The sequence below is a fragment of the Bemisia tabaci genome, chromosome 4 (genome assembly GCF_918797505.1).
Source record: "Bemisia tabaci chromosome 4, PGI_BMITA_v3".
Lineage (NCBI taxonomy): Eukaryota > Metazoa > Arthropoda > Insecta > Hemiptera > Aleyrodidae > Bemisia > Bemisia tabaci.
This window is the reverse complement of record NC_092796.1, coordinates 37,048,880-37,173,213: the sequence shown is the minus strand read 5'-3', so window position 1 is coordinate 37,173,213 and position 124,334 is coordinate 37,048,880. Positions and strand designations below refer to the sequence as shown.

The following is a 124,334-nucleotide window of genomic DNA, read 5'->3' as shown; positions in this document are numbered from 1 at the left end:
TCTCAGCGTTGCTCAATGTACAGAAAATAGTCCGATGGTTTCGTGAGACGGTGCCAGGAAAAACGTACTTCGGATGAAAGTTGACTTATTCCGGTAGGTGCAGAGAAAAACATCAGCCCGATCAATTCAAAAACTGGAAATGTTTTATTCCTTTACGTTAGTCGTTTTGATGAGCATTCCAGAACGCTACATGAGTTAAAATTTTAATTTATAGTATTTATTTTTTAAAGAAAATAACAAGTATTTAAAGAGAGTTAGAACTGTGAAGATCTGAAGTCGGCCTTCTTGACTGTGCGGTTATAACTCGCGTGAATTTACGAAAAGGCAAGGATGCGAATAATTATGATAATATTAAGAGTACCTATATTAAATTTAATAACGAGGTGACCTAACGGTGTTCGCTTCAAACTTCTCAGAGGGAAAATTATGATTAATTTAATTTAATGAACTTTTTGAGAAACAATTTGCATTAACGTGTATGGATGGAGATAACGCGCATCGCTATTTCGCCTTCAATTTTCGAAGCAGGCAAAAAAGTATACTCCGTTCAGCAAGAGTAGCCTACCTATTTGAAGATTTAGGTCTTGAATTGCCTACTATCTTGGATCGCAATAAGTAAGGTTCGACTACAACCATGCTATGCGATTACCATACAAGATCTAAATTCCCTCTGGAGTCACTGTAGTAAAATAACAATGTAAAAATAATAATTTACTCTTTAATGTTTTGTGTAGAAACAGTTCTTTCCCAGCGTACTGCGCAGAAAGCCACTACCAATGAAATGAAGATGCCTATTTAATGATACTGTCCCATCCCATCCCATCCCATCCCATCCCATCCATCCCATCCCATCCCATCCCATCTCACCTATAATGTTACCCGACCTATGTCAGCAATTCTTTCGTTCACGATAACTATCGTTAGATTTACGTTAGCTTCTTCAAATTTTGCAATTTTGTCCATTTTGGTCTTATGAAGAACTGTATAAATTTTCGGTTAAATCGCATTTACCGTTTACTTATAAACGGTAATTAACGTAAGTGCCCTACTTACGCTGTTTTTCACTAAACTGTTTTTATGAAAGTTCCATTCCTTGGTTTCCTTGGTAACCTTTGTTTGCTATCAGCTGATGTTTTATTTCAACTTATTTTTTTCTTTTTTTCATTTTTTTTCTTTCTTTTTTTAATAAATCATTGCTAGGTGAGTTCTAATTTTTTTGCCAGCATTTATTCTACCTCCCCCCCCACCCGCAGCTCATTTTTCTAGCTCCAACACCCTCTCCCCACAACTCATTTTTCTATCGATTTTATCATTTTTTTTGTATGGCATGTCTTGCTCCCCTACGACCATTTTTTCGGGGTTATAGATATTTTAGCGGCCTCTAGACCCGTGACTCCAGTCACGGGCATTTCGCTATATCTGAAATAAGTGCCGCCAGACTGTAAAATTTTAGTACCTATCACTACTCATTACACCCGCGACTTTCTCAAATTCACGATCTCTCGTTATCAAACTCTTAAAAAAAAAAAAAAAAAAAAAAAAAAAAAAAAAAAACCCACAGTTTCAATTTGTAGAAACTTGGGCATTCTATACTGTTACAAAATGATGCAGGGTTACCCTACGCCGTGCCCAAGTCGCTCAGGCTGGAATAAAATGCAGTCCCATGGTAAAATAATCGCGACTGTATCGAGTGTTGTGTATGTTGCCTATCTTCTGTTTGAAGGAGACCCTCTTGTTGAAATGAATCCCAATAAAATTGAGAGTAGTTGTAAATGATTATCATTTTAACGATAGTTTAAGATCGGCATCTATGAACCAAGTCATGTAAAAAATTACAATCTCATGGTGAAGAAATTGCAACTCCACCTCAATATTTTTGTTGCATAAGGCTACTTGTGTGGTGAAGGTAATAATTCAATTTTTATGAGTTTTCACCTCAAGATTTGTCTCTCCACCCGTCATCATCGTAGACCAATAATGAATGCTTACATTAAAACCGCTTTGAAAGCGTTGTCTGGCGCTCTGCGACACCCAGCCGTCAAAGTCCCCTACCCCTGGCACTCTCCCATTTCTTGTAAAACTTCCTGTCGCCATTCTTTCACTGGGCGTCCCCTTCGTCTCCTCTCAGGAGGAACCGAATCGAGCATCTTTTTTCGCAGCCTTTCTTCCGCCATCCTGTTATCATGACCCTACCGAACAAGATGTTCGGTATCATTACGTCGAATTCAATGTCATTTTCGATTTCCATACTTCGAAAAAAGTGAAGCTGATTTAAAATTCTGGATGTAAAAAAAGTTGCAAAAACTTATAAAATGCTGAATTACCCGCCACAGAAGTTAGTTTTACATCTTGGCATTGCTAAAGAGACTGCTACAGCGGGAAATTCAGTATTTTATAAGTTCTTGCACACTTTTTTTACATCCAGGTTGTTGAATCAACTTCACTTTTTTCTGGAAATTCCTGCTGACCTTGTCCAGAAATCAGTCTCCACTATTAGATACTATGTTTAAAAGGTCAAAAAACGTCAATCTCGATTTTCAATATTGTGGACTTCTTGTTGCATTCGGACAGAGTTTAACAGAAAGGAACCAACCCACATTAAGTTGAAACTGAAAAATGGAGAGGTTTGAAGTTTTATTCCTGCATAAGGCTCAGTGTAAAAATTAAACTTTAACACCTCTTTTCACAAACTAATTTCTTTTTTTCGACTTTCAGATTTTGACAGGAGAAAATATACGGCTAGTGGAATTCCAGAACATTCTTTACTCAATTTTTGCGAAGATGTGGGTTGGTTCCTTGGTGATGAACTCGGTCCATTTTGAACGAGAACTAATATGGACACTGTTCCACGGAATTTTTACTTCACTTACGCTTTTTCAGATTTTCACTATTGTACGATGAAGTCAGCATATTTTCCAAGAATAGCGGCAGCGCTGACATGGCGACGCATCCAGCATCGTCGCGGTGGGACGTGACGTGCGACATCGACGTTGGAACGACCTCAACCTTACGTGAACCCGGCTAATCTCGCATCATTGTCCGTTCCTCGTAACTGTCCATCGTCCACTCCCTCACTCTCCGTCTCCTTAACATCGCATCTCGTCCGTTAATGACACGAGTCATTCTCGATTCCTCCAGCTTTACGCAGCGCGCAACTCTGGACTTCCAACCATAATATGTCATGGAGCGCAAAATGCGCCTATGACATTAAATTATTCAGAAATCCGAAAACAAAAAATATCGAATTAAACTAGTCAGTACCAAACGCTTTCTATGAGGAGCCGTCAAGTATTACGTAACGCACTTTTTCCGCTTTTGTCACCCCCTCCCCCTTGTAACGTACCCGTAACGCAGCCCTTCACCCCTCCTTTTGAATTACGTAACGTTGGCCTGATTTCCCTCCCATTTTCAAAAAAACTTCAGATATTTTCAATTTTTGCACGTTTTTACAAAGTTTTTTTTTTCCTGCCAGCTCAGATTTGTTACGTAACGCTGGGTTTGACCACCTCCCCCCAAAGTGCGTTACGTAATACTTGAACGGCTTCTAAGTAAATAGTAGTGCGTAGGGTAAATTTCCCAGGCCATCAAATGTACTTAAAGTAATGTCATAAGCGCTTGACCTGAATCATGTTAAAGCTGAATGCTGTTAACAACGCCAGCATTCCAGCAAAATTTAAATTTGGGGTCATCAAAGTCGCTGTTTGTCGTCTTCCAGCTTAAAAATGCGCTTTGAGTGTCAATATTTATGTTTCCTTTCAACCCTATGCGGCCGTGGTATAGGTGTACGTCATTGATTCCCATTGTCGTCAGGGTTGTTTTTTGACGCAAGCTGAGTAAATCAACGTAATCTGTTGCAATGATTTATTTCCGAAGTATCTACCTAACACTGCTAAATTTTATGCCACGTTTGCTAAAATTTTCTTTTGTGTGATGCTATTTTAAGAATCTTCTTGAACCTCCCTTGGTCAAAATGTAACCCATATAGATGGCAAAAGGGCGAAACCATGTGCCTAGGTACGTTTGCAACATCGCAGACTTCCTGTCATACTTTAGGTATTTTTTCTTTGAAAAACCAGTCAACGCAGTGTCTTGAAAACTCTCTTGATTTTCCTCTCTGTCAGCAGAAAATTCTGTACTTTCAATACATATAGTCAGGGCCGGATTAGGGGGGGGGGGGGGGTCGTCGCCATGGGCCAAATTTAGGGGGCGGCAAATTTTACAATTTTTTTAAATGTAGGTATAAAAAAATCGGATTCAGAAAAAAAAAATTATCAACGAGACAAGGGGACGAAATCTCTCTTTCCTGAGAGTATAGTAATTTCTAATTTTGTCGTTTTTCGGTGATACAAGAAATAGCATCTTTAATCAGTAGAGTGAAAAGAGGAACTAAACACGCCATTTTGCCCGGAGCTAAACGCAGAGAGGAATGATGACGAGGACTTGAGATGGAAAAGACAAGCCCCAGGCACGGCGATCGGCATGTAACACATATTAGCGCCTACAAGACTGCATGAATACTTCACCCATTGCGCCAAACACAATGAAGTCAGGAGCGGTTGGCATGAAACGTATAGCGCCTACAAGACTGCAGGAATACTTCACGCATTGCGCCAATCACAGTGCGATCAGCGCGGCGCGGCGCAGCGCAGCGGCGGAAGTTAAAATTATTAAACCACATTTATGTTTGTTCTTTCATAATTTTTTGGTTCATTTCTTATAAATGGAAGGCCTTGTCCACATAGAAATAGGTTTACGAAACTTAACTTTCGCGCAAAGTTGCGTGAAATTTTGCTAGTAGTGTTGACAGGGCTTTTGCAAAAAATGTATCCAACATGAGTAGGTAAACGCGTCTTATGCACCCCTCCCCCTCCGGCACGTTCACTTGATGGTTTTTATTGATGTTCCAAAACGAATGAGAAGGGGGCGGCAAAATAGGTACAGGCGGCCCATGGGCGGCAAGTAGGTAAATCCGGCCCAGCATAAAGTTGCCTTATTTCTCTTCGGAAAAATAAAATGAGAGCGGTAATTCTGAAACATCGCAATTTTGATACGTGGTTGAGCATCGATATGCATAAGAGACCTCCTAAGGATGGGAGCTGCTTAAAATGATTCGTCAAGCTCTCTGACATGGTCGATTTGCCAAGATTTCGGACCTAATCGATTCGATATATCGCATGCCAGTTCGACCACGTCAGAGGTACTTTACCAAAGTAAAAAAAAGTAAGAAAACATCTCACGAAATTTTGCATCTCTGTGCACCACCGCCCCATTCATTCGTGTCTCGTGACCCAGGACTGTGCACAATACTGCGCTGCAGTTGGAGTCGCCGACCTTGACCTCCGTCTAGAGGGTGCCGCGGCGCGGTGGGCGGTGTGGCGCAGGGGCAGCGTCCTGGAAATTGCCAATCCATATTTCACATTTCACCCGAAACCCCACGTGGGAATCCGAGTAACGGATCCGAGAACGTCGCCACGGCATGGATCCAACCAGACGACAACGATTCAGTCGTGTGACGTCAGACTCCATGCCGAGTAAGGAATGAGTTTGCATGCCACTACGTCGCGCAAATTCGCGACCGAGTCCCCGTCACGATTCTCACTTCGTTTCAATGTCGAGTGGCGAGCCCTGCCGTGCTGAGGAAAAACTTCGTTTGGGCCATCGAGCGCTGCCAAATTTCCCATAAAAAGCAATTTTTCATCGTGAAATTGCAGTATTTTTACATAATTCAGTCCGCAGCGGCGCAGACACCGATTTTAAATTATCCATAAAATTTCAAATTTTTGATCGATTTTTAAGAACAGTAAAAGCTGTTTCTTAAGATGTAACACAACGGTGTGTTTCGGTGTTCAAAAACACACCATCCGTTCCGAGTGTGGGAGCCGGAGCCACAGCTGCGGCTACTGATACCGGAGCAGTCATAGCTACGGCTCCTACACCCAGAACTTTCGGTTTCTGAGCCCGAAACGGACAGTGTGTTTTTACACCCCGTAATTACGGCTTCCAGGGCCGGAACTTTTTTTAGTGTCATTTCAATTTCTTGGCAATTAAATTAAATTGGAGGGACCTTTTCAATCAGTAAGTAGGCAACATGCACAACACTCCGATTCAAAAGCATTTGATAGGTACTTGGCCTGTGGAAAATAATGAGCATATTTACTCTATAATTTGACATGATCTGGTTATAATTTCGAATCAAACTCTCTGAAAAATCGAATGAAAAAAAGAGTATAATTCGTCCGAAGTTTTCGTATTTTGATAGGTACAAGAATTTTGGCAACGCTGGGATGTTCATAAGGCGTTTTCCCTCAATAAGTACGGTAGAGCTGTGGTTACGTTGTAAAAAATCCACGTGGCGCGATAATCGTCGCGTGGTTTCCCCAGCGAATCCCCAAATCAAAGCCACTGCTATTATCAGCATTTTATCGAGCGTGATAAGCAGTGAATGATAATTTAATCCCTCCTCTTATTACTCTGGAAAGAATATCACAAGTGTGTGTCTCAATTTTTGTCGCTGTGCGCTAAGAGAGAAAAGCTTGATACTCGAGTTACCTACATCCCAAGCAGTATTTTGATTACAACAAGTGGCACAGGATGCCACCCACGGTTGTGAAAAGTCAAGAAGAGAGAGACGGGCCACAGAAAATCGGAAGGATTCGACGAGGAAGACGAGTCAGGGAAAATTGGGGAGTCGGAAAAAGAGCAAAACGAAGGGAAGTGATCGATGAACGAATGACCCCTCCTGGTTTTGCGTTCAGCCGAATTAATTGGATTCGAAATTTATTATTAATAGCGGATGATCGGCCAAAGCGCCTTCAAATGGCAGGGTAGGCAAAAATTAAGTCAATGTACCAGTAAGTGCTGGGACGTTTCCCCCCCCCCCCCCCTCTCATTTCGCCCCTCCATCAGTCCATCCTCTACGAGAGAACAAATAGTTTTTAATCAAATCTTTAAGTAAACGTGCGACTGCCTGAAGCAACTTTTACGAGACCTCTTGGGCCCCAACTCGATTATTTTGCATCAAGTTATGAACAACCTCAGGTTGAGAACATGCTCAAGTTACCACTTCAATTTTCAGCGGAGAAGTTCTTAACTAAGACCAGAGACAAAAATGAGACTCTACGTTACAAACCAGCAGTTTCCCTTTTGTTTATTTTCATTCTTTCATCTTTTAGTCCTTCTGAAATCTTTCAGTATCATCAATTTTTTGTATTCAAAGGTTGCACAGGGCGAAAAGCTTGATAAGATTTTAGCAATTGCTGAGAAATTTACCTACCCAATTTAATTAGAATCATTGCTTTGTAAATCTCTTGCACGGTTATGGCTGTTCGGGATATTCCTTAATTCAGATTCTAGCCGAATCCTTGGCTCATTTCAATCAGGACCGATTTCAAGAGAAACGAAAAAAAGCACATTAACGTAAGTTGCACCAAGTTTCATTTTGGAAAAAAAACGAGTTGACAGCAATTTTGAATTCTCTTGGTCGATGATTTTCTTCTGTCCAAAATTCTGAGTTCAAAAAAAATATTTTAAAGGTGATAATAGTCTTTAAACGGTTCTTAATGTTGAGTTTTATGGAGAAATAAAACTTCCAACCTTTTTTTCTCAGTTCAAACTTCATGCCACTTAGTAAGTTTCTGTTAAACTAGGTCCATTTGATATCGTAGGTTGTATTTGAAATCAGCATGTGACAAAACGAGCATTCATTTTTTGAAAACAATCATTGACAAAAATGAGCAAAATAGATAGCTTCAACTTTTAATAAAAATGGGAAGAAAAGGTTAAAATATTAGTATTTAGTCAGAATTTGTTCCCTTTTTTTGGTGATAAAAGAAGTCAATGGATTCAAGAGCTCTCTTGTCTTGTTACAGATTGTTTCACAAGCATTCAAAAGTAATAATTCATTAATCATGACTTGATGAATTGCCTCTATAGAAAATCAAACTTTTTAACTCATCAGTGCCTTTGTGGGAATAATATTATTTAAAGACAAATATATTCCTTGACTTGTAAAGTACTTTTTTTTTTTTTTTTTTTTTTTTTTTTTTTTTTTTTTACAAAAATGAGCCAAATTGAGATCACAGATGATGATATAACTTTGCCTACCCTCACACATTCTGCAATGAAATAAAATGATCCTGTTTTCAATTTGGCTTATTTTTCGGTATGATATTCGTCTTGAACTGGTTGCGCCGGAGACAAGAAAATAGTTATAGAGATTGAGAAGTCAATTTTGTTTGATTGATAAAAAAAGAGAAGTTTAATGTAGAGACTCAAATTCCAGATATTACAGAGCTACTATTTTTAAACTTTGACACAATTTGGAGATAAATACAGGGAGAAGTCAATGTGAAGTTACAGGTAGAAAACATAGTTGAATTTTGGTGCTAAGATATGATGATGATGATGATGATGGAAATGATGATGGTATTATATTAAATACGTGATTACTTATCGACGGAAAATACATGCCAGATCTTATTGTCTTTGTATTGCTAGATTCTATCATTTAATCAACTTGAAGAATGGTCGATATAATGTAGCTTTATTTCATCGGGGAACCCACAGATCTACGGATTTCGATTTACGTCTAGTTTTTTAATAAGACTTACAAGGATTATCAGACTACCGCCACAAATATGAAAGAGAAACAAAACAATACAAACAAAGAGACAAGAGGGAGTATTGACAGTAATGTAACAAAAACATTTGTCTAATATCCTAATGAATATTATGCTAAAGTCTTAGGTATATGAGCGAATGGGTAAAAGAGCTTATATTAACTATAATTATTCAGGTAAATTACACTAACTAAGGGGTTCTGGAGCAAAACTCAGTTCTTGAAGCAATCAGCATTTACTGCACTTAGAGAGCAGGTATGGGGAGAAAAAAAAAACAAAAAAATCTGACAAAAAAAAGGATAAATAAAGAAATAACAACACAAAGAGAGAATAAAAAGTCTAAAACAAACGAAATAATCGTTGAGAATAAAAAGGTTTCTCTGCAGAACAAGTACTACTGCACAAGAAATTCCACTCTACCAACTGCAAAGCAACACTTAATGTTTCGGCACCTTTGGGACAGATTTCATGGATACCGTCCTTCATTTTAGTATTCCATGGTTTTATTCCAAGTTTAATCCATTTTACACATTAAAGCCAAAACTTTAGTACATTCAAAATGGATCACGTCAGTATTTTGGTTGGACATCAATTAATCTGACCATCTTAGGAGAAAATAGGAATAGGTTTGATCCACCTAACTGTCGAATGTATTTCAGGAAAATCTGTGTGTGAAGATCACTCAAAAAATTAGAAATCATTTGTACTCAAATATTTAATGGCTTGCAATTACAATGCCTAAGGCAAGATTGACAAACCCTGGAAACACCTGAGACACTTGCCTACTTGACAAACAAACGACTTAACGTGTAAAAAAAACTGGTGATATATGAGCCCTGCCAAGTTAGCGAACAAATTATCCAGGCCGATTCACATTTGAAAACGGGAAATTGGTTTCTTTTTCTTGATTGTGGCTGTATTCTAATTTAAATACATGGTACAGTACTGTAATTTGGATGTAACTAGGGAAGAAATAAGAAAAAATGGGATAGTCAAAGGAGCATTTCCTTGAACTAAAGTTACTGAGACGATTGTATGAAGAACTAAAGGCTCCGCCCGGCTACTACTATGGTGAACTATTCAGGGAACCCTGTATTAAAATTAACGATACAAAATTGTGAGCTCAAAGAGAAAATTTGGATGATCCAACAAGGCAGCATTGGCTAATACAAAGTTAATTTTTCGAACACTATACATTTTCTCTAAGTCAGTTACTTAAACTTAAGCAACTCATGCTGCAGAATCAGGAGATGCATTGTGTTATAATTGACAGTAAGCACCGTAACTTGGTAAAAAATGTAGCGAGAAGGATTTTAGAGTGCTGTAGGTTACTTGTCTCCAAGATATTCATATTTAGGGGGGGCAAAAGCTTAGAAGGTACTTACATTGCATTTGCCCGCACTAGAAACCTAATTTCCCGATATTTTTAATCCCCATCATGAGGAGCTTGACACTTATAGTAACAATAAAAAAAACCTTAAGACTATTATCACTATTTTTTCACTATTTTTCCTACAGTGAAAACCGGACATAACGAACTAAGAAAAACAACCCCGCTCATGACTATTTTCAATCCATCCCCGCGGTAAGTAGTCCCTGATAAAACGAAATTATCTCGAGAAGATCCGAAAACTGGGCCCGGTGATCGTTACATCCAGCAGTGGCGAGGCGTGAGACCGAGTATCGATATTTCCCCATTTGAAGCTATGGTAAAGAATCGATTAAGGTGAAACCCTGTTTATCGATCCTTTTCCATAGTTTCAAATGGCAGATCAATCGATATATCGTCGCTCCTCTGATGTAAGGGCGTATCTTCAATTTCCACGTGAGCCCTGTTTTACATGTAAATCCATGCTTTCAGGAGCCCATGTGGAAATCGAGATACACCCTTACGCCAGAAGATCGACGATATCAGCAAAGCACGCCACGCCACCGACATCCAGTCACTAGGACTGAAACGAAGGCTACCTATCGATACAATCGTTGTGGTGGAGGGGTCGTCTTTGAGGAATCATCATCAAATCTTGTTGCTGTACCAGAAGACACCTTTGGTGTGGTCCTTCTCGTCCCGCTCGACGAAGACGCACTCCCTGGTCTCCCTGTACATGGCTTTGTAGATGGGTGTTCCGTCGAACTGATAGTACTCTCCCAGGAGGGGTTTGATGGCCTGCGTTGCTTCCATGGCGTGGTAGTGCGGCATCGTGGAGAAGAGGTGGTGGGCTACGTGCGTGTCCGTGATATGGTGGAACACGTGGTTGAGGATCCCGTAGTCCCTGTCGACGGTGGCGAGGGCACCTCGGAACCAGTCCCACTCGGACGAGTCGTAGTGGGGCAGCGAGGGGTGCGTGTGCTGCAGGAACGTGATGGAGACGAGGAACCCGTTGACGATCAGGAGTGGGATCCCGTAGATGCACATCACGTGGGCCAGTCCGTAGGCCATGACCGCCCGGTAGATGATGTAGGAAACGGCCACGATACCCAAGTCTGACATGATGATTTGGTTCCGCTTGCGCTCGGAGTAGATCGGGCTTTGCGGATCGAAGTGGTTGGCGAATCGGTCGTAAGGCCTGAAACGAACAAAAGATCGGCATCATTAGTGAGAGTTCCATACACAACACACAGGGTGGCAAAATTTCATGAAAAATAAAATCTTGAAATTTCACGTGAAATCTTTCATGAAAATCCAGAAAATGAAAGATATTGAAAAATGCCGGTTCCTTTCCATATCTTTCATGAAAATCCAGAAATTTATGAAAGATATTGAAAAATGCCGGTTCCTTTCCATGTTTAGTAAAAAGTAGAAATTGTAAATTTCTTCAATATTTGTGTGTTTGAGTGCGGGTTGCATACTCTAGCCCCTGAAAAATATGAAATATTTCACAGCCTCGTGAAATTTCATGAAATATTTCACTGAGATTTCCAATCTTTCATTTCTTTCTTACGTTTCATGCCACCCTGACAACACGTATTGTCGTCTACCGGACGAAGAGACCTAACTAAATTCCGAAGTAGTCAATTAGTTAGAAAAATTAATTTATTTTACAAAAATGTAACTCTGCAATTTTTATACAAAATTTGTCTGATTTTTGCATGTAATCTTAAGAAAAATCAGTGAAGTTATCAGTTAGAAATACTCAATATTCTCCTGGATACTACAGCTTGCGAGAGGAATCTAGGCAACATTGAAATAGACTTTCATTCAAACGAGATACGTACAAGGTTGCCATAATTTCTTCAGATTCCCTGACTATTTTTGCTTTTCAGACTCTAAAATTTTTTAATTCTCTGCACTGAAAAAACGAAGTTACGGGCTATATACACAAACCGTTTCGGGCTTAGAGGCCGAAATTTCCCGGTGCTGGAGCCGTAGCTTTAAGTGCTCCGGCTACTGGGCCCGGAACTTTCAGCCTCTAAGCTCGGAACGGTATGTCTATATAGCTCGTGAAGACGGTTTTCACGGCCAGAATTATTTTCGGTGTGACTTTTTATTACCTTCCAACAAAATTCCCACTTTTTTCACAACGTAGACTTTTGCTAAATTTTAGACACAATTTCCTTGTTTAGAGATCAAATTATGGAAAAAGGCATTCCGTTGCTCGTTCAAGGATATCCACAGACGGTTGGAACAGTTGGAAGATATGTGATATGCTGCCGTGCTATGGAAGAACGCCGTATGAACATTCGAGAGTTGCCAAATTTCCCCGGATAATACATGTATTGTTGACGAAATTTAAGTATATTTTTCCTTAAAATTGTCAGATATTTTAGATTGAATTGTGTACAAGATTGTCTGATATTTTCGGAAAAACATATTCACAATTTTCTCAGTAATTTCGGTTTTTATCGGAGGAAACTTGGCAACGCCTTAAAGCTCATACGGCGTTTTTACTTAGCACGGCAGTAAGTTTCGGTGATTAGCATAGATGTATCAGCGATTTCCAGACTTCCCACGAATTCCCTGATTTTCCCAATTTTCTAGACCGCCGGCAATCCTGTGGCTCGGCAGTTCCGCCGTCGAGTAATGTTCTTCCGCCTGGTACCCGACAACGAGGTGACAAATCCCCGAACAACGACTTACCTTCCGGAAACATTGAAGGCGAGGTAGAGCGGCCATCCGAGCGTGAGTGCGACGACGAGGCAGATGATCCTGCCGGGGGGGTTGTTGAGGTACTTGGCGTACCAGCTGATGCCGTCCTTCTTCTTGGGCACGAAGACCTCGTCGCGCTCCAGGGAGGCCGTGTTGGAGTGGTGCCGGGCGTGCGAGTACTTCCACGAGAAGTACGGCACGAGGAGCGCCGAGTGGAGGACGAAGCCGACGGTGTCGTCGAGCCACTGGTAGTCGCTGAAGGCGTGGTGCCCGCACTCGTGGGCCAGGACCCAGACGCCGGTCATGACGCAGCCCTGGACGATCCAGTAGGCCGGCCAGGCGACGTAGCGGAGCGGGGCCGGGAGGGTGGGGATGATCGTTGAGGCCACGAAGTAGAGCCCGAAGATGATGGCCAGGTCGTAGAGGACGTAGGAGAAGGAGCGGACTATCGAGCGGTTGAAGCAGTGCGGCGGGATGGCCTTCTTGATCTCGCTCAGGGAGAACGGGGGCTTCGTGTGCGGGACCCTTTTCAGAGGGTCCGGGCCCACCTTCTGTGGGGTTGCGTTCGTCCGACCACCAGTACCCATATTTTCAGTCTCCTGCAACAGAGAAAATCAAGGGGAAGGTTAGTGATGAGCTCTAAAAATGAGGAAACAGTCAATTTATAGAGAGGTTTCGAATGTGGTATCGTGGATAACAGAAAATCGCGAAAAAATCAGGAGAACAATCGATTTGTAGAGAGGTGTCGATTATCCGCGATAAAAGGTATCGCGGATAACAGAGGATCGCAAATCGCGAAAACGAAAACGATCAATTCAAAGAGGTTTCGATTATACGCGATGATTGGTATCGCGGATAACAGAGAATGGAAAATAGTGAAAAAATCAGGGGAACAATCAATTTATAGAGAGGTGTCAATTATCCGCGATAATAGGTATCGCGGATGACAGAGGATCGCGAATCGCGAAACCAATCAATTTAAAGAGAGCTGTCGATTATACGAGCTAACTCGTATCGCGGATAACAGAGAAGATAAAATGAAAATCACGATGAGCTCATCGGGAAATTCTAAAATACATTCTATTCCTAATTTCACATAATCTGCGTAAGAACTATGCATTTTTTAAAGTGTACCGACCGCTTCAAAAACAATACTACGGTCTACGGTACAGGTGAACATTACGCAGGAAGATCGTTCCATTCAACCCTTGCGCACTAGGATGCTACACAATGTTCAACAAGGCAAACGCTTTCACTCGCAAATCGCAAGGAAGCAAGTCTAAAATACAATCCTAACTTCACATTCACATAATCTGCGTAAGAACTATGCGTTTCTTAAAGTTTACCGACCGCTTCAAAAACAATACTACAATCTACGGTACAAGTGAACATTTCGCAAGAGGATCGTTCCATTCAACACTTGTGCACTAGGATGCTGCACAATATTCATCGAGGCAAACGCTTTCACTCGCAAATCGCAAGGAAGCACCAACCACGATCCTTATCAGCGCAAGGAAAATGTAAATAAACAAAAAATTAACAATAAAATTCTCTTACGAAATGTTCACCGATGCCGTAGCATCATTTTTGAAGCGGAAAGCTTTAAAAAAACGCTTTCACACAGAAAAATATCAACACAAAAGTTTGGTCAATACGGGAAGTAATAACCCCAGCCTTCGGTGGCAATCTGCAAGAGAAATTGTCAGCTAATTGTCTTGGAGAAATTTAATAAAAAACGAGTGGTAAATATCAACGTCGCGATCGGAGGAATGCGTTTCCCTAGTCTCTCCATTGTTTTCTGCGCTAAATTCACCGCAAACTGAACCAAAATCAATACATTTGTGTTAGTTTGTGTTTCACCTTCCTATATAAACCAAAAGTAACACAAGAACACAATATTTTTATCAGTGTATTTCTTACACAGATTTTGAAGTTAGAAGTATATTTCAGACTTTTCCCGACGCGCTGATCGTGAATTTTGAGCCATTTAAATACAGGATTGCCAGAAATTGAATTTCCCTGATTTCTCTGACACATTTTGGTAAAATCCTCGACAGTTGAAGATCTACCAGCTGTTTAAGAAGACTTATTTCAGGCAAAAATGTGTTGTTCGAAACGATAAACCACTTCTAGAGAGCAAATAAGGGTGGCTTAACTGTTCTTCCCTGACACTTATGTCACATTCCCTGACATTTCCAAGTTACCGCTGACTTTTTGAAATTCCCTGTCATTTCCCGGTTTTCCCATCAGGATACCCTGACTGTGGCAACCCTGTTTCAATACGAAACAACTCCTCTTTTCTGCTGTTGCTGAAGTTTAAAACAAGTTACTTCCGGCGGAACAGAACACTCACCTCCGAGTACTAAAAAAACCCCGGAAAAACCAACCGCGCGAGAGGAACCCCGAAACGCCAATAACCACCAGGAAAATCGAATCGTCGATCAGACAACAACTCTCATGCGCTCAGGAACTATTATTACTCGCGTAATAACACACCAGATGAAATAATAACCGATCCGGATGAAATAATAAGCGATCCGGATGAAATAACACTAATCCTAGACGCGGGTCGGTGCTTAAGGGAGCGCGGCTGATAGGTAATAAAAGCTAAACGCCGTTCGATACGCCTCCGCCGACTCTGCTTATTCGGGTGAAATCAACCCGCCCGCGCTGTCCGTGACACTGTCACGGCGACGGAGAAAACTCCTCGGTAAATAACCAAGATTTTCCTAATTAGCGATTATCTTGATTATTACATCGACTGACAATGAGAACTACATTTGCAAGTGTAAGTAGCGTCGTGTTTCCTTCGGGATGGCGGGGGCGGAGGTGGCGATGGCGGGGAAAAGCTCCGAGTCGCACGAACGATATGCGGAAGGAAGGAGGCCTACGAAAATAGAAAAGGAAAAGGGAGAGAGTTCGTGATTTTTCGCTGTTTCGCTCGTGCTCGCGAATTATCCGCGGGAAGAGTCACGTGCCGCGAGCCTGGCTCATATTTGCAAGTTCAGGGCATGGTGATTAGAATCCTCGGTTTTTCACGTTCCAACTAACATATAAGAATGCGTTTTACGTTCCAACTGACATATAAAGAATGGCAGGATAAGTTTCGTTTTTTGTGCGTTTATTTTGGTGTTCTGAACTCAATATTTAACTTTTCTCACCCTTTTGTATTTTTTCATGTTAACTCACAGTGTAATGGCCTTAGTCTAGTCGTTTTAATACTTATTTACTACTACTACTAGTTTCTTTTTTTTAAATTTTTCTTTGTTTCGTTTCTTTTTGTTTTGTTTTCTTATTTTTGTTATTTGTTTTTTGGGTTGTTTTTTTTTTCTTTTTAAAAAGGTCAAGGTGACGCAATTCCTTGGGCTACGTAAACCCCAGAACTTTTCCCGACTTGCCAGGGATTTTGAACATAGAATTCCGCGACTTTTCAATGTTCTTCAGGAGCATAACTTCCCGTAAAAATTCTTTTAGCAAAACACAAATGCAACATTTTTGCTGGGAGAGAAAATTCCAAGGTCCCGCAACAACATGTTCTGATGTTCCAGAGTTGAGCAAAATACTCTGATTTTTTTGGATCTCCCCGGATTTTCAAAAGTTGGTCATCTTCCACGTAAAAAATACAATTTGCAATGGAAATTTCGTAACGTTTTTCCGTTCCCGTATAAAGTCCGTAACGTTTTTCCGTCACCGGATAAATTCTGTAACGTTTTTCCGTTCCTGGATAAATTCCGGTGTATCCTGGTTTTCCCACGTCATAAATACCATGGTTTGGGTCTCAATATCCCTATACATTATCAAGAAAAATCATCAACGACTTATGCCAAAATTCCCTGACGTTTACCGTGCTTTCTTCCATAAGAAAGGCACTGTAAGCGGTGAAGACAATTTCCCGCCGAGTCGCTTGGCGTCATCTGCAAAATGGTCTCATTTTCGCACATCAAAATGACTGACCTTAGTAGTTAGCTCATGGTCGTTTCCCGCCAAAAATTATAAGCTCCACGACATTTGGGCGCATTAATCAGGGCTCAACTACCTTCACCCAGAGCGTCGATGAGCATCCTACCTTCTACATTGTAGCGCTTTACTACCGCGCTAAGAAAAAACCCCCTATAAACATTCCGATGTTGCCGAATTCCTCGCCATAAAGCAGTTACTTATTTACCCAGTAAACACACTGAAATTTCACAAGTTTTTTAAAAAATTCGTACTTATTACGAAAGATTTGGCAAAATCCAAGTGCCCATAGCGCGTTTTTCTTCAGCACGTGTGTTTAGCGCTGTTACGCGCTTGTTTGAGATTCTTAGTAAACAGAAACAATCGATAATTAGTGCGTGCTCTATTCTGCCCCACGTAGACTTTTCCGCTTATTTCCATAGGAAGACGAGCTGTACGCGATTAACAAGCGATGCGGTTGCGTCACGGCGTGGTTGTTTAGGAGAAGTATGAGCTCGATTTGTGGAAAGTAAACAGAATTTAACTCGAGCGAAGCAATCGAATATTATGCGATGTTTACTCCGAATCTTGCGTAGTTCCGAACGATTCGCCGTTTCTAAGACGAAAAACATAACTGCAATTCAACGTTGTAAAATTGCCACTCGAAAATTTCGTTAAAACCGGAAACCGTCAGCGGTTTTTGACTAAAATCGAGTAAGGTTTGGACTGATAACTTCCACAGATATTGCTCTTGTAAAGGATTGAGTCGTTCGCGTTAAGGAGTAGTATCGACGAAGGCCCGTTAATGAGCGCACTATTAATTACTTTTAAGTACGTTTTTAAAACTTTTCCTGATTAAAGATAAAAATGAAGAACCTGTTCTTCGGAAAAGATGAGGTACTTTTTGAGTGTTTCTCCAGCACAATTCACGGGATATATTGAAAAATGAAGTATACGCGTGTGCTGATTCTGGCTATAGATTTCATGCAGTGGGACATCGCACCTTAACGATGTTTGAGCAACTGTTTAATCTGCAGCAACGGCGCGGCACATTCAGTTGACTAAAATTTGGACCGCGTTAAGCAGAAAGGAACCAAGCCAAATCTGCAGTTATTGCCAAATTCAATTAGGCAATTTCATTTCTTTACATGAAAGCAGAAGTGCGGATTTCTGTGCAAATCACAGAGAATTTTCTGCAAAGTACGAAGTAAGTTCTTTTTTTTTAAAAAAAAAAAAAAAAAAAAAAAATCCGCAAAAATGTTCTCTTGTAAAATATTAAATCGCCAGCAGATTAAATTTGGCAAAAGCTGATGGGGCCTGGTCCCTTTCTGCTAAACGCGGTCCATTTATAGTGATGAGCTCAGAGCCAATAAGGACTTAGGACTTATCAGAACCTATCCAACGTTGAAAAAAGCATCATGGGGATATACCTTCAATTATTGAGCTCCTTCGATACAACTTTCCTTTTAATAGAAGAAAAAAATCCGGATCTTTAGTATTCATTTCCGCAATTTTTGCACCTGTCAAAACCCTGCCACCTCCTCCCCATCGATACATTACGCAATGCCAGAGCGCTATCTACTCGCAAAAATAGACACTGCCTTCCTCTATTCATAGCCCATGTGACATAACCTCCCGGCCAAAGGTGGCAACGCTCGAAAATTCTTCGCTGCCCTGACGATAAAAGACGTAACTTCTCGTTCATGTTATATGCGAAAACCGTGGGGTTATATGGATGACGGGGCTCAACTCAAAATGTATATACGCTCATTTGCAAGTAAGACGATGAATTGGCAGTATGTGACGGAGGCATTGCAGCGGGTGTTCGGTTTACATGCAGTTGTGCACGGCGAACCAAGCGCGGCGCAACCTTGATCCGACACACAGTGAAACAGTGGCGATGCTTTCTCGTTGGCAATATTGACTTTACTCCATTTAAAGCCATCGAAAATATCGATTTCAGGTAAGGTAATCTGTCTCACATGAATCGATTCCTTTACATGCATTTAAACGGATAAGAAGCAATGTTGCCAACTTTCAAAAATCGCCACTGCAATGGAACGAGACTTACGGAATGGATTAAGGCCATCAACGTGGAATTTTTTACTTAAACTGCGTAGTATTATACTCATTCCATCAATTTTTAAATTATGAAGAGAGATCCTGGGAGGAGATCAACGAAGGAACCCATGGGACCACTTGGATTACATTTTGCAATAAGGAACCACTATTTCTGGCCCATTTTAGAAACAACATTGCCAAGTGCAACATTGGCCACAAGTGCCATTGGTTTCCCTATGCAGATATGTGCTTTTATAGGAGAGCCAGAGACAGTGGTTCTTTACTGCAAAATGTAATCAACTTGTGAACCTTCAAATCTACTGATGATGAGACAAATGAAAACTTTTAAATTTTCAACATCATGTTTGTGTTTCCAACTTCTCCTATAGACTTGCTCCACTGTGCGGCATTCCGGTAGTGTCAAAGTACCCGTCCCCTCCCCTCTCGCTCCAATGCAATTCGTTTTGCGCAACAACGTAACACAGTCGAGCTGATAAGGAAGAACGCCGTATGAACGATTGAAAATTGACAAATGACCACTGAAAACGGGAATTTTCGGTAGAACTCGTGAATATTTTTCTCTAATTTTCCAGACGTAGTTTATTCGGGCACACCTCAAAATTTCAAGGAAAATTACTTACGAAGTTTCCTCGAATTAAATCGGAAAAAAAGGCGACGCCAAATGCTCATACGCGTTTTTCCGTAGTACGGCAGGACAGTACTGAAAGCTATGATGCCATGCTAAGGAAAAAGGCCGTATGAGCCTTCGACGTTGCCAAATTTCCTTTGACAAATCATGCATTTACGGGAGAGTATGTGAGTATGTTTCTTCGAATTTTTCAGAGAAATTCGTTCGTAATTTGATCCGACGTGTCTGAAAATTTCAAGGAATAATATACTTAACTTTCCTCCAAAAAACATGTTTTATCCGTGGAAATTTGGCAACATTCGCATGTTCATACGGCGTTTTTCCTTAGCACGGTAGTCGCCCACGGAAAATTCTATTACCGACACAGCGTCCCCGATGAGGAAATAGAATCATACTGGACAGTGGCGTGGCGTGCTTTGCAATATATCGATTGATCTGCCTTTTAAACCTATGGAAATGGATCGATAGACAGGATGTTCGCTACGAACACCTTAATAATCGATTCTTCACCAAGGCTTTAAATGGAGAAATATCGATAGTCAATAATACACGCCTCGCCACTGATAACGAACGATCGCTACACATTACTGTCAATACATTTCTCACGTGTCGCGAACAATAATAGGGTTGATTACGTAAATGATACGTTTTGCCGGGAATGACGACCAAGTTAAATCGATTTTTTGCCAACGGTCTTGCGTCTATTGGAATTTCTCGAGATCGACTACTGAAGGGCAAGAAACGCCTCAGTAATAACACCGGAACTTCGGTTCGAACGATACACCAAAGTTTTTGGTTTGCAACACCCAATTTTTTGATCATAGAAACTGAACCGCGATGGAATTCTGCAGAAAATACTAGTCTCAGTTGCTGAATTTCGGTTGTTCTGCCTTAAAAAATCTGCTTACCAAGACAAGAAATTTGGTGCGTCATGTTAACCGTAGTGTTTTTCTTCTGTGTGCACATCAAACGAATATTAACGAGCTTTTGTCGAACATGAATTTCTGATTGAGAACAAATTAATCTGAGTTTTTTCTACTTTACGGAGGTTATGCATGAAAGTTTCTCCGATTTTTCAAGGTTTAAAATGCTTTCCACGAGGCAGGATTGGACTTAATTTTGAAAATGGAACGACTATTTCCAACTCAAGCATAAATGAAAATACATATGTTTGTAAAAATAATGGAATTCCGCGAGTTTCCATCCGTGAAATCACTGTTCTTTAACAATTTATGTTTTCGTGACATGCATCCCTCTCCAAGAAATCTATTTCAAATCCAAAATAATCTTGGTGAACAGGTTCAGGGGGAAGGGAGAGGCGAATGACGTTAAACACGAAGCACTAGAGGCAATTGAGAATCAGTTTGTGGAAGCTCGGGACACGAGAAACCTGGTTTTGTATCAAAGCGCCTGGATACAACTATTCGTACACAAGGGATGACCGTATTGCATACACGAAAAATTGAAGGCACTTGTGAATCAGTGTGTGGACGCTCGGGACATACACACTTGGTTTTGAATAATAGCGCCTGGATACAACTATTCGTACTCAAGGGATAACCGTGTTGCATACACGGAAAATTGAAGACATTTGAGTGTACGAGACAACTTTCACTTGAAAAATATTTAAAGTCATGGCAGAGGAAAAGGTAGTCGTACCCAAGATTTAAACTCCTCGCAGAGCTGTTTTCTATCAAAAGAACAAACGGCACAATCGCTGAAGCAAATGACATGACGCAAAAAGAAACAAACAAAAGATCTCAGAAACACCGTATCTGATATTGATTTCCGTATGCAGATAGGTGCTTTTCAAAAGGTCATAAAAAATAAGTTCCCTTTCACGAAATACCGTCCAAATGATCTTGGAAAGCGTGGGTGCCACTATCTTCCGGCCATAACTTATCTTTTACGCAGTGGATCAAATAAACAAAAAGTGCCGACTGCCAGCCATCAACATCATCGATTTTCGTGGGTGGCAACATAAAATCTGTCAGTTTAAACGTGCACAAAACAATCGATATTAATCGAAAATCGATTATTTAAAGTGGGTTCAAATTGAGGAACATCAGACGACCCTCTACGTTGCTTAATACGAGTCCATCTAATAATACTTCTGTCAAAAACAGTTCGGTCCTAATTTTTTTACGAGGAAAGGAACAAGGAAAAAGTAAGAAGTGGAAGAGCGCTGAGAGATAATTTCCTTTCGACCGTCCAAGGGATAATATCCTGTGTAAGCTATTCGTCAAATTAAAATGGGTACTTTAATATTCTGCCCCTTTATTGGTTTTTCCCGGTGGAAAAAAACTTGAGTAGGACACGGAGATGAATATCAGGCCAACTTGGAAAATGAGCCCAACTTTAAGATCGTGCCCGGGTCTTCTCAAGTGCCTGTCTACTTGATCTCTAAGAGAAACTGAGGGAAACTTCTCGATTCGGAGTTCAAATAACAAATGAAGTTTCGGAGACCCCTATTTATACTTCACGAAGAGAAGTTAGATTATAATATAATAAAAACCTTATTCTCGGGTTTTTATTTCTTCCATATAGAAACGATAACGACGGATGTAACTTGGTCTCACGATTCCTCCTCGCCAAAAGAACTTCATTATCACATTGCGCGCATCATGTCCATGACGGTGAAGTTACTAAAACGCCTTCAATTTTTCGTGTATGCAACCCTGACATCCATTGAGGACGAATAGTTGCATCCAGGCGCTGCCATACAAAACCAGGTGTCTTTTGTCCCGAACGTCCACACATTGAATTATGCCTTCAATTTTTCGTGTCTGCAACACGGACATCCCCTTAACACGAATAGGTAGTTAATAGCATCGAGGAGTTATCATACTGAACCAAGAGTCACTTGTCCGGGACCACAAAGAGGGTCACAAACCGAATCTCACGGTTTTCGCGTTTCTATACATACAACTGCGATTTAGAGTCACGAGATAAATAATGAAATAATAATGAAGAGAGGGTTAAAATGAACGGCGTCAACCTAACTTCTTTACACGTTGCGAAATTTTCAATCACGTTTCGTTCTTTTACAATGAAACTGAACGATATCTTATCGGCACCGAGCCAAAATTTAGGTGACGCTTCTTGACCTACCTCTCTAAACGTGAGCCCTAAATCTGTTTTTCCGTGTGTAATACTTGTTTTGCTTCGATCAAGTATATTCAAGTGTATGAAAAATTGGACCGCGTTAAGCGGCAAGGAACCAAGCCACATCAGCTATTGTCAAATTTACTCGGGCAATTTTATTTTTTACATGAAAACGGTTGTGCGGATTTTTGTGCTTTTAGTGAATTTTATGCATAGCAAGAAGCAAATTCCTTAAACATGTTAAAGAAATCCGCGCAAAAGTTCTCTTGTTAAAAATTAAATTGCCCGCTTAAATTTGGCGATATCTGGCGAAGCTTGGTTCCTTTCTGCTAAACACGGTCTGACTCAAAGGGGGGGGGGGGGGGGGGAAGCAGGGGTGCAGTATCATCATGCACTGGAAAAAAAAAGTCTCTTGGATCCAGAGTCCAGACCCAAGAGAAATTCGACAAGAAGAAATGATTTTCATTAAATTGGATATTTGCTTGAACTTGTAAAAATAAATCAGCTTAAATTAACAGGCTGGGCTCTCGATTCAAGGGTAGATCCACTGGAAAAAAAAGTCGCATGGATCTAGAATCCAAACTCTTAATAACATTGACAAGAAAAAATACTCTTGATTCAATTCGACTTTTTGTTTTGAATTGAAGAGCCAAGTCTCTTGATTTGGGCGGATTTCATTTTGATTCAAACAAAAAGTCTGATTGAATCAAGAGTATTTTTTCTTGTCAACGTTTTTAAGAGTCTGGACTCTAGATCCAAGCTACTTTTTTTCCGGTGTCCGATTGAATCACGCATATTTTTTCTTGTCGAATTTTTTAAAAGTCTGGATTTTGAATCCAAGAGACTTTTTTTCCAGTAAGAAATACAGTTCTTTATCTAGGCCGACCGACGAATGGAAAAATCTCCCCACACATAAAATGATGGAAACTATTCTCAGCTGGCACTTGAACTTCGACTCATCATCTGATGGCGAGCCGAATGATCGCCAGGGCGGGAGGTCGCGAGCTAACTATATAAAGTGGTAACGAATGAATTAGCCAAGACCGAAATGATTGCCCTTGGCTAGCGACAGTCGAGAGGCACCTACCGATGGTTTCCTTGCACTAGGTTAGTAGTGCCTCACCATGTCAGGACTGTGAGGTGTGCGAGCATGAAAATGATTCGAGGTGTTTGCCAACTGCTGGCTTACTCATTTGCATGTTGCCATGTTGACGGGGTTTTCTAATCCGATTACTTTGGAATACGTATCCCACCCCATAGAGAGAAAAAAAGGGAGGTGTTTTCTTCTTGAGGTTTGTTTACCCTGTGACGTAGCTCGGTACAACCTGGCCAGCGAAATCCGGAATTCGAAGTATGAAAAACGGACCATAATGTCTCATTTTTTTGCTTAAATTAACTCATGATATAATTTCAAGCACTTTATAGAGAAAGACTTTTTTTTTATAAACTATACCATTCTCGAGAAAATCGATGATAAAAGTCGCTGTGCCGACCTACGTCATCAAAAAAATTCCAAGATGCCCGAAATGCAAACACTTATTTTTTCTCTATGATCCCACCCAGATTCGAAACAGAAGAAAGAAGAATAATAATACCGAAGTTCAAGTGCAGCGTGCAGGTCGTGAAGAGCAGCAATGCACTTTGCCTAATTTTATTCGAGTGAGCAGTTTTGTAAAGCTGCGCACAGAATGTGTTCCCTGTTTCATAGGTGTCCTGTTTTTTCCGGTTAAGGTTGCTGGGTGGTTCCAAATTTCATTGCGTCTTCCTTGACCTTTTCCTAATCCTCAACAATGCTTCAGCGACCTGACATTTCCCCGTTTTCTGCGGCTTTAAGGTCGCTGGCAACCCTACATGTACTGGGTACTCGCCTGACGCGAGCTTGATCAAATACTAGGGGGCCCTGCCCCTTGACCGCTACGCGGCCCAACCCCCGGGCCGGGAGGGCGCCTCGCGCCCCCAAGCCTGCTTCGCGGGCCCTATACGCATACGTATAGGCAAAGATGTTCTTCTATTTTTATACACCATTTTGTGTTCGAGCTGCATCGATTTCAAAATTTTTGACGTAACACTCAGATTTGTAAATGATGAGGAATAGCTGGATGCACATAATTTCACAGTCCACTTACTGAAGAAATTTCCATTTATTATGTTATTTTTAAATACTTAATTTAAAAAAAAAGAAAATCGGATTTCGACCGTTAAGAGTTAATAATATTTGGTCCGTCCCGACGCGACGCAGCGCCTGCCTTCTCACTTTGTATCTGCTGTAAATATTAATAGAAATTCAGCAATCAAGTAAATTGACCAATGCCACAAATCGAAGCCGGAAGAATGCAGGAAAAATTGAGTTAAACCTTATACCTTGGACCTTGAACCTTGAACCCTGAGTGATGCACCGTTCCTAAACTCTTCGAATGAGGAGCCCTTCACGAGCTTTTCCACTGTTTTATTGTTTATTCGAGTCACTCAGGTAGAATCCCACACCTCGACGTTTCTAGCGGAAGCGACATATCTCTCACGCTATTAACATTGGACTTAAGTGACATGAGCTTTAAAAGCCCTACAACATTAAAAGTTCGGGGTTTCATAATTTTTTGCACATCTACATCTACTACAGATGACATATATGTAAATATCATCCTTATCGGTCCGGCAGTTCGTCAGAAATAGTGCTTCCAAGATTTTGCTTGTAGCTGTATAATATAGAAGAAAAAAAGAAGAAATTATGAAGCTGTTTGGTCCTACAGTGGTAAAATATGAATGGTTTCAAACCTTGGAGTTGGGCACTTCTCCTGGCAAGAGAAATTCGTGTTTATCTTTTTAATGTAAAATGAGAAAATAGAAAAAAGAAGAAAAAATAAACAAAATAAAAAAATAAATAGACAAAAGACATGTATGACCCCTTAAATTATCATTTCTGCAATAGAGCTAAATGTTCATTTTTTTCTCTATTTTTCTTCTTTTTTTCAGTTCAGCAGATTTCGAGGCAAGACAATCATTGTACGTTCCAACAGGGGGCCAAATCATCATTTAGGGACAACATTTCGATCGGGTTATCATCATTATGACAGGGGTATTCTATGAAAATGTTTCACAGAAATTTCGAGCTACAACACTCCTTTAAGGGAGAAAATATGAGCGGAAGCACCGCAATCGAGAACCGCAATTCGATATTTTTGCCATCAATCTACACGGGGTGATCGGAAAGTCGAAAGTTCGTGTAGCGCCACCCTTATAACCCCTACGTTCTCGCTTCTTTTAAGGGTGGTCCCTTAAAAATTCAGGGGGTCCTGAACAGTAGATTTTTGAGGACTGGCAGGAGCACTCACAAAATTCAAGTCTCTAATTTAGGGGGTTCCGAACAGTAGAATTTTAGAACTGGCAGGAGCACTCACAAAATTTCAAATCTCTTCCTCATTTTGTTCAGAGGGTACAGGGGGGGGGGGGGGGGTTTGGTATGGGATTTATGAATCACCCTGTAATATCTACAATGAGATGCAAAATTCAGCGAACCTGGTCGCGGATTCTGAAGGGCGTTGGAGATGAATTTGAGCGGCTCTCGGTCGGTTGCGGTTCGTTCAACCGAGGCTGGAGACGACAGACGACGGGTGAGTAGGAGTGGAAGCGACTCGGGGTCGGGGACTGTAAAACAAGGATGGGAAAATTCGTGCTCCGGCGATCGGCCGCAATGGCGAATCCCGAATTCCGCGCGCCACGCCGCGCCACGTTGCCACGTCCACGCCGCGTCGTCACCGGCCGGCCTCTCCGCCCACACTCCGTGACCACGTCGACGGAACGTTCCGTGAAAAACGAGTGCGATTCCTCTCGAAAAACCATGGAAAGGATGCATGAAAGGGTATATCACAGCTTTCGATTTGAGTAGCTGTACAGCGAGTCTGGAGGGAACGTTCAATGCAGGGCTTAAGGCCCAAGAGAGCAGCCAACCTTCGGACACAAAAAATGTCACTGCTAAGCTTCAGATTCCAATGTCGAACCAAGATGGCCAAAAATTTTCATGAAGGCATAGTAAGGGATGTAAAAATCTAGCTAAAAGCTAAATAATTCAGTGTATTCGACTACATGGTGTAAATTACACAAAAAGTAATAAATAGCAAGCAATCGATGAAAATACAAATTCACAAAAAAAAAAATTGTTTTTTTTTTTTTTAAAAAAAATTTGTGACACATGTTTATTTTTATTTTATTTGGCTTTCAGCTCGATTTTTATATCATTTACTATGTCTTTAAAAGCTTCGCCAGCCAGATTTGGCATTAAAAGGTAATGTTCATGAATGTGCTTTCCTCAGCAAAAATGAGTAAACTTACGCAAAAAGTAACAATAAGTCAAATACGTGCTTTACAAAAAAAAAAAAAAAAAAAAAAAAAAAAAAAAAAAAAAACCGTGAAATGCGACTTTTTCTGAGATTTCCTGATATTGTAGACGAGATTTCTAATTTTTCGAGCGAATAAAGTGACACTCCCTTGATTAAAAAAAAAATCAACATATTAAATCAAATGAATCAAAAAGTTTGATAAATGCTTAAAGCACTCAGAATTTACTATCCATCATTAATTTTCTGATATTTTCCTGATTTTTCCTGGTAATATTGAATTTCATGATATGTTTTAGTTTCTCCGGTTTTAATCAATCGTACACACCCTTCTGACTTTACTGATTTGACTTGGCCATGAGCTGATCCAGCCACCGAAATGACAAAAGAATTATAGTGGGTATCAAGGACATACTTCTTTTTTAAAGCAAATCTCAAAAAATTTAGGTCAAGAGCCTATTTTCTCACGGATATTCACAGCCCCTAACAGCTGATCTGAAAATTAACGCGATAGCCATGCGGTACGGTGCGTGGTTGCCGCGTGCCGGCGCGATGCTAGGCCGCGCGCGTCAAGTGACATCGTTAGAGGCGTTAATAAGCGGACTCATGTTATTGCGGTCATTTCTCATTTTTCCGCTTCGAGTCCAACACCAACAATTATGCCTCAACGCGTCACGATGCGATGCCTCACCCGAATTTTACCCAGTTTTTTGGCCTTTCTCTGCGCTCTCGAACCACGTTGCCAGGTTTAAAACGAGCGTCTTCTACAGTGACTGTGGGTCATTGACGACTTCGAATCCACGCGCGAATGTTTACTCAAACGAATATTTTCTATCGACATGGCCGGATTTACCTACTTGCCGCCCATGACCGCCTGCATTTTGCCGCCCTCTTCTCATTCATTTTGAAACATCAATAAAAACCATCAAGTGAACGTGCCGGAGGGAGAAGGGTGCATAAGACGCGTTCACTCGTGTTGGACACATTTTTTGCGACAGCCCTGTCAACACTACTAGCAAAAGTTCACGAAACTTTACGCGAAAGTTAAATTCCATAAGTTTCATTTGTAAGATATGAACTAAAAAATTAAACTTCCGCCACCGTGCAGCGCTGACCACACTGTATTTGGCGGAATGCGTGAAGTATTCATGTAGTCTTGTAGGCACTGTGCGTTCCACGCCGCGCCGACCGCTGTTGACCGTACTGTGTTTGACGCAATGCGTGAAGTATTCATGCAGTCTCGTAGGCGCTAATATTTGTTACATGCCGACCGCCGCGTCGAGGGCTTTTCCTTTCAAGGTAAAATCCCCTCGCTTTACTGGGCTGGGTGAAGCAGCCTCATTCTTTCCGGAATTCGCTTGATTTTTTAAGAACTCGTCACCTTACTTTACGGGCGAATTTCGCTGGAATAACTGCAGAAGTGCGTACGTATCTGAGTATGTGCTCTTTTCTACGAGAAGTGACAACGATGTTCACTTGAAGACCCATCTTCACGCGACGTTGCCGGCTGGTGCGAAGATCCCACGGCTCGGGTTTTTCGTGTCACCGTTAACGACGGTGGAGTTTGACCATGAGCCGTTGGCGACCGTGGCTATGATAACGCGAGTCTCGTGCGCGGTGCGTGGCCAGTTTCCCCGTTTTTTCGTCCTTCCCGGGGGCTCCTGGCTCCTTGGTCCTCGCTATTCGGGATTGTTCGGGATCCGGGCCACGAGTCCACCGCGCCGATGATCCTTGCCGGTATAACGCCGCGTCCGACGGTCCGACTTCGTTTGGCGACGCGTTAAGGCGCGCAACGCCACGTTGTAGAGTTTGATTCAAAGAAAAACTTGTCTTTAGAATGGATTATTTTGGTTTAGTTTTCTTCCTTCTTCTTTATTTCTTTTATTTTTGGTAATACATTTGATTTTCAAACGAGTTAAAACGTCGAGGGAGTCATACGACTCGGCAAAGAACTTTCCAATCTCGCTTCATGCGGCAAACTAAACTTCAGCGCTATTCCGATTGCTAAACGAATTGCAGCTCTGTTACTAAAACCCCTTTGAAATCACCGTTGAAACAGCGAGAAAAGTGAAGATTTCAGTTTGTTTCTAACGTTTGGCATTACATCAGTTTTTGTTCTGAAAGAGAGAAGAACCGTTGCTTGAAGCCCGCTTAAACCTGCCGGATATTAATTATATTAAAGGAAGATGTGGTAAAAATGAAATTGATTTGACACGCTAAGATCTTAACATTTAAGAGAGGGGAGCGAGAAAGTAAAAGTTGAGAAAGAGAAATAACAGAGAAAGGACCTTCTGCTTAGGACGCGACGGGACGCGAGAGGCAGCGTTCACTTCTCAGGCGCGGGGATGCGACTATTCGACCTTGGCGGAGGAGCGTTTTGCATAACGAAGGATTTGAAGGCGCTTTGGCTTTCGCGGCGCTCACAACCTTGGCTTGGTATCTCTTCCACATTTCTTCGTTCCTTTTCAACGCGTAATTCCTCGAATGGCTCCCGAATTCCCAACTTTTAGTCATCTTTGGCTTACTGCCGGACTAACTGAGACCTTCTTCGACACCTGATTCAACAATAACATACTTTGAATACCTACTTGAAGATCTAGGAGAACTAGGCAAAAATCTGCCTTAACCACGGCTTCCAGATTAGCTCTTTTTTCAGAGGATGATTTGGCACGGTGACCATCTTCCTTAAACACTGATTCTTGACTATTCAAGGTTTCAGACCCAAAAATGTCGTGACAATTCTAGGTAACTTTGTTGGGAAATAAGATCAATTTCAAAATGCATACTTAAGGCGAAAGTGGAGCTCTCCTTACTGAGTGCATAAATTATTAACCCGGAGCCATTTAAACCTTGAATCGACACATGAAAATACAAGGTTTGATAGCAGTATTTCCCGCCTACTTCTTGATTTTTCAAAAATTTTTACCCGATTTAAAATATAAAAAAATTGCATTTTTCGCCTTACCGTTTAAAAACGTTACTAATCAAAGAGATGAATTAAGAAGCTTAATTGGCCTTCTACCGAGGGTTTGAACCTTGTGTATATTTTTCGTGGTTCACCACTAAATCCTTAACATTTTTTTCTCAATGACTGTCAAGAAATGTGTAATGTTGAGAGATTCGTTTTCAAAACAAGATATCCTTGCAAACTACCCATCCTTGAAAACGCAAACTGCTCGCGACTTTGCTGAACATCAAAAAATACGATAAACTAGACTTACTGTTGTTTCGCACTCGAACAATTTGAAAAACGCTCGAGAGTAGGAGTCCAATAACTCACGGTGTAAAAGAAAAGAGTCTTTTATCTCATTAGCTATGCTCGGAACTCGATTAATTTAAAGAATTTAATGTTAGAAACGGTAAGTGGGAAAAGGAAACAATGTCATTGCAAGCTCCGAAAGTCATTCACTAGTTACATAATGCCAATTTGCCATCTATCTAAATTATGCACGGTGTAATTTTTAGTGTATTTTCCGAAGGAAATACACTATTGCATTCTCCCATGATGTCGGACCCAGACCTGAGACATTGTGAAGAGCACCGATCACGGGTCGTAGATCACGAAAATATATGCCATTCAAATTCATGTGTATATATATATGTATGTATATATGTATGTATGTATGTATGTATGTATGTATTTCCGCCTTTTGAAGATTTTTCGATTTTTGAGTGGTTATATCTTTCTTACGTTGAAAGATATTTTGACCAATTTTTTTGCATTTTGTAGAGACTCATTAGGACTACTATTCTGCGAAAAAAAATTGAAATTTGAGGCAATAGATTTTGAGGGGTGGGGCTCGAAAGTGGGGGGAGGTGAAATCTTGTCCACTCGATAACTCGAGCGAAAATGAATATTTTGAGCTGAAATTTTTATAGGTGGTAGTTCTCCCCTAGGACTGGTTTGGTATTGAATTTGAGCTAAATCGGCCGAGCCGTTTAAGAATGGCGAGCTTTGAAAGTTTTAGGCGAGGGGTGCGCGGCATGAGGGGAGCCGACCGGAGCAGGGCCGCACAGTGGGTCGGGGGAGAAAGTTTTTGGACAAGCTGATCGTCGCACAGTGGGTCAGGGGGAAGAAGTTTTTGGACAAACTTTTCGTCGCACAGTGGGTCAAGGGAAGGAAGATTCTGGATAAATTGTTCGTCGCACAGTGGGTCAGGTTAAATGATCTGTTCTTGAACAAAATCTCACCATTTAACCGTCATAACTTTTCGCAGCGCGTTCGCTGGCAACGTACGCAACTACTATTTTGTGCTATTGCTTTCCGGGTGACTGTCGGTGGGTATGTTGCTGCCGGACCGCCTCCACGTAGGCAATTTCTCGTACATTGTCCGTCCACAACCTGGTCAATCAGCACAGTAATGGGAATCCCGCTCGCCGCACACTCTCGCGACAACGTGCGCAACTTCTTGCTCACGACTCCACTTCTGTTTCAATTCTTCCCTATCTTTGAGGTTATATTTTGTTGTTAGTGAAATTTTGAAATTCAATCAATTATTCAATTATTATTTATTAGTTATTATAGTTTGTTAGTCAACGGTTGATCGCGTCTCTCAACAGAGATTTTTCTCCTGCGCTTATATAAGAACATCTTTTCTCCCTAGAGGACAAGTCGTGTTTAAAGGAAAGTTATGAAGTGAAATAATGCTGTTCTCAATTGATGTGTTTCAATAAATCTAAAGTCTGAATAATATTACAGCTGTGCTTTTGTGCTCCTATGTATTAGGAATCATTTAATACCAAATTTAAGCTTAAACTTTGGGTGTTAACTTCAAATTGATTACTGTCCCCAGTTCCTCAAAGTTCAGTGTCTCTCCGTTTCAAATACTTGTAAGTACACAAGCACCTACTTTCAGAATTGCTCAGGTATATGCTGTTTGTCTCTTTCTTTCTCTATTGTGGTCTTCCGTAAAAGTTAAAACTTCTGAGGCTGCAGATGAATGCAAGAACATAGCCTTTTCTTTGATCTGATTTTCTCTAAATGATTCTTCTAACTAAAAGAAGAATTTATTTATGGAAACCAGTTCATAGTATTTACTTCATGGAAACAACATTACCTCTCTAATATGCATCATTTTCTCTCATTTGAACCGCACCAACCGGAAAGATTTCTATTACGTTCCGGAAACTAGCGCATTTCAATCGTGAATTTGCGCTTTTGTTTCTATTGTTTATCCAAAAGGAAAAGTGAAAATCATCTTTGCTTCCACCTAAGTAATGGGAAATAGCATAAAGAATGGCTATCAATTGCAAAAAAACTTACAGAATCATATCAAATGTATTCTACCACCTGCAGGAAGAAACATCTAGAAATTTCCATTGATTGTAAGTAACAAGGAATAATAATGGTTTTAGGAATTGGAATAAACTAGGAAAATCTTCAACTATAATGCCTGCAACTTCAGTGATAGTGTTTTTTTCAGTGAATGTCCTCTTAAAAATATGAACAAATTACATATAGTTAATTTATCCTTAAATTCAAGTTCATACTTTTCCGGAAACTTCCACGAAGTTCCTCGTAGAAGTTATGGAAAATTCTATAGAATTCTAGAAGACTCACCGAGGAATTTTCCAGAATTTTTAATGGTATAAATAGAAATCTCCCACGTCCCTGGGGTCAGTTCAGTTTTGGAAATCAGTATTGCGTGTTGTGCTGTAGTGCTGGGCCCACTCGGGCAAACCCCACCATAACCTCTGCGCTCCAAGTGCCTGTTTGAGATTCAGTGTTACCACCATTGTATTGCAAAAGTGTAGTGTCATAGTAATTGAAGTGCTGTGATAAAGTGTAGTGCCCGCCTTGGGAAACCCCCATCGCAACCCACCGACTGAAATCCCCCCTAGGAGTACCTACGAACAACTCCTCCTGGAACAACAGCATTTCTGTAGCATCACTCTCAATGGTAAGTAAGTCCTCTGAACTACAGAAAACTCTGTCTGTTGCCTCAGCAGAGTCGAGTCTACAACGATTATGGAAAGTTAGTGCTTCTTGGTTGGACACGACAAGACAAAAGTAAAATGGGATTATTTGATCTGTTGGCTTTGTCAGTCATTTTTTTCTGTCTAGCGCAAGTTGAAGTGTTGAAAAACGGGTGCGGCATAGAAGGTGTATGCTGTGTCCTGCTGATTGTTGATCTTACTTATCGAAGGCATAATGAAGAGACACACTTTCAAAGCTGACCTATCTTTTAACCCCACTTCACCGCTGTCTTGTTTTGATTATCGGCAACTCAAATGGTTTCTCTGTAATGAATCGGCAAAAGTCAGTGTTGTACCTCAAAATTAAGAAGGACTGTCCTATTAACCAAGCTCTGTGAAGAAGTGTTACCTTAACTAAGACACCATTTTTGTGTCCAGCCTACAATTGAAATTTTTTATTAGAGATGTGGACAAAATAAGGAGGAAGTAGAGTGGAATTATGTGATGAATTAACTCTATTGGCAATCCTCCTTATTGAGTCTGTATCAGGTGAAACTTACGACATGTAACTACTGAACCATGTATCTTGTTTGCGGTGTTTAAGAATTGCCGCTCCCATTTTATTTTTTTGGAGGAAAGCAAATCAATATAGTTCCTTCAACTTTTTGCAGAGTTTTCCTTGCACAGAGAAGAATAATCACGGAAGTTTTCAAGATTTGGTGTTTAGTAGTTTTTCAATTCCAAAACATAGTATGATAGGAAACCTGCAATGTCGCAAACCGAGATACATGGTCTGGTAGTTTCATGGTAGCAATTTGTAAGTTTATCAGCATAATTCAGATCACCTCAAAGCCTTGATTTATTTTATTTTAATGAATGCGCCGCCCTGTTGAGTAAAAGAACAATAACTCCGTGCAACCAGTATAGTACCAAAACAGTACCTAAATCCTAATATTACATGGAGCCTTATGGTGAAAGAAAGTTCAAAATCAGTTTTTAATACTAGGAAATTGGGTTTTAGAGGTGAAATCCTCTGAGAATCAATTTTAAACTTACTTTCTATCAACTAAGCATTCAATCTTCCAAGCCAACGCTATCATGTCACTTTTCTTTTAAAGCCTGCTTTTAATAGGCTGCTTTTCCTCAGTAGGGCAGTGCAGGTATATTTGAATGAGGAGCATATCATGCATCTATGGTGGAAATCTAAATCTTAGTTCAGGGAGTAACAAAATTTTCGTTGTATGTATGATTAATTCCTTGGCTTCGTTTCTTCGGAATGTTTCATGGGATTTGTTCGAGCGAAAAATCTCACTTGAGAAGTTTGATAAAATATTGAGTTTGCCAATACTAAGAAATTGCAAATCCTGTTGCTTGGTTCAACGTGAAAGAAGCCCAGAGTTTCATTCCTGCGATTCGAACTGGGGCAAATCCCATGATACGTCCCAAGGAGACAAGGCGTTATAATTAACCAGGTGTTCTCGAAATTTTTGAAGTTCAGAATCCCTGAGTTTAATGGCCGGATTTACGTGATTGCATGCGGTCCCCATGCCGTTAATTTATTGCCGCCCGCCACGAATTGCCGCAGGAGGAGGGGGGAAGTTGTCCATGCTCCAGAGTAAGTATGTGGTGTGGTATCACACGAAAATGAAGGAAAATCTTGGCTTTTCATTTGTTTCAAATTACTGACGTTGATGAATGTAGGCCTTAATATCTCATCGTTGAATGCGAGAACCAAGCGCGCAACTATTCCAATTCGAACTAAGTAAGTGATGTGGTATCACGCGAAAATGCGGGAAAATCCTAGCTATTCAGTCGTCTTAAATTACTGATAAATATGAATGTAGACTGTTCCAATTCGAACTAAGTATGTGATGTGGTATCACGCGTAAATGTAGGAAAATCCTAGCTATTCAGCCGTCTTAAATTACTAATAAATATGAATGTAGACTGTTCCAATTCGAACCAAGTATGTGATGTGGTATCACGCGTAAATGTAGGAAAATCCTAGCTATTCAGCCGTCTTAAATTACTAATAAATATGAATGTAGAATATTTGCTCGCGTCATTGAAGGCGGAAATCAAGCTCGAGAGTATTCAAAATTCGGAGTAGGTATGCGATGTGGTATCTTGCGACATTGAAGGATAATCCCAAATGTCCACGCGTCTCAAATTACCGAATTCGGAAATCTAGCGCGCAATTTTATTCGAACTTCGAACTAGGTATGTCATGTGGTATCACGCGGAATTGAAGGAAATTTTAGATTTCCATTCGTCTCAAGTTACTGACGTTCATGCATGTAGGTATCATATTTGCAGCGTTGAATGCGGAAATCAAGCGCGCAACTATTCGCTCTCCGAATTATGTATGTGATGTGGTATTGCGGCAAAATGAAGGAAAATCTCGGTTTCCACCTGTCTCGTACTGACGGTTGTGCTACGCTCTTATCGCGTTAAATGCGAGAACCAATCGCACAACTATTCGAATTTCGCGGTAGGTATGTGATGTGATATCACGCGAAAATGAAGAAGAATATTAGATTTTCACCCGTCTCAAATTACTGGATATTTGTGAATGTAGGTATTATATCCACTTCGTTGAATGCGAAATTCACGCGCGCATCTATTCGAACTCCAGAGGTTAGCCGGACTTACATACTTCCTGTCTATAGTTGGTCAAAATTTTGCCGTCTCGGCGGCCTGTGTACCTATGAATTCGACCATACTATGTTTTGCAAAGCCATGCTTCCTGATCAGCCTTCGGCCATTTATTCGTTGCTATTCTTTTTGTTTTTGTCTAATTTCACTCCGCAAAAGGAGGGCAAGCAATTTTAAATAATTTTAAAAATGATGCATCTTTTATTTCCATTTGTACCTACTTTGGTCGTAATTACTTCTCCTTTATGGTGCTTTTCCTTTTCTTTTTGGCTCAAGCTTTCTTCTAGTTTTGCCTCCCTGCACTAAGAATCTTATGTGAATACAAATTTCGGAAGATTGGTATATTGAGTTCAGCCACAAACTTGCATGCTATTTTTAACGATGAAATGGAATTATTTTTTTCTCTTCTTTTAAACTCTTACCAGAGATGTAGGCTATATGCTCCGAAAATGCAATCAAGCATAAGTTTACTTTCTCGGTAATGGAATCATTTCACCAAAACCTTGTGACCTTTCAAATAACCTTTTTTTCCTCCTCAAATGACACCACTGTGTCTCGCACAATATGTATGTGCACAGTGCATGCAGATGCTGAAAGCAATGCAATGCTTCCGACCCAAGTAGCACAGATGGCAATTACTGCTACCGCATCGGAGTGCTGTGTATGTTGCCTATCTACTGATTGAAGGCACACGACCCATTACAATTCATTGTCTTGTGATTGAAAAATAAAGTGCAGTTTTAGTGTATTTTCCGAAGGAAATACACTATTGCATTCTCCCATGATGTCGGACCCAGACCTGAGACATTGTGAAGAGCACCGATCACGGGTCGTAGATCACGAAAATATATGCTATTCAAATTCATGTGTATATATATATGTATGTATATATGTATGTATATATATATATGTATGTATGTATGTATGTATTTCCGCCTTTTGAAGATTTTTCGATTTTTGAGTGGTTATATCTTTCTTACGTTGAAAGATATTTTGACCAATTTTTTTGCATTTTGTAGAGACTCATTAGGACTACTATTCTGCGAAAAAAAATTGAAATTTGAGGCAATAGATTTTGAGGGGTGGGGCTCGAAAGTGGGGGGAGGTGAAATCTTGTCCACTCGATAACTCGAGCGAAAATGAATATTTTGAGCTGAAATTTTTATAGGTGGTAGTTCTCCCCTAGGACTGGTTTGGTATTGAATTTGAGCTAAATCGGCCGAGCCGTTTAAGAATGGCGAGCTTTGAAAGTTTTAGGCGAGGGGTGCGCGGCATGAGGGGAGCCGACCGGAGCAGGGCCGCACAGTGGGTCGGGGGAGAAAGTTTTTGGACAAGCTGATCGTCGCACAGTGGGTCAGGGGGAAGAAGTTTTTGGACAAACTTTTCGTCGCACAGTGGGTCAAGGGAAGGAAGATTCTGGACAAATTGTTCGTCGCACAGTGGGTCAGGTTAAATGATCTGTTCTTGAACAAAATCTCACCATTTAACCGTCACAACCTTTCGCAGCGCGTTCGCTGGCAACGTACGCAACTACTATTTTGTGCTATTGCTTTCTGGTGACTGCCGGTGGGTATGTTGCTGCCGGACCGCCTCCACGTAGGCAATTTCTCGTACATCGTCCGTCCGCAACTCTCGCCTCTGGTCAATCAGCGCAGTAGTGGGATTCCCGCTCGCCGCGCACTCTCGCGACAAGGTACGCAACTTCTTGCTCACAACGTGCTCACCTGCTCACAACTCAACTTCTGTTTCAATTCTTAATTCATTCCCTTACAGATTGATCCCCCCTCCCCCCCCCCCCCCTTCGGAAAATACACTCTTCCCGCGGTGGACGCGCGGGTCGCTTAAGAAGACAGAACAACTGGAATGGACACTCAAACTAAAAAGCGCGCGCGAAGCGCGCGTCCTGGGGGGGTTGGGGGGGCGAAGCCCCCCCAAAAAACCGGCGCGGAGCGAAGCGGAGCGCCGGTTTTTTTTGTTTCGTTCCTCGGCACGACTGACGAAGTGACGAGTGGAGTGATTTGAAGGTCGACTTTTCCCGAGAAAGACGCCTTTCTATGTCCAAATTAGTGAGAGCGGTCTGCGCAACTGTGGCCTTATCAGTAAAAAAACAATAATCAATACATTTTAAATGGAGCATCTGTCGTTTACATGAACTTGACTTCAATTCGACCCGCTACTGCGGAAAATATCAACGCCCATATTTTCCAGTTATGAGTTTTATGGTTAACTATGAAAAGATGACTAAGGACTAAGAATGAATGTCACAACCAAACTTCTGAAACTCTTTGCCTCTCTTAATTTAAAAATCTAAATTTTTGTATATACATACCCATTTTCCAAATTCTTTGTAAAGACGTTAATAGCCTGTGACGCTGAATGTCGTTAAATGTATTAACTAACTGACTAACTAACGTCTCTAAGATGGCGATCTTGAATCGTCTGCTCATACTTTTCCTTTCAACTGAAGTTCAACTGACAGACTGTTTCTACAGTAACTTCGTGTAAATTTTCTGGACTCGTCTCAAAAAAATCGCAGAAAATTGCAAGAAAAACATAGATACGTTTTCTTTCAGGACAACAAAACATGGTCGAAGATGTTTAAACGCGCTCCAAATTGAGGTGCACGCTTTACGCATTGAGCCATTCTTATACTACCCCAGGTAGGATGCAGTTATGAAAGTAGTAAGACGAGTTATACTTTTAAAATGAGGTAACCTCAAAACGAGTTTTGAAACCACTCGTGTTTTTATTTAACCTTCAAAATTATTGTAAACCAAAAATCTCAAAACTGGACAAAACAGGGCGATAAGTTTTCTTGGATTCCAGAATTCCCGACTTTTCGGGGATTTTGAACATCCAAGTACCTGATTTTTTCTTCACTAAAGTATGATTCCTCATACAAATTCGTCTCGCGAAAAAGTTAAAGCGCTTTTCTGAAAATTCAAAAACGCGATGTTCCGACTAGAAGAAAAATATTGAAGATTCCGGAGCAGTATTTACTGATAAGGGTCAGTACTAAATTGCAGTTTTTTAGGTGGGAAATCAATAATAAAAAAAAATAAAAAAAAAAAAAAAAAAAAAAAAAATAATAAAAAAAAAAAAAAAAAAAATCTAATTCCTCGGAGTTAAACGAAATTGTCTAAATGTTCTGGGTTTTCCGTTTCCCTTAACTTTTCAAGAACGTGTAATCCTTCAGAATGAGCTACATCGGTTTCCACAAACGCCAATTCAATTTCTCATACAGTTTTTCGACAAGAAGTTCTCTGCAATTTCCATGGAAAACACAAATGCATACTGCATACAGATTTTTCAGACTATTTTAAATAAAGAAGCAGTTAATCTTGCGACGAGCTTTAGACAGGAGCCAAATTCTACGGTTGTGCCTGCCTGTTCAAGTTCCAACGGGGTGCACGAAACGGCCTTGACCGAAATGAGCTTGGCGAAAAGGCGGAAGAACTGCAGTGGAAAAAGCTTCATGATAGGTGAGGTGACTATTTGCATGGATAAAGGGCTTCCAAGGATACAGGAAAGGCATTCGAAAACAAACAACGGGTGGGACAGTGGCAGGGACAGCGACAGGAACACAGACAGGAACACATTTATTGAGCTAACCTCATGAATATCAGGCGACATCTATTTTTAAGAAAGGAAAGGGTGATACAATCAGTGCCTTGTCTACCAGATGAATTGACGAGACTTAACTTTAGGCTTATACCCTAAACTCGATTTTAACAATTCTGGGATTTCAGCCATTTCCGGAAGTTTCTCCGATAATTTTGGCTTTATTGCAAGATTAACCCTCCGTGGCAAGAATTTATTTCGGATCTTGGATCACAAATCTATTTTGTAGTTTGCATAAAACACAAAAAGCACCACTTTTTTTCTTCAGGGGTCGATAATATTCCAAGTTTTCCAGGAATTGCCAGATCAGGACTGAGGACCTTCCAAGAAAAGTGATGACTTTTTTTGTTTTCTTTTTCCTTTGTTATTTTGTGGAGTGTGAGTGAAAATAAGAACGCTAATATGTCAGATCGATCCATAAACCCAATCTGATCGTTTTTCAGACGAAATTCTATTCGATTTTGCGTAATAGGCAAACAGATCTAACCAATCTAAGCAACTGACAACCACCACCAACCAATCGAACCAATCTAGACAGATCAGTCATTGCGCATCCTTTCGCGATCCACCCTTCACCCAGCCAAAGTCTGATGACGTAGAACTGGCAGTCCCATTCTCCGCCCTGCCATGCCCGGCCTTCACTCGACCACAGTCAGTGTGACGTCACATTAGCCGCTCTCATAGGAAACACATTGCATTTAAATTTCCCGCCGCAAAAACTGCCAAATCTACATCACTGCGCAGTAGAGTTCCAAAACTTAAGAAACTCCAGAAAAATCATAATATCGCAGAAATATTATGATTTATATTTACGGCTTTCCAATATTTTGCAGACTTTCCAAGTTTCGCGCGATCTTGAAGATTATCGACCTCTGCACATTTTTGTCTATCAATTTCAATTAGTAGCCACTCCATGAGATATCTACAATTTCATGAAATTTGGCATCTCCGCGCTGACGCGGCGGACGGTGGCGTAGGATTCACTTTGAATCGACCTTTCTCACACGTGCATAGCATCACGCTAGCGCCCCTACCCCCCTCCTCCTCCGCCGCCCCCCACCCCGAGCCGCCCGGCCGAAAACTTGGCGCTGGGCTCCATTCATAGGCGGAGACGAAGAAGCAGCGGCGGTGGCAGGCGATCGTCGCCGAGTGTACCGAGTGACGTCACCAGGTGCAACATTGCACCTGTGCACACATACGGACGAGTTTCGGGCACCGCGACGAATAACTCCCAAAGCGGCGTGGCGCTGGCGTGGGAGTGTCGTCGACTCAACGTCAGGTGCCAGTGGCCCCATTAGGATGACGGCCAGAGTCTCCGACAGTAAAGAATGAACGGGACATTCGAAAGGGTGTCTACGAACTTTAGGAGGGGGGAGGGGGGTCCGGGGGTCCCCGACTTTTCTACGTTCCGCAGACATAAAGACACAGATACACCTGCGAGTTACAAGCGCTTGTTGAAAGTGAAACACCAATCGAAAAAGAGGATTCCGAAAGCTCGACGTCGAGGATCGAAAACCTGGTTTCCTATTAGTGTTGCACTTTTAAAAAGCGCTTGTAGCTCGCAGGTGTATCTACCGCTTAAATGATTCGCTAATATTGCTTGAAACATCTAATGGCGCTTATCAGGTATTGAATAATTGTAATTAAATAAAATTTAAAGTTTAAGAGTGGTAAAAACTCACGGCGACGGACTAATAGTCCTTTCAGAGGTTGAGCGAGAAATTACACTTACCTGAAACAAACAGAAAAAAAATACATGAAATATGTATAATACAAAAGATATAAAAACGAAGGTAGACTGTATGTACAAAATCTTGAAAAAGAATCGGAGTATTAAACTCCAGAGCTCGGAGAGAATCCTCTCTCTTGAAGGAGTGAATCCTCTCTCTTGAAGGAGTGAACCTTCTCTCTTGACGGAGTGACTTAAGCTCTTAGGAAGCGGACTCTAATCTTTTTACGGAGTAACATGCGCTGTTGTGGACATTCACGCATCGAGGAAGCTGGCAGTATCATGTTCTCATTATTTAAATCTATGTAAATGTATCGATTTTGCGATGGAACAGGTGCCCGACAATAATCGATTATTTGACACAGGTTCAGACGGAGGAAAGCCAGGGCGTTCTCACCATTTAAACCTATGAAAACGTGTCGATTTTGAGTTGGAGGAGGTGCCCGACAATAATCGAAAGTCAGGATTCTCAACCTGCTAGACCTGCCTCTACACTGGGAAAAAATTCTCTTGGATCGAGAGTCCAGACTCTTAAAAAATTAGATAAAAGAATGCTCTTGATTCAATCGGATTTTCGCTTGATTCGAAAGCCGAGCCTCTTAATTTAGGTGGATTTCTTTTTGATTCAAGTTAAAATTTGATTGAATCAAGATTATATTGTCTTGTCTTGGTTGAGAGTTATGACTCTGCGATCCGGAAAGTGATTATTTTTTCCAGGGATAGTTGAGCCGAATTAGGCAGATAGGAACCAAGCCACATCAGCTATTGCAAAATTCAATTGGGCAATTTAATTTTTTACATGAAAACGGTTGTGCAGATTGTTGTGCAAATTTCAGTAAATTTTCTGCATAGTACGAAGCCAATTCCTTAAAATTTTAAAGAAATCCGCACAAAGGATGTCTTGTAAAAAATTAAATTGCCCAGTTAAATTTGACAGTGGCTGATGTGGCTTGGTTCTTTTCTGCTAAACGCGGTCCAGTTATAAACGGATTTCACTCAGCGTTCATATCACTCCCGACGTAAGAGAACTACATAGTCTTCGGAGTGAAATACACTCCGAACTCATTGCGAGATTTTCAACAGTGAATAATGATGAGAGAATGTATCACGTGCTTCTTAAATTCTTATCCAGTCTGGTGGTCTGTTCATTGAAATGAGGGAGTTTTTTTCTTTTCTTTCCGACGAGCCTCGTTCGTTTTTTGTATACAATTCCGACGGGCTCGGATGGGCAATGACCGCTGAATCTCATTGCCGCGCTAAATTCGCAGACCAGTTTTCGTCTCGCGGTTACATCACCCTCGCCCATCATTCCGGGACATGCCGCCGTGGCACCGTTATGTGACGAGCGTGATCTAATGATTCTACCCGACGGAAATCAATTGAATGACTTTAACTAGAATCGGCCTAACTGAATTTCACGTTGCATATCCTCTCATCTTTCCATTTGCATCGGCTCGTGCCAAAACGTCCGATGTCCAATGAATGGTGAATGAATGGAATGATGATTTCAGGATTTGAGTGGACGATTGCGTTGTAACTTACTGACACAAGAAGTTAAGAATGTAGAAAAATTGTATTAAAAAATCCCTTGAGTATAATTAAACGTACCAATTTTGAGGTAACTTCCCGACTGCGGAGAAAATGCGGTGCGAAAAAAGCTTATTTTGAGCTTTTACGATAAGGCTAGGATAAAACCTGAAGCTATCGATACGTGGAAATTCACCAATTCCGCACATACAATTTTTCCCAGACTTTCAGTGCATTTTGTTCTTTCTCCATTACTTTTCCCAACCCTCCATTAGTCAATTCCACTTTTTCCCAGACTGAAGCCTCTCTAACGTTACTCGAGAAAACACATTCCGTCGCTGCTCTGACGGAAGGGCGTATCTCAATTTCAACGTGAGCCCTGGGTTTCATGTATCTCTACGCTTTCCGGAGCTCATGAGGAAAATGATTTACACCCTCACGCTAGAGGAGCGACGATTTACGAGGGAAATTTGGCACCATTCGGATTTTCGTACGGCGCACAGTATGGATCGAACTAACAAACGAGGTTGGACATGAAATTTTTAGCTTAAATTTCAAAGTTTCATGTTCATCTCGTCACAAATTCAATTTCAAAGGGTGTTTATGATGGGAAATTTTACGGCAAAACCAATCGATCCACTTTTAAAGTTTTTTTGTATATTTTTTAAAATTAGCTTTCAAGTTTCCAGATTTTGTCCGACTTTTCCCATTGACTCGGTCCAGTGTGCGGCGTTCTTACTTAGCGCGGCAGTAATCCCTCCAGGCCTAAAACGTGGCCTCGTTACGAGGCCTCTTTAACGAAAAGACCTATACTTGAGTATTTCGGGTGGATCATGAGTATGCCACGTGTGAAATCGTACAATCCTCGTGTGCGAGCATAACGTAACAGTTATATGATGCGTCTCTCCAGTATTTCTAGGCAAAACTGCAGTCAGCTTATCAAACTTTCGTCTCGTGAGTCCGGGATAGGAGCCTCTCAAGGCCAGCCAAACGCCCTCTCTGTCTCTGTTCCTCGTGTCAACAAGTCAATCTCTGAACAATGTCCAAGTGAGGCACTGAACCCATCTGCGGGTCGATCGTTGAATCTAGTTTTAAGCAAAAACTAAGTCAAATGCGTGCACGGACATCCGTGCTTCACCAACGACGGGTCGTAACGATTGTCTAATGATAAAGAATTCTGGATAGTTTGATCTCTCAGGTTGGCATGCCATATAGGGCCCTAAAACAGACACAAGAGACCCTCCACTACTATCTTGGCAACGGTGGAAGCTTTTACTTTCGGGACTTCAACATTCAACTATTGACCTACCTATAGGTGGATGGTTAACAACCTGTTGGCAGTTTCGTTTTGCAAAGACACCGAAGATTGGGAAACTTGTTTGGCTTATGACGTCACCCGAAGCTCATCATTCACCTAGTAGGAAGAGGTCAACAGACGAAAAAAGGGCGATGACTGTTGCTCTCTTATAATTGTCCACAAGGAAGTGTTGAATCCCGAATGTAGAAACTTCCATCTATCGCCAGGAGGCCTGTGGAGGGTCTCTGCCTAAAAGCTCCACGATTTAAACTCAAAATTGGCGGAAAGTCCGTGCTTTCCCCATAAAGGGCCGATTACGTAGCATGGTGTCAACAAACAGTTTTTCTAAGTTTTTGTTGACACCATGATCATCCAAAAATAAAAAATTCTGACCCTCATGAAAAATGATCACGGTGTCAACGATCACGACGTCAACAAAACTTAAAACTTGCCTCAATAACACCTTTTAAATCTCAAGTCTTGTTTTTCTTGTGTTATTCACTCTAACCTAACCTAACCTAACCTAGCCTAAACTCTTGTTTTTCTTGTGTTATTCACTCTAACTCTAACCTAACCTAACCTAACTTAACCTAACCTAACCTTACCTGACCTAAACTAACCTAATCCAACTATACGTGACCCAGACCTCTCCTGTACACTTAATTTTTTAATTTTACTCACAAGGAAGATATTTTTCTGTTTGTTGACACCGTGATCGTTGACACCATGCTCAGGGCCCATTTTTGCGTTTTACTGCCTGATCACGACGTCAACAATCGTTGACTCCATGATCAGATTTTTGGTTTGTTGACACCATGATCGTTGCCACCATGCAACGTTACCAAAGGGCCTCCATGCAGCAACAGCGATAGCACAGCCGTTTTCCCCTCAGCACAAAGAAAAACCGGTGAGAAAACGGCCTCGTTCGTTGTAACGAATCCGATTTTTCTCAGCACGTCAGCAAGAGCAGCGCTAGACGTCGACGTTCTAGCTCGCCGTTTCCGAGCTCTTTTGAAACCCACCTTTACCACGGCATTATCATACTCGCCACTCATTCTCCGCCTAATTACTCTTTCTTCTGATGTATGAATCGCGAACTACCGTGCGTCCCCCGCACCGCACCGCCGCACGGCTACGCTGCCGTAGTATGGAAGAACGCCATATGTACACTTGAGAGTTGCCAAATTTCCTCAAATAAAACGTTTATTTTTATGGATATTCTGGAAGATTTTCTCTTGAAATGATTTTGATCTAACTGCGAATGAGATTGTCTGAAAAATATTCACAAATTCCTCTGAAAATCGATATTTTGTCAAGGAAAATTTGCCGACTTGTGAAGGTTCATACGGCGTCCCTCCTTAGCACGGCAGTATAGAGGAAAGCCGTAGAAGCATTTGAATGTTGCCAAATTTGTTTTTAGAATATATTCATTTTTGAAGAAAGTTATGAATATTTTTTCTTGAAATTTTCTGACACTTAAGACTAAATTAAATAGTATATAAGTAGCGAAGTAGCGAATAAAGTAATTTCATAAATTAGAAGAAACATATGTACAAATTTCCTCGAAAATTCGTGATTTGCCACACCGAAAAAGAAGTGAAGTTGATTTAAGGTGATTCGATGGACGCCATATTTTGTGTCAGAACGGCATGCGATATATCGCATCAATTAGTTCCATATTTTCAGCTCCTCGTCATTTTTCTCCTATTTTGAGATCGCACTTCTGTTGTCAGGAGTCTAAAGCACTCACTTACCAATTTTAACAAAGAAATTCAACGTAATAAAGGCGTGGTTTTTTCAGAGAGAAAATATCGCATTCGAGTGCAGTTTCGATATCAGTATCGAATGCGATGTTTTCTCTCTGAAAAAACCACGCCTTTATTAAGTTGAATTTCTTTATTAAAATTTGTGAGGGAGTGCTTTAGACTCCTGACAACAGAAGTGCGATCTCAAAATAGGAGAAAAATGACGAGTAGCTGAAAATATGGAACAAATTGATGCGATATATCGCTATGCTGCGTTCTGACACAAAATATGGCGTCCATCGAATCACCTTAACATTCTGCATGGATGTAAAAAAATTGTAAGAGAACTTGTAAAATGCTGAATTACTCAATACAGCAGTTACTTTTGCAATGGCAAGATGTAAAACTGACTGCTGTGGCGGGTAAATCAGCATTTTACAAGTGCTTGCCCACCTTTTTTACATCCAGAATGTTAAATTGACTTCACTTTTCTTTCTAAGCAGGGGATACTTGACAGCATCTTAAGGCTCATACGGCGTTTTTCCTTAGTACGGCAGTACACGAACGCACGCCACGGGCGCACATAATACCCGACGTATCGGTTGAGCATTACTAGGTCGACGTGCCTTTATCCGATTTCGACACGCGAACAATTCACCGAACGCAATATCAAAAGCACCGGGATTCCGGCGTCGCTATTGAACGCAATATGAAAACCTCAAACAATGGCGACATCGCTGAGGAACTCTCCCGAATAGGTCAATCGCAGCTCCTCAATGGTCCACTAAGGAACTTTGCGGGGGTTCCTTGAAGGACCTGGAAAATGCGGAGCGATGGGACCCTGGATGGAGGATATGGATTCAATCGACATGAATTGATAAAAAAAATAAAAACCGATCGATGTGATTCGATCGACAACCGTCAATCGAACGCAAAATCCGTGAATCGATGGACGAAATAGTTAATCGACCGACAAATCCGTGAATTGATCGACGAACTTACTAGTGAATCGATCGATAAGTTCGTGAAGTGATTGAAAAACTTGTGAGTCGATCGACAACCTCCGGGAATTTATCAAACTGTATCGATCATGGACCGCCTTTATAGCAGAAAGGAACTAAGGCACATCAGCTGTTGCCAAATTTAATCGGCCAATTTAATGTTTTCAAAGAGATCGTTTGTTCGGATACCTTTGCAAATGTTAAGGAATTTGGCTTCGTATTATGTAGAAAATTCACTGAAATTTGCACAGAAATCCGCACAACCATTTACATTTTACATGTAAAATTACGTGCCCGATTAAGTTTGGCAATAGCTGATGCGAATTGGTTCTTTTCTACTTAACGCGGTCCAAATATCTCTAGAACAAGCATTCCCTTTTCTTCCCCTGTTGAGAGGAGAAATTATGAAACATCCCGGTATCAGCAGATGCTTTTTAGTGGCACTGTTAATTTGCATTAACTTCCGAATGCTTGTACTTCGATAGCGCCGTTTAAAGTTTAAATTAACATTTTCCTGGGAGCGCCGCGTCGTGGAATGTGTTTAAAATTAACGACTCGAGTCTCCAATGCAATGTCGCCCGCGCTTGCAGATGCGGAACAACGAAAAAAGAAAGGAAGAAAATCCGCACTGGGAGCTGAAATTCTTTGTAGCTACGCGAATTCTTGCGTGACTCATCCGTATTACAGTAAATCTCTGCATTAATGGCAAAGTAGTAGAAAATTCGCCTAACTAGAAAAAAAACTCAGTTACATAATTTTTGAAGCGCACTGGGAAAAAAAACACATTGGATCTAGAGTCCAGACTCTTGAAAACATTGACAAGGAAAAGGACTCTTGATTCAAGCAAATTTAAGGTTAAATCAAAAGGAAATCCGCTCAAATTAAGAGGCTCGGTTCTTGATTTCAGCAAAAATCCGATTGAATCAAAAGTATTTTTTCTTGTCGATGTTTTTAAGAGTCTGGACTCTAGATCATACAAACTTAGAGGTTCCAAATTGGTTCAATTGGTCACTGGTAAAAAAAAACCTCTTGGACCAATGCCGCGGTGTATTGACTTAAGAGTGCAGTTTCTTGTCGCCGGATGTAAGAGTCTTGAACGCTTGTTTCAAGCGGATTTTGCATTAATTCAATTCAAAATCCGCTTGAAACAAGAATCCAGACTCTTAAATCCGGCGACAAGAAACTGCACTCTTGAACCAAGAGGTTTTTTCTACCAGTGGTTTTTTCGTGAAACTTTCTTCCAGAAGCACCCCTTGAATTTTTTCAAGGGGTGCTTCAACATGCTTGAAATGCATACCTTAAATGCTTTAATGCTTAAATGCAAATGCATGGGGTGCTTAAAATGTGACGACAAAAGCATTAAAATTTGCAGTTTCGGTACAAAACTTCAAGTCCGACTTCTCCAATCGACTCGATCCACTGTGCGGCATTCCAACGATTGTACGGCTTGCCGCCACTCCGCAAAAGCTCGAAGCCCGAAGATTCGAGAACTCGACGTTGCGGCATGCAGCAAGGAACAATATTGACATGCAGCCGTTGCAGGTTGCAGGTACGTCACCAAGGTCACGGAGCCGCGGGGGGGGGGGGGGGGGGCGATGGTACGGAGATGAAACGGGCGGTCGCGGATGGGGTACCGTACCGCCGCGCCGCCCTCCCGACAAAGGGGTTGGAAATACCTCAACACGAGAGGGGGAGGGGGTGGGCGATCGGAAATTGATTCGCTCGCACCCCTGCCGGACGGGTCGGGTCCGATCGGCGACGGGTGTAAAAAATGAGTTAGATGTTGTGTGGGTCACGACCTTGAGGGGTCATCGAGAAAAGCGCAACCCGTCGTTGACGCGTCGCCGCTCGAGGGTCGTTCCCGAGTGACGTCGCGCTTCGGACGGGTGACGAGCGATACGAGCATCCTCGAATCGTTCGCGAGTCGTTCGAAAAGTCATCATTTTCCGGACGAATGAGTGGGAGTTCATTCCAAGATCTCCAAGCTTGCAAAATTCGTCTTTGCCCGCACGAAGGAACGTAATTATATTCCAAGATCGCCAAATTGACTGAAACAACTCTCATTTCTTACAATATTTAACCTGCATAATGTTCGTCGGCAATTTGACTGATTTTTGATTGAGATCAGAGGAAAGATTAGTGGAATTTTCAGTCAGAAAGTCTCAAAATTCTCCTACTTTCAGCAGGGTGTCTAGTTTGTTGCTCACATTTGGGAAATCCTGATTTTTGACTGCTAAATCCTGATTTAATAATTTTTCCAAATCCTGATTTTTGGCGGAGAAAAATTAAAATTTCTGCAATAGCTTGATAAAAAAATCCAATCGGACGGCCGACTTTCCTCAAATCCCGATATTACGACCGATTTTTCCTCAGATCCTGATGAAATTGGGATTAAATCCTGATGCTATAGACACCCTATTATAAATGCAATTGGCGCGGAAAAATATGGCAACACTGAAATTTAATTACGTTCTTTCGTGACAAAAATAACGCATTGACTTACAATCAGATGTTTTGCTCTACTGTCCCATTATCTTCTTTGTCTATCGCTTTATCAAAGCTAAATTTCAAAGCCCGCTAGTGGTTTTTGAAACATACAGATCATACCGAATCTGCATTGCGCCAGAGCAAAGGATCCGCCATAATAAGTTGCAACGTGACGAACGGACCGTGAAACCGTCGCATTTGGCTAATGCTGGTGCAGCAGGTAATTTTCAACGTCTCGAATGCCCCCCCCCCCCCATCCAGCCCCCCTACTCCCTATTGGGTGGGGGGCTGAAGGGTCGGTCACGTCGCGCCGCCGTCGTCGGCTGGTAAAGAGGTGTGTGAAAAAACGGCCAAAAATGCCTCAAGGCATTTTCGAATTTTGATCACTCGGGGTGATACAGAAACTTCCGAGACGCCCAAAACCGGTCGCCGTTTTGCTTAGAAGCGCCGGGTTGCGACGTTGCCATTTTTTAAAGTGGAAACCTTTAAAAATTCATATCTCCGCCGCATCTCAACCGATTTCAATGAACTTTTTTTTAAAATGTTCCTCTTAAATAGAGCTTTCTAGTGATATATAGTTTTCTGGGGTTTACTTGGCTTTAAGTGGCACTTACGCGGTTTTAGCAGTTTTTGATAGACACAAAAATTTAGTTTTTATTTTACCACGATCGTGGAATCGACGGAATCTAAACAAAAACCAGTCTAAATGAAAGTTCAGATTCTCACCTTTCTAACGAGCACAAGATCATCCCGGGGAAACGTTTAGTTCCCGAGATATGACCGCTCAAAGTTGGTCACATGCGCTTTTGCGCAATGTGAATGCGCCTTATCACTAAGTCATTCGCGAACTGGGGGTCCCTTATGTTCAATTTACGTTGAAATAATTACACAGAGCAGTAAGGTGTACAACACGAGCCGTATTTTCACCTTCGGCTGCCGATGTGCGACGTTGCCATTTTTTGAAGTGAAAACTCTTAAAAATGCATAACTCCGCTGCATTTCAACCGATTTCAATGAACTTTTTTTTTAAAATGTTCCTCTTAAATAGAGCTTTCTAATGGTATCTAGGTCTCTGGATTTTATTTACCTTAGGGAGGCACTTAGGTCGTTTATATGGTTCTTTGCAGAGATTTTTCATACGGAAAATAGTGTTGCTATTTTTTTTTTTTTTTTTGTTTCCCCGCGGGTTGTGGGAGGGTTTGAAATGGTAAAATTTAAAAGAAAGAACTTTTAAAAAAGGGATTCTTTTAATCACTAGTCTTACGTGTACAAATATTGAAAGCGACGCTCTCATTGTACAAGAGAAGGTGGTGTTGCTAATTTACCAAGATTTTTGCATTATACTGGAAGCGATGGTGATCCTCCGATCTAGTTTGAATGTTAAAAAAAATCGGGGGAAATACAGACCCTCTTCCGAAAAAAAAGAAAAAAAAATAGCAACACTATTTTCCGTATGAAAAATCTCTGCAAAGAACCATATAAACGACCTAAGTGCCTCCCTAAGGTAAATAAAATCCAGAGACCTAGATACCATTAGAAAGCTCTATTTAAGAGGAACATTTTAAAAAAAAGTTCATTGAAATCGGTTGAAATGCAGCGGAGTTATGCATTTTTAAGAGTTTTCACTTCAAAAAATGGCAACGTCGCACATCGGCAGCCGAAGGTGAAAATACGGCTCGTGTTGTACACCTTACTGCTCTGTGTAATTATTTCAACGTAAATTGAACATAAGGGACCCCCAGTTCGCGAATGACTTAGTGATAAGGCGCATTCACATTGCGCAAAAGCGCATGTGACCAACTTTGAGCGGTCATATCTCGGGAACTAAACGTTTCCCCTGGATGATCTTGTGCTCGTTAGAAAGGTGAGAATCTGAACTTTCATTTAGACTGGTTTTTGTTTAGATTCCGTCGATTCCACGATCGTGGTAAAATAAAAACTAAATTTTTGTGTCTATCAAAAACTGCTAAAACCGCGTAAGTGCCACTTAAAGCCAAGTAAACCCCAGAAAACTATATATCACTAGAAAGCTCTATTTAAGAGGAACATTTTAAAAAAAAGTTCATTGAAATCGGTTGAGATGCGGCGGAGATATGAATTTTTAAAGGTTTCCACTTTAAAAAATGGCAACGTCGCAACCCGGCGCTTCTAAGCAAAACGGCGACCGGTTTTGGGCGTCTCGGAAGTTTCTGTATCACCCCGAGTGATCAAAATTCGAAAATGCCTTGAGGCATTTTAGGCCGTTTTTTCACACACCTCTTTATCTGCAGGCCGAGCTGCTAGTGCGACTTTAAAATCCAAGAACGAGAACGTATGCACAACTTGACTTTTGAGATTTGACTCGATCGCGCCGTAGAGCCTTACGTAACCGGACGAAAACGAGCGATCGCACGACCTAATATCATCGTCCGATTCCACTACGATGCTTGAGTGTTCGGCATGAAAAATGATTTCACACATTACTTACTTCGAAAGCATGATGTCTCAACTCACAATGGATCGAGTCAAAATCGAATGAATCTTTTTGCTAGAACTGCAAATTTTGATGTTGATTACTTCGTCAAAGCGAGGCATGAGTGATCGATTATCGATAATTCCCGATTTGAAGCTATGATAAAGAATCGATTATTTAGATGTTTGTTGCGAACACCCAGTTTATCGATCCTTTCCCATAGGTTTGAATGATAGATCAATCGACAAATCGCAAAGCACGCTACGCCACTGTTCGTTTATTCTACATTCTAGGAGGAAAGAATTACGAAAAATTTTGGGAGAAACCTGCTTTTAAAACCTCAGTGTTGTGTATTAAGGGAGTTATAAGTTTAAAAGTTTCCAAATTTCGTCAGACATTTCCCATCAACTTGTATCACTGTGCGGTATCTTGAAGTTAACGTGTAAACAGAGGCACTGGCCCACTGTATTCGTCAGGGTAACGAGTCTTTTCGATTTTCTAACTTCCTAACTTTCCCCTGAATTTCTAGGTTTTGCTAAATTCTCCGACTCTTCCAAGTTTTCCCTGACGTTTATCTACTTGGTTAACCGTCAAAATGATCGTTGAATTGATTTTAAAAAAGACCAGGGAAGCCTAAACCACCGCCAAAATAATTTACACCGTCGGGCAGATTTGCTCTCATTTTGATCAGCGATTTAGCAAACTATTTTGAATCTCATTTTCAGTCACGTTAGGATTCGCCGGAAGAGTATTATAATTCTGCTCGAGAAAAGTCCGATGCTAAAATTTTAATATTTATACACATTACTTCAGCCAGACAACTCGCGTTTTTCCTCATGACATGAAAGACATTCTGGGCCATCGAATCAAATTACAGGCGCCTTTAGCGGAGAAAACTGGCTAATATGCAATTACAAGTGCTAATGAATTTTCTCTGTGTCATTAAGCTGGGAAGGGAGGTACCTGTGATTGCTAATTTTTCTTGCGGAGAAATTTGCTGACTACATTTTTATGCGAGCATTTTTCCTTTGAATCGTCAAGGTTGAATGATACTTGAGAAAAGACACGGATATCTTAGTAACTCGACTGAAAGCACGTGCTGGCGTTTGCGAATGAATTTTCAGCGGATAAATCACTAAGCGAATTTTTTTGCGATGATCACAAGAGGCAGAATTTGGTGGATTAATTTTAACTTTAACCTGAGCTCCTTGAGGACATACATATTCGGTATTCCTCTGGTTTTTCCAGTAATTTCACAGGTGGTTCAGGCATCAGACTCGGGGAATAGAGACATTTTACTCCAAGATTAACTCCTCATTGTCAGAGGTCGAAAGAAATTCTAATTTTGGTCTCCTCACCAAAAAAAACAAGCTGCTGGTTCCAACACTACTGTGTTGGAGAGCTCGCCTTTGGGAAACTATTAACAACTATTAATGCTTTTTTCTAAAATTGTATACGTATTAAATGAATCTTTACCCAATTATCAGAGGTTACATGCCGATGCAAAATGTTATGACGTAATTTCATAAGTCAAATTTTTCACATTTCAATAAATAAAGAGAAATAAAGAGAGAGAAATGGAATTATCTTTTATGAATGTGATTTTGCGGCAAATGTTGCAATGGCTATTTTTGCCATCGCATTTTTGTTTCTGGCTTTCATCGTTGATAAGCTTTTTCTTAACTTGTCAACAATGTAATGAAACCATATGATTTAATTTTAATTTTTTTTTTTTTTTAAATCAAGTCGCCAACTTGAATTAAGGTTATACTTTGTTAAGCTGGCAGTCTGAAATTCTGAATTTTTATCGGCACAGAGTTCAAAGAAACTATAATTGAGCACGGTTCGGAGGAACGTTTCTGCCATAATTCTTACACAATACTTATGGTATACACTAAGAGCGGAAAAGGAACTCACTTGAATTTTAGCGTGGAGCTCGAAAGACCACTTCAAGTCTTTGTATGCGAGTGGCTCAATGGAGCACATCACGCCTTTGTATGTATGCGGTGGCTCAATGGAGCACCTCGCGCACTATAAATAGCACGGAGCTCGAAAGAGCACTTCATGCATCTGTATTTTAAGGTTAAAACGAACTCTAAAGAAACTCAATGCGAGGCTCAAACGAACTCTCAAGCATTCTTAATGCGAGGCTCAAACGAACTCCCAAGCATTCTTAATGCGAGGGGCTCAAACGAATCCTAAAGCATTCTTAATATGAGGTTTAAACAAACTCTGAAAGGATCCCAATGCGAGTCTCAACCGAGCTCTCAAGCATGCAATTATTTTGAGGTTAATTAACCTTCTATGGTACCAATAACGGCAATCTTAAGGATTATCCATTAATTATGCGCAAATCTCAATCTTAGTCTTAGTAACTTAAAATTAATTGAACAAATTATTAAATCACGTCGAGGTCACCATGTTTTTTATTTTAAGAAATAATAACAATTGCAAGTACAACTGCACACAAAAACTGCATTGAAAAGATAAGAGGATGATAACATACAATTAGGTAATTTGCTATAAAACCATAGCAACATGCTATGATATACTCGGCCACTGGAAAGTGCTGCTCTCTAGTGTAGCAAACGAGGAACAATTAATCCTCAGTTGAATGAGGGAACGGAAATGTTCGACGGAGGAAAACTGTAACCCGCGAAAATTCAACTTTTAGACCTTGAAATCAATGGGATTTTGGCCGTTCCTCCGACGGCAACGAGAACCATCCATTTGTCGCCACGGACACTACCAATGCTAAAAGAAATCGATCGCAAAGAGCTCTCCCGAGTGGGCGAGCTCAAAAAAAGTTGAATCCAGAGTCCAGACTCTTAAAAAATTTGACAAGAAAAAATACTCTCGATTCAACCGGATTTTTGCTAGAATCAAAAGGATTCCCGCTTAAATTAAGAGACTCCCAAATTCACGCTAAAATCCGATTGAATCAAGAGTATTTTTCCTTGTTAAATTTATGAAGCGTATGGACTCTGGACCAAAGAGACTTTTTTTCTAGTGCTAAGTAGCGCAACTTTTTTGAGGTTTCATAAAATAAATGACATGTCATTTAAAATTGATTTTTCAACCACGGCACTTCATTTCAAAATATCACCATTATTTCAACGATGATAATCTTAATTTTGCAACGCTGTGGTACCAAAAAGAGCTTCGATTTCAAGCAATACTTTTACAAGAGGATTGTCTCATCATTTGGGATACATGCTACATTTGACGGAAATCCACGAGTTCCCAAGGACAGGCTTTCTTCGCGCGATTTGACAACATAGGTTGAAACTTTCAGACTTGTTATCACATCGAGCCTGATAACGAAGCTGCAGTTGCAGGATCCTGCTCCTGCAGCTCCCGAGCGTCCCGTGCTCGACAAAACCGCGTATTCGCAGGGCATTACAATTGGAGTTACGTGGTTTGGGTATGATTAACAAGACGGAATGCAGCCATACTCGATTCGCGATTATTGCTCCACGCGGGAGGGAGGGGCGCTCGTCAACCCACGTCTCGACTCAAGTCATAATGGAACGGCAATTAAAAACTCGGAGCCGCGATGAAAAACCGCCTAACTGGAATGGAAAAACCCGATCGGATCGGTGGTTTTTCGCTCGTCGGGCTGGAGGAAGCTCTCGCGGAGCGAGGAGTGGGACTCGCCTGGTCCATCGACCAATTTATAGGGACTGCGTCTTTCGTTTCTCATTATTGATTGGTGACGGACGCGAAGATGACCGTTGACCAGATGAACTGTTGCGGCGACGATAAGTTCTGAGTTTTTTTTTAATTCGACATTTTCACAAAGGGGAGGGGAGGGGGGGGATTTCGCAGACTTCTCGTTCGAATAGAACACTGGAAAAAAAACATTGGATCTAGAGGATCAGTTGGATGTATAGAGTCGATGTTTTTAAGACGCAGTCCCTATAAATTGGTCGATGGACCAGGCGAGTCCCACTCCTCGCTCCGCGAGAGCTTCCTCCAGCCCGACGAGCGAAAAACCACCGATCCGATCGGGTTTTTCCATTCCAGTTAGGCGGTTTTTCATCGCGGCTCCGAGTTTTTAATTGCCGTTCCATTATGACTTGAGTCGAGACGTGGGTTGACGAGCGCCCCTCCCTCCCGCGTGGAGCAATAATCGCGAATCGAGTATGGCTGCATTCCGTCTTGTTAATCATACCCAAACCACGTAACTCCAATTGTAATGCCCTGCGAATACGCGGTTTTGTCGAGCACGGGACGCTCGGGAGCTGCAGGAGCAGGATCCTGCAACTGCAGCTTCGTTATCAGGCTCGATGTGATAACAAGTCTGAAAGTTTCAACCTATGTTGTCAAATCGCGCGAAGAAAGCCTGTCCTTGGGAACTCGTGGATTTCCGTCAAATGTAGCATGTATCCCAAATGATGAGACAATCCTCTTGTAAAAGTATTGCTTGAAATCGAAGCTCTTTTGGTACCACAGCGTTGCAAAATTAAGATTATCATCGTTGAAATAATGGTGATATTTTGAAATGAAGTGCCGTGGTTGAAAAATCAATTTTAAATGACATGTCATTTATTTTATGAAACCTCAAAAAAGTTGCGCTACTTAGCACTAGAAAAAAAGTCTCTTTGGTCCAGAGTCCATACGCTTCATAAATTTAACAAGGAAAAATACTCTTGATTCAATCGGATTTTAGCGTGAATTTGGGAGTCTCTTAATTTAAGCGGGAATCCTTTTGATTCTAGCAAAAATCCGGTTGAATCGAGAGTATTTTTTCTTGTCAAATTTTTTAAGAGTCTGGACTCTGGATTCAACTTTTTTTGAGCTCGCCCACTCGGGAGAGCTCTTTGCGATCGATTTCTTTTAGCATTGGTAGTGTCCGTGGCGACAAATGGATGGTTCTCGTTGCCGTCGGAGGAACGGCCAAAATCCCATTGAATTCAAGGTCTAAAAGTTGAATTTTCGCGGGTTACAGTTTTCCTCCGTCGAACATTTCCGTTCCCTCATTCAACTGAGGATTAATTGTTCCTCGTTTGCTACACTAGAGAGCAGCACTTTCCAGTGGCCGAGTATATCATAGCATGTTGCTATGGTTTTATAGCAAATTACGTAATTGTATGTTATCATCCTCTTATCTTTTCAATGCAGTTTTTGTGTGCAGTTGTACTTGCAATTGTTATTATTTCTTAAAATAAAAAACATAGTGACCTCGACGTGATTTAATAATTTGTTCAATTAATTTTAAGTTACTAAGACTAAGATTGAGATTTGCGCATAATTAATGGATAATCCTTAAGATTGCCGTTATTGGTACCATAGAAGGTTAATTAACCTCAAAATAATTGCATGCTTGAGAGCTCGGTTGAGACTCGCATTGGGATCCTTTCAGAGTTTGTTTAAACCTCATATTAAGAATGCTTTAGGATTCGTTTGAGCCCCTCGCATTAAGAATGCTTGGGAGTTCGTTTGAGCCTCGCATTAAGAATGCTTGAGAGTTCGTTTGAGCCTCGCATTGAGTTTCTTTAGAGTTCGTTTTAACCTTAAAATACAGATGCATGAAGTGCTCTTTCGAGCTCCGTGCTATTTATAGTGCGCGAGGTGCTCCATTGAGCCACCGCATACATACAAAGGCGTAATGTGCTCCATTGAGCCACTCGCATACAAAGACTTGAAGTGGTCTTTCGAGCTCCACGCTAAAATTCAAGTGAGTTCCTTTTCCGCTCTTAGTGTATACCATAAGTATTGTGTAAGAATTATGGCAGAAACGTTCCTCCGAACCGTGCTCAATTATAGTTTCTTTGAACTCTGTGCCGATAAAAATTCAGAATTTCAGACTGCCAGCTTAACAAAGTATAACCTTAATTCAAGTTGGCGACTTGATTTAAAAAAAAAAAAAAATTAAAATTAAATCATATGGTTTCATTACATCGTTGACAAGTTAAGAAAAAGCTTATCAACGATGAAAGCCAGAAACAGAACAGAAACATTCCGAGTAAGGATCAATGCGTACGGGCTGCATCTCATCGTCGATCCTCTGACGTAGGGGCGTATTTCGATTCCCTCATGATCCGCAGAAAGCATGGATTTATATGTGAAACAGGGCTCACGTGGACATCGAAACACGTTTTTATGTCATAGGAGCGACATGAAGAGGGATGTACGTACGGGGTGAGAATTCAGGCGCTTCAGCAAAGGTTTTCTCAACAAAATTTTATGAAGAGCACGATAAAAGTACGAAAAATTCCCAAATCAACATACAAAGGAGAGAGATACTATTTATTCTCACATTAGGTTATAATAATTCAAATTTTTGGGGGAAAACCAGAACCAACGTAGCTCACACTGGTCACTGAAAACAAATCTACCATTGGAAAAAAATTAGACTTTTACACCCATCACAAACTTTTTGTTTTTTTCCTTTCATACATCGCAGGTATAGACTTGTTTAAAAAAATCCGGCACTTGGAAAAAACCCTTTTCAAAATCCAAGAAAACTTGTCATTCACTGGAAAAAAAACACATTGAATCCAGAGTCCAGACTCTTGAAAACATTGACAAGAAAAAAGACTCCTGATTCAATCAGATTTTTGCTTAAATCAAAACGAAATCCGCTCAAATCAAGAGGCTGGTTCTTGATCTAAGCAAAAATCCGATTGAATCAAGAGTATTTTTTCTTGTCGATGTTTTTAAGAGATCCAACTAACATCGGTTTTAAGAGTCTATTTTGTTGAGAAAACCTTTGCTGAAGCGCCTGAATTCTCACCCCGTACGTACATCCCTCTTCATGTCGCTCCTCTGACATAAAAACGTGTTTCGATGTCCACGTGAGCCCTGTTTCACATATAAATCCATGCTTTCTGCGGATCATGAGGAAATCGAAATACGCCCCTACGTCAGAGGATCGACGATGAGATGCAGCCCGTACGCATTGATCCTAACTCGGAATGCAGTAATGCTTTTTAAAGGATCTACTGATTATTAATGAGAGCTTGATCTAATTATCCAGATTGGGCAAGTATCTGGAGTTGGTCCCTGGTTCCGGTCGATTTTCCTGCCTTTCGAACTGAGAAAAACCGGTTGAAAACCGGTTCAATTCCTCACTCTTTCGATCTCCCTTCCCCTTTTCCTGGACCTCACCCCTCGATTAAAACCACGAAAGTTGCTCTGATTCTTTACACCACATGCGCACACAGCCAATTCTACTCTGGCATACGCAGGTACACGTCGCGTGAACACCAAAATGTTGCAAAATTTCTTTTGATGTGGAAAGAATTTTCTAAAAAATCTTAATTTTTTCCTCGGATTTTTTTAACGCTAGAACCAACGACTTATTATTTTCTTAAACATAATTTTGAATATCAAAAAGACAACATTTAAGAAGACTGTTGAAATATACTTATGTTATCGGAGACCCTTTACAAATTCATTTTCAATTACCTACAATTTATAAGAGGTAAAGTTTAAGTGAAAAAAGTGTAAAAGAAACTCTTCAGAGATCTGCTGTAGTCCTTAGACACTATTTTAATTTTAAATGAATGTTAATCTTCAAACAATGTCAATTTTTGAAAAACTTTTCAACACTAATGCTGCCGAGGAAAAGTGTTAGGAGTTATCCCCTAAAATTAGTGTACTACTCCAACTTGTTGGATGATATAAACACTTTCAATTAATTGTGGTAGTATGCCGAAATATTTGTGTTTATAAGCTGATGTATTGGGGTACCATCACAATTAATTGGAAATGTTCATACCAACTAACAACCCCATGGTCTTTTTCCCATGAAAAAATATTAAAAACCAAAATTATTGACATTTTTTCAAGAGTTCAAGAAAAAAGCTCCTAACTGACCGTTATTACCGAGGAGAAAATGTGAAAGACAATTTAATGTGGCGTATTCGAAGAAAAGAAGAAGAAAAACATTCATAACTTTTCTCAAAATAAAATATTTAATCGGAGGAAACTTAGGCTACATTCGAGTGCCCATGCTGCGTTCTTCCATAGCCCGACAGAACTGGACCGAAAGTGCCGGCAAAGTGTCTGGTTACTGTCTTTCAGAGCGATTCCCACCGTAGATGGGTTTTAGGAAGGGATCTTTCGGCACACAAGAGGACTGGGGGCGGGGGGTTAGTTTCATTCTTGACAAACTTGACCTCAATTCAATCGCACACTTTTACGGCGGAAACATTTCAAAATATCATTCCATCAAGTCCCATTTAAGGGTAAGGTGGAACTTTTCCGGCTTTCCTAGGTTCTATTCGAGACGTATGATAAAACTCTCAGACTTGGTCGATCAACGATTCAAATGTCAACATCAGAAAAAGTATTTTTTTTGTGTGTTTTTTTTTTACCGTTACCTACCTAATCTTAAACTTCACCTTTTCCTTTCCTCAATATTTTTTTTAGCAGTGTTCAGTAAAATGTTACCCTAATTTTTTTTCTTTTTTTTTAAGGCCGACTGCTAACTTAAAACGACCGAATTGTCGCTACGTTTTTCAAAAGTTATGAAGTTTAAATACCGGAAATTGAGATTTCAATCAGTTGAAAAATGTTTAGGGCAAGACTTCCTGTTTCCTTCTGTGAACAGTTTTAAACTTAAAAAATCCGCAATATGCCATATATCACTGCAATCATAAACTTCAGTAATTCGAAACGTGCAAAAAGGCAAGATTTGCCTTCATTTTTGCGAGGTACCACATAACTACTCCAGAGTTCGAATAGTTGCGCGCTTGGTGTCCGCTCTCACCAGTATTGGTTCATTAACATTTTTATGCAAAATTCCGTGAACATGAAATAAGTGCGCAATTTTTCTAGCGGTTTTGTAAAATGATAGAAAATAACGCGTTTTCCAACTCATTATCGCGCGAAATACGCGATTTTGGCAAAAATGCGACTTAGCATTCTAGACACGGGACCATCATCCATACCAAAATGTATGCCAATCAAAAGAAATCTCATACACGTTTGCCACTTAGAACTGAAGCATCTCATTCATACGCACCCATCAACGAACGCAATGGGTAGCGTGTTAAAAAAAAAAAAAAAAAAAAAAAAAAAAAAAAAAAAAAAACCTGTAAACTGAATCCATTCTGGTAGCTCTCGATTTGGGAAATGGGCCCCAATTGATTCACTCAGATCTGAGCAATTGGGAAAAAGAGATGTAACTTCAATCTGAATCTTCAACTGAAGTCCTCATATTGAGAATGTCTTCAGTCGAATACTATTCACTGACAATGAATGAGTACACTGCCCTCCCTCCCCCTTCCCTTATTACAAACGCGCCATCGTACATACATTTACGGGAGCCCTGAAGAAGTCAATCTCCGAGTACACGCATGCGGGATTAGCCAGAGCAAACACGCGGCATATTCTGTTTGTTTTGAGAGGTAACAAAATCCTGCTTCGCTAACGAAGATTGAATAGACAAATAATAGTATACCGTGCTACGGCAGAACGCCGTATAATCCTCCGGATGTTGCAAGATCGCCCGCGATAAAAGCGAATTTTTTGTGGCGTAAAAGCGTACTTGAGCATGTTTTTCTACTAATTTTACAGGGAATTTCATTCACAATTCAATCTATCTGTGTACCCGGGGAAAAGTATTCATACATTTTATAAAAAATGACTTTTTTATTGGGGGAAAATTGGCAACATTAGAATGTTCATATAGCGTTTCCTTCGCCACAATAGAGGAGCTTCCGAATTTTCGTTGTGCCTCTAACGTAAGGGCGCAACTCAATTTCCTTGTGAACCCTGTTTATCAAATAAAGCCATGCTTTTTGGGGCTCATGTGGGAATCGAGTTATGCTCTCACGTGAGAGGAGCGACGTTATGAGCCAGAGCCGTACGGCTCGCTTTTCTATACCGAGGATATACAGCGATATGCAGTGTTGCCATCGAAACTCGAAAATTAAATTCCCTGATTTCCGTGACACATTTTTTGTTAAATTCCCTGACAATTCAATGTATGCCAGATGGTTGAAAAGACACGATTAGAAATAGTGCAAAATTTGTTGTTCGAAACGTCCAAACTATTCAAGAAAGCATATGGCGACTGAACACTTTTTCCCGGACATTTTTGCAATTTTTCCTGACTTTTATAAATTCCCTGACAATTCCCGATTTTCCCCGACTGTGGCAACCCTGGATATAGATTCGGGAAGCCGGCTAAGTCAGAATCGGATGCACGATGACGTCACAGGGTGGTCAACGAGCATCCACGCTCCACCGCCACCATCCTCCGCGCTTATCGAGAAGACATGCGACATTCTTAGTGGATCGATTGCTGATTCGCCATCAAATGACCTTGATCGATATATCCTTATTTTAAGGATGGTATCTTTCGATAACGGTTTAAAACTCTGACCGAGGATACATTAACATTGCAGCTGCCGATGTGAAATGATGCAGATCTACGTTACAAGAGCGAGCATTGATTCATTCCCATCCATGGCATGGAAACTTCAGAGGGTTGAGTCTTTTTTCAGAATGGTACCGGGCTAAGAAAAACCGTCGTGAGAAAATTTGGACCTCGACCGATTTCTTCTGAGGAATTGCGAATGTTTTTCTTCAAAATTTTCGAAGACTTTCCTGTGCAGTTTCATTCTGGGTTTCCAAAAATTGCCAGAGGGGTTATTCGTAAACTTCAAAACCAAATATTTTACAGGCGGAAAATTTAGAAACAATTTAGACTGACACATTTTTCAGACGAATAAATTGTAAAAACTCACGGAGACGAACTGCACGTGCGTACCTTAAGGAGTTGAGCGAGAAATTTCACTTACCTGAAACAAACAGAAGAAAATATTATAGCGCTCGATAGAGGCGCGGACGGCAATAAAGAAAAAAAAAAACCTTAAAACCGACAGACAAGCAACAATACAGAGCTAAGAGTATGATTAGATGTATCACGTAATATTGAAGGCGTCAGATGTACACGTAAAATACTGGCCTCGTCAGAGTGTATAAATACAAAAATCAACTTAATATCGCATTTTTTGGGCCAAAATGTTCAGTTAAGCGGGCAAAGCTCTTTAACGGCTCAACAAAACCCTTTAACACCATATATGAATCGACGCGTAATGGATTCCCATTGTGCCTTTTCGCAATTAGAACTTTCAAAAGTTTCCCTGTAAAAAGTTATTTGCTTTGCAAATAACTTAAAATATCCGTACGCGTGACGTCACAGAATGACGCTCAGCCAATAGCAGCACGGAGAGCGGTAGAGCGTACGGATCTCGCACACGGAGCACCCGGGAGTGAATGATTATTATTTATTATTAATTCCTCATGAGTAGATAATAAGGTAAGTTATATTAATTATTTTAATTTTATATTGTAGAGGATGCAGTAGATGCAGGTCTTTCTTCAAATTTCCCGCATTATTTAGAACTGGCGCAACTAGAAAATTGGCAAATGTGCATTGTGCCAGTCGTCATCAAGTTGTTGATGTTGATGTTGTTATCAATATCAACAAGTAAGCTTGGAAGCACCTGTTATGACCTGTTACTGAAACTAGCTAAGCCCAAGTTTTAAGCTAATGGTTATTTAGAATAACTTTGCTTTCTCTTAAGAAGCTCTCAGTGTGCACGACTCATTGTGAGGTAAGACTTTTCAGCCCTTCACCACTAGACTTTGGCCAGAATCCAGACACGATGAGCCGAATACGTACTGTGAGGCTGTTACTTGGATCTTAAAAAACTAGAAATTTCATGGGATTCTTTAGGTTTAAGAGTCGTAGAAAATGATGTTTGCTCTACATTGATGGCACTGTGGTTGTGGTGGTTCTAGCCTTCTGGTGGCCAGGTGGTTCTGGCGCTTTTCCTACGAAACACTTCTTTAAATGCATTCATTGGCTATACGGATAAGCCGATTTTAAAACCTTTGAGCATGCCTAGAGTAAGCATGCTCAGCTGAATGTATTTCTGCCAAACAGAACTATTTGCATTAAGACATGAGCCCTGTTATGCTATGCATATATTCTTATGAGTTTTGGGGCCTATGTGTTAATGCACATAGTTCTGTTTGGTAGAAATACGTCCAGTTGTAGGTAAGTAAACTGTGGGAACTAAAGTAAGTCCTTGAGATTTAGAGAGCGCTTGAAATTTCAGCGCAAATCTGGTTACATTTTTCACTAAAAGCGATAACCTCTGATGTTCATTTACACGTATCTGTGCCTGAAGGAACTATGTTGCGTGCAAACTATGGGCATGTGGGCACACAGTTCCTTTTTGTATAAATACATGCAGTCGGTAACTGTTCTATTTTCATTATGTAGTCATTGTAAGTTAAAACTTTCATTGAATCATTGTGACCATAGGGTTCCAATATGGCTGATCAAGACGTAACTCAGTCGCCTCATCTCTGTACTTTTTGATGATGTAGTTTGACTCTGTGAACTTGACCTCAATAATTTCACTGAATTCTCAGGGCGCTATAATTAATTCAAGTATCATTGCCATGTGATATTGTCTATGGGGTACCTTCGAAGTTCCTGGTTTGCAAAGATACCTACAGCTTCAGCGGTAAATGTTGATCGGAAGATTATAGCCAACTGTATTCAGCCCAATGTATTGAAATTGGAATTAAGGAGATCAGAAATACATTCTATGTGCATCTCTTTCAATCTAATTTGGTTCATCACAACAACTAGATACACCCAGTCATGGTTGCATCATGTATTCTGTTTTAGTGATTATATTTTTTATATTTCAGATACAGATTGAACGTTAACGCATTTCCGTATGCCTCGCTTGATTTTTGCAGCCCAAGAGGAAGTGTGACTTGGTGTAAACTCATCTATTCATAGGAAAATTCTTTACTTCTACTCGAAAGTTGCGTTGAGCGAGGTAATGAGTATTTAAATCATTCTTTACTACTGATGGTGAAACTACAATAACTTGGAGCTCCACTGATGTTTCTCAAAATTTACTATCTTCCTTTATCTATTAGATGTATTTATGCTAAATGGAACTGTGTGCAAGTGGAAAGATAGGGTGTGCTCGTGGAAGCTGAATAAGAAACAATTGGACGTATTTCTATCAAACGGATATAACGGACTATGTGCATTATAAAGTGAGCCCTGTTGTGCATGTATTCTTATGGGTATCAGGGCTCATGCCTTCATGCACATAGTTCCGTTTGATAGAAATACGTCCAATTTAAAAGTGGACATAGTTCCTTTTGAGAAAATGGAAAAGCGGGATTTGACATTAAATCTAAAGGAACTGAGCGCTAACTTGTGAGCCATTGACATGTGACAAGAGCGTTGTGGACAGGGCTCATGAGTGAAAGTGCCCCAAGAACAAGCGACGAGCTTGTCCAGCTCAGTTGTCACCGCTGACGTCACTGGCACTTAAAATCCCCATTCATTCTTATGGCCCTCAACTAACGAGCACACCCCATCTTTCCACTTGCACATAGTTCCATTTAGCATAAATACTTCCTATTAGTTGAATATAGACTGATTTAGTGGCTAGACGTCATTCTTGCGAATGGTTCAAACCAAAACAATGGATGATAACCTCATACCTAAATTCTGTGTGATATTAGTGTGTTAAGTAGTTGATTAAAATTGTGTCATCAACAAGTCATAAATCCATTTGGTCACAAGAAAATCAGACGCACTCTCACCCCAGTGCGACTACGACAAGGTTATGCGTCTGTTTACAATTGAACCATCGAAACTGCGATGACTTAGTCATTAAAGCAGTCTATTATTAGGGATTTTTTTATAAAATTTTCAGAGGTCATTTTTAAAAATGCAAAGAGAGCTCATAAAGAATTCTGTTCAATGACAGTGATAATTGGACGCATTTCTGTCAAACGGAACTATGTGCATTATGACATGAGCCCTGCTACGCATATATTCTCATGAGTCCCAGGGCTCATGCCTTGATGCACATAGTTCCGTTTGATAGAAATACGTCCAATTGGTCCTTCAATAAAGTTGGTAAAATGTAACAGAAATGGTGCTGCATCGCAAATAGAGATTCTTAGCTTAGATGTTTCACCACTGATACACTTCCGTCTATTTTTCTTCCCTGTGTGAAGGACATTCTATGAAAAGTTGAAGCTATGATGTTGATTTGGTTTCCTTTTAAAACATGTAGTGAATTTGAATCACTGCAAGCAAGGTACACGCTTTTGCTGTTTCTACATGGATACGCTGCTTATCGACAATGAAACTCTCAAATCATCAATTTTTTCTGGTGTTTTAAAATCCCAGCTCCCATTTATTGTTTTGAAAAAGAACAAATCATCATCATTCCTCGGAAGTTATTACAGGATCTTCAACACACGGAAGAGGAAAATTATGAAAGTCTTTAAGATTTGACGTTGAGTAGTTTTTCTCTTAAAAATTGAGTAAGTATGACAGGAAGTCTGTATCGTCGCAAACCTAGATATCAATGTTGGTTGAGAGTTGCACCAGCGTTACATGCTTGATCATTTTATTAGGCACTGCCTTTACATCTTTGACTATCTAATGACAGTAACTATGACTAACATTTTGGATAGTAATTCTACTATCTTATCTAAAACCTGTTTGAGATTTTTCCAGATTATATACCATGATTTAGTTTCCTTCTTTTGAAAATTTTAAAACGCTGTCTAAAATTAATGTTTAGAATTGTGTTTTTTTATTCCTCCAGGTTGATAATTTTTTCTTTTTCTAATTTCAGGCCTAGACCATGGAGTATGAAGGAAGCTGGCCAAAGGATGCTCCATTATAAGATTTTTAGGAAAACCTACTGGGACGATGACAACCTGCAGTCCAAAATTTCTAATCAAAATAACAGGTTCTTTTTGTAGAACATTGTCTTACATCCTCAGTAGCAGAAGTACTTTGGCTGAATTATTCTCTACCAGGAAAGGAAAAAACAAAATATCTGGTTGAGGAATGATTTTTACTCTACTGTTTTTTGCTCTTCAGGGAAAATTAGGCAAATTCTCTGGGAATGGCCATTGCAGGAACATTCCTCTCTTTTTGCTCTGAGATCATACTATTTTTCTAAACTGGGTGTCTGCTGAACTTGACTTGAAAGGAGAAACCAGACTAAATATAGCTAAGTTGATTTTCGTCTTGAAATCCGGAGGAAAATCTTGTTTCCCCTCAAGAAAAGTTAGAGATTAATGATTGGAAATCCTTGGTTTTCATCAGGGAATATTTCCAAGGAAATTAGAAAGGAATAAGTTATTATCAGGGAATGGAAAAAATCGTCAATTCTAGACACTAAATTTTAAATAAAACTGCTAAAATGTCACTTTAAAACTTTTTATGCGTAAAAAAAATCTACCAAAAATTTGAAGATAAACTGATAGTTGGATGGAATTAAGCTAAACCGTCACATTACATGCAGTGTTTCCAAATCTCAGCTCCTGTTCTAAATTTTTGAAAAAAAACCAACTGACATTTATGCTTGAAATTTTGTGGAACTTAACTTCATGAAAGAAAGAAAATTTACAACAAATTCGAGTCGGTGTTGGTTGATTTCCCTGTACAAAATTAAAATATGAGATGGGATTCTGAAACACCACTTGTGAATGTGACTATTATGCTTGACTCTCTCTAGTTAGTCTTTTTTGAAAAACTAAAATGTGAGTGGACATTCACAACATAACACTTCGATTTACAATTTTATTTTCACTTTAGTCATTGATATATATTCCACGGTTACATCATACTTATAGTCTTTGCTCTTCCTTTCATGACACTAAGTAAGTAACCAGTTGTTCTGCTTTCTGATGTGGTAAAAAAATTGAACCCTCCCGAAGCTTTCTATCTTATGATTGTTTCCCTTGCCAGTGTTATTTCCTTTTATTAACATTTCTGACAAATGGAAATTATGTGGAATTTAATCTTTTATAAAAAAAATGTTTCTGTGTAAGTAGCCCTTTCTATTTTTTCTTCACTCTGTTTACTTTTTATATCTCAGTGTTACTCATGCACAGTTATCTTAGTCAAATCTTACATAGGTTTCTAAATGCATCCATAAATCAAATATATAAAATGATTATTAAATTGTCTATAAAATAGAAAATTCTGTGTTTTCACTTTATTGATTCATTGCAAGAATTAAAATGTTATCATCAACTCATTCTTTAATACTTTTGCATAATTGTCTTGCATTTAAAAGAACAGGAAACTTACCTCCAAGAAATTGTCTTATAAGTATCTAGCAAGCTTTCTTTGATGTCACACAAAAAGGCGTTTCAGACCTCTTTAAGGCAAAATTGTAAATTAGCAATAATAATTCTGCTGAAAATCTTTATTTTCTTCACAAACTCATCTACAGCGGATCAATGATAAAATGATCAGGTGAATATTGTGGAAAAGGGATTCTCAATTACTCCAGCCTCTGTGTTCCCTTCAAAAGAAGACGAACATTGATTTATGTTGGTAGTTGGATGAAGATTTTATAAAAATCAACTTTAAACCAGGCTCTCAAAAGGCTAAAGTCAAAAAAATTATACTTCTCCAATCGAATTTAAAAAAATGCCTCAAATTAGATTGCAACTACGATTCTTGCAGATGAATTTCATACCGATCAACATATCTCATTTTCTTTGAAGAGAATCAAGACTTTGACAAAAAGTTGTTTCCAAATAGCTACCTATACGAGTCGATAAATCTTAAAGGCTGATTAAAAACATCAATTTTCGAAGCTCCTTTGCATTCCATTAGCTGACCTTAGTGCCTTTTCCCTAAAAAGTCACCGTGTAAAAGCTCCCTCTATTTCCCTGATTCCTTGTGAGATAAATGGATTATGTATTTGAGAGAGATCATAGATGTAGGAGTAAAGTGTTGCTTTTATATTTTGGGGGAAGCGCAATTAATTCGAAAGAATTCTTTTAAACTTGTGGCTCAAATAAACTTTAAATTTAAGACTACAGTTGAGCACTTGCATTTAATTACTTCATTGTTAGTACGCCTTCAGATGAGTCTTACTCAAAATGACTGCTTCACTGCAGACAAGCTCCTTTGTCTGTAGTATTCACCTTTTTTAATTATTTTTTAAAAATTAATACAACTAATAAATATTTGAAGCACTTTTTCTCGCAGTCAACATGACGTATGCTGGTTGTTAAAACTGTTACAAAAGACTTTAGGAAGGTCCTGAAAAGTGGTCACAAAAGTACACAGGTTTATAAGTGATTGTGTAATTTAGACTGAATCTGTCATAAAATTTTTTGTGTGAGATTTTAATTTCACTAAATTAATATTCCTCAATAAGAAATGTCTGTCACTCGTGATTTTAAAGTGGGACCAGTTAGAAATATTCCAGCGCTCGATAGAGGCGCGGACGGCAATAAAGAAAAAAAACCTTAAAACCGACAGACAAGCAACAATACAGAGTTAAGAGTATGATTAGATGTATCACGTAATATTGAAGGCGTCAGATGTACGCGTAATAAGCACAAAATCAAACAGAAAAAAAGAGAGGGGAAAACGCCTTCAATTTGACTGCACGCAATCCTGCGTCGCGCGAAAGCAGCAATAATTGACGTGTCCAACTGAAGCCACTTACAGGAGTTTAGGGATCGCTTTGTGATGGTAAATTTAAGAAATCTACACTGTGAGATCGTGGATGGCGTTATTATTTTCTGAAAAAATTGGTTATACTTTTCTGGTAGATTTAAGTAAAATATCTGATGAAAAATGAAGTGATATCCCACAAAAAAAACCCTTGGGAGGGTGCCATTCAGACGGCAATAAACTAGAGAACTTGACCGTCCCGATTTTACAGACAAACATATATGATATGAGAAATCGGGACGGCAATTAATTCTAGGGTTTGTCTCATGTTGGTAGGCCAGCCATTTTTCTAAAAAATAAATAAATAAAAAAAGGAAAAAATAAAAAACAGAAAAAAATAAAAAAATTGCCGTCATGCCGCAGAAAAGGAGTAACTTCTGCAATTTTATCAACTATAAGTGATTAGGTACCCATTACAGAAATGGTACTCAATGCTAAAGTGATTTGTCAAACATGTCTGCGGCATGACGGCAATTTTTTTATTTTTTTCCTGTTTTTTATTTTTTCCTTTTTTTATTTATTTATTTTTTAGAAAAATGGCTGGCCTACCAACATGAGACAAACCCTAGAATTAATTGCCGTCCCGATTTCTCATATCATATATGTTTGTCTGTAAAATCGGGACGGTCAAGTTCTCTAGTTTATTGCCGTCTGAATGGCACCCTCCCAAGGGTTTTTTTTGTGGGATAATTAATACTAACATGAATACCAACATAAGATTATAATAATTATTGACTTATCATTATTTTCAACAAAAATGCTGAAAAAAGTATATCTTCCTTTAAACATTGGGCAACAGGGGTAAGTCAGATTGCAGGAGGGGTAAAAAATTTGCATGGTCCGCGGATTGGGCAATTTCGCCAACGAACATTTTCCCTCCACTTTTTATTCAGAATTACGTTCGCAAATGAATCACTAAAATACGGGCCTTCCAAGTAAAAATATTCAGACATTTTTCAAAAATAATCATTTAATGAGACAAATTTGGCGATGTCCGACGAAGGATATTAAAAAGCGATCACTCATCTACGCGCGCGAAACTAAACTGAACGTTACGAATTTGGGACAAATGTTAAAAGTGGTAACGAGAGAGGAAAGCTGTCGCTTGTCGCATCATTAGAGTAAAAGCGATGGACAAACACCCGAATAGTGCGCAATAAACCTGCAAAAAAAGCTCTCCGAAGTAGGTCAAAAAGGCTCGGCTAATGGAGAATAAACATAAATATTTGCGCGAAAAAGTCGCCGTAAAATGATATCGCTCCTGGATCTGGAGCGGCGTGGCCGAAGACGGAACGTCCTGAGGGAGACCAGGTTTCCACGGAAAAATCGAAGATAGGTCCGGGTCTGTCTCTCTTGAGAATTAACACGATTCGTCGTGTTCTTTGCGAAAGAACATAACTAAATTACGGTGTTGCCAAATTTCCCCTCACAAACTGCATTACCGGAAAGAACTTTTCATTGAAAATTTAACTGACTTTTCTTCTGATCTCGTGCAAGAATCAGAAAATCCTCTAAACAAAAATTGCGCGGTACATTCTTGTATAGAAAATTGAATTTTTCAAGTCAATTTTGCAACCTTGGAATCGAGTTACGTTCCTTCGTCGAAGAAAACGCCGAATTAAATAATTGAGACGCTTCCCTCCTCGGAAAATTATTGAGTTTTCCCTTGGCAAAAATTATTCTCAACTTTGGTTTCAAAATTTCTTTATTGTAAATTCCTCCTCCACAAAAAGTCAGAATTAAGTACGGGCTGAGCTAGAAAATTGAATAATCAGCACTTTTCTCGGTTTTACCTCATTTTCCGAATAGAAAAAGGACGGCGATTCTACGACAAAACCCTAGAATTTCCAGATGAATTTATCATCCCCTATGAATCCCAGCAGATGCTGATTTTTTTTTCACCTCCTTCACACCTTAATTTACAAGGTCGAAACTCGGTGTTACCACTGACATTATCGAGTAGGCATTTCCTGCATTATTAAAGTTTTCCCGACCATTTTCATGAAAATTCCCTGACTTTTGAGTGGCGGGAATTGCCACTCGTGTGTCGAGCAATCATTACGGAGAGTAATGAAAGCATTAAAAGGCATGAACTCAACACCGAATGAAGCAATTGGCTCGAAATGCAAATTCTACTCCGACTCATTGATCAATGCAGACTTAAAATCAGGCGACTCGTTGCGTTCGGCCGATCTCGTTTAAATGGGGGGGGGGGGGGGGGGATGCCTGCGACCGGACCGGACCAGCGCGAAGGGTGACTCGGTCACTTTTCGAATTCATTCGCGCTGGCCTTGACTCGGCCGCCTTTACTGGAAAAAGAGCGTGCCCGAAATTTCATCACGTAGGCACAAAAAAGGAGCATTTTAAGCAGGGCAGCAAGGAAGCCTCAGCAAATGCCGTCGATGCTTTCTGCGCTGAAAATGCGGAGATGTTTTTTCCCGACTGCGCGACCTAGCGGTTGAAAGTTTTGAAAAGTAAGTACCCTAAAAATTTTGTAGACTGAGAGAATTTTTTTTTTCTTAAAAGTTTTTACATTTTCAACTCTTGAGGAATAATGCGTCGACGGCGCACATCCTAAAATTATCCAAAAAGTTATCAAAGTATGATCAGCGCATCATAAAAACCCTTTTTTTCCACAATGTAAAGAAAATTCCAAGGAGATATTTTGGTTGGCTTTCTCTCACCAAAAATAAAAACATAGTCGGAGTTTTGAAACATTGCGATGCAGATACGCAGTTTCCGATTTTAGCCATCGTGTGAAGATTTCACGGAGCCATACTTACTAAAGAGTCAATTTGCAACATTACATAAGTGTTCCACGAATTTTGCATCATTTTTAGATGAGTGGATAATTCTAATGACGCTGCAACTATCTTGTCTTGAGTTCAATTAGGTTGCTTTTGTGTGAAGAAAGAATCACCTCATCCCAATTCATACTTTCACATTACAGTTATCAAATTGTTAATGAATTATCAGGCTCTTCCCAAAAGTCTACGAACCAGTTTGAAGTGAGCTATTTCCTCTTCTGCCGACAAGAAGCGTTTCATTCTACGGTTAATCGTAATTACCAGTCTCAGGTGTGCTTGAGGAATCTAAATCGTACATTCAAGCAATAATTATCGATTACGATTAGCGAGCAAATTGCCGCCTCTCGACTCTTAATTATCACATTATAGCTCACTGTGCAGTTAAGAATAGTTCGCCCACGTCTGGAGGCGGTGGGAGAAAAATTTGTCGCCATCTCGGGAGAAATTTTGATTTTTTCGAACACCAAATTTTGCACTTGCAAGGACTGTACCGGATTCCGTGAAAAGGAACCAAGTTTTACGAGCTGATGGCACACGAACAAATCGAGCCATCAAATTTTCAAGGTTAGGTGTTGTGATTGGCTAATTCGATTACTTGGACCAATCCTTCGTCTAGGAATCGACGATAATGGGGGAATTCCACAAGGAGCAGACCTCCCGTTGTTTCTCCCTCTCCCCCCAAAGACCCTAAAAACCAGTTTTCCGCGATTAAACGGAATTTTTGGAAACTGAAAAACTGAAATTATTTTCTAGTAAAAAAATTGACTTGTTCTAGTCAAATTTTCAACCTTGGAATAGAGTTACGTTCCTTTGACTGGGTATCGCGATAAAAGGGAAATTCTACAAGGAGCAGACCTACTGATTCTCCCTAAAAACCTAAAAGCCCTAAAAACCAGTTTTCCGCGGTCAAACGGAATTTTTGGAAACTGAAAAACTGAAATTATTTTCTATTAAAAAAATTGACTTGTTCTAGTCAAATTTTCAACCTTGGAATAGAGTTACGTTCCTTTGACTGGGTATCGCGATAAAAGGGAAATTCTATAAGGAGCAGACCTACTGATTCTCCCTAAAAACAAAAAAAACCCTAAAAACCAGTTTTCCGCGGTTAAACGGAATTTTTGGAAACTGAAAAACTGAAATTATTTTCTAGTAAAAAAATTGACTTGTTTGAGTCAAATTTTCAACCTTGGAATAGAGTTACGTTCCTTTGACTGGGTATCGCGATAAAAGGGAAATTCTACAAGGAGCAGACCTACTGATTCTCCCTAAAAACCTAAAAGCCCTAAAAACCAGTTTTCCGCGGTCAAACGGAATTTTTGGAAACTGAAAAACTGAAATTATTTTCTAGTAAAAAAATTGACTTGTTCTAGTCAAATTTTCAACCTTGGAATAGAGTTCCGTTCCTTTGTTTAGGTATCGCGATAAAAGGAAAATTCTACAGGGAGCAGGCCCCCTGTTCATCCCCCAAAAAACCCCTAAAAACCGTTTTCCGCGGTTCAACAGAATTTCCAATTCTTGTAAGTTTGGCAGTTTCCTGGGAAAGATCGTCATTAGCGGACGACGCGAGCAACCCCCGGTCAAAATCGAGATCGGTGAAACACGAACCGAGCGTATTTCTCGAGAGGTTCCTCTGAAGGGGTCTCTCGAATTATGAACCGACGGGAAACGAGAGACGGAGCCCGGGAAAGTGGAGACGGAAAGGTGTAATTACCGAATGGGCCGAGCTCGGGGGGTCGCGTGAGAATTTCTCACACGCTACAAGATGACGTCATGTCGTGAATTTTCCGACGACCGTTATCTGCATCGCGACTTTGTATCGCCTCGCTCCAACTTCGGATCCGCTCCCCGGCACACAGTGGATCGAGTCGATCAGGACAATGGGACATGAAATGTTAAACTAAAACTGCAAATTTTGGTGTTTAGTTCGTCAAATTTCAAAAGGGGGTGCTCCTAGTCGAAAATTTTACGAGGAAATCAATAAGATCACTATTAAAACCTCAAACTTTTGTATGAACGGAGTTGTGAGCTCTTGAAGTTTCCAAATTTTGTCCGACTTCTCCCGTAGACTCGATTCATTGTGTGGCACTGAGCCTCCGTGGCAAGCTTCCTTCGAAAACACGCCACCCCCGAAAATCGAAACGGGGAGACGGTGAAAAGCTGTGGAAAAGTCGCTAGTGAATGAAAAGGTTCTATCCATGGAACAAGGGCGTATGGTTTTGCCTCACGGCCGTTTTGAAAAATGGTTTTTTGACTCCGTGCACCTTAAAACGCCTAGAAATAATTAAATATCAACTTTTTGTTCTCAAGACAATACGTTTTCTATCCAAAAGGGCAGCGAGAACGTAAAAAATAATCACGTATGATAAGGGGCTGTCCATAAATTGCGTAACGCACTTTTCCGGCATCCCCTCCTTCCTTTTGAACGTTTTTGTAACGTAGGGCCCTGTTCCTCAAACATTAAAAAAAAAATGGAGTCCGGAAAATTACGTAAATGTATAGACGGCCCCTAATCACTTTGCGATTCAAAATTTTCTGCGCATATGCCGCTAGGATGCCGATCCTAAGATCGCGAGACTGGGCAGTCCAGTGGCGTGGCGTGAATAATCGATTATCGCTATCTCGCCATTTGAAGCTATGGTAAAGAGTCGATTACTAAGGTGTTCGCTGCGAACGCCCTGACAATCGATCTTTTTCCATAGGTTTAAATGGCATAACAATCGATATATCGCAATTCACGCCACATCCCTGGCTCGCGTGTGACTTGAGAAAATCCGTGAGCGTGGGACGAAAGCGAAATCTGTTTTTCCTCTCTCCCTCGCTCTCATTTACTTATTTACACTCTCTTCGGCGAAAAATGAAATCAAATAGAACACCGCGCTGCTTATTTTTAAAATGTTTGACTGAAGGGGCACTTCTGATTTTTTGCGGCAGGAGGAAATTTCTAAAAAATTAGAAAATCTTTTGGGCGAGGTTGCGACTAATCTTCATTAAAATTGGTGCATATTTTGCTCCACAAGGTTTCGCAATGTTACAAAAATCACATAACTAAGTAGAGCCAAGGTTCTTTTCGACGTGCAGTATCATAAATAGGCAAACCACGCTCATTTCCGATGAGATCTCTGCACGACGCAACTTCCGAGAAAGGTACGTACCTTTGTCAGAATGTATGTACGTTCATAACGATACGAGATAAGCCACCTGGAAAGAAATGATGGAAAATGATTTCGTCTTGCATAATTCGAACGCAAATAGTTTTTTGTTGTATAACGCCGTCCAAAGTTTCATTTCCGTCAGTCATCTCATTATGAGATTCACGAGAGGTTTTGACCCCTGGCCGATGGCCGATTTAAGAAAGTTTGATAAAAATTCTCAAGACGTTTTAGGTAATACGTTCGTAACTTAAGATAATTTTTACGACATGTGCATTCCTACGAGTGCACAGAAACTTTGGCGATGTAAAGCAAAATCGATTGCACGACGGACGCGTTTTATGAGGAAGAACGTCGTATGAGTCATCAAGGTTTACCAAATTTCCTTCAACAAATCACGAATTTTCGAGAAAATCTGAGGTCGTTTCTCCTCCCATTTTTCAGAGAATTCCTTTCGTAATTTGATTTAAAAAGTCGGAAAATTTCAAAAAAAAAAAAAAAAAAAAAAAAAAAAAAAAAAAAAAAAGATCATGACTTTCTTCAAAAATAAAGATTTTCCGAGAGGAAATAAGGCGACATTCTGATGCTCAAACGGCGTTTTCATCATGCACCGCATAAGATGCGGACCGGCCAGTGTGCTTACGACCGGCTTGGCTTAAAAAAGCCTTCCATCGCGGCATAGCAGCGTATTTTAGGCAAGGAACCTGTCACGAGGGCCTTGAGTTTCATGGGCCTTTAAACGGCGCGATAATTGATATGGAACCAGTTTAAGGCACCGGCATGGCACAAGTTGAACGCGTTTCTCACGGAATGTGGGAGTCGGATATGCTACCGATTATAAAATTAAACATGGTGTCACAAATTAAGCTTTAAAAACATTTTTTGAACGACTCGTTTGGAAGACTGGCCGATTCCGAAAAGGAAAAAAGAAAATACAGTAAAAATTCATTAAAAACCGAATTCAGCTCAATATTTTCGGCGACTGGAAGCTGTTTTATTCGGTTCCGGAAGCAGATCCAGTAAAGCCAAAAATATGAAACTTTACGGTGTTCACATATATTCGGTGTAACAAAACTTTCGCTTAAACTTGTTTCAATTCAAGTGCACTGACTTCTGCTGAACGCTGCTCTGGAAATCCCCAGAATATTCCTCTGAAATCTTAGTCTTTCCCTAAGACTTTCAGGTCATCGTTAGTAAAGTCCCTGACTCTCCATGTTTTCCAGACAGCTTGAAACCCTGGAGTTGAGCGCGTTACGCAACAAGACATTCATTTGAGGCTCGAGAAAAAAAAACGATCATGTGAACCAGAAGTTTGGGTTGGAGACCAAATCCTTTGACGTCTGGAACATTGTCCTTATAGAGCAAAGGAGTCGAGGGACACCTACACTTTAAAAGCCTAAAACTCACTGGTCAATCAGAGAGTGGAATACTTTTGCAGGATTGCCACAGAATTAAATAATGAAATTCCCTGGCATTTCCCTGATACGTTTTGGTAAAATTCCCTGGCAATTGAGGATATGCCAGATGGTTAGAAAGAAATAATTGGAAATAGTTTTCAGGGAATATTTGTTGTGCGGAAAGCCAAACCTAATCTACGAAGCAAATAAACGACTTTACGATTTTTCCCAGACGCTTTAATCTTTTTCCCTGCTTTCAAATTCCCTGATATTTCTTGGAATTCCCTGACTGTGGCAACCCTGCTTTCCCGTGGTAAACGGAATAAGACAGCAACACTCTCGCGCCTTAAACTCAGCAACAGAGCTACGAAATAAGGAGCGAATCGGCAACACCGCCAGAACACTAGGACGTTTTTTTCTTGGCTCCGTCCACCGAACTTTTTTGAAGGTCTCCAAAAGTGAACTGAGCGAGAGGTGGAGGGGGAGGGGAGGGCATACAGAGATCGAGAATGAACCAGAGGTGAGGGAGGGGGGGCCGTCCCCTCGACTTGGTCATAGCCGAGCAACTTTGGCATAGTTAGTTGAGAAACTGGCTCTGTGGACGTGCACTTTTTGCAGTGACCGCACAGCACCGCGCCGGCGACACCGGCAACGACGAAGCATAAACAATCGACTATCGATTCATTCCAATTTGAAGCCACCGTAAATAATCGATTATTAAGGCCTTCGATGCGGACAATCGATGATCGATTCTTATCCATAGGTTTAAAGGGCACTTCGAACGTTCCATTGTACAGCAAGCTTGGCGACCTGCACCATTAAGAGTGAATTGACCAATGACGATGCTCTGTCACCTACACGCTTCCAGATGTTGCCTCTTCGCTCGCTTTAACGTCGCACCGAGTTGGGAATGCGGTTTTTCCTCCGTTTAAATCCATTATGCTGTGTCTTCAGCACTTTACAAAACGGTTCCATTGTTAACGGACCGTTTAAGTAATACGTAACGCACTTTTTCCGATTTAACCTCCCCCCCCCCCACTCCTTTTAACGCACCCCTACACTCCACCTTTTGAATTACATAACGCTATCTTGACCCACCCCTCTCCACTTTGAAAGAATTCAAGAAAACGCTGAGAAAACAGCTTGAAAACATTTCGGGGATTTTTTGCAGACATTTTACGCATAAGCCCTACAATCCAAAAACACTTAATTGATCTATTGACTATGGAATCGTTGTCCAAAAGGCTGAGGGGTCACCTTCTCATCAAAGGCAACGGGAATTATTTTGACTTTCGTCAGGTTTCCAGGATTCACGGAAGTCTCATTTGATGCCGCACGGCCCAGTAAGTATGGAAAATATATTGCCTCTAGACCGAAGAGTTTAGAAGTGACATTTTTCCGAGAGTTTCGCAAAAATTTATCATCCGCACCAAGCATCGGCAAGAAAAAGAGTAACACAAACTTAAAACACTAGAGACACCTTGCAGGGTTGCCACAGGAGTTGGAAAATTAGATTCCCTAACATTTCCTTGATTTTTCCGACGCATCTTGGTGAAATTTCTTGACAGTTGAACAAATTAATGTCAGATTTTTAAAAAGACAGTTAGAAATAGTTTTCAGGCAAAATGTGTTGTTCCAAACGTCAAATCCACTGGAGAAAGCAATAGAAGGTAATTTGACGATTTTCCCTCACATTTCCGTCATTTTCCCTGACATTTCCAGGTTTTCCCTGACGTTATAGAATTCCCTGACTGTGGCGACCCTGCAGAGACACCTTACTTAAACGCAGAATATTAAATAAAAAAAGTGTTAAACTGGCTCATCCAACAGTCCAAACCATCTAGACGGGACCAGTTTTACATTCATCAATGAAAGCTTTGGGCCCCCAATTGTGAGCAGCCCGGAAAATTTCGAATGCAAATAGTATACAAATCAATTCACTTCGATATGAGTAATCTCGCACGAACGCAACGAACGGACCCGAGACCCAATAAAAAAAATTCTCCTTCGTGTGAATGACTTATTAATCAGCCACGCAAGGTGACATCGCCTTTGGGCCTCGTGAGAGATCGACTCGGAGGAAGGGAGAGAAATTTCGAGGTACTCGAATGGCTAATCCTAATCCTCGTTCAATCGCTTATTGTTCCATTATCGTCCACGGGACACCCATTGTGCCTTGGAATGGTACTTGATACACGAAACGACGATTGAATGAACTACAGAATGATCCAAGATGAAACTACCAGACCGCACGAGCGTGTTTCGTGTATCAAAATAAAACGGTTTTTTTTTTTCAAGGTGTCTAGTTTTTACTTTCTCGCTCCCCTCACAGATAGAGGAAATATTTTAGGAAAACATTAGGAACATTTAACATGGTAGGAAATCCTGATTTTTCACTGCTAAATCCTGATTTCATAATTTTTCCAAATCCTGATTTTTTGCGGAGAAAAATTAGGCGTCACAAAAATAGCTCGATAAAAAAATTAGATTGGACGGCCGACTTTTCTCAAATCCTGATTTTACGACCTATTTTCCCTCAAATCCTAATGAAATCGGGATAAAATCCTGATTGACCTCAAATCCTGATAAAATCGGGAGAATCCTGATGCTAGACACACTGCTCATGTACTGCCGTGCGAAGAAAGAACGCCGTATGAGCCATCAGGCGCTGTCAAATTTCCTTTAAAAAATCACAAATTATCAGCCTGACCCGTCACGAGCCCGATTTTTACGTGGAGCCCGGCTCCATAAAAAATGTTCCCTCTTTTTCCTCATTTTTCCCGGCCCAGTTGCATTGCTCGACTTTTCCCGGTTGCTAGTCACCCTTCATCAAAAATGTAAAAAAAAAAAAAAAGAAAATGCCTTAAAAAGCAAAACTAATAACCTGCTCCGTCGACTATCGAATTTTCCTTGTAAATTCTGCTGATCTGCAAAAGACAGGATCATCAATTAAAAACTGCAATTATGCATGCGGGCGCATTTTTAAGCAGCAACGCGCACAATTCAATCTTCTCGCGAAGCTTTCGGTACTTTTCCATCGACGGCAGCGACCTCTAGATCTATTCCAGGAAGTTATGGAAGAAAATCCACTGCTCGCGAAAAGATAAAATTCTCGGGGTGAAAAAAAAAATCGGCTGCTAGATAACCTTGACGTGGAAACGTGACTTTCACGCCGTATCCGCAATATGAGAGGTTAGGTAATAGCGAAACACGTTTCGAATCGCCTTTGTCTCTACAATGCACGACCTACAACGTGGTGCCGTTCTACGAAAAAAAAACTGAACGTCTAGGGACCATAAAATATTTGCGATTGCCTAAATTTGGCACTTCCTAATTTATGAAAATTGTCTTTTCTTGGATCATGATTTTTCCTAAAATCTCACTTTTTTACCGTTCTAAGGGTGGACGCTGTATGAACATTCGAATAGCCTTTAACATAACAAAATTAAAAGTGAAACATTCATTTCTTAGAAAAGCTATTTTAATTGGTCTTGACGAGTACATTGCTCGGACTGGAAGCATGCGAGGTCTCTAAAATATATTGTTTCTGCACTCCGCGTCTAAGTAAGTACTCTGAATGGCCAGACAGCATGGACGAGACAAGGTCCAGACCTTGGATGAAAAGGTCGATGCAGTCATCAAAGTGCACTGACCTCAGAATCAATTGCACCGTCGCGGGTCACCAAATTTAGTGACGAGCTACTCGCCTGGACATACTGCAGTGGTCCTGAACAATATCGCCGTACGGTCGGGAATCTTGTGAAAAACTAGTTGCCCTACCCCCTGAATTGATGACGTCATCAATTTACAAAGCAAATTTGACGGCGTAAACGAGGGCGCTTATGATCGCTTTAGGTACACTGTGTGAAATGATGCGGAAACCAGATAATCGATTGAAGCACTGGGTCCATGAAAGGGCATTTCTTGGTTGCAGTGTCTCAAAATCTCAGCTAACATTTCATCCATTATGAATAAAGTAAATGTAAGTAATTTGTTGTAATTTCTACTATGATTTTACAGTTCTAAAAACGTAAAATTTCAGAAAATGTTCCCAATAGTTTCCTCTCTAAAAAAAAAAAAAAAAAAAAAAAAAAAAAAAAAAAAAAAAATTAGCAAGGGAGACTCTAAAACATCGCAATCAAGAGGTGCCCTTTCTGCAACCAACGCCTCAATTTGATCCCAGTTTGCCACGTGGCCAGTTATGAATATTCATTCTTATTGAGGGAACTGACCGCTCTACATTCATCGAATTTCGCACGATTTTCTTTCGAATGCCTGAATTCAATCGTCAAAAAGGAGAATTGCCCTTAGGTGTATTTTTTGGCTCCATAAATTATCAAAAATTCCAGGTACTCAACTGAAATTATGAACATTGAAAATTTTGCATTTTTACAGTCATAACACTGCAAGACTCTACTTCAGTTTTGAAGTTGGTATTTTCACCGCGATACCAAGGCAATTACGCGATTTTTCCAGCGATCTTGTAAGAACACAACAAATTACACATTACGGCTTTCATGCGATAATTAATCTAGTACTTAGTTTACTTTTCAATAAAAAAAATAAGAGTGAAAATGTTGAAACACTGTAGTACAGATAGATACCTAATCCATTCAAGGCTCCCAATCATAACTTAATTATTTTTTTAAAAAAAATCTTTGAATGAGAAAATTAATCGGCATGTCGAATCTCACAGGATTTCTCTACAACGGTTTTCGCAAAATTTAAGAGTCACCGATGCCCTTATATTTTTTTCCTTCTATGACTTTGGACCCTTATAAGTTTGCCCTCTTTCCATATTTTTAGATCCTTTTTCATTTTCACTCGCTCGCCTGCTTCAACATTGGTGATCACATTAAAAACTTCGAAGTTTGAAATTAATGAGGCAAAATGACAATTAATGAGCTGGTGACTCCTGTTTAAATATTTGAAGTAAAATGAATTAAATTGCTGTTACTATACAGGCTTTTTGAAATCTTAGCAGAACTAAGTAAGTATAGACTCCTTTGAGGTCTTTCGGAAGGGTTTCAACAAGTAATATGGGGGAATAATGAACTTCAGCTGGTTGGAATGAAAAGATTTTTCCCAAAAAGTCTGTCCCCGAGACAGCTTAAAAGATTAGGGACAAAAATTTTCTTATGGACGAGTGAGTGATAAGCAGAAGTACCTACAACTACGTATTTGGCAAAATTAGTGGTATACATCTTTTTCTCTCTTTTTTTGAGGGAAAAATGGAATCTTGAGCTCATGCCCAAGAAAGGAGGAGTTGTGGGTTGATATCTCTCTAACTTCTCCATATTATTACCTTTCTTTTCGAGAGAGCTCATGTTTTCGTAAGCCATTTCCACAGTCAAAAATCATTGTGCTCACAGCTGGTGTTGGGAAATTACTTAAACTGATAATGTAAACTATCAATAATAGGTTGTACTGGCTCCATACCCACTAGATGTCATAATCTCTGACACACGGAATTTCATCTCTCGATTTTGTTGTAGGTAAATATATTTACATAAGCTTCTTCAATAATGAGAACCTATGCTCTTTGTCATGTACCTATGTCAATGGAAAAATGGAAAACAATTTTATTGAATAAAACCCAAATTACATTCTCTTACAGGCATGGTGGTTGAAAAGAGAAGTTCCTGGAGATACTTCTGATGGAGCAAATGAAAGCAACGGAAAAATAAACCAAAATAATAGGTACTGAAAAGGTTGGTTTGAACAGTACCTAAGTAAAATCCAAATAGGAGCATTCTTTAGTACTTACACCTAAATTATTTAAAATCTGTGTTGCTTACAATTTTTATTTTTACATCGAATTTAATTGATAAGGAAACCTGTGAGAGAAGCCTGGGTGTAGAAAATTATCAATCATGCATCCGCCCGGGCGACTTAAAATGTGGGAAGGCCCTTACAATTGTTGATGGAGAGAAAATCTGTAAGGGTTAAAAGTTATAAATCAAAGGAAGGAGGTCCTCGCATCGGAAATCAGTGGGGAATTTAGTAAAAAATTGATGAAAAAAAGGTTTAAAGCCAGCAGACGGGCACATGTAAACAAGGAAGCATGGAACATTCTGCGCCCCTGGAGAAGAGTGGTTCTTGCGTCAACAAATATTGACCATTAGACCCTGAGGCTATATAGGGTTCTCCTGCCTTATAGATCACAAGAATCTGATTGCCTGCAATTCAAATCATTTCTGCTTGAGGTTAGGATTGCACATAGCTTTTCGGCATCCACCTTCAAGGAGCGATCCATGCATTCCACTGGAGCGCACGGAACAGGCTGGACCACAGCAGTAGACTAGGATAAAAATCGACGCAGTTCATTGCGATCCTCTGTGTATTGGATAAAAAACAGCCCTCTAGTGGAGACTGCAGCTCCCGTAACTTATAAATGGAAACAGGCTTTATATCTGAGTCCACCGATTATCAGCGGATTGACGCGGGGTGCAAGATGACTACACAGAGCTCAGTTTGTAAAGTCCATGAATAATTACAGGTTTTGTTCCGACCAAAAGGTTTTTGCACTCAATACTGGATTGGTGAGCTTTTGTCTTAGAGTTTCAGCGGGAATACTGGGGCCTATTTTCGCATAGATGCTATCTATGCATTATCACAAGCGCTACGTTGGTGAGGTTAGGTTCAAACTCAGAAACATAATTATGTAATTCGGTCAAATAGGATTTCAGGGAAGTTAATAATTAATATTACTGGTTGGAGAACGTGTAATGTTGCTCGGTACAACTATCTGGGAGCATTTGGGTGTTTCAAGATGTGAGAAATGCTGGACTAAAACATATTTCAACTTGGGAGGATGGATTTTACAGATACATTGGCGGATTAGATGCAGTAGTAACGGAAAAAGTGCAAGCGAAATTTGGAATAACCTGGACACGGAGAATTCAAAAAGTACTGAAAAATCGGACTTACAGACTAGCCGGTTGGTGTTATCAGAAGAGAAGGATCATGACGTTAGGCACCAAGAGAGAATGGTAACTTAGGCGCTTCCTTTGAGACACAAGCACCCGGGTGTGAAAATAATCCGATACGGTACTGAAAAGAGAAGCTGAGATCACAGTAATCCTGAGGGATGAAACAGAGAACAGACGCCGGGCACTAGAGCACTCTCGGGATGCGAACGATTGGGCTTGCCGAAATTCCACGCTGATTCCACGTGATGGCTCGGACGGTTCGCGATTTGCAGAACTACCTCCCACGCGTTCAGAAGAGAGAAGGAAACTGAAAGAAAAGGCGGGGACGGCTGAACTGTCGGGCAAACTAATCGGCCGATAAGCGGTAGACGTGCGAAGTCCGATGGCCCGATCATAGAGTACATAGAGTCGTAATGTAAATGGGAGAGCTGGCGCCATGTTCTGCTCGACGAGTTCCGAGCCCGGTGTGCGCCGAGTTCGGGTCACTTTTTCGATACATTTTCGATCCAAAATGGCGGTGTGGAATACATGGTGATTCCTATCTCCTTCGTTGTTGTTGTTGTTGTCATCGGATGGCCGGGTACCCGTGTATCGCAAACAATCGATTATGTATCGAAAAAGTGACCCGGCGTCACACAGGAGTCTCGGAATTCGGGACATGGAAAATGCTTAAAAGTGGCGCCAGCTCTCCCAATTACATTACGACTCTATGTACTCTATGGGCCCGATCGAAAATGAGTCCGGCCATAGAATAATAAAGCTAACGCCTATAGAAGGAACACTCGCGTAAGCGGCCGTTGTGACTCTCGTCTGTTGTGTCCAGGTTTGGTTAGGTCCCGTTGCCCTATACTTTTCTGAACCGCCAGCTCTTTGCAAGGTTGTCAAATGTAATAGTAGGGCCCAGCTAATTGCAGGGTTGCCAAATGTAATCAGTGGTGCCAAAGAAGAGTCTAATGTTATGTAAGTGTAAAAGTCACTGCCACAGAGTAAAAGAGTTTGAGTATCAAGATTAATGTAACGAAAACGATTTCCACAGCCTCGTCATGCTCATGCTGGCCAGATGACTGATAAAATCACATGTGATCAGCTACAGTTAGAGTGTTACAGTTGGCTATTGCCGCCATTTTCATTTCTGAATGTAAACAATACCCGCCAGCTCCAGCTCAAGAGCTCCAGGTCCCTGTTCTTCTTCTTCGTCACGAAATCTGCGAGAGTGTCCTTTCTATAGGCGTAGCCTTATTATTCTATGGTCCGCGGGGAAGTGTGTCAACACGGTCACGTATGCACCGGCATCGGACATCGGAGACGACGTTCGCGAAGTTGATTGGTGGACGTCACCACGCCGGCGCACGTCACAGCGCCGCGCATAGCTTTTTCGGGACATTGTTGCCACGCGGCGAGAGCAAAGACCGCGAAAGAATTTTAAAATCCTCATCACTAAAGGATAGAAAGTAATAATTCCATTAAAGTAGCGTAAAAATTGTCTTTTCATGCATTAAATAATGAGGCGCTCACAAAAGTTGTTCCATCATCCGGAAACCCAAAAAATTGACCCTGGATGAGGTTGAAAGGATACCGAGTAATGAAAGTTGCCTCTGCTCTAATTGAAGGGGTAACAAGGGCCAAAGGAGCTTATATCTGCATTGCAACTTTACGAAGTTTCATTTACCAAGCAAGCGGCTGTAATTTTTTTCTTTCTGCTTTTTTTAAAAATTTTTTGCATGTATTCTTAACGTGATGATGAAAATTTTCTGAAATTTTCGAATGTAAAATATGCAATCGTTGTTGAATGGGGGATCAATTCAACAGTTCAAACTCTGAAATGCTGAAATGCAGTAGCCCTCACACCTTCAATCAATTCACATCTTGGATTCAGAACCGGTTTTGTCGATACGGAGATGTAAATTTTATGATTCAACATTACTGGGTATCTTACCTGCCAAAAATTCAGCATCAAACTGGATCTAAAAATTTTACGATTGACTCGCCTCGACATTAGGTTTTACCACAACCATATGTGGATGAAACCTCCAGGCTCCGGGGAAAAGGGAGGAAAGAACCCTTTTTGAAAGCAGTTGCATTTTTATACATTGAAACTTTCAGTGGTAGCGTCATCGGAGGAGAGGGACCGAAGTCAGGTGTGCGGTGCGATGATCCTCTCTGACGAGGGCGACCTTTGAAGCTTTTTCAGGGTCTTTGATGGAAATGCTAAATAATCACCATTTTTGATGAATTTGAAGAGCAGAAAATTATGAGTGCTAACTTTTTACAAATTGAACTTTCAGCACTTTTTTTCGTGCAGTTATTTATCCATCTAAAAATTTATGAAAACCCTGCCTTCAAACTGAAAAGTTGGAACTGTCCTGATTTTTAAGTTCTTAATTTTTTCTTCCTGGAAAGACTTGCCCTTTGAGCCCTGGTCCACAAATTTTTTCGAGAAGTTAGAGAACGCAACATGCATGCGACTAGAATATCAAACGAGAGAGGAGAGGGCTTCATTGCATTTGGTTTCACTGGAATTATTGACTTTTAATTAATTTCACTAGAAAAATTAATTTGTTTAAATCAATTGAAGGTATAGAGTGTGTATTATTCACCGAAAATATCAGAAAAAGTTCGTCAAATTGGAAAATAGTAAAAAAAGGGAAAATGTGAAAATGTTTTGGGGGAAATGAATGCATTTCCGATGAAACTTTGTGAAGTTGCGATGCAATCAAACCCCTCGGCTCTCACCTCTTTAAATAATGATGTTTAAGGCAAAATCACTCTCCAAAGAGAGTGAAATTTTCATTTCGGGGCTTCATCAATAGAGGTTTGGATCGGGCTAAGCAACTAAACTAACTGCGCGGCAAAGCGTAGAGTATCATGCAAAAATGAAGGCACCCAGATACGAGGTCACGTATGTACTTGAGGAGTTCTTTACGTGTAGGGTGGAAATCTTCTGTACATCTTTTATCATAGAACACCCACGCATTCATTTGAATTGTTATTTTTTTTAAAGCTCATGATGGGGCGATCGCCCCACTTTCATCGGCCAAAAGGGGCCCCGGAGGGGCCCCTTTTGGCCGATTTGAAGGGCCGTATTTCGCCGTTTCGAAGAAGCGCCCGAGGGCTTTTTCGGTTCGTCCTCGAGAAAGGGCCCCGAGACTCCTGAGAGGACAGGACACTTTATTGCCGATTCGGAGAGCGCCCTGAAGGAGCTTTTTTATGCCGTATCTAAGGGCGTTGCATTTTGAGAGCCCTTTTTTCTGATTCGAATAAGTCCAAAGGGGTCCTTTTTTGTCATTTCGGAAGAGCCCTGAAGGACTCATTTATTGCCGATTCGAAGAAGACTCGATGGAGCCTTTTTTTGCCGCTTCTAAGGACCTTAAAAGAGCCCCTTTATCTGATTCGAAGGAGTCCTTTTTTGCCGTTTCCAAGGGACCATTTATTGCCGATTTGAAGAGGCCTTGATGCGGTTTTATACCGCCTCTAAGGACCTTCAAGGCACCGGGCTCTTTATCGCCGATTCGACAAAAGGGTCCTTTTTGCCGGGGGCCCTTTGGTACTGATTCAGAGAGGCCTCGAGGGCGCATTTCTATGCAATTTTGAACTTTGGAGGCCCCTAGTAGGGATTTTTGTCAATTTTTTGTTTGTATTTTTATTTTCATTTTTATTTTTATTTCGATGGCTAAATTCTGAAAACACGTATCTCGGAATCCGCATCATTAACTCATGAACCCTGAGACTCATAAGGATACACGCAAAACATGAGCATCCTTACGAGTCTCAGGGTTCATGATGCGGATTCCGAGTTACGTGTTTTCAGAATTTAACCATCGATTTATTCATTCATTACGCGTCATTTAACTAGTAAACGGCACTGATTTTTCTATGAGCAGAGCGAAGAAAGGATCCAATAAAACGTTCAAAAAAAATTAAGACAGTTGTCAATTTTGGCGGCTAAAAAGTACATTTAAAAAAAACAAACGAACAAAAAAAATCCGAACTGTGTTTTTCAGAATGTGTTCTTTTTAGACTGTCACTATTACTATTCTACTTGATTCTATGTATACTAATTTAGCTTTGGCACAATTTTTCGTTGGAAGAGGAAAATAAAAGTTGAATTCCAAGTATACAACGGATTTTCCAGTTTTTCAAGTTTTGCATTTCTGGTCTCTTTTTGGATAATGTTTCAAAAATAATATTAAAGAATAGGGTCTAAAATAGCGTAAAATTCATTCTAAAAGGGCCTAATTTTCAAAATTTTCCGGGGAGGGGCCCCCGGACCCCCCTTCTACTGGGGGGCCCCCCAGACCCCCCTAGGGGCCCCGCCCCATACTTAATTTAGGGCCAGTCCGTCCCTGAGCTCATACATGTTTGATACGCTGAGCTTGTTGACGTCTTAACTAGATAAAATATAAATCCCTCCATGCGGGCGCTCAAGAATGAATAAGTGCTTGAATTTGGAGGGATTTTTCCCTTTAATCATCGATTTAATCAGCAATTTGGTGCTGTGATGTTTGGATTTTCAAAGTTTCGGCAGTATTACATGGGGAGGTTTTCAAGAAATTTAGCTCTAAAATTCGCTGAAATACATTCTATGATTCGCTTGTGGAAGTGTTTTCGCGCGCTTTAGCTCTCAAAGCGCGTGACCAATCAGAAAATGGATAGTCCATTTTTGATTGGTCGATCGCTTCCCTGCGTAAGACGGGGATGCGAGTACCCGCTTTGATTCTAGGTCATCCACTCTAGGTTACCCTGATTAGACAGATGTAAACATTGCATTTTGCATTATGAATTGCGATTGTGATAATGGATTAAAAGTTCGATTTTCTCGAGTTGAAAATTAAGTTTTCTTCGAAAGCAGTGAAACATTGATGGGGAGTCTTAGCCTTTATTCATTCGACGACTCAACAAGCTCAGGTAAAACAATTTTTGATAACAAAATCACGCTGTGAACTAGTAGTGAAACCCATCCTAAAGAATGCTCCATCGTTCATCCGGGTGTTCCACTTATTTAAGTAATCATTCCGTGTTTTATTCAAGTATGAAATTGTACGGTTTCAAAGTAAAGAAGTATTTAAATTAATATTTTCTTTATGTTACAAGGAAGTACCATTGGAAGGAAGTGGCCACAGCTGCATCAAATTAAGCGGATGTCTCCCAGACATGGGTGAAACTGGTTGTATTCATCTGAAAAACTTTAAGGCTGCAAAAGGCGTGGATCATTATGAAACCATCAGTAGTATTTTTACATGGCCCACGTCTCCGAAGTACCGCAAAGCTAAGGTTTGTGCAATTTTCTTTTGACTCTTTCTTTTATGCCTGGGTTTTCATGAGACTTAAAAAAAATGAAAACTGCGCACTCTGATTTTCTTTCTTAGAGAAAGGAGATTAGCTATTGAAAAAATTTGTCCTTTCTGCTTTACAGCATTGTTACGTCTGTGTTATGAAAATTTGAAAGACAGGGTACTTTTAGTGTTGAACTATACTTACTTCTTTGCAAGATAAATTTGTTAATTCAAGTGAAGTGAACTCAACGCTTATTCTCTTTTTATTTTTTTCTAGGCGCTTTGTTGCTTCTGCCACATCTGTCAGTATCGTGGCCCCCTCCTGCTGACATGTTTACACTGCATTCATTTTGCTTGCTTCGGTGGAAAGCACATTCATGAACACAGCAAAAGCAAGAAACATTTTCTAGGTTTGTCACTGTTTCCTTTTCCCTCTTCTTTTTATCGTAACTATCGAGTGTTAGCTATCTGGTAATTTTCAGCATAAGTGAGTGCCTCAGAAACACACTAATGCTTTCATTCGAATAATAGACTGCTGAGAATCTTAGCCCATCTCAACTTGCCAAGAATACGGTTTCTCAGCAAGTATTCCTAAGTAAATTTTTATATTAGCAGTTTTAGGACAAAGTATCAAACTTCAGAGATTCTTACTCCCATTAAAAAAACATCACTCTATAAAAATGGTCGATCAGTCGCTTTATTTTGAAAAGATATCAATGGTGTAAGTTGGCAATCACAAAATTTGGTTTTCGACGTCGCACACTTCCTATCATACTTTATTTTTCAAACGGAAAACTACTCAACGGCAATTCTTTAAAACTGCTGTGATTTTTCATCTTTGTGTTAAGAAAATTCTGCAAAAACTTCAAGGAATGATAACAATCTGTTCTCCTTTAAAAAAATAACATAGAGGTGGAGATTTTCAGGCGCCGCAAACGAGTTATGTGATTGCCGACTTAAACTGCCGATATACAAAATACACCTAGATGAGTTAATTATTTTTTTTCCTATTCATTTAGGTATTTATCTTAAATTGATTGAAAAGAATATATCATAGCTTTAATGCTCCCAATCAAACCAGAGTTTATTCTAATTATTGGAAGCATAAAGTTACCCTCTATCATCATTGTTTCAGCGGTCAATGTATCATTTGGAAACATATTCTGTTTTCAATGCGGAGATTATGTTTACGACAAAGAGTTGTTCCATATCAACCAAAAGAACAAAGCCACTGCCTACAAGTCTCTGGGTTTACCGTATATCAATACTTATAAAGATCCCTACTCTACTGAAAAGACACTTCTTCGACTAAATCCTGTGAAAAAACCCGCAACCAACTACGGAGCCGTAGGTGAGTTGATCGTTAAAATGGGCAAATCCTCAGAAGATTGCTCAGAACTCTTTCTTCGCTGATAGTTTATTGTAATTACATTATGAATCCATATCAATCCTTCTCTCTCCTCTCATTGCACAACATAATTTATTAATGGTCTCCAGTGTGTATTTCTCTTCTGACAAAAGGTATGTACTAAGACCCTCCTCGAAGAGTCTAAGATTCATCACCGTCCCCAGATATCTGGACAATGCCGGTGAATCGCAGTTGTGCCCTTGAACTATTGAAAATTGTCAGCTTTACATTAATTTGTTCTTACTCATAAAATTATACTGTTCATCATGAGTGATTTGTTCTTGCACTTTAATAACTGGAAAATTGACCTATCTACTTGTCTTGCCTGTTATCATTAATGAATTTCTAATTTTAAGCCTCTATTTTTTCAGGGCTTAGAGGACTTCTAAATTTAGGAGATACCTGTTTTATCAACTCAATTGTACAAGCTCTCACCCACACCCCTCTTTTGCGGGACTATTTCTTGAGCAAAAACCATGTCTGTCATTTTGAAGACGATCGAACAAAGTGCTTAGTCTGTGAAATCGTTAACTTATTTCAAGAAGTAAGTATCCATGTGCAAATTTAATGCATTATTTCAAAATTGTTCCAACTTAATCTTTACCGCAGTCCACTGGCGAACTACATTAAACTCAGTGAACTACTCTACTTTCACTGTACTAATAAGTACTGCACCATTACTTTTCACTACTTAAGTTACTCTAGGTACTGAGGTCTGTAATTTTAGTGCATTTTCTAATACAACTCAGTGAAAACTAGGACAAAATTTCATCAATGATTTCATCTTGATGGCTTTTTTACCAACCAATCAAAGCCAAATATAATTTATTAGGTTGAAAAGAACTATGAAACAACTAATTCAATGTATCTATCTGAAACCATCATTTGGTCGTAAGCAATGATACTTATGACTTCCATTAACTCTAAGTTTCTGTTATAGTTTTACTCAGGTTTAGATTCACCTTTGATTCTTCACCGCTTTCTCCACCTAATTTGGACACACGCAAGACATTTAGCAGGATATGAACAGCAAGATGCTCACGAGTTTTTCATCGCAACGTTGAATGTTCTTCACCAACAATGTAAAGATACAAGCCAAGCACCTAACGGAGACATTCCCAAGAATTCTAATCACTGTACATGTATTATCGATCAAATTTTCACTGGAGACTTACAGTCAGACGTTGTTTGTCAAGCTTGCAAGTAAGTATGTTCTTCATCCTTGGTGTTGTTTTTAAATCTGATAGGAGCAAGAAAAAAGGGCTACTGAAGTAAAGAGGTTAAATTTGTTGTAACTGTAAGCCATTACCTGTAGAAATGGCTCTGAACCATTCGCTATCAAGGAAGTTATAAAAATGAAACTGTTTTGAATTTTCCTCAGGGCTTTTTGGGTTATTTTTCAATTCAAAATTATTGTCTCCAAGCTGTGAATTGGAATTGTATCAAATTTAACTTCTTCATCTTAAGTTCTGTTCACCTCACTCTTGTCACAAATATTCAGCAATACCTTGGAAGCTCAGGATTAGAATCATGAAGAATGTGCTTGGAATTTGATTGATTTTAAATGTTTTGCAATGCCTACTTCACCGACTACTCAATAAAAGTAACGTTAAAACATCAATATGAGACCATCACCTGTTAACATTTTTCTATACCCAACTCATTAATGTGGGCTTTTTAGCAAATTTTTGAGAAAGAATGTTGCTTTATTTATTATTTTCCCTAACTGACTGCCTGCCACAGTGTTCTGGGTACATATTTCTCCGTGGCCATAATGTCAAGGGATAATCTTTTCCTTACCGAATTTTATTCAGCAGGTATTTTTTTTTCGTCCTAAAACAATGACCATTTCAGTCTTGTGCCCATTTAAGGTGTTTAATACTAAAAATGAAAATAAAACTTGATGAAGACTTTCCGCTTCTGTCTTAGTAATATCCTGCATGCACTCGCATTTTTTTAATAAGTTACTGCAAATCCTAATATTTCTTTCTTTTCCCTTTCAGCGGTGTATCCACAACAGTTGATCCATTCTGGGACATATCACTCGACTTAAGCGGCGGTGTTGCAGTTGAAAAAGAGACAAAAGACCAGAAACCTCTGACACTGGCAGACTGTTTGCGGCAGTTTACTCGCCAGGAGCATTTAGGATCCAAGATCAAATGCAACAATTGCAATAGTTATCAAGAGTCAACGAAGCAGTTGTCCATGCAAAAACTACCAGTTGTTGCTTGTTTTCATTTAAAGGTATGTTTCACAGCAAAGATTTTTATTCTTCACTGTGAATTAATTTTGTCAATGCCACAGGGTCGAACAGCATTCAACTTCCCAAGTCTCTATCCTGGCTTGAGAGGCTCGATATAAGTTCAATCTGTTGTTTATTTGTGAGAAGATCTGTGATAAGGGACTCTATCTTCCTTGGAGAAAATTTTCATTATTTCTTTGCAACTGCATGAGGAAAAAACTTCAAATTTGGGGCAAGTTTGACCCTAAAATCTCAAAAATTTAAGGAGATATTATTCCTAAAGTTTAAAGACAAAAATTCGTAGGTTCTAGAAAACGCAATTTCAGTGTTTGCAAAAAGTTGAGGCAGATTTTCTCCTGGAAGATGTCCCTTTTCATAGATCTGGTCACATTTCACTTGTTACTATATTGATTCAGTGGCCAGTGTCTAATAAATGGATTGCATTCTGCAAAAAAGAATCAAGAGCATTCCAATGTCGCTAAAATTTTGCAACTTTTTTACCTTGCAAATATATACTGACAGTCAAACCAAGTATTATCCTTACTCCTATTAAACTATGAATTCAAGACAAAAATTATCTTTGTAAATTTAATTTGTTGAAAAGAATGGAAGTTGCACAATCTTAGCAACATTGGAATGTTCTCGGTTCATTTTTGCAAGATGCCATTCAAAGAGTTCTACTAATATGTACATTGTAGACATCATACTTCAACAATATTGTCCCAGACATTCAGGACAATGCAGGCCTTACAAGCTTGGCTGCGGTGTTTTTTGCAGAAAAAAAAATGCTTCAAACTACATCCGAGGGTCAAGTTGCAAGTTCTCCACCCTTAATGGAGCTCTGTTTCGAAAATTATGTTAGGTGTTGACGACAAAAAAAGGCCTGAAACAAATGTAAAAAAACTGGCGCTCTGCTTCGCTCCGCGCGCGCTTTTTTAGTTTGAGTGTCCATTCCAGTTGTTCTGTCTTCTTAAGCGACCCGCGCGTCCACCGCGGGAAGAGTGTATTTTCCGAAGGGGGGGGATCAATCTGTAAGGGAATGAATTGGACGGAGTTAAACAGAAAGGAACCAAGCCACAACGGGATCGAACCGAGAAAAAGAGGTTTAAAGTTTGGCTCCTGCATAAGACTCAATGTAAAAGATAAACTTCAAGTTCAATTTCTGCAAAATTTGCTCCAACGAAAACTTTGAATTTTTGGAGATAGATAGTAGAGCAGTGGTTGAGTTCAAAACCACTCATAACTCAATTTTTTCCAAAATGTGGGTTGGTTCCTTTCTGCTTAACTCAGTCCAATTAAGAATTGAAACAGAAGTTGAGTTGTGAGCAGGTGAGCACGTTGTGAGCAAGAAGTTGCGTACCTTGTCGCGAGAGTGCGCGGCGAGCGGGAATCCCACTACTGCGCTGATTGACCAGAGGCGAGAGTTGCGGACGGACGATGTACGAGAAATTGCCTACGTGGAGGCGGTCCGGCAGCAATATATCCACCGGCAGTCACCAGAAAGCAACAGCACAAAATAGTAGTCGCGTACGTTGCCAGCGAACGCGCTGCGAAAAGTTATGACGGTTAAATGGTGAGATTTTGTTCAAGAACAGATCATTTAACCTGACCCACTGTGCGACGAACAATTTGTCCAGAATCTTCCTTCCCCTGACCCACTGTGCGACGAAAAGTTTGTCCAAAAACTTCTCTCCCCTGACCCACTGTGCGACGATCAGCTTGTCCAAAAACTTTCTCCCCCGACCCACTGTGCGGCCCTGCTCCGGTCGGCTCCCCTCATGCCGCGCACCCCTCGCCTAAAACTTTCAAAGCTCGCCTTTCTTAAACGGCTCGGCCGATTTAGCTCAAATTCAATACCAAACCAGTCCTAGGGGAGAACTACCACCTATAAAAATTTCAGCTCAAAATATTCATTTTCGCTCGAGTTATCGAGTGGACAAGATTTTCACCTCCCCCCACTTTCGAGCCCCACCCCTCAAAATCTATTGCCTCAAATTTCAATTTTTTTTCGCAGAATAGTAGTCCTAATGAGTCTCTACAAAATGCAAAAAAATTGGTCAAAATATCTTTCAACGTAAGAAAGATATAACCACTCAAAAATCGAAAAATCTTCAAAAGGCGGAAATACATACATACATACATACGTACATACATACATATATAGTTAGTTAGTTAATTTTATTTAACGACGATCAGCATCTAGGCTATTTACGTCGGGGACTAGGCAATTTTAAATTTTTAAATTTAGTTTCTTGAAGAGTTTTAAAATTTCTGTTACTACCATACATACATATGTATATATATATACATGAATTTGAATAGAATATATTTTCGTGATCTACGACCCGTGATTGGTGCTCTTCACAATGTCTCAGGTCTGGGTCCGACATCATGGGAGAATGCAATAGTGTATTTCCTTCGGAAAATACACTAAAATGGCTGTCCCTTCAGATCATGTAGAACCTGTTGAAACTTGGCCGCACACCTGCAGCATCAAAATATTTCCACATCCCTCAATTACCAGGCCTTGTTAGCGTCATCACGTTAACGGAAAAAATGATCAATTATGAAGTCCAAGTTTCACCCTTAAAAGCATAGAATACTAACTGCAAGTCATCTTTCCGAAATTTTTGATGTCTAAACTTAATCTTCCAATTTTTTTTGCAGAGATTTGAACATTCAAAAATCGTGAAAAAGAAAATTACAACAAGCGTATCATTTCCGGAATTTCTAGACATGACACCTTTTTTGTCAGAGCATCGGCAAGCGGTGGCCAACGGACTTGACTTGTATCCCCCTCACCTTTCATCAGAAGATAACAGGTTAATTGCTTTGTTTGTTCAGAAGTTCAAAATAAGTGTGCCGATCCGTCATTTATATAAATAAATTTGCAATTAATAGAATGCAATAATTTGATTTTTTCATAACTCATGAGATTTGGATAAATGTCATTAGACTATCTCTCTTTTCTTTAATTATTTTTCAACATCATCAAACAGCATCGTAAATATACCATAGTAATCAAATTTTCGCAGGTATCACAAAAGTTTCTTTTTATCCTCTTTTTGATGACACACCCTTTATGAGACGTCTAACACTGTTCAAAAGATAAAAAAGACAAAGCCATCCCAAGTTCTCTTGCCACTTTTTATGCCAGCTTCGATTGTTTGTACTTATCAATGATTGATGAATTATTTGCAGGTATTCTCTGTTTGCTGTGGTGAATCATATAGGATCTCTAGACTTGGGCCATTACACTGCCTTTATACGGCACAAGAAGGATCAATGGTTCAAGTGTAACGACGATCATATCACACAAGTCAAGAAGTCAGATGTTCTTGCCAGTGAAGGGTACGTTTCTTTTCTTCCAGGGAAATTTTATGGCTTTGAATGTCACAGAATCTTTCAAATTCTTTTCTTGCAAAATTCTGTACTTTACACCACTGCCTAAGGCATGCATAAACGTTTCAGAACATTGTTTTAAGCAGACATGAAAATTTTCCCAATATTTGCGCCTATCTTACCTTCACCGAGAAGCTTTTTAAGTGAAAAAGCACTAATTGAGAAATAGGCTCCAAATCACAGATATGCATCCATCTTCACTAAAAATTCTCTGTATTGGGAAATTTCAGCAGTTCTTAAATTTTAATTTCTATTTTATAATTTTTAAGCTTTGACCTGTGGGCGTGATTTATGATGTCCCTTTATCAGGACTGGAATATTAAAGTATTGTTTGAAAATGAGGGAACGTTCATTGGAGGTTCTCTCATCAATAGTACAAATCAATATCATGGTTTGTGCTTCAGTCAATCATGTATAGAAATGTGTAAAATAATGAATTATGTCACCAAATAACAGTCTTATTGTTATCTCATTTGGCATTAATTCTTCAAAAATCTTGGGGAAAAAACCATAATATATATTTTATTGATCAGATGATCCAGGATTTGTCAGTTAAATAGTATAGTAATTTCTTATTCAATTCTTTTCAGGTACTTGTTATTTTATCATAAAAGAATTTTGGAGTATGAATAAGCAACTTCTACTGGGCCCACCTTTGCAATAACCTCTGGCAGCACTCGATATTGCTGTGAATCTGGTCATCTGACTGTTATCTGTCAGCAGTAGTCAAGAAAGCAGGTCTATCCTATTCAGAAATTCTTGTATTTTCTCATTTGCTTCGTTTAGGTTGTAAGTCCAAGCAGTGAATGTGCTCATTGCCTCCTTCTAAGAAGTAGTGAGTTTCCTGGAGGAAATATACATACTATTTTTCTATTTTCTGTTCCTAATTTTCATAGTTACTCTGAAAATTCAATCAGGGGTGCAAAAAGCGCTTGATCTCTATCTATGGATCATACGAAAAATTGTCAAAGAATTGTGACAAAACATGAGGTAATTTCCAAAAGATGTAGCTTTTTTTATCCTAGAGTGAATCGCTCATTTTCCCTTGGAATCAGATATTTTTTCTATAGGCATTAAAGCGTGGGTGTAAGAAACGGTAAGAATTTTAGAACTTCTTGCACCCCAAAATTAGCTTGCGAAGCAAGCAACTGCAAGACAAGGAGGCGAAGCCTTTAGTTGTATGCAGGAGGAAGAAAGCAATCTGCATTTACAACTGACGTGCAAAATTTTGATTACTGTGAAAAGGAATCGAATTTTTTCATTATTCAGTTCACTATCGGTTAGTTTATTTTATTATTTTTCGTGTAGAACGGTATTAATTCACATGGTTGCATGATATTTTAGTATAATTTGCCAAAAAATCACTACATATTTTTATATTGTATTTCCTTTCAATCTGTGAAATGCGTGATTTGTTTAATTTATTTTGTCTTACTACTTCACTCCTGTGATAGTTCATGTCTTGACAAAGATGCTTTAAGTGTTTTTGAAGGTTTGAAAACCCCCATATACATTGGAAGATTAAATTGGCCCTTGCTTTGGTATTTTCTAGTTGCCTATTTTTGAACATGTATAAGTTAACATGTCGATGGCTAACGAACAATAACGCTTATCTGCAAACTGACGATTTTGCAGGATGAAGAGAAAACGTCGCCATTTTTGTAATTTTAATGATAGATTTGCAATTTTTTCATACATTACAGCATTATAGAAGTGCTCCCTTACAGAATTGGAAAAAAACTGCAATCATCAGCTTGGGTATTTCAAACTGTAGAATGCGGCAAAGTCGCTAACTCATTTTTGCCAAATTTGTCAATAAAGCGGTACTGTTTGCTACGCCTCGATATACATCTGAACATGGAATATTTCCTGCAAGAAGCTCTCAGGGTAATTTTACATTTTCATCCACCAAATCAGGTAAAATATATCAATGGCAAAATGTTAACAGTCTGGCAGACCATGAGAATCCTCCTTCGTAGAATTTTGTATTTTTGAAAAAATTTATCTGTGACATTTGAATGGCCGAAATTAGGGAAAAGCATTTTTCTTGCTTTCGACTGATAAGTCTGGGCTTTCCTATTGCTTATTACGATTTAAGTACTTATCGAATGTTAAGTCTTTCACTTAGTTGTTCATTATCTTTGGATATATACATTAGTGTTAGTAATTTCATAAAAAAAACTATCTGAACATTAATCCTCTTTGTTTATAAGTTTGCCTGTGATTTTTCTTTTTCATTTATATTTTTATTTCGAGTCACATCTTTAAGGAGTGCAAAATCGAAATGAGTTAAGAGAGAAGGGGCATTTTTTCCCTTTCCCTCTTGTTATAATTTTTTTCTCTTTTTTTTCTACATCTTTCATATTCATTTATGATGTGGTTAAAAACATTTTACAAATAAAATCTTAACATTGCTAGTAACGAATACTATTTTTCTTTTTTATTAAACCTAAACTCAGTTATGGAGCTCATGTAAGTCAAGTTGTAAAAACAAGGTGAAGAAACCCTGAACAAGTTTTGAATTTTTGCTTTGAAAAATGGGAAAGTAATCAAGGCAGATAGTGATGGTGAAAGTTCTTTATTTTTCACAGATCATTTAAACCTTTACGTGAAGAAGACGGTAGATGAAGAGAGAGATAGGTACATTGACTTCCGAACATGTACATGATGAACGAGACTTTTTCTTACAACTTAAATTTTTAAAGGTGTCAAAATGAAGCTTTTGTAAAAGGAACATTATCATGTCTTCACCTCTAATTTTTTGAATAGGGTATCGTCTATCATGACTGTTAGAAGCTGGATTAGTCACCTCGATCTACAGTTTTGGCCTTTCATAATTTCCATAGGCTTTCAGTCTTTGCAAACTTTAAGTTTTTGTCATAATTATATTTAGAGATTCACCCAGATGGTTTTCATGATTTTTTAGCTATTGGCAGGCACTAATCTCTTGATGGAGTCTGCTACCATCAAATTTTCCAGTCATATCCCAGATTTTATGCCTGCCACAAAGTGGTTCTCTAAATGCATGGAGGATCTTTTAGGGTTGAGTTGAAATGCAATTAAGGAGGCCTTTCAGTCTACTTTTATATCATTGAACCTTTTGCTATTAAAATCTGTAGAATGCAGTAGAAATTGAGAATCTAAATATCTAGGTGTTCATTGTCAGTTTTAGCTTTGTGCATATTACCACACACAAAAAAAAAACAAAGTTTTTTCAGATAGAATAGGCTGTGTTTGGACATATTTCCTACAAAGGTCGTGGTTTATCAGGGAGTTCTCCTCTGATTGGAATAGGTCTACCGCTTTGGTCGTTTCCAGCGGGAGGATGGTCACGCAGATAATCCCGACACATCACCAACGACTCATCTTCACCTCGAGGACAGTCTTGCTGATCGTCACAGATCCATGATTTTGGAATGCATGCTCTGTTGGTGTAGCTGGCATGACTTCCACCCACACTGCTTGCACACTGAAAAGGCAAAAAAAAAAAGAAAATGTGTTCAGATACCTCATTTCTTCTTTGCTTTAATTTTATTTTACACCCTTTGTCTCAACCGAAGTCTATCTCTATTTTGTATGTGTTGCAGGCATACAGTTAAATCAGGCATTTTGTCAAATGCCCAGGAAGATAGTCAAATATTCTAATGTAGATTCAAATTCTGATTATTTTCCTAATTTTAAACAAAATAATTCATTGCCGCCATAAGAAGGAATTCTCAGTAGAAATGTGTATCGTGCAATAGTATTTTAAATTATTGTTAGCTCCTGAACGAATATTTATATCTTGGAATTTTCAGCATGCCATGAAATGCAGAATTTTTAACATTCAAATATAAGAAGCATTTGAAGAGGAAGAAACAAGAAGAGTTTGTAGATTTGAGTCATTTTCCCCAAAATTTGTAAAACTCGTAAGCTCATCGCCATATTATAAAATTTCGTCAACTGTCAAAATTTGACCACCTATCTACCAAGGCATATGATAAAATGCCTGATTTGACCAGTTTCCTGCTACATATGCAAAATACCTATAGCCAAGAAATTAAACTGTAATTGAGTAACGGAACAAAACATAAAGATTAATTTGAAATAATCTTAAATTTTCAGAAAATAAAAGTGAAAAAACCCCAAAAAATCTGATTTAGAAGGTGATTAAAGATCTTACCCTGAACTCATAATGGTTGTCACACTGACGATTCCAGCTAGCGCAGATTCGCTCATCTGAACCGTCTCTGCAGTCATCTTCATTATCGCACACATAGCGAGGGTGAATACAGTCTCTGTTATCCCAACAATTAAACCAAGAATCTGCGCAATCACGGTCGTAATTGTTGGTGTAAAAATTTGTTGTGTGCCCAGGTGTGAACTGACTGTACTGATTACCACAGTTGAATTCGTCTTCATCCCACCTATGATCGTTTCAAAACAATGCGATTAGATTGAATTTGATAAAATGAAAAAATGATTAAAAAAAAAAAAAAAGATCCTTCTCGTCCAGTGAGATGTCGATAATGTGGTACAATGTACGTGAAATGACCTTAAATTATTTTATTTTTTGACTGTTTAGAGTGGTCAGAAACATGTTTTTGAGCAAAACATTTCAACATATTGTTTTCAGTGGGAGCTCGATTCCTAAACCGATGACCAATGTACGAAATCACGTATCTTCGTTTGTGATGGTGCAGAATTCCTGTCGTACCTACTTTATTTTTTCTTCGGAAAACTAGTCGGCATCACTTCTTGAAAACTTCCTTGATTTTTCTTCTCTGTTAGATGAATCTTGTGTATACATTTCAAGCTATAGTGCTGCCTTCTTCCTCTACGAAAAAATAAGATAGGAACGGAGATTTGGAAACACCGCAAAGGAGATATGTGGTTTCGCACTCTGTCCATCGGAATCCTAACTATAGCCATTAAATCCTGATTGGGTCCCACTATCTAGATCCGTGATGCTTTCAAGGAAATGTTTTTAAGTGGAATTTTTGCACCATTTGGCAACGCTACCGCGATGCAACACTGCTTATTCAGACCCCAAAGATTTCATGATGGACACAATTGTAAATGCAACGTGCAAAATCCTCGTGAAACCGCAGCCATACATCGCGTCGCGCGTCGTGCTCAAGAAAACCAAAACGCCTGCAATTTTTTGTGTATGCAACACAGACATCCCAAGAACACGAGTAGTTGCATTCAGAGCTAGCCATTGAAATAGCCGAAGCGCCTTCAATTTTTACCGCTTGTGAGACCAAAATGTGTCGCTCGTTGCATTCCTACGTCCGTACAAGGATAGGGCGGTTTGAGTATTCATATTTAATCAAATTGAAAATAAGAAATAAGTAAACTAATAATAAATATATGGATAAGATGGAGACTGTTTATGCGGCAGTTAATCGTCTGACTTCATCGGCAATTGCACACTTGAGCTCCATCCAAATCTTCCCATCGTTATTTTTACGCGGAAATGGGCCGCGTTAAGCAGCTAAGGAACCAAGCCACACCAGCTATTGCCAAATTTAATAGGGAAATTTAATTTTTTACATGAACACGGTTGTGGAGATGTCGTGCAAATTTCAGTGAATTTTTTGCATAGTACAAATGAATTCCTTAAAATTTTTAAAGGAATCCGCACAAACGTTTTCTTTTATGAAAGTTAAATCGCTCAGTTTCTTGCAATAGCTTATGAGGCTTGGTTCTGTGCTAAACGCGGTCCGACTTGTATACCATCTTCCATTTGTGGCAACGTTGCCGAAAAGTACTATTTGCGGGCCAATAGCACTAGGGTACCTACGTAGCGTAGCCCCCTAGTACTTTAGACTCGTACTTGGATAATATTAAATATTCTTACCCATCCTCGCAGTCTACCCTGCCATCACACAACCAGGAGTTGGGCAAGCAAAGGCTTTGGCCTCTTGAGCGACATCTGAACTCATGTCGGCGGCACTGACCGCGATTGTAGTAATTATTGCTTGGATTGTTGTAGTAACCATTCACAGAATTGCAACGAAACTCATCGTCTCCATCTGTAATCGATTTCTTAGTTAATTTATTCATAGTCACAATCACGTAGGTACCTACCGTATAGAAATTAATTATCTTATCTTAGAGAAGTTTGACTTGCAAATAGTTGTAATTTGCCCTACTCTGAGAAAACGTCGTTTGAACATTCGAGAGTTACCACACTTCCTCCCACAAAATCTTTATTTTTAAGGAGAGTTAGAATATTTTTTTCTGGAGATTTTCAGATAATTTAGATTTGATTACAAATATAATTCTTTGTAAAGCTGGGTGAAAAATATTCTCAGATTTCCTTTAAAATTTGTATTTTATTAAAGAAAATCTGGCAAAGTTTGAAGATTTAAACGGCGTTCATCCTTAGAAAAGTAGCCTCGAGGCTGAGAAAAACAACGAGAATTGAAAATTTTAAATTTACGAAGTCAGCAATTTAGTCGTAAGCCTTTGCCAGATTTTTTTTTTTTTTTTTTTTTTTTTTTTTTTTTTTTTAAATATAAGGAGCCATTGTTCGAGTAACCGTTAAAAATTCTGTAGAGGTAGGACTAAAATATCATACTTGCGCAATCCTCTTCGCCGTCACACTGCCACTCAATCGGCACGCAAATGTCAGAATTTCTGCAGGCATAACCTTCAAAAACATCTCCATTTGCATAGCACCGTACTGAGTTACGGCGATTGTTGTACAAATTGGGCCGGAGAAAGTTGGAGAATAAACCACCAAATCCATTTCCGAAACCGCTGTTGCCAAATCCAAGACCTACATTAGAAAACAGAAGATTGTCAGCTGCACTTTATAATGAAAAATGAGAACGGAGATATTTTTTTTCATGTTTCCAAAAAATTGTAGCAAGTAATGTAGTTGTACAAGTTCAATGTACCACAGGAAGATTTACAGTCGTGCAAAACTTTTCTTGGAAACTTTTCTCGGAACTTTGCGCGAAAGTTAAGTTCCTTAAACCTATCTATGTGTGGACAAGGCCTTCCATTCATAAGAAATGAACGAAAAAATTATGAAAGAACAAACATAAATGTGGTTTAATAATTTTAACTTCCGCCGCTGCGCCGGGCTGATCGCACTGTGATTGGCGCAATGCGTGAAGTATTCCTGCAGTCTTGTAGGCGCTACGCGTTTCACGCCAACCGCTCCTGACCGCTCTGTGTTCGACGCAACGGGTGAAGTATTCATGCAGTCTTGTAGGCGCTAATATGTGTTACATGTCGCATGTCGACCGTCGTGCCGAGGGCTTGACCTTTTCATCTCAAGTCCTCGTCATCATTCCTCTCTACGCTGAGCTCCAGGCCAAATTGCGTGTTTAATTCCTCTCTCAACTCGACTAATTAAAGATGCTGTCTCTTTTATCACCGAGCAACGATAAAATTTGAAATTACTATACTCTCAGGAAAGAGAGATTTTGTCCCCTTTTCTCATTGATAATTTTTTTTCTGAATCCGATTTTTAAGCGCTCAGCCGATAGGCAGCGCTTTTTGATTTCGACTTGCCTCTACAGTACTAGTATACTAGTGCTAATTCGTTTAAAAGGCGCACCAGCTCATCGATGTGTAGGCTTTTTTTTTTGGGGGGGGGGGGTCCATTTTTAAAATAAATAAAGCTGTGAAAACTGTATTTTATGCTTTTAACGTAATGCGCAGGTAGTTTCGATCGTTTGTCTATAAGAAAATGTCTTAGCGGTAGAGTAATTCTTATCGAAATTGATCGTTGAACTTAAATGAAGCCTAAAAAAAAAAAAAAACGCGCCTGATGAGCTCAACGGTGACTATCATTTTCGAGAAACGAAAAAACGCGTTTACGGTTTCCTTGGTAACCTTTGTTTGCTATCAGCTGATATTTTATTTCCATTTCCCAACCAAGTCGACGGAGTTTATACTTCCTTTCTTCACTAAATACATTGACTAACACCTGAGCGCTTTTCTAATACGACAGTATTAGAACTTTCCCGCTTGTTTTTATACCTACATTTAAAAAAAAAATTCAGAATTTGCCGCCATGGGCCGCGGCCCATGTGGCCAGCCCCTTAATCTGACCCTGTTTCAACTCACCAAATATGTCATTCAAAGGTTCAGCGCTCTCGGGTGCATCTTGTGCGGGCGCAGCCGCCGTCTCGTTCTCCAGGAGCTCGGCGGCGGAGCGGAAGAGCTCCAACTGTTTGAGACTGGCGTTGACGTTGGTGCTAACATCCCCGGTGTAAATATTGATGTAGTTGACGTTCTCCATGAGTATATCCCCATGCTCGTTGACCGAGGAGATCCGCTTGAGCGTCACCCGGATGAGCTCGTTGCGTTCGATCCGCGAGAGGGTCACGATCTTGATGGGCGGGAGGAGCTGGACGATCTGGCTGGGGGTGACGACGATGAAGTCCCGTTGCCGCCCTTGGTCCGCCCGAGGGAGTAGCGGGAGACCTCCAGCAGGAACCCGAGGTCCTCGATCATCCGCGTGAAGCGCACCTTCAGGTCGACGCCTTCCAGCTCCACCGGGCTCGGTTTCGTCGAGTTGCGGCCGCCGCTCGTCTTCAGGAGCTGCTCGTGCAAGTGCTCATCTGCGGAAAATACAAATGGACGGATCAGAATGGGTCAGTTGACTTATCCGTGCACTGATAAAAAAAAGTAAGACAAATTTTACCAAAAAGGAGAGAGATTTCTCGAGAGGACAGCGTATCCGCAATGAAAAGGTACGCGAGATAATGGGTGTGGAGAAAGACATCGTGGACGATATCAGGTCCAAGCAGTTGGTCTGGTATGGACATGTGCGAAGGATGGCAGATGATCGGTTGCCCAAGCAGGAAGCAGGTCTTCGATTGGGTTCCTCCCGGAAGGCGACGGCGTGCAGACGTCCTGTGAAAGGTTGGCGACAAGGGGTGGAGGAGGAGATTAGAAGGTGCCAATTGCCTGATGATCTCTGGGAGGATAGGGGGCAATGACGATTGCGCGTCGCAGAGTGCGAGGCAGCGCCATAAAAGCGGCTTTATGTACCTATGTAAATTTTACCAAAAAGAAAATTTTAGCATTAGTCTCCTTGATTTTCGACACAGTGATGGTGTAGGGTAAAGATAGCCTGTTACACCTCAGAAACAAAATTTTTACTATACCTCCAATGGATGAGTTGCGCTGGTTACATAATCATGTTCTGATACTTGATTCTTGTAGATTAGCTCAAAATAATAAGATCTGTACAAACAGCAACTCTCTACGTTCAATATTAACCGAGTTATCGCACATTGAAAAACTCGGTTTGTCACCCACCGCGGTAGTGACATACCCTTGGTTTCTTCCACCTTGCTTTCATAAATCAATGAGACACCTATTTGCACTGGTTACTCAATGCGGCACTCGAATGAAAGCAAGGTGGAAGGAACCAAGAGTGTCACCACCGCGGTGGATGACGTCATAGACCGAATTTTTCAAAGCGCGATAACTCGGCTAATATTGAACGTAAAAAGTTGTTGCATGTCTGGCAATCTTCTCATGTTTAGCTAACTTCAAGCATCAGATTCTGCGACCAGCGCAATTGACCCATTCTGGCTCCCAAAATTTTTAATTACGATATATATAGTAGCTTTTACTACTTAATAAATGTATCCAATATTTTAAATATCCAAGTGTAATCGTTCAAAAGTCATCAGGGATGATCCGGATTTCGTCGTGTCCCTCAAGAAAGAACGTAATTACTTTTCAATGTTGCCGAGTTGCCCTTGTAAATTGCATTTTTACCAGGAGAATCTTGAAAATTGTTAACTGAAAATGTCACTGATTTTTTTCTGATCGCTCGTAAAATTGAAAAAAAAAATTGACTAAATTTGCATTGGCATATTCTTGTAAAAAATTGAATTGTTTGAGTCATTTTTGCAACTTTCGAATTATGTTACCTTCCTTCGTCCGGAAACGACGAACTATGGATCACCCTGTATATAAGGGATTGTATTCGCTCACCTCCTATGACGTAGGGAGCGGTGAGCTGGAACTCATGGATGGCATCGTCTTTAGTCTGCGGGTTTTTACTGTACAGGTCGTAGCCTCGGATGAAGTGGTGCACTTTATACGTGTTGTTGAGCGACTTGATGAACCCGCTGTAGACGACACCGTTGGTGAGGTCCGAGAACCGGAAGCTACTTTTTTCCTTTCCGATGAGCATGTTGTAGTGGATGTAAGCCTCGTCTTGCATTAACCCCACCTACAATTCAAACATTTTCAGGGATGAGATATTTTTTCACGGGAGCAGATCTCAAATGCCATGCAAATCTTACTTTCTTATCCTTTCGTTGAAGTCTCTGCAATGGAGCCAGGTATAAGGCCTGGTCTCGACGGCGCATAGTGGATCGAGTCAATTAGAGAGGTCGGACGCGAAATTTTTGACTAACACTGCAAATATTGATGTTTATTTCGTCTTATTTTAAATTATAAGGGGTACTTTTAGAACCTCAAAGTTTTGTATAAACGGAGTTATAAGCGTTTAAAGTTTCCAAATTTTGTCCGCGACCTCGCCTATTGACTCAATCCACAGTGCGGCGCAACTGTTGCGGGAATCATTTTGTGCAACTGTTACGCGTTTGTTGCACCAACCGAAGCTCACTGTCTCGAAGCACTGTTATGTGTCCCTGCAACTCTAAGGCTGGGTGGGAATATTCTAACGGCATTACTTTTTTCAGGTATTTGGGGTATCTGAGCTGATATTAATTGGACCGCGTTAAACAGAAAGGAACCAAGCCACATCAGCTATTGCCAAATTTAACTGGGCAATTAAACATTTTACATGAAAACGGTTGTGCGGATTTTCTTGCAAATTGCAGTGAATTTTCTCCATAGTGCGAAGCAAAAATCTTAAAATTTTCTAACGAATCCACACAATCGTTCTCTCGTAAAAAATTAAATGTCCACTTAAATTTGGCAGTAGCTGATGCGGGTTGGTTCCTTTCTGCTAAACGCGGTCCAAATTGTCCAATTATCAGCTGGAAGTGAATATGTACTGTTATTTCAACCAGTTTTTATAACAAAAAATGATAGCATAACACTAATATAGGTAAGAGGGAAATATTCGATGAAATTTTATTGTCCTGGCGTAGTGATTTGCTACTTAATACAATATAAATTAATAAGGTCTCGATAGACGATCAAATTCCCGAACCAATTACCAAAAAAGTGTTGGGAGTCATCAGTCTTAAACTCATGCTTAATTTTAAAATGAAAACTTGGCAGAAATGTTTCCTGTGGCATGGAAATGATGAATGGTGGCACTCCATTCTGATCTTACTTTGAACAAAATAGTGCGACCCGTCAAAATTTGATGGTAGATGGTGACCATCAGTCATCAGCATGTCTACTTTAATCGGAATTGACTCGGAATTTGATCGTCTATCCAGGGCTATACTTACTGTGTAGCCGGTAGCGGAGGTGCCGGTCGCTTCAAGCTCCTTAGCAAGGCTTTTCCACGAGATAGAGACATCGCACAGGTTCAGCGTGATCGGTATGGCTTCCGGTGTCGGGCGCAGCACACTTTTCAGCTCTGGCGTTAAAGTCTCCTGGCGCAATAACGAATGTTTCTCCTCCAGTCTGCTCAGTAATTTTTGCAGATATCTGTGCTTCCAACCCTGCCAATTTACAATTGAAGGTCAGTATGAAAGCTGTATTCCTCCTTGATAGCAAAGAGCAGTAAGTGTCAAATTTTCGAAATGGAGATTCCTTCAAAATTTGTCTATTCTCTTTTAGATGAAATCAATAAAATAGCTAACACTGCAAAATGTACCTACACGGAGAAAAAAACTTCGTGCGTGGAACCCGAAGTTGAGGTCTTATAGATCTCTGAAGTTTTCGGATCACGTATCTAAAAACTTAAGGTCCAGCTGCCGAAGTTCGGGTCAGACATCTGAAGTACTCCGGTACATACCGAAGTGCCTCGATGTCTGACCTGAACTTTGTGATAAATCATATGAAAACGAGGCACATCGGCGGTGTAAGTTGGCAATGACATAACTCGGTTTGCGACGTCGCAGACTTCTTGTCATATTTTATTTTTTAACGGAAAACTACTCGACGGCAACTCTTTAAAACTGCCGTGATTTTTCCTCTCTTTGCGAAGAAAATTCTGCATAAACTTCAAGGAATGATGTCAATTTGATCTCCTTTAAAAAATAACATAGAGGCGAAGATTTTTAGATGCCGCAATCGAGATATGTGATTGCGGACTTACGCCGTCGATACGAGAGAGCCGTTGTAATTTATGTGTAGAAACTCTTACCTGAGAGGTTAGCGGTCTGCTCCGGGGAATGAAAGGATTGGGCTTATCCTGGCTCGGAGCTCCAATGGCGAGGGACAGAAATGAAACGATGATGGCCGTGACGATAACCAAAAATCGACGACTCCCAATCAAAACGTTGTCCGCCATACTCGAATGTCACAGTATCGCACTAGATGCAAGGTTATTTGTGTTCTCGTGTTCTCGTTGCGAAATTCACCAGAGTCATCTGTAAACTTAAAATCAAACAACACTGTTAAAATCCGGGCGCGAAATTCACGCTTACTCAGTTGCTATTTTGACCACCTGTTACTCTGAGTGCATAGATTCGGCGCGAATTTCGCGCTCTGGCGGGAGTGAAAATCTGACAGGCAATCGTAAAACGGAACGGAACTGCCGCAGCAAGGATTTGAACTCGGGTTGCGGCGGTGATAGACGAGTGGTCTACCACTTTGCCATTCGGCGCTCGTACCAGGAAGCCCTGAATTCACGCTAGTTGAGGTACCTTAACTAAATCGTCAGTCGTTGGTGACATTTACGCTCTGATCTATTCACTCAGAGTACGGCGTGAAATTTGCGCTGAATTTTTTTTTCACGGCGGCTATTCACTCAGAGTAAATCATTGATTTTTGACAGTGAAATTTTCTTCACGACTCATGCTCAGCAAATCGCAATATCAAAACTGAAGCACAAAAATACTCATATCCTATGCCTGCTTGTAACTATTAGTGACTAAGAGATGTCTCTGTTGTGTGTGAGAAAAATCAAAGGCACTCTGTATTTTTGGATCCTGGCAGGACTGCCCACTGCCCGCCGCCGCGTAGCGAGTGAAGCGGCAAGTTCCCGGAAAGTCAAAACGCCTTCGCTTCTGTGCGTATGCAACACGGACATTCCTGGTGGCCGAATAGTTGCATCCTTCCAGGCGTTGTAATGTAATTTGTTGAGTGTTTAATACAAATTGATGGTCCACGTCCATTACTCGTTTCGCTTACACTTTAACTCAATTCCAGTGTTGTTATTGTGCTTATGAAGTAAACTTTTACATATTTCTATCGCGACAAAATATTTTCTCTTCCCAGCAATACCTCATCGTTCCGAGGAGAAAATATGTTTCTCCGGAACTTAAACTAATTTCTTCGGAGAAAAAATAATTCTCTACCTAGCAATAACTTATCGTTCCAAAGATAAAATATTTTTCTCCGGATCACTAACTTATTGCTCCTGGGAGAAAAACATTCTTTCCTTAGCCCTGATTACACCGCGGAAAAGGATGCTAATTTAACATTCTAGATGTAAAAAAAGTGTGCGATAACTCACAAAACGCTGAATTAAGCGCCACAGCAGTTAGTTTTACATCTTGACATTGCTAAAGTAACTGTTATAGTGGTTAATTCAGAGTTTTGTGAGTTGTCACACACATTCTTACATCCAGAATGTTAAATCAACATACTTTTTTATTTCGGTGTGATTATTGATCTGGAAAGAAAATTCGTTTGCAGTGTCAAAAAAGCTCCGCTCCTTTTTTATTTTTTTGAGGGAGAACAAATCAATATTATTCCATGGAGTTTTCACAGAGTTTTTTTTTTTTTTTTTTTTGCACAGAGAAGACAGAAGACACAATTCTCCGTTTAGAAATCTTCTAGACGCGAGTAGTTGCTCCACAAATGATGCTCGTCAGCACATCGCAATTTCAAGATATATAGACGCAGATTATACTCATACCCTACGCTTGTTTGTACCGTATTGTGCTTAAGAGATGTGCTTATAGCATAAACGAAGTACCGAAGGCTTTCTATCTATTTGGAGCCTCGCAGGAGTCGCAGTGTTGCCTGCCGCCGCAAGAGAAGCGGCGAGTGCCTGAAAAGTTAAGACGCCTTCGCTTCTGTACGTATGCAACAAGCACATCCGTGGAGATCGAAATAGTTGCATCTACCCAGGCGTTGTATAATGTAATTCGTCCAGTGTTCAATACTAACAGATGGTCCATCGTCTACAGCTCGTTCCGCTTACGCTTAACCTCGATTCCAGCGTTTTTATTGTGCCGACGTAGTAAACTATTATTGATTTTTATCGCGACATTAATTGCATTGATCATAAAAAATCTTAAACACTGCCGGTCCGCTTGTATTCACGTATTCGCGCTTTTGGGGTGAGTCTCGACACTCTTCTTTTGCACTTTTGGGCTATGCATTTATCTTTATAGGGGTTTGAGCTTTTGAGTATCTCGTTCCTCGAGCCATCAGACAGTAAATAACTTTGTTTTAATACCGTCGTGCCAAGGAAAAACATTCCATCAACATTTGAATGCCGGCAACTTGACGCTGAAAAAATACGAAATCTTCCAATTTTTAATGAATTTCTTCGAGGGACTCAGTCTGAGGAATAAAATTTCTAGGAAAACTATCGATAAATTTCCTTAAATATCAGTTTTTGATAAAAAAAATAAATAAATAATAAATTGAGGCAATACTCAATTACTCCAGGATCCATGTCATTTCCAAAAGCCCCTCAGTAGGCTGATTATTGAAACTTATAGACAAAAAGGAAGAAAAAGAGTACCAACTGAGAATAAAGGAATCCTATTGGTGGAAGCGGATGGTTGCGATGAACAAAGGAGGTAAGTGATAAATTCAGGGCAACCCACGTGAGACTCTACAGTTAGTCCATTATTTCCCCCCTAGTCTGTAACAACAACTCGTTTCAACCAATAGTATCACTCCATACTCCGTAAGTATTCTTTGTCTATTGCTTTGTCTATCAATTTTAATAATCAATCCGCAGTTCATATCATTCTCATCAGCTCATCGGGCCCGAGTGGAATGGCACTCGAGTGATTCGCTTCGGCGGCGGCGGCGGTCATAACGTATAACGTCGATCCTCCGTCGTAATTGCGTACCTCAATTTCCACATGAGCCCTGTTTTACATGGAAACCCATGCTATCTGGGGCCCATGTGAGAATACAGATACGGCTTTACGTCGAAGAAGCGACGATAATATGGCCGAAAGCGAGGCGATTCTCCGGATCACTGTCAACGAACTGCTCATACTCTCGGCGCTCGGCCATCGGCGATTGACCTTGCACCATGCCCAGGCCATAAACGAAAGTATAATGCGCGGAGTGTAAGCTCTCCGGCTTATTATCCAATGGGAATGGCGAGAACAAGGGAGAACTCAAGAGCCCCCGCTGCGCCCCCGCCAAGCAGTCGATGTCCGACGGATCCAGCTCATTGTTTTCCCCAAATCAAACTCTGCCCTATCATCTTGAAAACCATTCATGCCCCGCTTGTAATTGGATTCCCAGCCCGATTTTGATTTCCTCGTTAACGTCCATCTTCATTTCTTCAGCGACTTGAAGTGAGGAATAGAGTGTCTACATAGGGAGAGTATTGCGATGTCTCTTGGCTGCTATCTGATCGGTTCTCCAGTGTAAAATGGTAGGATCAAATTGACTACATTTCGTAATTTGGAACTACGATTCCCGGCTCGTCTGTGAAAACACGTATGTGTATAGGGAAACTAATGGCACATGCGTTGTTTCTAAACTGAGCCAGAAATTCCAATTCAAAATTGGAAAATGCGGTCCAATTTGCAATTGGGAGCTTCAATGTCTTGGCTTATCCATGAGACACTTATTAGCTTAATAAGGAAATTAATGGTGCATGAGTTGTTCCTAATCTGACCCAGAAATTGTATAGGTCTTAATTGCTAGATGTAATCCAAATGTAAATATTTCAGACCTACAGGAATTTGTGTTTCTGTGGAAGAAATGAATGATGCCTACAGAGATAAAAACATCGTAGATGATAAAATCGTAAATCGTAAATGATCTTTATAAATACATTTTCAAAAACTCTCGAGGAAGCTGTCGAAATGTTTGTTTTAGGAAACCATATTGGTAATTTCTTCTTTTTTTTGTAACATATTTTATTTGTTTCTTCACAAATTGAAATTTGTAACTTTTTAAGTAAAAAAGTTTTGTGAAATTGACTTTAAAACAGTCGGTGACCAAGCACTTTTTTTTAACGATGAAAAACTTTATTGACATTTACTTTCTATAGTCTGTGACCGCATTTTTAAGGGGATTTCAACACTTTTTCATACATTTTTGGTGATTAACAACAGCATTTGGTATTTTAAGAGTTTTTTTCACACTATTTTACTTAGATTTTACCAATCATTAATTTCTCATAAAACAATCCCCAAAAATGGTCTCCTTGAATAAATGTTTTTAAAGGTTTTTTCTCTTAAGTATTGTTTTTTTAAAGCGGGTTTTTCTTAAAGTTTTTGAACAGTCGCTCTTACTCGGGAGGTCCTACACGAGAGAATAATGCTGCAGAGAACTAAAGTTTCATATCTTTCATAAATTTTACAATCTACTGAAATATCATAAAATACTGCACTGCATGACATTTCCAATTTTTCTTAAGTTTCTTTCGTTTTAAGCCAACATGACCTTCATGCACTAAAAGATCCATGCTTTTCATTGTTGTATTGCCACAATTAGCTTTGAAATCAAGCTAAATATTTTAACAGAGGCTGTCAACATATTCAGCGGTTGCATTTTAACCTTTCTCATTAAAATTGTCGAGCAAAAAGGCAACTTATTGGAAATTTTTGTCGCCGAGGAAAAAACATTAAATTACAATTTGAACAACTGAAGGAAATGCATACAATTTCAAATGATTTTTTACAACGTTGCAGTACAGGTAAGACCCTCTGATCTGATGTCTCCGTCCGTGAAGCTAAATTAAGGGGCCTGGAGGACAAGGCGCATGAGTGCAGTTTTTGATATTTAGAGAAAAACGTGTTCAAAGTTTCTAAATTACGTGGCTCCTTGTGGAGGAAATAAAGTTCGAACTGACTTTTTGATGCTTAAAAATTGGAATTTGGGAGCGAATTTTTCACAGAATATGCATTAAGACTAGTTTAACTTGAAATCATTAATATCTCAAATTTTTCAAAAGCTGCACTTACGTGCCTTGTCCTCCAAGCCCCTCAATTTACGATTTCTACTTTTTTATACATTTTCAAATTAATCTCGACACCTTCTTTTCTTCCTCTGAAACGTTTGAAACGGTAATTGATGAACTTCCACATACCTGATTGTTTTGCAGTTATGTCGACTTCACCTCAAAAAAAAGACCCAATCAATATCCCCTCGCACCGTTTTTGGTCAAACCATGCGAAGAAAAGCACCGATGGCTATACACTCGCAAAAACGTTTGACAAACTTGCAGAATCCTAGCTCCTTGAGCCAAAATTCACAATAATCTCCGAGGATCAGAAAATCAGCGAAAATCCAAATTCGACCCGAATCGGCTTTCAGGACCGAGCGCGGCGGACTGAGGTATCGAAGAAAATAGAAAACTAAAAAGCGTGATGAAAAAGCGCGAGGGATAACCAACATTGTTGCCAAATATCAGGCATTAAATCATGAGCCTCGAGTCCAAGGAAAATTCGCTGAGGAGATGTGGCAATCGAGATGATGCAGACTGCCTGAGGAGTATCTCATTTGATGCTGCGCTTTATGTAACAAAATATTGAATTGTTTTCTGCCGGGACACCAGGATGTCGAATCGTTATCGAATCGCCATCGACCCTGATCGATAGATGGAATCATTGGGATGGGGATCTATCGATCGATTCTGATTCGATAATCGACTCATGGCGCTGAGAATCGTCTGTGAAGCCGGGTCCATTGTGGTGTCGAGAACCCAACTCACCTATTCCTATTCACATAGATGCGAGTGTCAGCGATCTCCAACGCATCGGGACCTTGATGAAACCCGCACGTGTGAAAAGCGAAACGCAAGGTATGCTTCCTTGCAACGAGGCTGCCCGTAAGTGAGACTTGGGGGATCAAAAGTGCACATATGCATTTTTGGATGAAATTGAGAGAATAACATGCGCGGACTAAATAATACTGTTCATTGATGTTTTTGAATTGTACGATGCATCTTTATTGTTTATAAAATTGCAATAATTTTAAAAATAATATACCAAGCTGAAATTGAGTGCCTTGGAAGACGAGGTGCATAGGTGCAGTTTTTGCTATTTCAAAAAATACGTGTTTGAAGTTTCACAATTACATGGATCCTGATGGCAGGGAGGAAGTCTAAACTCACTTTTTGATGCTTTGAATTTGGATTTTAGTGAATTTTTCACTGAATATACTTTCAAATTAGTTTTAGGTGAGTTCATGAATATCTCAATTTTTTCAAAAATTGCACTTAAGCGCCTTGTCCTCCAAGTCCCTCGATTGTTTGTTGATTGACATTCCTTTATTCTAAATGAATTGGAAGCTAGATGTTAATCATCAGTAAAATAGATGAAAAATATAGAGGAACATGCCACTACATAATGAGAGAAGTGCTATTCACATGCAACTACGAACATGCTCGGCTAGCTGAAAAGTAAGAATAATTATAAATGACAAAATTTGAAATGAGTCTCGTCAACTTCTGTCATTTTTTTTATTCTTGCTTTATATTTATCCCGGCATATTTGTAGTCGTGATCTTTAGCGTTTTTGCAGGCTGGATTGGCCAAAAGGCTAATCTGCCATTGGTAGCTACGCCCCCTTGGCGCGCGAAAGACGCACCCCTTTGAAAAATAGCAAAATAAGAAGAGAAAAAAATTATGACCGAGAAAATATGTACATAGAAAATTCATAAATGAACGGGAGAAGAGAAAGTAAAACCGGAAATAAGTCCCCGAGGCGCCTGAGCCTTCTGCAATGCTAAAAAATTTTAATTTTGGGGGTTTTCCTCGGTTTGCCGGATTCACCTTCTATGTCCTTAGTTCAAGATTCCGAAGAGTAGGGTAAAAAAGATTGGAACATACTAGGTTTTCTCGGTGAATATCACAATGGTGTCTTACTGCTTTATGAAACACGTAGTAAATGTCATTTTGACATTAGAGTAATATCATTATAAGTCACTTTTACCATGATATTTCTAATAGTTACTCTTCACTAATAATCACTCTCTCGAAGAGTTTTTCCTCTTGAGGGTTCCCGTTCTTTGTGGCGATGGGATCTCGGGTTGACTCATGGAAGTGGCCTTCTTCTCGCCGCGGGGGCTAGTGCTTGTCCCTTTATGACCTCGAAGCTTAGGTGTTGTCCTCGAAGAGCTCCCCAAAGAAATCGCCTTTCCGCCGATGGCAGATTTCTCCATTTCGATCATTCCTTTTAGGTTTTTTTCGATCTGCCGCATGTAGTTCTCGTTCATCGCTGTAATATCAGTCTTCATTTTATGCAGGGACTTAATATTCTTTGCTGCCTCTGCTGAGTTTCCCGGGACTCCTGGTGACGAATAACACAGTAGTAAATTTCTCATCTTCCGTAGATTTTAATAGTAAACATAGTCAATAAATGGATGTATTTAAATCAAAAGGAACTATGTCCATTCGGACATGAGCCCAAGGCTCCATAAGAATACATGCATAATAGCGGACTGATTATTGAAATTTATGGACAAAGCTATGGACAAAGAAGACACAGGGAGCATGGAGCTATCCTATTGGTTGAAGTGGGTGGCTCCTATAGACTAAAGGGATTACATTTTGCAATAAGGAACCACTATTTCCGGCTCATTTTAGAAACAACACATATGCTATTAGTCTCCCCATACAGAAACGTGCTTTTATGAAAGAGCCAGACTTAGTGGTTCCTTATTGCAAAATATAATCCAAAGGAGAAAATGATTAACTAACTATAGGGTTTCTCGTGGGTTGCCGTTAGCTTGTCTTCTACTGCCATGCTAAGAAAGAACGCCGTATGAACATTCGAGAGTTGCCAAATTGCCCCGGATAAAACATGTATTTTTGAGAAAGATTATACGTATTTTTCCTTAAAATTTTCAGACATTGTAGACAAAATTGCGAACAAAATTGTCTGAAAAAATTGAAGAAAAACATTCACAATTTTCCCAGTAAATTAGGTCTTCATTGAACGAAATGTGGCAACGTCTGAAGGTTCATACGGCGTTCTTCCTTAGCACGGCAGTCTACCTATCCCTCTTTTGTCCATTGCAAACATCCCTTCCCACCAATAGGATCCCTCCATACCCCTTCCGTCCTCTTTGTCTATATCTTTAACTATCAATTTCAGTAATCAGCTCACTGGGCATCCGATAACGATCCAACCGTCAAGGCCGTCGGAAATCTAAACTGTCACAAACATAAACGGCAAAGTCCCCCCCCCCCCTTCCGCTGAAATATAATTGAATTTAAGTTTTTTTGGTGCGGCGCAATAAAAGCAATATTTGCCAAGCGCGGCATAATTTTTCGCACGGTATCCTTCAACTTAAACAAACAAAATCGCATACTGGCGCGTGAAATCAGCTGATCACCCGGTTTTTTTTTCAATGTAAAAAAACCAAGAAAACCTGAATTTCCAGCCCTATAGATCTCTGAAGGTTCCCTTAAGGTTCAGCTGCTGAAGTTTGGGTCACACACCTGAAGTTTGGCTTGTTTTGTAGAAGTTTCGACTGAACTTCGGATGTGTGACCCGCACTTCAGCAGCTGGACCTCAAGTTTCCGAATGCAAGAGCTAAATACAAGAGTGGAAAGACATTTGATGGAAGTCATAGAAACCCGTGCTCGCTTGTGTTTGGCACCCGATAACATCATTCGGTTCTGCGCGAAACCAGGGAGTTTTAAATTAACGGAAAAACAGCACTTTCAAATTGCGCATTTCTCGGTTTTTTGAGTTATACTTTTTGGCGTTTTTAATGGCGCATCGTGTTCCACGCGTCATTTACCCTCAGGAGAATGTATTCGCAAGTCAAAATTCGTTCATGGTATATTGATTCATTGTATGGGGCGGGGGGGGGGGGGGCTCTTGACATGTACTATAGCCCCAATGGAAAATTTGCGGGTGTCTGAAATTTGATGAATTTCGTATTTATAGGTGGAAACTACTGAGTGAACTGAACATGAGGTTCATGAATTGAACAATTATTGCAGAAGATATGACAAAATGATCTAATTTGCTAGAATACGGGTGTTTAAATGGGAAATACCGCCAGATGACGTCAATTGGCGGTAAATTTTCTCACTTTTGAATTTATTTTTACACTATTTTTCATATCAGAAAAAAATTATTTAAAAATACTGTAAAATTAACTCTTTAAGCACTTTCAGATGAAGCAATAAAACATTTGCATGCAAAGTCGCCATTATGGGTCTCTCTCGTGCGAATTATCGTAAATAAAATAAATCATTTACCTGCGTTTCTGATGAGAGCTTTTGTTTTGTCGACAAGATCAATAAACTTGTGGGATTTGGCGGTGATCTCCTGTATGCCATCCTTCAAGATAGCCTGGAGTGTCTCCCTAGACTTAGCATTCAAGCTGTTCTCCATATCGTCGCCGGTCAGATTGGACGACCAAAAGAGGTCCTGGAGCATGCCCACTATTTCCTCCTGCATTTTCTCCATCTCCTCCCTCATGTTGCCCAGCTCCAGGAGTTTTTCCTTCTTCTGTGACATCGTGGGCTCCGTCGGAAACTCGGAAGTTTTTTTCGACTCCTCAACACGTTCACGTCGTCTTGACGGGGAAGCATTTCCGTCAGCGCTGGCGGACCACTGTTTTGAGGGCGATTCGTCTCTCATGGAGTTGAGGAATTGTTCTATTGAAAGCGATTCCTCTCTTGCAGAGTTGGTGGACGACTGTCTTGAAAACGATTCGTCCCTCACGGAGTTGATGGATCGTGGTCTGGGAAGTGATTCGTCTTTTTCGGTGTTTGTGGGTCGTTGTTTTAAGGAATACTCGTCTCCCACGGAATTTGTCGGTCGCTGTTAAGAATGAGATTTGTTTTAGAATTACATAAATATTGAGCTCAAACTCCGAAAAAAGCTACGCTAAAAGTAAAAAAAAAACCGATCCACCTTGAAAAGTTACCTACCTTCTTTGATAATATCGCTGTATCTGCACGTATCATAGCATGAACAATACACAACTAGGAAAAATATTAAAAAATTACTTAATTTTTTAGTGGTAGGGAGTTCTGTAATTCTAAGGGGGATCCTAAAAGCTCTTGGGAATTTTAAATGAAATGAGGGAGTGTCAACTTCCTGCAGCCGGATTGTTGAAACTTTAACTGGCTATGTCGTCACAATAAGACAAGACATAGCCCTATCTGCGCCGTGTAATATATCGATTTTCGATTCTTGTCGTGCCGACATAAATTTCAACAATCGGGCTGCTGACGAGTTGTGGAAGGATCGGGTTCTGTGGCAGGGCGGCCGGCGTCGCAAAGCGCTCTGTGAAAGCGCCTCTTAGGTATATGCAAGTTCTGCACCTTTATAAATGGTGTTTTGGACAGTTGATGAGAATAGCTCTCTGAGATGACAGTTACGCCTCAAAAATTGCGATAGCAAACAATTCCAGGCCAAGAATGTTTTTCCTTGTGTTTGAAACAAGAAGAAAATACTTGACTCGATTATATTTTGATAACTTTTCACTAAACTATTCAGTGAAAGTAGCTTCCTGCACGGTTGGGGTCAACATTATCAGCTCTGAGCTTCAACCAAAAGTTGTTTAGATATTTCGAAATCTGTTGCGAGTGTGACATTCCTCAGCATAGAGCCGTATCAGTCACCCATGATTTTTCCTCAGCCTGTCAGCAAAACATATCTAGACGCTTAACAATGCTGTAACCAGGGCCGGATTAAGGGGGTGGCCGCATGAGCCGCGGCCCATTGCGGCAAATCTAAGAGGCGGCAAAAATTTGCAATTGTTTATAAAAATAAAATAGGTGTACAAATTTTCAATTTTTTAAAGTGTAAGTAGGTATAAAAAAAATCGGATTTATAAGAACAAAATTACAAACGCGAAAAGGCGACAAAATCTCTCATTTCCTGAGAGTATAGTAATTTCTAATTTTGTCGTCTCTTTAGTGATACAAGAGACAGCACCCTCAATGTCGAGTTACGAGAGAAACCAAACACGCAAATTGGCCTAGAACGGCGCGACTTAGGGAGAAATGATAACGAGGACTTGGGATGAAAAGGAGAAGCCCTCGGCGCGGCGATCGGTATGTAACACATATTAGTGCCTACAATACTGCACGAATACTTCACGCATTGCATCAAACACAGTGCGGTCATTGCGGTCAGCGTGAAACGTATAGCGCCTACAAGAATGCATGAATACTTCATGCATTGCGCCAAACACAGTGCGGTCAGCGTGAAACGCATAGCGCCTACAAGATTGCGTGAATACTTCACGCATTGCGTCCAACACGGTGCGGTCTGCGCGGCGCGGCGGCGGAAGTTAAAATCATTGAACCTCATTTATGTTGGTTCTTTCATAAGTTTTTCTTTCATTTCTTATGAATGGAAAGCCTTGTCCACACCGAGATAGGTTGAAGGAACTTAACTTTCGCGCAAAGTTTCGAGAACTTTTGCTAGTAGTGTTGACAGGGCTTTCCCAAAAAATGTGTTCAACACGAGTAAATGCGTCTTATGCGCTCCTCCCCCGCTGGCACGTTCATTTGATGGTTTTTATCGAGTTTCCAAACGAACGAGAAGGGAGCGGCAAAATATAGGCGGCCCATGGGCGGCAAGTAGGTGAATCCGGACCTGGCTGTAACCTCATATACATTTTAATCTTTCAAAGTCAGATTGACCGCTAAAAAGCTTCGGACGTCTATTTTAAGGATTTTCTTTACCCCTTGACAATTTTTTTTTTCATAAGTCATTACTTGGAGGCGTTATACTTACTAGTAACCCCATTTACAATGATCGACTCTGTCCGATCTCAAGAAGAAATTTGTAGGTATTAAAAAGGTAAATCTCTCACCGAACTGGTAGGCCGTTGTCTCGGAGTTGATTGTTCTCTCTCTAAGGTGATGGACAGCCGTCTGGACGAGGTTTCGACTCTAGTAGGACTGCTGGGGCGCGATCTTGGCGAGGAAACGTCTCCTCTCGAGCTAGAAAGACGTCTTGGTGTGCCTGCATCCTTCCCAGAGCTGGAAAGACGTCTTGGAGAGCTTGCATCTTTCTCAGAGCTAGAAAGACGTCTTGGTGGATTTGCATCTTTCTCAGAGCTAGAAAGACGTCTTGGGGGATTCGCACCTCCCTCAAAGCTGAGAGAACGTTTTGGCGGACTAGCATCTCCCGCAGAGCTAGAAAAACGTCTTTGTGGACTTGCATCTCCTCCAGAGCTAGGAGGTCGTCTTGGTGGGCCCGAATCTCCTTTCTGTCTATATGATGCCGTGTCTCCGCCGGCAAAGCGGTGGCGTGGTGCGGATGGATCTACACCAGGGCTTGCGGGACGTTTTCTAGGTAGGGGTACGTCTTCTTCCAGCCGCTGTCTTGAAGGGGTTGCATTTCCACTCGCGAGACGCTGTCTTTGAGGGGTTGGGTCTCCGCCCGAGGGTGCCGCGCGCTTTTTCGATGGGGTTGCATCCCCCCCGGTGAGCGGTCGTCTCTGGTCTTCAACTTGTGACCAGTCACCGGGATCTGTCAGGATGCCCTGTCAAAGAGGTATGAATAGAATAAGTCGAGCTATGGAAACAATGGCGTGGCGTGTTTTGCGATTTATCGATTGATCTGCCATTTAACCCTATGGTAAAGAATCGATTATTAAGGTGTTCTCTGCAAACACCCTGTTTATCGATCTTTTTCCATAGGTTTATATGGCATAACAATCGATATATCGCAATTCACGCCACGCCACTGTATGGAAAGTCTCGGCTAAGGAAGTGCTGAAAGCGTATACATTTTATATCGAAACATTATGTCTTCATGTAAAGTAAGAAGGGTATTTTAGAAGAGGCAACCAGTATTGCTTCTTACACTGCCGTGCTAAGGGAAAACGCCGTATGAACATTCGAGAGGTGGCCAATTTTCTCCGATAAAATGTGTGTATATTTTTAAGGAGATTTATGAATATTTTCCCCCGAAATCTCCAGGGACTTTAGGTGAAATTGCGAACAAAATAATCTGAAAAATTGGAGGAAAAATAATCATAAGTTTTATCGAAAATGTGTGTTTAATCGAAGGAAATTTGGCAACGCCTGAATGTTCATACGGCGTTTTTCCTAAGCACGGCAGTACAGTACTTCTAAAGATCAGTATTTCTAACAAGGGGAGCTTCCCAAGTGTAACCGGAATTTCGAGTTGAAATTTCGCATGAAGATACTAGAGATGATTTTAGGGATGCCGTATTTTTTCGTTTTTTCGAATGGGGTCGGGAAAGCCCTCAAAAAAAGGGCTAAAGATGCGGAAAAAACGCGTGCGCTAGCGGCACAAGGTAAACGTAGGTGATAGAGGCTCTGTATCCTTATCAGTACCGCATGGCCAAACGGTAGCGCGCTCGCCTCGCAGGCGGGAGGTCCGAGGATCGGTTCCTGATTACCGCTCGTAATTTTATTTTACTTTATGCTTGTTTATTTTTCACTTACTTTATTTTGCACCATTCGCTCAGCAAACCGACTTACGAGGTAGAACACGTAGTGACTGAAGATTTTTTACATATGCTGATAAAAACTCGAAGTTTCTCTTGGATTGAAACGTTATATATAATTGAATGAACAAAACACTCTAAAACTCACCAAATTTCGTTGCCAAGCTGACTTTCCGGAGTATCAGTCGATACTGTATCAGTATCTGACTGATACTCCGGAAAGTCAGCTTGGCAACGAAATTTGGTGAGTTTTAGAGTGTTTTGTTCATTCAATTATATATAACGTTTCAATCCAAGAGAAACTTCGAGTTTTTATCAGCATATGTAAAAAATCTTCAGTCACTACGTGTTCTACCTCGTAAGTCGGTTTGCGGAGCGAATGGTGCAAAATAAAGTAAGTGAAAAATAAACAAGCATAAAGTAAAATAAAATTACGAGCGGTAATCAGGAACCGATCCTCGGACCTCCCGCCTGCGAGGCGAGCGCGCTACCGTTTGGCCATGCGGTACTGATAAGGATACAGAGCCTCTATCACCTACGTTTACCTTGTGCCGCTAGCGCGCGCGTTTTTTCCGCATCTTTAGCCCTTTTTTTGAGGGCTTTCCCGACCCCATTCGAAAAAAACGAAAAAATACGGCATCCCTAAAATCATCTCTAGTATCTTCATGCGAAATTTCAACTCGAAATTCCGGTTACACTTGGGAAGCTCCCCTTGTAAGACTAAAGTAAAAAAAGTGCCTCTATTTGCGACGTTGCAAGTTTCCGCTTATTTTTTAAGATTTTTTTTTTCAAAACTGGTCAACACACTAAATATGAAACTACTCAATACTGCTAAAAATGATCATTATGGAACCATATATGGTGGTGAGTGAAACATGGTACTATGCTAACTCCAACATGATATCGACATGATATGAACATAATACCAACTTGGTCTCAATATTGTTCCACATTGGTATCATGTCGGTATCAACATGATACCATGTTTCACTCACCAGCATAGTCTTTTTTAGCAGAGCACCTAGTTTTTCTTGAAATCTCCTGTAAATTGTCCTCAATTTTCCAAAAATATTTACAAATAGTTTTTAAGATATATTTTGGTTAGTTTTCCTGTCAAAAGATGATAAACATTATCGGGGATTTTGAAACGATGCAACAGAAATACACATCTTTCAACTTTACCCATAGCCTCATGTCTACCTAATCGTGAGTGATGAATTTCGCTTCAGTCTCGGAAGAAGTAAGTGCTTCACATAAAATTCATATTACGACCAAGATGTTAAAATTGTAAATGGACAGTAAATAATTGCAAAATTAGTACCGATTTCGTAGCTCAAATTCAATGTTTCTCGTTTTATGGTGCCAAAATGATGTTCACTAAATCCACTTACCGAGAGAAGAGTCAGAAAAATGAGAATCGTTTGAAAATTCATGGCCACAGTTCTGAGCGCAAAAACCTCCGTCCGATCTCGCCGTCATTCCAGCATTTATACGACCTTCAACTGCCTTTTTTCCTCAAAAGCACTCTGTTTGTCACTCGCTAGACACTGGCGTGATTCGTCCGTTGCTCTTAGATAAAATTGGAGCTAGCGTCAATTGAAAACGTAAGCAACTCAAGGTTTGACGTGATTCGTTTTTCTATCTCGGCGCGATGACTTCCCACGGTTGCCAAAACCAAACCGCAGAGCTTTTCAGGCATCAGGCTATACCGTCAGCGGCCCTCAAATATTATTTGCCCATCGACAACGCGACAACGTGGCAACACGGGGTTCGTGAGACAATTTGAAACATTTTTTAGTGAAAATTTAACTCAGGTTTTTACCTGGTGAAAGTGAGTCTCAATGACCTCACCAGTTTGAAATCATTCTGTTCCATAATGTGAGCCTAATACCTTTATGACGTCAATCTGAGGTTGCTTTTAACAGTGTAAACTCAGAGCTACACTGAAAAAAAAAAAAACACATTGGATCTAGAGTCCAGACTCTTGAAAACATTGACAAGAAAAAATACTCTTGATTCAAGCGGATTTTTTGCCTTGAATCAAAAACGAAATCCGCTTAAATTAAGAGGCTTGGGTTCTTGATTTAAGCTAGATTCTGATTGAATCAAGAGTACTTTTTCTTGTCCATGTTTTTAAGAGTCTAGACTCTAGATCCAATGTGTTTTTTTTCCAGTGTATAAATGGACATTTCATCGATCACCCACTGGATTATGATCAGTTGGTGAACAAAATCAAGTCGGCAACGACATTTTCTCGCCTTTTTAAACAGTGGCGAGGCGTAAATGATCGATTACCGATAGTTTCCCGTTTAAAGCTATGGTAAAAAATCGATTATTAAGGCGTTAGATTTGAACACCCGGTTTATCGATCCTTTTCCAAAGGTTTAAATTGCGCACCAATCTATGCATCGCAAAGCACGCCACGTCGCCACGCCACTGCTTTTAAATGTATGTGAAACAATCGATTCTTGGTAAGGCAGGTTGTCTTACCTAGAATCATAATGGATTTAAATATAGGAAAAATAATTTTGACAGAATAAAATAAATCCATGCGAGCACTTTACACCTCAAATACTTTAACCAAAAAATATCAAAAGCTGAATATTTCATAATTTTTCAGCATAAAAGCACAAAGCTGATTAAATTTGGAAAGTGTGTGAGTTTTGTTTTCCAAGTGTGAGGCTTGTGAATACCGATGAAACTCATAAGGTCCAAATGAAAAATGTTTGCAATGACCCCCTCTACAATGCCTTGAGTAAATTTTGGCCTTGAAATTTTTTAGTTTTTTCCTTGACAAAATCGCGGTAGTTTGCCTTTCGCGTGACCCAAGAAAAATGGGATCGTGAGCACGCCACACGCCATGCAGAAACTCTCCGAATGATGAGGGCATATTCTGGGTATATCGCATCAGTCAGAAACCTGCATGCTTAGATAAGTAGGGCTCACTCATCATGAAATAACAATTTTCCTCAGCATATTTCCTGCATATATAACACGAGGCTTTGGAAGACAAGGAGCATAAGTGCAGATTTTGATAAAATTGATATATTATGATAATTTTACCTAAAACTAGACTTAAAAAACCTGTGAAAAAGTAACTATCCTATATTTTAACTATACTGTACTATATTTAACTTAATATATTATATTTTAACTATTCTATATTCAACTTAATCAAATTTTTAAGCATCAAAAAGTGAGTTCAAACTTTCTTTCTGCCATATAACTCCACGCAATTTTGAAACTTAAATATATTTCTTGAGCTTGGCTAATGCGTAGTCTATTTGTGTCATTAATTTCCCTCTGCAGATGGGTGCTTTCATATCTGACAAT

At 40.1% G+C, this 124,334-nt stretch overlaps 5 protein-coding genes and 1 long non-coding RNA gene across 10 annotated transcripts; 2 read left to right on the top strand and 4 right to left on the bottom strand.

The window, feature by feature from the left end:
• Positions 1-8,228: 8,228 nt before the first annotated feature.
• LOC109031516 (uncharacterized) lies at positions 8,229-83,403 on the bottom strand. Of its 3 annotated transcripts, XM_019043071.2 has the most exons (4): positions 83,010-83,403; positions 61,944-61,974; positions 12,697-13,304; positions 8,229-11,185 (listed from the first exon to the last, which is right to left on the bottom strand). In XM_019043071.2, exons 3-4 carry the CDS (start codon positions 13,290-13,292, stop codon positions 10,636-10,638), a joined length of 1,146 nt encoding a protein of 381 aa, XP_018898616.2. In that variant the 5' UTR covers positions 13,293-13,304; positions 61,944-61,974; positions 83,010-83,403; the 3' UTR covers positions 8,229-10,635. The 3 variants fall into 3 exon arrangements, with proteins under 3 accessions (XP_018898616.2, XP_018898615.2, XP_072155889.1); XM_019043070.2 differs by lacking the exon at positions 61,944-61,974; XM_072299788.1 differs by lacking the exons at positions 61,944-61,974; positions 83,010-83,403 and adding an exon at positions 15,059-15,366.
• Positions 62,502-67,080, top strand: LOC109032809 (uncharacterized). Of its 2 annotated transcripts, XR_011899769.1 has the most exons (3): positions 62,503-62,793; positions 63,905-64,038; positions 65,872-67,080. It is a non-coding gene; the product is annotated as an uncharacterized lncRNA (long non-coding RNA). The 2 variants fall into 2 exon arrangements; XR_011899768.1 differs by having other exon boundaries at positions 62,502-64,038.
• A 4,347-nt stretch (positions 83,404-87,750) lies between the features above and the next one.
• not (ubiquitin carboxyl-terminal hydrolase nonstop) lies at positions 87,751-96,880 on the top strand. The gene is made up of 10 exons (XM_019043123.2): positions 87,751-87,916; positions 88,103-88,282; positions 88,562-88,694; positions 89,420-89,635; positions 90,064-90,236; positions 90,633-90,895; positions 91,696-91,936; positions 94,602-94,756; positions 95,136-95,285; positions 95,927-96,880. The coding sequence occupies exons 2-10, from the start codon at positions 88,163-88,165 to the stop codon at positions 95,967-95,969; spliced, it is 1,494 nt and encodes a 497-aa protein (XP_018898668.1). The 5' UTR covers positions 87,751-87,916; positions 88,103-88,162; the 3' UTR covers positions 95,970-96,880.
• Positions 96,881-97,895: 1,015 nt separating this feature from the next.
• LOC109031548 (uncharacterized) lies at positions 97,896-103,752 on the bottom strand. The gene is made up of 5 exons (XM_019043122.2): positions 103,404-103,752; positions 101,902-102,102; positions 101,179-101,353; positions 99,499-99,742; positions 97,896-98,805 (listed from the first exon to the last, which is right to left on the bottom strand). Exons 1-5 carry the CDS (start codon positions 103,576-103,578, stop codon positions 98,584-98,586), a joined length of 1,017 nt encoding a protein of 338 aa, XP_018898667.2. The 5' UTR covers positions 103,579-103,752; the 3' UTR covers positions 97,896-98,583.
• LOC140224501 (uncharacterized) lies at positions 103,662-112,988 on the bottom strand. 2 transcript variants are annotated; one of them, XM_072299785.1, is made up of 5 exons: positions 112,690-112,988; positions 107,593-107,818; positions 106,730-106,945; positions 105,291-105,531; positions 103,662-103,900 (listed from the first exon to the last, which is right to left on the bottom strand). In XM_072299785.1, the coding sequence occupies exons 2-5, from the start codon at positions 107,737-107,739 to the stop codon at positions 103,662-103,664; spliced, it is 843 nt and encodes a 280-aa protein (XP_072155886.1). In that variant the 5' UTR covers positions 107,740-107,818; positions 112,690-112,988. The 2 variants fall into 2 exon arrangements, with proteins under 2 accessions (XP_072155886.1, XP_072155885.1); XM_072299784.1 differs by having other exon boundaries at positions 107,593-107,825; positions 112,690-112,983.
• Positions 112,989-113,520: 532 nt separating this feature from the next.
• Positions 113,521-122,901, bottom strand: LOC109031443 (uncharacterized). The gene is made up of 4 exons (XM_019042949.2): positions 122,393-122,901; positions 119,394-120,068; positions 116,818-117,385; positions 113,521-114,892 (listed from the first exon to the last, which is right to left on the bottom strand). Exons 1-4 carry the CDS (start codon positions 122,432-122,434, stop codon positions 114,570-114,572), a joined length of 1,608 nt encoding a protein of 535 aa, XP_018898494.2. The 5' UTR covers positions 122,435-122,901; the 3' UTR covers positions 113,521-114,569.
• Between the last annotated feature and the right edge of the window lie 1,433 nt (positions 122,902-124,334).

What these genes read in the sequence shown, in the direction of transcription:
- LOC109031516 (XM_019043071.2), bottom strand. Translation starts at nt 13,292, where the DNA reads ATGGGTACTGGTGGTCGGACGAACGCAACCCCACAGAAGGTGGGCCCG. An exon ending in GCCTTCAATGTTTCCGGAAG is followed by an intron (nt 11,186 to 12,696) that starts GTAAGTCGTTGT and finishes TGTTCGTTTCAG; the next exon opens with GCCTTACGACCGATTCGCCA.
- not (XM_019043123.2), top strand. Translation starts at nt 88,163, where the DNA reads ATGGGTGAAACTGGTTGTATTCATCTGAAAAACTTTAAGGCTGCAAAA. An exon ending in AAGCAAGAAACATTTTCTAG is followed by an intron (nt 88,695 to 89,419) that starts GTTTGTCACTGT and finishes TCATTGTTTCAG; the next exon opens with CGGTCAATGTATCATTTGGA. An exon ending in TTGCTTGTTTTCATTTAAAG is followed by an intron (nt 91,937 to 94,601) that starts GTATGTTTCACA and finishes TTTTTTTTGCAG; the next exon opens with AGATTTGAACATTCAAAAAT.
- LOC109031548 (XM_019043122.2), bottom strand. Translation starts at nt 103,578, where the DNA reads ATGGAGAACGTCAACTACATCAATATTTACACCGGGGATGTTAGCACC. An exon ending in AGGGTAGACTGCGAGGATGG is followed by an intron (nt 99,743 to 101,178) that starts GTAAGAATATTT and finishes AAACGATCATAG; the next exon opens with GTGGGATGAAGACGAATTCA. An exon ending in ACAACCATTATGAGTTCAGG is followed by an intron (nt 98,806 to 99,498) that starts GTAAGATCTTTA and finishes TTGCCTTTTCAG; the next exon opens with TGTGCAAGCAGTGTGGGTGG.
- LOC140224501 (XM_072299785.1), bottom strand. Translation starts at nt 107,739, where the DNA reads ATGGCGGACAACGTTTTGATTGGGAGTCGTCGATTTTTGGTTATCGTC. An exon ending in CCTCCGCTACCGGCTACACA is followed by an intron (nt 105,532 to 106,729) that starts GTAAGTATAGCC and finishes TTTGAATTGTAG; the next exon opens with GTGGGGTTAATGCAAGACGA. An exon ending in CGCTCCCTACGTCATAGGAG is followed by an intron (nt 103,901 to 105,290) that starts GTGAGCGAATAC and finishes TATTTTCCGCAG; the next exon opens with ATGAGCACTTGCACGAGCAG.
- LOC109031443 (XM_019042949.2), bottom strand. Translation starts at nt 122,434, where the DNA reads ATGAATTTTCAAACGATTCTCATTTTTCTGACTCTTCTCTCG. An exon ending in TTTTTCTGACTCTTCTCTCG is followed by an intron (nt 120,069 to 122,392) that starts GTAAGTGGATTT and finishes CCTCTTTGACAG; the next exon opens with GGCATCCTGACAGATCCCGG. An exon ending in AGCTCTCATCAGAAACGCAG is followed by an intron (nt 114,893 to 116,817) that starts GTAAATGATTTA and finishes ATTCGTCACCAG; the next exon opens with GAGTCCCGGGAAACTCAGCA.